This window comes from Giraffa tippelskirchi, chromosome X, assembly GCF_054371585.1.
Source record: "Giraffa tippelskirchi isolate mGirTip1 chromosome X, T2T-mGirTip1v1.2.pri, whole genome shotgun sequence".
Classification (NCBI taxonomy): Eukaryota; Metazoa; Chordata; class Mammalia; order Artiodactyla; family Giraffidae; genus Giraffa; species Giraffa tippelskirchi.
Window position 1 is genome coordinate 88,240,498 of NC_137289.1, and position 144,179 is coordinate 88,384,676.

A 144,179-nucleotide genomic window follows, 5' to 3' on the forward strand; every position below is an offset into this window, starting at 1 on the left:
GGAAGATTAGAAACTACATTTGCATGAGAAAGCATATGTTAAACCCTGAAAGGTCGGCTCTAATCCCTCAAGGTCTTTATGGCCCTTCGCTGAGGTTCTTAACCTCTTGTGTTTCACAATCCCTTTAAAATGCTGATGGAAGCTATGGCCCTTCTTCCCAGAAAAAATGCCCATAGAGATATACAAAATAGATACTTTCTAAAAAAAAAAAAAGGAGTACGTCAAGGCTGTATATTGTCACTCTGCTTATTTAACTTACATACAGAGTACATCATGAGAAACGCTGGGCTGGAAGAAGCACAAGCTGGAATCAAGATTGCCGGGAGAAATATCAATAACCTCAGATATGCAGATGACACCACCTTTATGGGAAAAAGTGAAGAAGAACTAAAGAGCTTCTTGATGAAGTGAAAGAGGAGAGTGAAAAATTTGGCTTAAAGCTCAACATTCAGAAAACTAAGATCACAGCATCCAGTCCCATCACTTCATGGCAGATAGATGGGGAAACAGTGGAAGCAGTGGCTAACTTTATTTTGGGGGGCTCCAAAATCACTGCAGATGGTGACTGCAGCCATGAAATTAAGAGAGGCTTACTCCTTGGAAGGAAAGTTATGACCAACCTAGACAGCATATTAAAAAGCAGAGACATTACTTTGTCAACAAAGGTCCGTCTAGTCAAGACTATGGGTTTTCTAGTAGTCATGAGTGGATGTGAGAGTTGGACTATAAAGAAAGCTGAGTGCCGAAGAATTGATGCTTTTGAACTGTGGTGTTGGAGAAGACTCTTGAGAGTCCCTTGGACTGCAAGGAGATCCAACTAGTCCATCCTAAAGGAGATCAGTCCTGGATATTCATTGGAAGGCCTGATGTTGAAGCTGAAACTCCAATACTTTGGCCACCTGATTCAAAAAACTGACTCATTTGAAAAGACCCTGATGCTGGGAAAGATTGAGGGCAGGAGGAGAAGGGGACGACAGAGGATGAGATGGTTGGATGGCATCACTGACTCAATGGACATGAGTTTGGGTAAACTCTGGGAATTGGTGATGGACAGGGAGGCCTGGCGTGCTGCAGTTTATGGGGTCACAAAGAGTCGGACACGACTGAGCGACTGGACTGAACTGAACTGATAGAGATTAGATACTTTGTAGGAGATTCTTAGGCCCTCTCCTGAAGTTTATTCTCATATCCTCTAAGGGTCTATGAACTCCAGGTTAAGAAGAATCCTTGCTCTATGGAGAGAGCAAGTGTCAGATGCTTTTCAGACATTGTCTCTAATCCACCCCCCTCCCCCCTCAAAAAAACCTATGAGTTAGGGATATTATTGTATCCATTTTGTGGTTGAGGAAGCTGATTTTCAGAATGGAAGTTCACTTGCCCTGTATTATAAGTCTACTGAGTAACAGTTGAGACTAGGATTTTTTTCCTCAACTCTCTCTCCCTCTCTTTTTAAGTAATGTATCATCATATTGCTATTCTTTTTTTCCTGCTTTTTTAAGTTGACCTGCATTTGATGTACAATATTATATAAGTTACAGATGTACAATATAGTGATTGACAATTTTAAAATTTATAGTTATTATAAAATATTGGCTATATTCCCCATATTGTACAATATATCCTTGTAGCTCATTTTATACAGAAGTTTGTGTCTCTTACTCCCTTACCCTATATTTCCCCTCCCCTTTCCCTCTCCCGGGATTTCCCTGGTGGCTCAGATGGTAAAGCGCCTGCCTACAGTGAGGGAGACTGGGGTTCAATCCCTGGGTTGGGAAGATCTCCTGGAGAAGGAAATGGCAACCCACTCCACTATTCTTGCCTGGAAAATCCCATGAAGAGAGGAGCCTGGTAGGCTGCAGTCCATGGGGTCACAAAGAGTCGGACACAACTGAGCGATTTCAATTTCTTTCTTTCTTTCTTCATTCCCTCTCCCAACTGGTAGCCCTTAGTTTGCTCTCTGTATCTATGAATCTGCTTCTTTTTTTGTTACATTCACTAGTTGATTGTATTTTTTTCTTTGTTTCTTTTTTGACCCTCCAACTGATAACCCCCAGTTTGCTCTCTGTATCTATGAATCTGCTTCTTTTTTTGTTACATTCACTAGTTGATTGTATTTTTTTTCTTTGTTTCTTTTTTGACCCTCCAACTGATAACCCCTAGTTTGCTGTCTGTATCTATGACTCTGCTTCTTTTTTTGTTACATTCACTAGTTGGTTGTATTTTTTTTTCTTTGTTTCTTTTTTGACCATTCCAAGCAGCTTGCAGGATCTTAGTTCCCGGACCAGACCAGGGATCAAACCTGTGCCCCCTGCAGAGGAAGTCCGGAGCCCTAACCACTGGACTGCCAGGGAATTTTCTATTGTATTTTTTAAGATTTCACATATAAATGATGTTCTACTTTTCTTGACTCTTGACATTCTTTCTATAATAGTATTGCTTTTTAGAGAAAAGATAGAGTGCTGTAATAAAAGTAACAGATGACAGTAAATCAGTTCAGTTCAGTCACTCAGCGGTGTCCAACTCGTTGCAGCCCTATGGACTGCAGCACGCCAGGCTTCCCTGTCCATCACCAACTCCCAAAGCTTGCTCAAACTCATGTCCATCAAGTTGGTGATGCCATCCAACCATCTCATCCTCTGTCATCCCCTTCTCCTGCCTTCAATCTTTTCCAGCATCAGGGTCTTTTCCCATGAGTCACTTCTTCACATCAGGTGGCCAAAGTATTGGAGTTTCAGCTTCAGCCTAAGTCCTTCCAATGAATATTCAGGACTGATTTCCTTTAGGATTGACTGATTCAATCTCAGTCAGTCAACAATAAATAGAAAATAATAAAACTAGCAAATAACAAATAAAAGTAACAATAACAAAATGCTATTGAATCAATGGGAAGACTAATTCTGGTTTAGGAGATAAAGACATATTGGAGAAGGTAACATTTGAGCTAACTCTGAGGAATTTTAACCCACAGAAAATTAACCTGGGTTAGAAAATAAGCACAGTGCCTGGCACATGTGAAAGCCTCAATAAATGTTTATTAAATAATCAATTTATGTAAATAAGAGTCTCCAGTCAGATCTGTGTTTGGGGGAAGGTACATCTGGCAACAGAATGAAGAACGGATTTGAGAGCAGGGGGCCTTCAGAAAGGGAGGCCAGTTAGTGGGTTCTAGTACTGATGGTCGGAGAAGGCAATGGCACCCCACTCCAGTACTCTCGCCTGGAAACTCCCATGGACGGAGGAGCCTGGTGGGCTGCAGTCCATGGGGTCGCTAAGAATCACACACGACTGAGCGACTTCACTTTCACTTTTCCCTTTCATGAACTGGAGAAGGAAATGGCAACCCACTCCAGGATTCTTGCCTGGAGAATCCCATGGACGGTGGAGCCTGGTGGGCTGCCGTCTATGGGGTCGCACAGAGTCGGACACGACTGAAGCGACTTAGCAGCAGCAGCAGCAGCAGTACTGATGGTGACTGCTGCTGCTGCTGCTGCTAAGTCGCTTCAGTCGTATCCAATTCTGTGTGACCCCATAGAGGGAAGCCCACCAGGCTCCCCCCTCCCTGGGATTCTCCAGGCAAGAATCCTGGAGTGGGTTGCCATTTCCTTCTCCAGTGCATGAAAGTGAAAAGTGAAAGTGAAGTCGCTCAGTCGTGTCTGACTCTTCGCGACCCCATGGACTGCAGCCCACCAGGCTCCTCCGACCATGGGATTTTCCAGGCGAGAGTACTGGAGTGGGGTCTGATGGTGACTAGAGGGAATAAAAGGCTGATTTAGCACAGTGGCTGTGGTCACAGAAAGGAGGACATGGCTGACAGACACACGACAGGAGAGCTGATTGGATTCTCGAGATGAGGGAGGTGGAGAAACTGATGATGACTTTGAGGTTTCCAGTTTGGGTGACTGAGAGGGTGATGATACCATTAAATGAGATACAGACACAGGAAGAGAAGCAGATTCAGGGCAAGATGAGGCGTTTGAAGCTAGCATTGTTGTTTCTTCATTTCCAAAATCTTCTTGTAAGTCACACCTCCTTGCCAGTCTCCACAGGGACCCAGCTCTGGAAACAGCTAAGGATGGATATTCTGATTTGGATTAGGTCAGAGGAAAGATAGCTATAGATGTGCTCATGGGAGCTAAGACTGCATTTCCTGTCCAGTCCAAGACGGTAGAACTTTGATAGCAGTTTCAGAGTAACTGAGTCAAGGAAGAAGCTTAGCATCGGATGAGGGGAGGTTCAGACCCTCCTCTCTGTGGGATGAAACAATTTAGATGAGAAGGTGATTGGGAATGGTGGTGGTAGTGAACAGATCCTTCCCAGGATCTAGGTAGTCTGAGGATTCTTGAGTCTGTGACAATATCGGATACCCAGCTTTAGTCTCTACTTAACACCACATTACAGTGGTGGTGTTATATCTACAGATTAGATTAACACCTAATCTGCTGGAGGATTTAGCCTGTGTTATAGCAGACATTCACCACACCCTCCGTAAAGCCCTGGTTTCTAAGGTTCTTTCCACCGGAAGTTATGACAGAAGGAAATGTGTGGGTGGGGAGGGGTAGTGGGTAAGGGGCCCAGGTTCCTGACACAGTCAACACCCAGGGAACGAAGAGTAAGCGCCATGTTGAAGCCACCATTGCCACTCAGATCCCTCTTATTTCTCCAGCTGCCTCTGCTGGGGGTGGGGCTGAACCCAAAGTTCCTCACGCCCAGTGGGAATGAAGACATTGGTGGGAAACCTGGGACTGGAGGAGGTTGGTGAGAAGGGAAGCTGTGGGAAGGGGTCGCACAGAATCCTGAAACCTGCCACCGGGCATTAGAAGGATGCGGGCAGAATTTAAGAGTACTGTAGGGAGGGCAAGGGAAGGGTTCCTTGCCTCACTCTGCTTCTGCTTTTGACCATCTTGTCTTCTCTTCCCCTCCCCCACTTCATTTTCTTTCCAACCTAGACTTCTTCCTGACTTCGACACCCGCTGGGACCCTCGATATTTCCACTCTGCCCCTCCCAACGGTTCAGTGTTTTGTGTTCAATGTGGAGTATATGAACTGCACTTGGAACAGCAGCTCTGAGCCCCAGCCCAACAACCTGACTCTGCATTATGGGTATGAGAAGGGGAGAGGAGGCAACCAGGGGAGGTGGGGGAGGAGGAGGAGGTGATGTGAAAGACTAGATGTGAAAAGACTGTGTGGGGACCAAGAAAGAGAGTAGCCAGCACCCTAAGCTGTTCACTATTTTCTCGTGGGGTAAGTCATAAATCAGTTTAGAGGAGCCGAGGCTGGGCAGTGGAAATCTGGAGTACCCAAGTTTACCTCATTGTTTTTCTCCATTGAAAACCTTCTCTAGGTACAGGAACAATGGTGATGATAAACTCCAGGAGTGTGGCCACTATCTATTCTATGAAGGAATCACTTCTGGCTGTTGGTTTGGAAAAAAGGAGATCCGTCTCTATGAAACATTTGTTGTCCAGCTCCAGGATCCACGGAAACACAGGAGGCAGCACAAACAGATGCTAAAACTGCAGGATCTGGGTAAGTTGGAAAGGAAGGTCAAAGGATATTGTAGGGTATTGTAGAGTATTTAAAGTGGTATTCTTTCACCATAAGTGTATGTGGCAGAAAAGAGGAGGTGGTGTTTAGAATGGGGAAGGGAGGAGGGCTCAGGGGCACTACCTTCAGGATCCTGACTTATCTGGGCCAGGGGAATGACCACACACACACACATCTCCAGTGATCCCCTGGGCTCCGGAGAACCTGACGCTTCGCAACCTGAGTGAATTCCAGCTAGAACTGAGCTGGAGCAACAGATACTTGGACCACTGTTTGGAGCACCTGGTGCAGTACCGGAGTGACCGGGACCGAAGCTGGACGGTGAGTGAATGGGGATAGCAGCCCAGGCCGAGCAAGTAGGGATAAAGGATTCAATCAGCCAATAGGAATGCTGGTCCCCAGCTCCTGCTCTCTGCCTCTCAGTTCCCCTGCCCACCTTCCACCCTCCTCCTCTGACTCCTTTCTCTCTCCTCATCTTTGAGTTTTCCTTAAGGTTTCCCTACCCATACTCTTCCCAATACCAGAAAGGCAAGTAAACAAAAGCATTCAATTCTGGTCAGTGAAGGTAGCAGTGTGACTTGAATAGTCAAGAGAGGGAGAAACTGAGAAGAACCAGAAGATGACATGAGATGGGAATGGGGGCAGCAGTTTTCATTCTCCCTTCTTCTATAGACACCCATCTTCCCCTCACTCTCTTTCTCCTCAAGGAACAATCCGTGGACCACAGACATAGCTTCTCTCTGCCTAGCGTGGATCCACAGAAACTCTACACGTTCCGTGTTCGGAGCCGTTATAACCCACTTTGCGGAAGCGCTCAGCATTGGAGTGACTGGAGCTACCCAATTCACTGGGGCAGCAATACTTCAAAAGGTAAAATGGACCTAACACATCACCCTGACCCATGAGCTGAGTACCCCAACCTTTCTAGCACCATTGTCTTTTGCCCTGCCTCCCTACCACTAAGACCCCAAACTTGGTGGCCCACCTCCCCTCACTGTTCAACTCCAACTCCCAGGAAGCAGGATTTTTCTGTGTAGTGTTGGATCAGTGTGTTGTTAGAGTAGGGGGAGTGGGTTGAGAAGGAGGCTGAGGGGGTATTCAAAGGAGATACAGAATGTGTAAGATTTCCCTGCAGTGTTCCCAGAAAGCCTGTATGGTAAAGATGGCTTTTGGAACCAGGAAAATCTAGGGTTTAAACCTGCCTCTGCCACTTCCTACCTCTTTGACCTTGGGCACATCACTCACCTCTTTGATTCTATTTCTTTGTCTGTAAAATGGACATAATAATTGCTCCCTGGCCCCTCAGGAGTCGTGAGGATTGAATACACAGATAGTGTTTAGCACAGTGTCTGGCACCAAGTTGGTGCTCTAAATGTTGGTGCGTAGTAGGGGTACTACAAATGTTAGGTCTCTTTTCCTTTCCTCTTTCTGACAGAGAATCTTGAGAATCCAGAAAATCCTTCGTTGTTTGCATTGGAAGCTGTGCTGATCCCTCTTGGCTCCATGGGATTGATTGTGAGCCTCATTTGTATATACTGCTGGCTGGAACGGTGAGAATTCCGAATCCCAGGAAAATGAGGTGGGAGAGGGCTGGGAATAATAGTAGAGGAGGGTTATTACAGGGTCTCCAAAAGTAGAGGGTGGGACAATAAGGAATCACCCAAGAGGATCACCCAAGAGGGCATGAGGATGAAAGGAAGATGCAGGCACAGGCAACACAGAATCATTTCATTCCATGTGGGAGAAGGGGGAGAAGGGTAATAAAAGAGCGTGACTGATGTGCTCCTACTCCCTTTTTCTCCCTGCTCAGGACAATGCCCCGAATTCCTACCCTCAAGAACCTAGAGGATCTGGTTACTGAATACCATGGAAACTTCTCGGTGAGAACACTGTCATACGCAGACTTCAGTGTGTCAACTGCCACCAACTGCCTGCCAGCTAGACAGAGCATGGGGGAAGGAGAGGAGGGGAGAGGGGCCTGCACTAACAGTCAGGATGTGGCTGACCATTTGAGGGATGGGCTAGACACAGAGAGACACCCAGAAGAACTGATCCTAGAGTGGTTGAGGCAGATGGAAACAGTGGTATTGGGCGGCCAGGAGTGTGTGTGTCCCTTCTGTAATCACAGTGGTTGCAGATCAGGAGAGTTCCCTTGGCACAGACCCCTGACCTGGCGATATTTGTCTTTAGGCCTGGAGTGGTGTATCTAAGGGATTGGCGGAGAGTCTGCAGCCAGACTACAGTGAACGGCTCTGCCACGTCAGTGAGATTCCCCCCAAAGGAGGGGAAGGGCCTGGGGGCTCCCCCCGCAGCCAGCACAGCCCCTACTGGGCTCCTCCATGTTATACCCTGAAACCTGAGCCCTGAGGCCCTGACAAGAACCCAGGGTCCTGGAGCCCTAAACTGTGCTAACTTGCCCTTGTCCAACCAACCTGGGTCCAATGTTCACCTTGTTGCCTGTGGCTGATTTTGAATTTTGTTCCCCCTATCACTGCCCCTTCATTCAATATCTCCTACTTGAGAATTGCCCCTTGGCCCCATCCATGTTTCTCATCTCTCCTCGTCCAGCCCTTCCTCCTCACAGTATTGCTTCTGCCGTCCCTCCCTCCCCCTTTGCATCTACTCTTCAATTGTTCCAGAAACTAATGAGAAATAAAATTTCTGTTGATAATCATCAAGGATGTCTATTGTTGGGGTGGGGAGCAAGGGAAACGTGGGATACAATGAGGGTGGGAGGCACAGTACTGAGGGCACGAAACAGAAGCCATGGGCTCCTGCCACAGTGGCAATGGCTCTACAAATTCCCTAGGAAAGAGTGCTGCTCCAGAAACAGACTTCACTCTAGGTGTCCTACACTCTTTCTGGGGGCCAGTTTAGAGTGAGATTTACCATGCTGCCCTGATTTTCTTTGGTTATTGTCATTGCCCCCATTTTCAACACATTCTTATAGACCCCACCCAGGTTCTTCTCCCCTTAGCTTTCCTCCACCTTCTGCCACACATAGCACTTCTGACCTCATAATCCCTCAGCTGCAGCCTCAGGCCCCACCCCTAGGGATGTTGGTTATCCACAACTGCCCATAGCTCTCTCCTGTCTGGCCAGTCTGGGCCTCCTCAGTCAATATAATCCATCTGCCTCTCCAGCCCCCTGATCTTATGGGCCCACTTGGCTCCCCAAGGCCTCTAGGACACCCTCCTTCTGCCATGACGTATCAAGACTCTCTTTGAAGAGTGAGAAGATCTTGAGAGCATGTTCATCTTTATCAAACATGGAGGTGAGGGGTATCACAGAGCTGGAGTCTATGTGTAGGGTTGAGGGTGTTGGAGGGGCAGCGGAGGGCACAGGGATGGTATAACTGGGGAAGGGCCACATGCCCCAAACTGTCTCTTCTCAGATAATCAGCAGTTTCTGGCCAATACTGACTGTTCTGTCCTGGTGCTGCTGGATTATGCCCGCCGTAAAGTGGGGTTGCCTAAAACAGGTGAGGAGTGTGGGGAGGGGACTCATGGCCAAGGGTCTGAAGTAGTAGGGTCATCTCAAGCCCCCGAGTTCTCCTGCTGGCAAGAAGAGAGCTCCTTGAATCCCTACAGCTTTCTTAGCCCGTTCTGGATAGGATCACTGGCCCCTTTAGCTCCTGCTCCCCTTCCTTTGCTGCCTTGATTACCCTGTGGCCTCCCTCCAGACATCATCGATATATGTGATGAAACGGGGACAATGAAGTTGTTTTATCTGATGAAGCCTCCTGGAGACTATGCCAACAAATTCCTTGCAGCTCGAAACACCTACTACATTTGTAAGGTGGAGCGTGGGCCACCAGGTAGAGACTTGGGAGCATTCCCCAGAGATAGAGCAAGGCCCCAAAGCTGGACCGTGAATCTGATCCTTCAAATAGGGCCCCCTCAACCAGATCCAAATTGACTGTCTCTAGTCAAGCCTAAGAAAGAGCATTGCCTCTGTGACAGTGGTTAAGTTAGCACATTCTGTGCCCCCAAACCCCACCCCGACCTGGCTGAGGGATGGACCCGAGGGGAGGAAACAAGTTATACCAGCCCAAGGTAGGATTGAGTATTATGGTCCTGAAATTTTGGGCTTTGGAAGGGAGAGGCTGGGTGATGGGGCTGGGGGTATTGCACTACTGTATTCACAGGAACTAGATATGAGAATGCCTACAAAGCATTTGTGCCCCTCCTGAAGAACCCAGAACCCGAGCTTGTTGGTAAGCATCATGATGGAGGAAGGAGGAACGTGGAGGGTCCTGGGCTAAGCTGGGTGATTGAGAATATAGGCTGGGGCTGGTGTAGTCTGTCAGGTAGAATCACAGGATCTAGAGTCTAGGTCCACTTCAGGAATGGTGCTTGGCTCAAACCAGGTGGAGTGTGCATGTCTCACTCACCCCTCCTCGCCATTTCTCAGCCATCTTCTCAGTACATCTCCCTATCCCCACCACCTCATTCCCATCTTTCCCTTCATCTTTTGCTTTTGGAATCTTGGTGTCCTGATTCCCACTGAAAAGAGTAAAGCTTAGGCATCTTCGGGTTACTCCTCAGCCTAGCTTTAGGCCTGGTTACTCCAAGTGATCCTGTGAATGATGGAAGGGGCAGGATGGGTAGAGAAGGTCTCTAGTCCTCAGAGGTGTGTGTGTGTGGGGGGTGACTTTCCCTGGTTCCTAGATGCCTTGCGTACACAATGTGACGTCATGGAGAGGAGTCGAGTGAAAACGCTTAGAATCCAAGAAGCCAAGAAATTCATTCCAATTGAATCCTCCGTGACCTTCCCAGTAAGCCTTACCAAACATGATCTGTCCCAGCAGCCTCCTTTCCCCACCTGTCTACCGAAAGGTCCTCTGCCCCGGTTCTCTGGGATGAATTTCCTTTCCAAATCCAACATTTGTGCCCAAGACCTGCCTCTCACCTCTTTGGTTCTGCCTTTGGCCCTAATTTGTAGAAAACTTCTCTGCAGGGGCCTTTTTACTTACTGACCCTGTCCTCTTCCAGTCCAAATCATCAGGACGATCAGATGAAGAGGGAACCACTCGCAGGCCTCTGGTCTTGAAGACCAGAGTGGACTTTGTCATTAGGAGGGAAAAACATCACTAACAAAATAAAGTGACCAAGTGAGAGCTGCAATGAAATCACTGGCATTTAACGTGAGGTTCCTTTTTTCAAGAAAGACTTCTCCCAATATCGACACCAAGGCTTAAATCTGCCCCAGGCATTATGGAGGCTCTCAGGGTCCGTAGGAGCAGGAGAGGGCAGGGGCAAGCACATGGGTGGGGGGTGAGGAAAGGCAGTGAAGTGTAGTACAATAAGCCTTTGAGGGACAGAGTAGGGGGTGGGGTCTTTCCCAACCAGACGACCTCCCCTTGGGAGGCCTATCACAGCCTGCCTACTCCTGCTGGGGTTAGGTGATGGGATGGGCATCTTCCCTCCCCCACCATACTCCACCAAGTCCCCAGCTGAAATTCCCCTGCCCCCCACCAGTCTGCCTCTGGGCAGTCCCTATCCCCCCTCTTTCGTTATCCGCAGGGAACAGAGAGGCAGCAGAAACCAGAGCTGGTTATAGGCATTTATTGAATTAATTCATTTATTGATTTGACACACTTCCCCACTCCAATCTAGCACACGAAACAATCTGGGTAGGCCAGGCGCTGACACAGGAAATGATGGGAACCCACAGCAGGGGCAGGGGGAGGGGACAATGCAAAGAGGACTGGGGGAGGGACTGCTTTGGGGGCTAGGGTGGAGAATGAGCCCCAGATGGCCTTCCCTAGCAGGTGCTAGTAAACCTGATCTACATTCTCCTCCATCCCTGCTCATTTCCCAGACCCTCAGCCAAGCTCCCCAGCTCCCCCTTCCCCGTTCTGCCCCTCCCCCTGCCTGCCACCACACACACTTCCCCATAACCCCTGCAGTCAGGCAAGGGGAAGAAGGGCAGGGACAGCTGTCTGGGGCCTGGAACAGGGAGGTCTCTGTGCCTAACTTTACCACCCTAAATCCTTCCCTCCTTCTCTTCTCCCCCCTCCCACCCCCTCCCCAGGCCACAAACTCATTCCAGGCCCTCAACTGCACTCTCCCACCGTAGCACTAACCCACAGCAGGTCATGAGAGAGTGTGGCTGCACCCCAACACCACACACTCCCAGGCACAAGGTGACAGGATGAAGGCACCTGGCTTGGCTTTTCTGCAGGGAAATTTCAAGCTAGTTCAGTGCAGACAATGTTCTAGACCTGGTCCTTACGGGAGCTCTTCCCCTTGCCCCCTGCTCTCTGCAGGCCTAGGGTTCTCTCCCCTGTCTCCCCCGTGTTTCCAGGAATAATATCTGTAGTGTTTGCATCAGGTGACTATGGCAAAGCCTTCCAAAAAGAAAAAAGCATTCTCCCCATCACTAACACCTTGCCACTGTTAAACATCTCTCTATTACGTGTTTATATTTCTTTAAAGGTTTACAAAAAGCCTTTCTGTTATCTGTAGTCTTCCAAGGGTGAGTTGGCTTGGTGAGCCACAGCCACTCCAGGCTCCATACCTTGGCCCTTCCAGATCCCTGTTACACCCCCAATCCCACACCGCTGGCCCAAGGGGCCACTGCATAAAAATCTCAGGCTCAATCCAGCCTGGACCAGCTCAGATAAGACTCTACAAAAAATCCTGCTCCCAAAGGCAGGGGTAAGGCCACTGGTGACTTCACATTTCCAACAGTATTGCCCGCCCATGCTACAAAATCTATGGGGTGGGAATGCGTGGAGGGGGAGCTGAGGATGGCTCCCTAATTGGCACAGTGAGAATAAACCCTCTCCCCTTCCCCTCCCCTCTCCCTCCCCACCCCCCAGCTATATCTTTATAATTTTCTCAGTACCCAGGTGAGCAGACCCTACTCTAGCTCTAAAGCAGGGTCCCAAATTCCCTGGGAGGGGTCAAGGGTAAAGAGTGGATATGGGCACGCCTGGTTCTGTGTCTGAAGCAGGGAATGAAGCTTCCGGCCACGGCTCAGGGATCTGTGGGAAGAAAAAATGGAGGACAAGGTCAGAGGCTCATCTAGGGGCATGACAACTTTCCATCAGCAAGAACCACATTAAGAAAAACAGAGACAGCCCCTCCCCCACCTCTCCCATGCTTCCGTGTAGCAGTGAGCGCTGCTGAGGGGCCTTGGAGGTCCCATCTGGAAACTATGCCACTCTGATGGGATGTCCTCCCTCTAATTCCCTGGGACCTCCAGCTACCCCTTGTTCTCAATCTCCCCCTTGCTAGATCACAGGACTAGCTGGACACCTAGGAGCAGGAATAAGTTGTGAGATGCTGCCATGATTAAGGTGGGCCATACCTGGCTCAAAGTTGAAGTCCAGCCCTTCGTCCCCATCCATGAGGTCATTGATGATGTTATCCATGTCACACTCCAGGTTCTCCATGTATATGTCGAGATCAAGATCCTGAGGCATTCGGTCTTGGCTTGGAGCTTCAGTAGGAGGTGTGAGCACAGGAGCCCCCAGGGGCTTGGGGACTGGAGCCCCCGCCATGACTGGAGGTGGTGCTGGTGCTATCATCGGGAGGGTGGGAACCAGACCGCTGGGGCCTGCAGCCTCTAGGGGTTTAGGACACAGGCCACCCCCCGTGCCTAGCTTACTGGAGGAAGGTATCCCCCCCAGCAGCAGAAGTGTTGGAGCCTGGGACAAAATGGGATCTACCTGGGTCATGAGGACATCGGCAGGAGGTGGTGGCGTATCAGAGGTGAGCAGAGCCTCCAAAGACTGGGAGCTTGAGAAGCACCCTTCTCCTGCTGACAGGGGCCCCTCTGCTGGGCTGAAGAGAGAGGTGCTGTAGGTGTGTAAGGGGCCCGGAACCCCAGGATGCTGCAAAGAGAAGCCAGAGAGGCTGCTCCGAGACAGCAGCGAGTGGGGAGATGTGAGATTGAGCCCATCTAACAGCTCCAGATCTTCTTTCAGGGTGGGAGGGACACCCCCTGCATAGCCACTGGCTGAGGCCGGCATTTCCTCTTCTGCCAGCACCTCAGGCTCCGGCTCCCTGGGGGAGGGCCGGGTGCTGACAGTGCTGGCATTCGAACTGCTTCGTGGACGGAAGGTGCTCCATGTATCGGCTTCCTCTCGGTTTCGAGAGCAGGGGCTGCCTGACCACTTGGCAAAGTGGCCAGCAGGGCTCCTTGGAGTGGCACCTTCACGTGGAGCCGGCAGCACAGCTGGTTTCTTCTTGGGGGTTTTGCTGCGGCCCCGGAGCAGCCTGCTGCTGCTATCCATGGAGGCTGCCCGGCGGCGGGGTGCCTTGCCGCTCTTGCCTCCCTCCGGATTCAGCATCCACCAGGAGCTCTTGCCAGTAGCTTCGTTGTGAACCTTGATGAACTTGCTATGCAGGGATAGGTTGTGGCGGATCGAATTCTGGAGGGGGCAGAGGCAACAAGAAAGGAAGGTCGGTGGTTGGCAGTCCAGTCAAAAAGGACCCTGGGGCGCAGCCTGGGGTGGGGGGCGATCCTGGAGATGCAAAGCTAGTCAAATTCGAGGGGAAAACAGGCAACAGTAGGGGTGGGGGGGTGGCAGGAGAGGAGACCACATACAATTCCCACCTGAAGACAAGCTGCTTGGCCAGACCTCTCTGCACAGAGGTCGGGGAGACAACCAGAGCTTCGACCTATTCACAGGGCACTGCACCCCCTTCCCCCCTGAAAAGCTCACTGCCCTCTACCCGACCCAAGTCTCTGGGGGCTGCCTGGGGCTTGTGAGCATTGGGAAGATGCACTCCGAGTTCATCAAGAACTAGGCTCCAGTGGGAAAGAGCATTCCACAGCTCCACCCCTTTCCTCGAGTGCAAGCTTGGGTGGAGTTTACAGGACATTGGCACAACAGCAGCCCAGGACAGACCCACCCTGTCCTGAGTCGGTCCTCTGAACAGGCTGAGGGGCTGGAACCTCAGCCTGGCTGGTGTTCCACTCCACACAGGGCATTTGGGCCCTGGCACTCTACAGGATTTGCAGATTCCTTTTTTTTTTTTTTCTGATTTCCCCCCATTCCTTGACACACACCCTCAACTACATTCGGGCCAGGCTTCTCCCTGTGCCTCAAATACACCAGGCCCATCTCTCCCTCCCTCCTTGTCTGGAGAGGGAGCTCCCCTCTCTCAATTCTACTAGCTTGTCAAGATCAACCTTCAGTCGTTTTGCTTTCCTAAAGTGGTTGCTTGACTTCTGCAGCCAGATTTCTTGTTCAGTATTGTTCATCTGTTCCACACAAGTTTTCCCCAAATCTATATTATGTTGTTTATCATTTCAAGTCATTTGTATTATCAGTTGTAAATGCCAGGACATGTTGTCCAGGTAGGTAGCCCTCCTGTAGTGGCCCCCTCAGAGCACCAAGCTCCCAGTATGTAATCAATATTTGTTGCCTGATTGACAGGTGGCCCTTGGGTGAAGAATGGTGAATCTCCCCTTGAAGCTCCATCAGCTTTTGAGTGCCTTGGGTACTAGAAGCTCTGTTTTTCCTTCCTCCCTTGCTGCTGATATTCTGCTAGAGATAAGTTTTTTTCCCAGGGGCCCAGGGAGCTGAAACTGGCAGCTTCTTGAACCCCTAGAGCAGCTTATTTCTACTGGCTGCTCTAGGCTAGTTGCACCATCCTTTCGTATCCACAGGGCCTCCCCCCAACCCACCGCAGGACCACCATCACCACCACCACCCCACCCCACCCCCGCCTCTCAGGAACCTCCCTTCTCTTTCTTACCTCCTTTTCCCCACTTCTCCTCAGGAATTTCTGCATAGGAACTCTAAACTTAGGGGCATTTGACCTCCCACATGAAGCTCTTTAGTGTTTAGAAACTTGGGAAGAGCCCAGAAGGCCTTGGAGCAGCTAGGAGGCTGAGGCTATGGACAGTCAGAAATCACTTCATGTGTTTCAGCCAGATGCTGTAGATAAGGAGAGCCTTTGCCTGGGAAAATATTCTTAAGTGGCCTCTTGCTCTAGGGCTCTCTAGCAAAGAACTCCTTGTCTCCCTGGGACCCTGCAGTAACAGCACTCCAACTACTCTGGCCACATTAATGTTTTGGGTTCCTTCAGGGAATCACACTTGTCCATCCAGCCTGGGCTCTTAGTAACGGAGAGCCACAGTTACTTCTGGCACTATGATTTCCACCCCCTCCCCACTCCCCTCTGCTTTTCCAACTTCTAACTCTGGGTCTACTGAGAAGGCTCATTCCCTTCCCAATACTCAGTACCCATGAGTACCATTTGCTCATCCCCTCTTCTTTAGCCCTTGGAACTACTAACTCCTACAGCCTCCTACCTGGAGAGGTTGGCTCCCTAGAAGCTACCGCTTTTTACCTCTTGGAAGGAGGGCACCTGCTGGTTGCTCCCCAAGCCACCTAAATTAAGCCTTCTTGTTCTAAGTGAGTGCCGCCCCCTGGTGGGGTGGTGGTAACCTTGGCATATCACCAGGGAAGCCAGCTCAGGCTTGGGGGTAGGGAGTGAGGGGTGAGAGCCTTGCAGGCTCCAGAATCGGCCTGATTTGGCTTTGCCATCATTCCATGGCAGCGTGGATTAGCAGATAGAGCATATGATTTATAGTTAGTCCTGAGTTCAAGTCCTCATTCTATCGATTTTGGCAAGTTTCCCAACCATTCTATACCTTAGTTTCCTAATACGTAACACGTGGAATCTCAGAACTGCTGTGAAGATTAAAATTTTTAACTACTTTGTAAATGAAAAAAACCCAATATGAGTGTTAAATTCTAAGGAGGGACTACACTCCCACAGCATAACTAACAACTCATGATTATTTCTTCTACCCTGGAAAATGAACCTAAGGGAAAAGAAAAACAGCTGTGCAGGCTGGGTCCAAGGAGGGGAGCTCTTTATGAGCTGCGACTGTGGCGTGGCAGTCTACCCAGAAATAGTGCCAAGGGTCTCAGTCAGCTGTCTTGCTTTCTTTCTGCCCAACCCCAAGGGATACTGCAGACTCAATCCCTCGATCTCTTATACCTAGAAGAAGACCCTCTGCTCACTCAACCTTTCGTATTTCCTTGCACGCTGGTCTCACCACCTACTGGAGTACAAGGCGTCAGTAGGAGTTGGAGCTCCCTAACTTTGTGAGTCCCATATTTCTCAGGACAAGCTTTCAGAACATCTAGTGCAATCCCTCCTCGCACTTTCCCCATGGGAAGCCAAGGGAACCCCCAACCTTGTGTTCTAAACTCAGAGCCCTATTTTTTTCCATGAATATTCCTCAACAGCAAATGAAAACTTCCCGCCACAACTTGGATAGCCCCTGACTAGGGAGAGTTTCTCAGCATTATATAGGGTAAACTGAGGCAGCCCTTCCTTTTTTTTTTTTTTTCTCTTAGTGCATCAGATCCACTTCCTTCCCACGGGGGTCTCACTCTTTACCTTTTGCCACTTCATTCCATCTTCTTGGGTAGCAGAATCCTAGAACAGTACTTCTACCCTGAGGTACTGGGAGGCAAGCAGGGAATCCAAGTAATCCCATAGGAATGGGAGAAAAGGTGTTGGGGTGGGAGGTGGGGGAGGAGGGAAGGCTAGGTTCCTGCGGGGAATCCACACAGTTCCGCTGTACATAGGATAAAGACTTCTCTGTGGGGGTAAGTGTTTTGGGCAGCCCAAGCCAAAGTGCTGGGAGTGTTGAGCAGTGAGCAGAGAATTCAGTTTTCTCCAGGGCAAGGACAATGTCTTATTCATTGTGATCCTTCAGCGTCAAGCACCTATCAGCATATACTATGTCCTAAGTAAACGCTTGTCTAATTGACCGCGGAAGGTGGACCTCTGGGGTAGGGGTGTAAAAGGGGAGGCAGAGCAGAAGTAAGGAGACCGGTGGGAACCAGGAGCAGACAGGTATTGAGGGGGATCATAGTTACCTTCCATCCTGCTGAGCTGTTGCTGTCACCCTTGTCCTTGAAGTAGGGCACCGTGCGGACCATCCACTCATAGATCTGGGCCAGTGTCAGTCGCTTCTCCGGGGCGCTTTCAATGGCCTGGCTGATGAGTTCTGCATATGACTGATTTCCCCAGGCATTCCGGCGGGAGCCTCCCTTCCGAGGACCTGTTACAGCCCCCAGGATCCCGGGCTGGGGACCCCCTGCGGAGTCTGGGAGCCTGGAGGGCAACAGGGTCGGCTGGGTGCGCCCGTCCGAGCGCCCCTCCGGGTGTACCTTCTCTCCCAGACCTGACTCCACCTCGGACGGCTCAGACGGCTCGGGAGCGAGCTCTGGTCGGGGAAGGGGCCAGGTGCAGGAGCGGGGACGGCTCTGGGGTTCGAAGTCGGGATCGAGGTCTACGATCGCGGCAGCCTCTCTGGCTGAATTCTCATTTACTGGATCCATACGTGAAGTTGGACCTCCGCCGCTCAGTGTTCAGAGGAGCCTGCCACAGTCCCTAGCGATGCCTCCCCTCAGGGGGGAAGCAACGAGGGCCAGGGGGCACATTCCTGCCAGTCCTCAGAAAGTCTCGAACTTCCCCTCACCCCTGGATGCTTGCTCCTAAGCTGTCCCTTGCACACAGTTCTCCGTTTCTTCTCTGCTACAGGCTGCAACCTCGGAGCTCTTTCTGAGACACCACCTGTAACCTCCGCCTAGCGAAGGCACTTTTCTCCTAACCTCTCAGCTTCCTGCTCTTTTAAACCTGAGGCTCCGTATCCCCTCACAAATCTTTCTCCCATCACAGAACGCCTCTTTAGCCGCAGTTCCCTCCCCCTTTTAAGTTGCTGCCCCCCGGACACTCCTCCTGAATTTCCTCCACCCGGATCACTGCCCTCCCCCACGCCCCGCTCCCTCGCGTCACTTGCCCCTCCCCTGACTCTCTCTCCCCCCGCCTTTTCCCTCCCCCCGCTCTTTATCGGGTCCAGGTCTCCGCGGCCCCAGCCTCTTGAATTCCCGCACCAATCCCCCTATCAAACCCCCCACCCCCCGCCCCCCGGGTTTCCCTTTTGTTTTGCTCCAAGCAGCGGCCCCCGCCTGACGTCTCTGTTTACCACTCGCCAGGGCAGCCATCTGCGCACGCGCCTGGAGAGCGGGTTGGGAAACCGAGTTCTCTAGTCGTGCCACCCTGGTCGGCGTGGGGACTACATCTCCCGTCCTACTTCGCGGTCAGCCCGATCAGGGTGGCAGGAGAGCGGCGTGGCAGGATATAGAGAGGGGGAACATTAATTATTATTATTAGAGGTGGTCTCGGACTTTTTCTTTTCTTTAAAAATCATTTTCCTCCCCCCTCCCCTTCTTCCACCCTCCCTAGTGATTCGGCATCGCTAGATGAGCGTGTGGAGAGATGCTAGACCATTCCCTCTTTCCGTCAGAAGAGGGCAAAAGGAAAAAAAAAAAATGCGGTCTCTGCAAGAAGCAGAAAACCGAAAAGCAAGAAGCAAAGAACTAACGAGGAAATAGAGTTGTTTTAGTGTTGAGGAGTTGGTCAGAGGCGGTTGCTGACCAATCAGTTTTCTCCACTGACTCTTCTGGCCTCTCCTCAAATATTGATATTCTCCAGGTTCCCATCTTCGGCGGCTTCACTTCTCATTCAACAGGTTCCAAATAGAACTCATCATCTGTTCCTGCACCCACACCCCTATCCTCTGGATACTCTTATCTCTGAATTTGGTTAATGGTTGTCCTAATGTACCCAGTCTCCTAAGCTAGACTTACCCTTCATCTTTTCATCTCCCTAACCTCCCACATCCAAATCCCAGTTCAAGAGCTTATTTATCAGTGGATTAAATTGCAGTATCGCCTTAAAGCAGACCTCCTACCATGAAGTTTTTCCCAACTGCTGTTTATGTTCTTTGCTGCAAACAAAATAACTTTTCTAAGAAACGCTCCTGGTAATAACAACTAAAATTTATGGAGCACTTATTATGTGCCAGACGCTGTGCTGATTGCTTTATGTACATTAGCTCCTTTACTCCTCAAATCATCCCTGAGGTAGATACCCCTGTGATACCCATTTTACAGATGAGGACACTAATGCTCAGAGATTTAGTGACTTGCCCAAAGTCACACAGTTAGCAGGCAGGAGAATTGAGATATCACTTATATGTGATCTTAGCATTTCCCTGCTTAAAACTTCCTTTGATTTTCCCTATTCCCTATGTGATAAATTTCAAACTCCTTGGCAAGGCATACAGGGCTCTTCAGATTCAGGCTACCTTTCCTGCTTCCTCTTTCACTGGGCACGTTAAGTTCCAACCAGTCCAAGTTTTGCACTGCTTCCTGGAAATATCATACATACCCTTTTATACCTTTCCCTCCTCATCCTGGGATGTCTTCCTTCTCATTATCCCTTCCCCAAGTCTCTTATTCTGGAAAACTCCTATTCAGCCTTCCTAGTCTCCCTCAGGTACAACTAGTTCTCCCTTTTCTGGGAGCATTCCCAAGCATTTTGTGCAGGCTTATGTTATACAGCATAAACCATATTATATTGTAATTACTTGCTTTGGGTTATCTCATCCACTAAACTGTGAACTCCTTGAAGGCAAAAACAAGTTTTATGTATCTCTGCGACCCCACACAGCAGACATTCAATAAACGTTGGTCGAATGAATGAGATCAGGAATCGAATGACATTGCACTCGTACATTTGAGAACGTTTTAATAAATGTATCGTATTTATTTACACCTGGCCATGTCCCATTTTTCCTTAGAAAGAAAGTTCCTAGGGATAGGGACTATAATGTAACTTATCTGTATAGTGCCTAGCATTACACAATTGGCAGTGTGGCTTGATACATGCACTGTGATGACTAGTCCTACCTCCCATCAAGGTTGTAGAGCCATACAACCCAGAATTTTTCAGAGGCCACAGCACATTGGACCTTCAAAGTGATATTAGTCTGCTCATGGTAACATAACCATTTGGTTCTACACATTTCTGCCTTCTTTTACTCCAACATGCATTTGTCATGCAGAGGGTAAACAGAAGACAGTGTATTCCCACCTGAGGTCCAGACTAGAGAGATAGGAGACAGTTGCTCACAATGACTGCCCACATTTCCTGTCTATGCCTGGAGTATTTGGTAAGGGCTCCACAAACAGTGAATTTGGTAGAAGGGGGATCCTTTTGGGCACTAGGTCACAAGGAGCTCTCTTCTAACTGAAACAGCTGTGGTGGCAGACCATGCAGAGCTGCTGAGACAGGGAAATGGCAAGGTGGGGCAGGCACTTGTCCTGGCTTGAGTTATATCTTGCATTGTCTCCCTTTGTGCATTTGTTTGAAAAGGTCCACCTCTCCACCAACTCATGTCCATCACCTTAAATTTCAAATTCAAATCTCAAAACTTACATGCTCTTGGAAACTTTCCCTAACTAACCCAAACTGACAGATCACTCAACAACTCTGCATCTCCCAAGCCTCTATGAACTCTGTTTGTATTCTTTCATTTTGTGCTAGTGGTTACATGGCTCTTCATTTCATGAGGGCATATTCTCTCCCCAACTAGAGTACAAATTCTGCTATCAATCCACAAATGTTTATTGACTGTTAAGATGAGGGTATACCTTGGGACTCTGGACAGATAAAAATGACCATAAACCATAGGACCAGATGCTTTAGGAGGGTGAGCTGAAGGATCGATGGAATGGTAAGAGCACTGAGACTTTAAACCATGCATATAGAGATGTCAGAGTTATGTACTTTATTACTGTTGCAGTGTTGGAATACACAGTAGTCAAGAAAGAGAGTTAACAAGGTAACCTTGGAAAATAGAAGAGACATCTTTCAGGAAAGAGGACCAACACAGATGCAAGCTACTATATGCAGGATGGATAAACCACAAGGACCTACTGCATAGCACAGGGAACAATATTTAATATCCTGTGATAAACCATAATAGAAAATAATATGAAAAAAATAGACACATGTATAACTGAGTCAGTTTGCTGTACTGCAGAAATTAAACACAACATTGTAAGTCAACTATACTTCAATAAAACAAAAAAAAGAGGACCAACAGCAGGTCCCCAGAAAACTGGTGTAGTCATAAACTATGAACAGAAATATTGCAGGATATGGGTGAGGAAGGCCTTTTTCCCAGTTGCAAGCTCAAAATTGATGATCTCAACTGGCTCCCCTTTACCCACTTGTTTTTTCCCTCTGACTGTCAAAGGGTTTGGCTCTCTTGCCTCTTTCACCGCCACCACCCACTCTTCTACCTGGGTGCCACCCCCGCAAGCCTGCTGCCAAACCGGCTTTATTCATCTGACTTGAGATAGACATTTTCTCACTTCTTTCTTACCATACCCAGCTTTGAAAAAAAAAACCCTCCTATCTAAGGTTTGCACGGGATTTTTGCTATTAACTATAGAGAAAGATGCAGGGGTTAACAAAAATAACGAGAAAGCTCAAAGAATCTCAACTTGTCCCCAGCCTTCACGGACGAGTATGGAACATACATGTTTTTGTAACCCTCTTCCCTAAGTCCTTCTTTATGTGTTTCTGTGAAAGATTTCATGTTCTTCTCTTAGAAGCCAGCAACACACTCCCAACCCTGTCGTTGTTTTTAAAAATCTTTTTAGTTAATAAACATTTCGTAAGAGCCTACATTTCCAGACACCAGGCTACGTGCTTTTGCATAAAGTACACCCCAGACTAAAATCCTAAGATTTAGCCCCAAGTAGACTTCAGTTGGCACTACTATTAAGACTGAGGCAGCTTTCAGTCCTTTCCAAACCCTGGAAGTCAGTCTGATGTAGTGAGCAGAGCTCTAGATTGAGTTGGGAGATTGAGTCCTCATTGTAGTTCTGTCACAAACTAGTTAAATAATGATAATAATTGCACTACTATTAAAAGTAACATTTACTGAATTTTAGGGTTTTTTTTTTTTTACATTTATTTATTTGGCTTCATTGGCTCTTAGTTGTGGCAAGAGGGCTTAGTTGCCCTGAGGCATGTGAAATCTTAGTTCCCTGACCAGGGATGGAACCTTCACCCCCTGCACTGAAAGGCAGATTCTTAATCACTGGACCACCAGGCAAGTCCCTATTGAGTTTTTATTATGTATTAGGCACAGTGCTAAGTGCTTTACAAGGATTATCTGGTTTAATCCACAGAATAAGCATGTAAATGAAATACCATTACTATCTTCATTTTACAGAGGAAAATGAGTCTTAGAGAGGGTAAAGGGACCTACTTAAGATCCAGAGTTACTAAGTGAGAGAGCAGAGATGCAAATCCGGGCCATCTGACTCCAGAGCCTGCACAAATCAATTCAACTCTTTGGCTTTGTTTTTTTCTTTTGCAAAATGGGAATTTTGTATTAGGTGATCTCTAAAATCTCTCCTAGGTCTAAAATACTATTTTCTGTGGTGCTTAAGATGGGTACAAGACTCCAGATTGACCTTTTGGCTTTAGACTGCCCTGAGCCTACATTTCACACCCACACAAATTCTGTCCTGGTTCCCTGCAGGAATAAGGTCCACAAAGCTTCATCTATCAGTATTCTGGCTCTTTGAACTGATCTTTGAGCTTTCTTATTAACCAGTCCTGTAGGCCTCTATGGTTCCAACCTTCAAATGTCATGACATTTACTAGGCTTATTATCAGAAGAGTGTCCAAAACACAAAAAGATGCTTGTATTTTATTTTTTTAAATTTTTAACTTTTTTATTTTTATTTTTTTCTTTGGCTGCACCTCACAGCATGTGGAACTTCCCCAACCAGGGATTGAACCCGAGCCCTCTGCAGTGGAAGTGTAGAGTCTTAACCACTGGACAGCCAGGGAAGCCCCAAGATGCTTGCATTTTAAAATTTTATGAAAAGAGCTAGATGTGATACTTTATATGTTATATGCTCATAATTTTGTTTAAAATTTTTTGAGAAAAAATAGGAAGAAATGTTTAAAAGCGTTAACAGTGTTTTTTTTTTCTTTTTTCTTTCTTGTATTTTTCCAATTTTCTTTGTGTATAACTCTTAAACTAAGGGAACTGCTTTATGTTTTGCTCTTTCTGTAAGGAATTTGAGGCACTTTACCAGAAAAAAACAGTACAAATGTCATCAGATTATAGAACTAGATCATCAGAGGCATGTAGAGGATGAAGCAGCTAGTGTGCAATGACTGAACATTAAATTAATCTCCTGAGCTGCCTAGGGGAACAGGGAAGACACAGTAAATTACACAATTCTTGTTATCAGAATGAAAGACACGTGGCCATTCCTCAAGAGAGATAGAGATTTTCGTCACTAAATTCTTTTTTCCCTCACTTGAAAAGACAGCGCTCCAGCAAACAAAATTTTTTGAAAAAAATAAAAAAATTGTAACCCTATTGCCCTCATACAATTTTCAGCTTTGCCTTTTAAAATTTTATGAAAACTTTTTTCAAGTTTCCCATCCTTGTCCACAGACACAAATAATTTTACATGGCAGCAGTTAGACTCCATGTACCATATTGTGTTGTTGCTTTTTTCAATGAACGTATCATAAACACGTTTTCATATTTAGTCTTCCGGAACTACAATTTTTAACAGCTACATAATGGTTCATCGCTGGCACTAAATTCCATAAGAAATTTCTCATATGGGATTTACCATAAGGGACAATGTCCTCAGTAACAGTTTTGTAATGTACACAGAAGAGATTTTCATATTACTTTCTTGTAACTGTCCTGGCTAAAAGCCAAGGGTATAACATTAAAGCATTTCTGCAGGGGCCGAGCTAATATGGTTCAGGCATGTAACCTTCTGGTGCTCTAACTTGATCTGAGGACACAACTTAAAATGCCACCTAAAGGAGTGGATGGATAGAATGTCCCTTACAATATATTCCATAAATATCTCTTCTCACAGTCAGGCTTTTGACAGGACCTCAGAAGCTGGCTATACTTATTCTCTGATGAAGGCTAGAAGTGTTGGTATGCTCTGTTGTTGACTGAGGCAGGATCCACATGTTTTGGAAGCCAAATGAACAAGTGGTTGGGTGACACGTAAACGTTCTGGCTTGAAAGTTGAGAAGCTTGACCAGCTTTGTTGCCTGCATGGAAGTTTACCTTACATCACCATGCAGGTAGGGTACAGGTGAAGTCAGATTTTTCTTAGGAAGCAGCTTTTGGAACTGAGTTCCACACCATAGAGGAGGTATTCTTGATCTGAACAATTTTCAAGGCCTGTAACCAGTCAGGCGGCCTGGGCATAAGAAGGAAAGTCTCATAGATATTCCAATGGACCCTCTGCTTTCAGGAACTGAGGGATCCCCTGTGTCCGCCAGTATGAATCAGCTGCAGAATGGGGTTTTATATTGACCAATTGAATCTTGGAGACTGTCACCAAGGACAATTGAAATTTTTTACATAAATCATGTTGAACTGTTATTTCTGGCACTAATTGTGTACCAGAGCCCATTGCCTCTTAAGAACTACATCTAATCTGTAGTAATATTATGTCAGCAGCATAAAGGTGGATTCATTTTTTATTTAAATTTTTTATTGTATTAACATTACAGCCACAAGACAAAAAAAAATTTTTTTAATAGAGAAATAGAAGAAAATAATTTCCCACAAACTCACCATCTTAACACAACTATCATTAGAATTTTGAGTACTTCTCTTATTTTTTTCAACACCATATTTTTACATATTTATATTCATGTTATGTATATAAATTTGTGTCCTTTTAAAAAATTTTACTTATTTGGCTGCAGCGGGTCTGGGTCTTAGTTGCGGAGTACTGACCTAGTTGCCCCGAGGTATGTGAAATCTTAGATCCCCCATAGCATGTGGGACCTTAGTTTCCTTGACCAGGGATTGAACCCATGTCTCCTGCACTGTGAGGCATATTCTTAACCACTGGCCACCAGGGAAGTCCCTGTGTCCTGTTTTAATATTTGCAGTTGCACAAGTAATACATGAGTACATTTTTCTTTAAAAATTTAGAACATTACAGAAAAATCTAAAAATTCCTTTGGTCCCTTATCTCACTCACCTTTCCTCCCTCCTTGAAGTTAACACTGTCATGGGTTTGATATGTACTCTTCCAGACGTTTTAAAAAATACTCTTACATAGGAAGAATGTAATATTGTTTTGTGTGCAATGAATAATTACATTCAGCAATTTTTTTTCACATGAAAATGTTTTTGAGATCTAGCCTTATTGATATCTCTAGTTCATTCCCTTCAACTGCTGTATTGTATTCCATTTAATGAATATGCCACATTTCATTTAACCATTCCATAAGGGAGAATTCTTATCTTTGTGTGTGTGTGTGTGTGTGTGTGTGTGCGTGCGTGGTAAGAAGGTTAATAATTTTGCTAAATTGCCTCAGTTTCCCCAGTGTCACTCTGCACTGAGCATATTAATGCAAAGAGACAAACTGAAATTAAAAAAAAAAATAAGTCACTTTAGGAACACTCCTACACTGTTGGTGGGAATGTAAACTGATACAGTCACTATGGAGAACAATATGAAGATTTCTTTAAAAACTGAAAATAGAACTACCAGATGATCCAGCAGTCCCACTCCTGGGCATATATCTGGAGAAAACCATTATTTGAAAAAAATACATTCTCCCCAATGTTTACTTCAGCATTATTTACAGTAGCCAGGACACTGAAGTAACCTAAATGTTCATCAACAGAAGAATGGATAAAGAAGATATGGCAAATATATACAATAGAATGTTGTGCTGTGCTGTGCTTAGTCGCGCAGCTTACTCTGCCATAAAAAAGAATGAAATAATGCCATTTTCAGCAAAATGGATGGACCTAGAGATGGTCATACAGAGTAAAGTAAGTCAGGCAGAGAAGGGCAAATATCATATGATATCGCTTGTTTGTGGAGTCTAAAAAAAGGCTACAAATGAACTTACCTTCAAAACAAAATAAAGTTACAGATGTAGAAAATAAATTTATGGTTACCAGGGGGTAAGGGAGGAGAGGGATAAATTGGAAGATTGAAATTACACATACACACCACTCTATATAAAATAGCCTTTCTCTTCTCCACAGGATCTTCCCGACCCAGGAATTGAACTGGGGTCTCCTGCATTTCAGGCAGATCCTTTACCAACTGAGCTATGAGGGAAGCCTATATAAAATAGATAACTAATAAGGACTTACTGTATAGCACACGGAACTCTATTCAATACTCTGTAATGGACTATATGGGAAAAGAATCTAAAACGAGTGGATATATGTATATGTATAACCGATTCACTTTGCTATACACCTGAAACTAACACAACATTGTAAATCAACTATATTGTCATAAAAATTTTTTTTAAGTCACTTTATACGCAGATACGGAGATGCTTGGTCCTCAGATCACCATCCTGTGAGTCTAGATTCACAGTGCTATACAATAGAAACTTCTGTGTTGATGGACATGTTCTACATCTGTTCTGTTTGATACAGTAACCATTAGCCACATGTGCCTACTGAGCACTTGAAATGTGGCCAGGTTATTGAGGAGTTGAAGTTTTAATTTAATTTGGAGTTATGTGATCCCATAATTTTTATACCTGTATAATTTTTGATGAATTACCAGAAAGTGGCATTGTGGTAACACTGTTGTGAACATGGACTTTTAAAGTAATGATTTGTGAGAACTGTGCTCTCCAAAGAGCACAGGAAAAATTCAAAGTAATCAAAAGTATTGTATATATATATTTATTTTATTATTTTTAAGGTTGCTCAAATTTAAAGACTAAAAATAGTTCTGTAATTTCACTCATTCTTTAAAAATTAAAGAATTAAATTAAAAGAATTAAAAGAATTAAAATTAAAATAATTAAATTCTTTTAATTAAAAGAATTAAAATTTAGAGAACAAAATATTTGGGCAACCAATGTAGAAAGAGTGTGAATCTGATAGTTTATTAGAACCTCAAGTAATTTAGAGAAGTAAACAATTTATATAAGCTATGTTAAATTTTATTTCATATACTGTCACATATTTAACAAAGATAATTATATACATGCACAATTACTTAAATGTGTGTATATAGAAATATATTCACATTTTATGATTGCTAAATCCTTATTAATAACCAAAGAAAACGGATATTTCTTTAAATATTTCATGAGTTAATGAAATAATGGATTTCCCTTGTGGCTCAGATGGTAAACAATCTGTCTGCAATGTAGGAGACCCAGGTTCAGTCCCTGGGTTGGGAAGATCCCCTGAAGAAGGGAATGGCTACCCACTCCACTATTCTTGCCTGAATAATTCCATGGACAGAGGAGCCTGGTGGGCTATGGCACATGGGATTGCAAAGAGTCAGGCACAACTGATTGACTAACACTCAATGAAATGATAAATACCAAATCTAATCAAAGTTTTTTTATTCAATTCACAATCTGCTGCATTCTACAATCCTTTGTGAAGAAAGAATGAGTTTCAGAGTGAAATTGGTTTTCAATAGGGAGACTAGTCTGACACTATTAGAAAAAGGGATTTATATATATATTTTTTAATTAGTTTATTTATCTATTTTTTAACTTTACAATATTGTATTTGTTTTGCCATACATTGACATGAATCCACCATGGGTGTACATGTTTTCCCCTTCCACAACCCCCCTCCCAGCTCCCTCCCCATCCCATCCCTCCGGGTCATCCCGTGCACCAGCCCCGAGCGCCCTGTATCATGCATTGAACCTGGGCTGGCAATTCGTGTTTCACATATGATAATTTACATTGCTTCAATGCCATTCTCCCATATCATCCCGCCCTCACCCTCTCCCATAGAGTCCATAATACTGTTCTATTTATCTGTGTCTCTTTTGATGTCTCGCATAAGGGATTTATATTTTGCAAATATGTTGATTTTTACAACTGGTATCTCATGATAGGCACATTCAATCTGTCAACTCCTGTGTTAACTGAGTCACTAAAGCATAAATTAAATAAGCATTTAAGCTTTTGAGTTTAAAATAACTGGGAAATACATTAAAATACATATTATCCTTATTTTCTTTAGTAATAAAATTATACAACAAACAAGTTTGGGTAAAAACACAAACAAAAATAATGAGTAATATAGACATAAGCAATGATTTTATTGAAGACATTCTATGCAAAGATAAGTGTCACATTACAGTTATCTGGTTGATTACAAAGCAGGCTTAATATTTAACACTGAATATTGATATATCTCAAAATTAAGGTTGGTAACATTTCCTGGTGGCTTCCCTGGTGGCTCAGATGGTAAAGCGTCTGCCTACAACGCGGGAGACCCAGGTTCAATCCCTGGGTTGGGAAGATCTCCTGGAGAAGGAAATGGCAACCCACTCCAGTATTCTTGCCTGGAAAATTCCATGGATGGAGGAGCCTATTAGGCTATAGTCCATGGGGTTGCAAAGAGTCAGACACAACTGAGCAACTTCACTTCAATTTAAATTTGGTCACGTGGCTAGTGGCTACTGGCTACTGTGTTGGACGGTGCAAGACTCTAGCACACAGTAATGGAAGCCACAATTTTCTATACTACAAATTATATCATCAGGAGCTCTAAGACAATTGTGTCCCACTCTCTAAAGGTCAATGAATGATGCTAAGATCTTATGTCGGTCTCTTTACATATCCTACCTTTGAGGTTCAGTCTCCTTGTTCCTGATTTCCATATGGCTTAAAAGATGGATTATCATATGGAAAAGACAGGGTTGATAGAAAAGCTTTCTGGGAAATGACTGTACTCAAATCAAACCATGTAGAAATTAATTTCTAATTCCAGCACCCTCACTTGACATTTGATAATTGAATCCCCCCACCAACCATCTCACTAGCCCAGTGAAAGCTTCAGGGATAACAGAGCAGTATGCAAAGTCAACAGAATAATATGAACATCTTACAAAAACAGTCTTGGCTATGAGCAAGTGTTGTACAGTTAGTCGAGTTGTTTGTCATAAATGGATTTAGATCCAGAGAGAACTAATCTACTTGTTTTCTATAAATGCCTCTGGGACTTCCCAAATCCTCATCCAGATCTCTTTTATCACCCTGAATGTTCCCAACCATCCCACATAGTCTGCTAAATCTATAGCTCACATAGTTAAGCACGTGGTTATGCAATTTGCTCTCAGAGTAGGCTCCAGAATGTCCAGACCTAGTGTCCAGTTGATCTTCCCTGGCAACATCAGGCAGATATGACAGCACATGTGGGCTGAAGAAATAGACAGTCTGCCCCTGGGGAATAGTGAAGCACGAGGCACAAACACACGTACTCTTAATACAGATAATGATAAAATAACACAAAAATATGCTAGCTATGCCTGTAATAAAAATCCATGACCAGCTTCTCTTTTTCACGCGGGTGCCAATGTATCAATGTATATACATATACCTATCCCCTTGTCTTTCTCTCCTCACTCCCCTTTCCTGTTCTTTTATGTTTACTTTCTCTGATCTCTTTCTCTTTCTGCCTCTGGCAGTTTCCACTTCGGATTCACTTTCTTCTTTTCCTGTGACCGGTCTTATAGCATCCTTCAACAAGGTCATGCACTCAGTTAATCTACGAATGGTATCAGGCCATTAAGGTACAAGTTAAAGAAAAAGGAGTTTTAACACAGTCCTGTTTTACTTATGATTTAGTCTGGAGTATCAGAGGACTTCTACCTACCTTTAGACTTTCTATTTCAAGCTTTTTAAACAAGAAAGTCCCCCTGCAGTCAGAATAGAAATAATGCTGTTTAAATAATTTGTTCATTAAAGAAAAATTATGAAATACAGAAAATAATTGCTTAAAGTAACTGTGGTTCCATCACCCAACGAAAAACACAGTGAATAATTTGGTTATATTTCTTTCCAGCATTATTTTTCCCTTCCACATAGATTTTTAAAGAATGTTGTAATCACACTATACATACAATTTTTTATTTTTGGTTTTGTCTTTCTCTCACTCAACATATAGGTACGTTTTCAAATGATTACACAGATTTATAAATACAATTTTAGTGCCTACATAATATTCTATCAGTTGAATGTACCATAGTTTAATGATTTCCTTATTACTAGACATTTATCTTGAAGCGGTATTGAATGAGAATTTTCACAAGCATTGATTACCAAGGATCTATGTTAAGCACATATGATAGTCTCCAAACAATAATTGCCCACGAAATCACAGGAAAATGATAGTTCAATAAAAGCTTCAGTTTTTCAAAGCACAGTACATTTCTCCATAAAGTTTAAGAGAGTTTAATAGTTTTCAATCTTATAGTAGTGTTAGAACCTCCCTTTCCAAGATGACAGCCTGGCATAGTAGAAAGAAAAAATACTTTGGAATCAGATATTCTTTTCTTTATTCAATAAATATTAATTGAGTGCCTATTACATGCACTGTAAATACACCAATAAGGAAAACATAGTGCTTTCCCTAATGGAACATTTAGTCTAGTGGAGGTCACAGACAATCAACATAGTTAATTACATACAGCATGATAAATACTAAGGTTGGAAAAATATGGGGAGCTATTGATGTATTAATGAGGGACACCTAACTTGAACTTGTTGGTCGGGAAGGCTTCCTGGAAGAAGTGGCATCTAAGCTTAGTTGTGAGAGATGAGTAGAAGTCAGAAGGCTGAAGATAGGAAGGGGACTGGAGGAGAGACTGTGTGTTCCAGACAGAGGGAAGAGTAAGGATAAAGGCTTACAAGCATGACAGAGACTCTCTGTCTCTCTGAAGCAGTCTTTATTTTGCCATCATTATTAAATAACATTTTTTACTGAACATATTAATAGAATTCTGGGTCAATAGTGATTTTTCCCCAGTAATTTAAAGATGTTTTTCTACTGTCTTCTAGCATCAATAGTTTCTGAGAAGTCAATTGTTTTTGAACCATTATATGTAATGTACTATTTTTTTTCTGGCTGCTTTCAAGATTTTCTCTTGATCTTTGGTTCTTAGCAGTTTGACTATGATACACATAAGTGCAGTTTTCTCTGTATTTATCCTATGTGGGCTTTGCCAAACTTGAATATGTAAATATATGTCCTTCACCAAATTTGGAAGTGTTCAATCATTATCTCCTCCCATAATGTTTCTGGCCTTATTCTCTCTTTTCTCTTCTTCTGGGATGCTAATCACACATATTTTAGACCGCTGATGTTCTCTCATGGGTCTGTAAGGCTCTGTTCATTTTTTCAACCCTCTTCTTCAGATCAGACACTTTTTATTGCTATACCATCAAATTCACTTATTTTTTCTCTGTTGTTTCTTTCTGCTATTAAATGCATCTAGTTAATTTTTAAAATTTCAGATATTGTGTTTTTTAGTTTTAGAATCTCCATTTACTTCCTTTTTTTAATATTTTCTATTTCTCTGCTGAAGTTTCCTATCTTTTCATACATTACCAGGGCATTTTTACTCTCCTCATTAAGCATCCAGAGAAGGCAATGGCACCCCACTCCAGTACTCTTTCCTGGAAAATCCCATGGACGGAGGAGCCTGGTAGGCTGCCATCTATTGGGTCGCACAGAGTCGGACACAACTGAAGCGACTTAGCCGCAGCAGCATTAAGCATCAACACCTCAGGGTTGGCATCCATTGTTTTCCCCTTGAAAATGTGTCACATTTTCTTGATTCTTCATATATTGAGTAATTTTAGAGTGTTTTCTAGACATTGTGAATGTTATGTTGTGGAGTCTCTGGATACTGTTATATTTCTCTTAAGAGTGAGGATGCATTTGTTTCAGCAGGCAATTAACTTGGTTAAATTAAAAAAAAAAAACCCTGCCTTGCCTGTGATGGGTGGCAGCTTGAATCTCAGTTCCATTCTTTTATCTTAGATGAAAGCTGCTTTTAGTCTGCCCTGTGCATGCATGGTTTAGGATAAGTCTTGAGAGAAATTTATACAGATAATTTAGGGCTCCTTTTCTCAGGATCTCTTTCTGATCTATTCCCTCACTTTCTAGAGACTGTGGTTTCCCCAGATCCTGTCCTCTGGCTCTTCAAGCTAGAAATAGGAGGGTTTTCTATTGTACTTTTAGTCATGTAGTTGGTGATTGCGGCCTGCTGTCAGGCTAAATCCATAAAAAGTAGGAACCTTGGCCCATGCTGTCCATTTCTTCCAAGTTCCAACTTCTTTCCAGTGTCTGCCTACTTTTGTTTTCTCTCTGGAGCTTTCAGGTGTGTGTGTGTGTGTGTGTGTGTGTGTGTGTGTGTGTGTGTGTGTGTGTGTATTTTGTCCAGAGTTTATAATTGTTATTGAGAGATTATTCTACCAAACCTGTGAGAGATTCTCAGATGAGCTTACTTCACATTTTGGGAGGAAGAATCATAGCCCTCAACTTCTTTCTTTTTCACCTTAACATTTCTCTATATTATTAGCCATATCCTCCTCTTGCTTCAGAGGGGAAAAAAAGGCTAACTTGTTTGCTTTTTCCCATCACCTCCTGTTTTTAGCAGGAACTATAGTTATTCCAATCATTTTATTTATTCAGTTATTCAACAAATAGGCATTGAACTAGGCATTGTAGGTATTTTAGAGCAAGCCAAAGTAGACCTTACTTCAACGAGACAGCTCTCTTCAAGGTGATCAAAGGTCTGGATTCTTAATCACCAGATCAAATAACCTTATCTTAGTCTCATCCTTTCTAACTTCATTGATCCATCCTCTATTGACTCTGGTAACCAGTCTCTCCTTAAAAGTCTTCTTTATCTCTCAGTTCTCTCACCTCATTGATTTCTCTTTTAATTTTCCAGGTAGAGGAATTCTCAGAGACCTTGTCCTTGCCTCCTTTCTTCTCTTGTCCTTGACAGTCTTACTCAACCTTAGTTTTTCAATTACCACTTCCATACTCCAGACTCCAAGTATTTATCTTCAGTCCTCGTATCTCTCTTGAGATTGAGACTTGGATTTCAGCTGTTTGTCTCCACTTGGTTGCCTAACAATTACATTAAACTGCACATACACAAAATCCAACTCATTATCTAGCTCCTGAACCTACTCTTCCTCCTGTGCTTTTTATTTTGGTTAATTCTTGATACCGTAAGTGTATAATTAAATAAGGGCTGAATCAGGGCTGTTGCAAAAGGGATTCTCACATTGGGTGGGAAGTTTGACAATACAGAAAGCTCTAAAGTCCCTCCTAATTCTGTGATTCCTTTATTGTTCCAGCACAGTGTTATCCATTTCCTTCAAGGAGCTGGGAATCGAACTGGGGGAGAAAACAACTGAGTGAGAGTTCTGACTTCAAATGAAAGCAGGAATTCAGAGAAAGGAGATAGTGTGCATTGAAGTAGTAAGAGAAGACTAAGCTATTCAAAGGTAGAAGCTGTATCCTCTATTTAATTTCTATCCTCACAGCACCCATTCTCTACACACTGTAGAAACCCTATAAAGATATTTTGAATGATTTTGTAATCATCATTAATGTTTATTGAGTACACGTTGAGTGCATAGTTCTTCACTAAATGATGCGGGGGTTAACCAAGATTTGATGTAGTCCCTGACCTTTCCCAATCAATCAGTCAACCAACAAATATTTGCTGAGTGCCTATTATTTGCAATACGCCATGCTAGGCATTATGGGGGATACATGATGCAAGAGAAATAAAAGTTGTAGTCTCTTCACTTAAGGAGTTTACAATATGGTTGGTAAAATGAGACATAAATAAGTACAAAACTAATTAAAAATGTGAGTAAGAGCCAAATGAACATTACAGAGGATAAGTTTGTAGAAAATTTCAGAAGTACAGATTACTGTAGACTGGATGAATATGGAGGTTTTATGGAGGAGGTGGGACCTGCACTGGGCTTTGAAGGATGGACAGAAATTAAATAATCTTGAAGTTACCATAGGCATTAAGAAGATAGAATTCAATACAGAAAGTTTCAGATTAAAGGTCAGATGAAGAACATCTAGGCAGGAGCAGGCAATTTACACCAGAATGTTACTAAGCTGTTGTTAGTGAAATTCTACCCCTTATCCCATTTTTGGGGGTCTTTCTCTCCTTTTTCATTTCCTAATTCTTTTTTTTTTTTATCTTACTCCCTTTATGGTGATATATAGGGCTAAAAGAATCTTTGTGAGGCAGGTTGAAAACCTGGGCTCAGAAACCAGACTGTGTGGGTTCAAATCCTGGCTTTACCATTCATTAGGTATGTGATTTTGGGCAAATTGCTTAATCTGTCTGTGCCTCATCAGTAAAATGCAGCTATAAAAATAGCACCTATGCCATAGGATTGTTTTGAGGATTAACTGAGTTAAAATACATAAAGTGCTTAAAAGAGTGCCTGGCATATAGTATGTGTTCAATAAATGTTAGCTTTTATTAAGGAAAGAAGGCTGGCTAACTACAACATTATTATCTTTCCAGGTCTTATTGTTGCTAGATAATTTGTTAAATAATTAACAAACACCTGTATGGAAGTTGGAGGCCAAACTCTTGTCAGGTAAGGTTAGGTCTTTAGTAACACCTGATAAACATGCATAGACACACACACACTTAGGCCACACTACTTTTCCCCAGATAGCTCTCACCCCTAGGCGATCCAGAGATACTTCAGTAAAATAAATACAATTACCAACTCAAGTAGACAAGTTGAGTATTTAAAGGACTTTTCATCAACATTGTGAGGGAACTGACAACTTTTAGAAGGGATTTATTTAAAGTAGACATGATCCCTAGGGAGGTGCCAGGTGAAATTAGGGTCAAATGAACTTCAAGGGGAGAAATCACTACTGGTAGTAGGCAGCTGGATGAATGTGTGCAGAGAGAGAGTGGGGCATCATAAGAAGGCAGGTAAACTCTGGGTCAACATTGCCTGGAGTACACTGTCTGTCGTGAGTCCCACTTTCTGGATTTCCTCTCTCCACTACCTCTTTTGCACTCACACCTTTCCCCTACTTCCTCCCTGCAGTTCTAGACCCCTGCTCCCAAGAACAAAAACACTCCAAATTATAGGGATTCTTGATGTGCCAGTTCCTCAGGACAGGCTGAATAGAGACTAAAAAGAAGTTCTTGTCACTATTGTTGCAAATGACTGATTCAGAGATTGTGCAATCTCCTTTGAGAAAAATTTAAGGGCAGAAAGATGGATAGATGTATGTTTGATTAAGGTATAGTATTGCCTGTGGGCAGGAGGATGAACTACTGAGATTCCTTCCAATTTGAGGATCCTAAATTCTCTCTTACCCTCCCCCCAACTCTGGATCCCTTTTGACAAAGAATGAACACAGTCAAAGAGACCCAATAGAAAAGAAAATAGGCATTGCTCTCACATCACATTCTGATGTCACCTGTTTGCCAAGAGATCTGACTTGGCTATTCTGTTCTGCTTGGCTATTCTGTTCTGTGTGTGTGTGTGTGTGTGTGTGTGTGTGTGTGTGTGTTTGGGAGCCCGATGATAACAGGAGCCAGATGATAACAGCTGTCAATTGCGTTATTACTGCAAAGGATTTAATTAGCCCAGTACCCTGCTACTCTCCTCTCCATCTTATCAAATCTTCCTCTTAAAAAATGACTGAGTTGGGACTTCCCTGGCGGTCCAGTAGTTAAGATCTCCCCTACCAATGCAGGGAGTGTGAGTTTGATCCCTAGTCAGGGAGCTAAGATCCCACATGCCTTGGGGCCATAAAACCAAAACATAAGACAAAGTCAATATTGTAACAAATTCAATAAAGATTTAAAAAATGGTCCACATAAAAATCTAAAAAAAAGAAGACAGTGAATTTGCGCCTCATTGTGAATTTAACTTTCACAATTCTCCTAGGGCTATTTGATTTTAAGTGTTTTCATTTTATTTACCTGTATAATCAACTCCTCTGTTTCTATAAACTTCTACCCCCCTCCACAGCTGTTAAACATATTCAAATCTCCTTTCTCTTTAAACAAACAAACAAATCTTTCTTTGTCAATGCATTGCTTTCTATCAACCACATTCCTGGATTCTTGGGCAAGCTTCTCAAAAGAATAGTCTCTACTAGATGTTTTCACTTCACCTCTGATTCAGTTCTTAATCTTCTGCAATCTGGGTTCTACTTCCAGTGCTCTACCAAACCTCTCACCTTTAGATAATTGTTAAACTGAGTGGACATCTTCCAGGTCTTATTTGACCACTCTATTGTATTAAACACTGTTAACCACCTACTTGTTCCTTTTGGAAACATTTTTTACCTCTCTCCCTTCAGATCATTAGTGTCTCCTGGTTTTCTTTCTACCTCTCTGACAACTCCTTCCTAGGTTTCCTTCACAAGCTTCTTTTCCTGTGCCTGTCTTTTGATTTTTTTCCCCAACTAGAAAGTTTTATTTTTCTGATGAAAAAAGATACATATTTATTGTTAAAGGGCTTCCCTGGTGGCTCAGTCAGTAAAGAATCTGCCTACAATGCGGGAGACCTGAGTTCGATCCCTGGGTTGGGAAATTCCATGGACTATCCATGGGGTTACAAAGAGTCGGACACGACTGAGTGACTTTCACTTCACTTATTGTTAAAAATTAGATCCTTTAGAAAATTATAACTAAAAACACAAAAGTGAAACTCTACCACCACACAGAGGTAACTACCACTAACATTTTGATTTATAACCTTCTGGTCTTTAAAAATTATTATATATATCATATACAGTAATACATGGCATTTTAATGGATGGTATCAGTGATGAAATGGACATGAACTTGGGCAGAATTCCGGTTATGGTGAGTGACAGGGAGGCCTGGCGTGCTGCAGTCCATGGGGTCACAAAGAGTCGGACACGACTGGGCAACTGAACAACAACCTACAGTAATACAATGGTATCATATTACAGTATCTTATTTCACAAATAAGGTCTTTTATTTGTCACCATTAAAAGTCTTCATTTTAAACAGATTCTTGGACTGGTGGCTCATATCCATCAGCTCGTTCAACTTCAGCACCTGTCTCATCCCCAATAGGTTTTCCAGAACTACTACCTTCACCATGTTGCTCCATGAGTTTTCCCAATTCAAACTTGGGCTTCTTCAGCATCTGAACTTTTCCAACAAAGACTTCATGAAGCAGATAAATAGATTGGCAAGACTTTTCTATGTCTCTTCCAATGCTGTCTGGAATCAATTTATTTTTCAAGTCATTTGTCTGCACCTCTTGGGTCACGATTTCCTTCATCTTCTTCCGAATTTGGCAGATCTGCTGGTGCTGGGCATAAGAAGTCTCATGAATCTGATTGTTGCATTTTTAGTAAAACCTACACAGAAGAGATGAAGCAAATAATCATCAGTAGCCTTGACGTCAATGTGAGCTTCAATCATGGTAATTTTTTTTTTCGGCTTCCTTTTGGCTGCCTTTCGTAAGGCACTTGTTCTTGCTGATCACCATAATGGAGGATATTTTTTTTAACCAGCTTTCCCCTACTTTTTTGTGGGCATTATCCCATATCAATGAATATAAGAACATTATTTTAAATGGATATGTAGGAGAACCCTGAATTTGGCCATTTACACAAGACAGTGAATTTTACTATTGAGGTGAAAATTTTGAGCCAAAAGTTTTGATAAGTAACATCAAAAAAAATTTTTGGCCATGCCCCAAGACTTGCAGGATCTTAGTTTCCTGACTAGGGATTGAACTTGTGCCCTGGCAGTGAAAGAGCCAAGTCTTAACCACTGGACCACAAGGGAATTCCCATTAAATTTTTTTTTTAATACAAAAGCACTTAAACATAAATGAAATGAAAATGAAAAACAACTCTCCCTGCTGTCCCTGACTCCTGTTTTCCACTTCTGTTCTCCAGAGACAAGCAGTATTACAAGTTTCTTGAGGTCAAGGCTTTTTTTTTTTTTTTTAATATATACTGCCAGTTAGCCTCCCAGAAAGATTGTACAGATTTACACTCTCATCAACATTGCATGCCTTCACCAATTTTTAAATATTCTGTCCTTGCCTCTTCACATTTTTCTTTCTACACTATATGCTGATAGTTCCCAAATCTCTAGCCCTAATCACATCCTCGAGCTCCAGGCCAGTATTTCTAGCCACTTCCTGAACATTTGAATGTCCTATAGATACCCCAGATTCATCTAAACTGAACTCACTGTCTTCCCTCCCAAGCTCACTCTTCTTTCTGTAATTCCAGTTTTGACTGGTGGTACCAGCAATCTGGGCTTCCCTGGTGGCTCAGACAGTAAAGAACTTGGCTGTAATGCAGGAGACCTGGGTTTGATCCCTGGGTCAGGAAGATCTCCTGGAGAAGTGAATGGCAACTCACTCCAGTATTCTTGCCTGGAAAATCCCATGGACAGAGGAGTCTGGTGGGCTATAGTCCATATGGTCACAAAGTTGGACACGACTGACTGAGTGACTAACACTTTCACTGCATAGCAAGAAATGAGTAATCACTGGATAAACTTAAAAAGTACACAAGGCTTGTGTTTGGGATCACAAAGAGTTGGACGTGGCTGAGTGACCTTTCACTTCACTTTATTTCACTTTCACCAGCAATCTACCTAGTTACCTATCTCAGAAACCTAGGAGACATTTTTATTATTTTCTCTCTCTCCCCTCAAATAGTAATAATAGCTAATAGTTACTGAACACTTACTATTTGCACATATTTTATTTCATTTAATTCTCACCAAAGCCCCAGAGGTAGCTTTTAGTCTTATTTCCATTTTACAGAGGAGGAAAACTTGTTGGATAACATGTCAAGGTTATATAGCTAGGAAGCAACGATCTAAACCCAGACAGCCTAAGTCCATAGCTCACACATTTAGGCCCTACAACCACCATATGTAATCAGATGCAACTCCTATTTTATTTCCTCAGTCTCAGCTTTCTGTCTTCCCCTTTCTCTATTCCCACTCCCACTGATTCCAAGTACTATTGTAGATACTCATAATTGGTCACATTCAACTCCGATACATCTTCTTCCACGCTGTCTGCAAAATAATCCTTCTAAAACACAAATCTGATTGTGTCTTTTTTTTCTTTCTATTGAAGATCCTTCAGTGGTTTCTTATTGCCTACATCATAAAGCCAAAGATCCTTTGCTTAATATAGAAGAATCATCCTCATCTGACCATCCCCAGCCAGGCTACCTCTCTAAGCACTTCCACAACACGACCTGAATTGGTGATTAACTGTCTAAAAATATTGTGCTGCTTCTTATCTGGATGACTTTGCATATGCTATTCCTTCTGCATGAAATCACCTTTCCCCATTTCCATTCCTGTTGTCTTTTCATGTCTGTCAAACTCAGATGTTTCCTCCTCCAGGAAGCCTTCCTTAATTCCTCCAGTTACTTATGTCCTACATGCTGCTGTGAACATTCACTTATTTCGTATTTGTCACATTATTTTTAGTTTTATTTACTCATCTCCTTTTCTATAATGTTAACTCCTTGAGGGCAGGGACTCTCTTATTGAACTCGATGACGTCTCTAGTGTTTAGCATAAGTAGATCTCCCAGGTGGCTCGGTGGTAAGGAATCCGCCTGCCAAAACAGGAGATACCAGTTTGATCCCTGGGTCAGGAAGATCCCCTAGAGTAGGAAATGGCAACCTGCTCCAGTATTCTTGCCTGGAAAATTCCATGGACAGAGGAGCTTGTCTGGATACAGTCTATAGGGTTGCAAAGAGTAGGACATGACTGAGCGACTGAGCACCCACGCACTAACACAGAAGTAGTTGCTTAGGAGATATCAGTTAAATTGAATTAAAAAGCTTAACTGTGAAATTATAGGGCCATGTACTCTGTTGAAAGAATTTCAGGCATCAATGATTTGGGATTTTTTTTTTTTAGTAGAAGAGGGCTAGAGAAAGGAGGAGAAAGAATGACTTAAAACTACCACCTTTACTGTGGGCACTACCGTCTTCATGTGGGTCATGTGCAAATCAGTCATATAAGTATTAGTATTTCTTTAGATATTCTCATGTAGACGTATATTCTATTTCCATAATGGGCTGTAAGCAACCTCAGAGCAGTGCCAAGTATGGAATTTTGCAGATTAGAGATAGAAGGTGTTGAAATAAATGCTCTCAGTTTGCCGAGAAATGTAATATCTGAGTATACCTGAAATTAGCTTTTATGTGGCAACAAGTGGAGGATGAAGATATGTCCATATTTTCCTGAAAACTGAGAATGAGAAATCATCTTTGTTTACCTCATCCTTGTTGCTTTCCTGGCATCATAAGTAGCGCTCACTGAGTGCTCAACTGCGTGTGAAATGAATTGAAACTATCCGTGGCACAAGTGGCCAGGCTGCGTTCTACGTTTTTACTATTGTTGGAACCCCACCCTCGGGAGACCACCCTTCTATTTTCGCGCAAAACCAGGACTTATTCAGGTCCCGGGGCTTCAGCCTATCACTGTAGGATCCCAGCTTGCGGGGCAGTGCCCACTACTGATGGATGCATAATATAAAACCATTTCTTGGGTTGAGGAGCAGCGATTGGCGGATCTCCCCTGTAGTGCTTCCTAGGATACTGGGGGAATGCGTGTTGGAGATGCAGGTTCCGGGGCAGTCGCACACACCGCCCGGAAGTCTAAATGATGCCTTCTTGGTACAGGAGTGCCAGCCGTCAGCGTAGCCGCTATTCAGGGTTCCGGGCCCTTGGCTGTGGCGGCGTGCGCGTGCGTGCGTGCGTGCGTGGGCGCGCGTGCGCGGCGCCGCCGTCTGTGGGTTGGCTGGTTATTTTGCAAGCGGGAGGGGCCGTGCGCGCTCTCTGTCTTCGGCCTCTGTCCCCCACCCCCCCCTTTCCCCGGTCTGGGTCTCTCCTTCGGAAAGATGTCGGACACGGCAGTAGCTGACACTCGGCGCCTTAACTCGAAGCCGCAGGACCTGACCGACGCTTACGGGCCTCCGAGTAACTTCCTGGAGATCGACATCTTTAATCCACAGACGGTGGGCGTGGGCCGCGCGCGCTTCACCACCTATGAGGTTCGCATGCGGGTGAGTCACGGGGTGAGGGAGACAGCTGAGGGAGGACCGGGCGGCTGGGCGGGAAGGGCGGGAGGGGGAGAGGGGGAAGACTGCCATAGGGAAGGCTAATGGTGGAGGAAACACTTGAGGGGTCATTTGGGGGTTAGGGGCTTAGTAGGTTTGCTGAGAGGTCTGCACACAAGGTTGCGGCCTGAGGATGCAGAAAACTCCTGAGGGGGGACTCCTGGCCCGATGACCAGCCTGAGGGAAAACAAGTACCCAGGAGCAAGAAGGAAGCATGGCTGGAGACGGTGGGGGTGGAGAGGATTAGAGTGAGGAATTCCAGGAAGTAGGAATCAGAACTGTAGCATCAGAAGGAGGGAAGAAAGAGTGGAAGAGGGCTGGGGGATGGAAAGCCAAAGCGATATGCTGCGGGGTCCTAAAACGAGGTTGTGGGAAGTCAGTCTGAGGAAGGGGATCAGGAAGGCCCAACTTCTTCCTAATGAGGTCTCCGTGGATGATCAGTTCTGTTCAGTCGCTCAGTCGTGTCCAACTCTGCGACCCCATGGACTGCAGCACACCAGGCTTCCCTGTCCATCACCAGCTCCCAGAGCTTGCTCAAACTCACGTCGAGTCAGTGATGCCATGCAACAATCTCATCTTCTGTCGTGGATGATGGGGTTGAGCAAAGCCTGGGTTAAAGGGAAGAGAGACTACGGGAAAAGGAGACAGTGGACTTGGTGGAGCAGAAATAAGAAGGGGAGGCTCCTTGAGTGCTTCCCAGACTTGTGTAGAATTAACATCTGAAAGAGAGAAGTGTTCAGTGCTTGTTTTCTCAGGTACTACATGCTCACTGGAAAGCCTGACCTTGCAACTTGGATTGGTGGATTGTTAGTCGCTGCCCTCATCTTGTGTTGACCCTTTAGATTTGAAGTATCCAGAATGTTTATTTCAGTATTTACTGGCTCTCATTTGGGATATGAATGGTCATTTGCCCTTTCTGCCCTAGATTAACCTTTTGGATTCATTATATTAGTCCTTGGTCTGTAGTCAACTTTAATACATGACGTTTAAGTACTGCCCTAGGAGTGGCGTCTTCCAGTGTGCACTACAGAGGACTTTATTCTCTAGTTCTTAGTCCACCATGCAAGGATGGAATGTGCATAGTACATGGTTTGCAGGTTCTTTGCCCCCACTGAAGTGGTTACAGGCAAAAAGGTTGAGAGCCATTTCCTAATTTTCCTTATGTTTTCTTCTCAGACTAGAGGGCCAGAATATTCTCTATGGACAGCATGCTGCTCAAACAGCATTTGAAGAGCTAAAAGAGTGTATATGTTTTTATTTTTGAATGAATGAATTGAATGAGAGAGTATGCTGTCCCAGCTGAACTTTGAAATCTAACTGGGAAGCAATGATCTCCAAATTCCAAGTTTGGCAAAGTCGAAACTGAAGAAAGAAACGTGAATAGCAAAAAATGAGAAAAACTCGTCTATATAAGAATTGTATGAAATCATCTCTTTGGGGAAGAATGGATGTTAGATCCCTCAAAATATGATAAAATCTGGGAACTGTTAATGGTAGAGAACTTAATTACCTAAGGAGGCCTGGGCATAACTTGTTCAGTGTAAGAACTCTGCTGTGGGGTTTTGGAGACGTTGTCTTGATGTATTACCCAAGAGCTGTAGGGATTATGAATGGACTTGTTCGCTACTCTACTTATAATAAGAACTGTTCATCTAGTGCCTGTCGTGTGTCAGGCACTGAACTAGGATTTAATCTCTAAATCCTTACAAAAACACCATTTTACAGATAGGAAACTAAGGAGGAATGCAATATAAGTAATTTGCCCAAGTACACATAGCTAATAAGTGGCAGTGTTGGGATTTGAACCCAGATCTTCCGAAGCCCATCATACTCTTTCCACTACACTGTAGTGTCTTTGGCAATGCTTAGTTGCAAAACTTTAGTGTGCAAGTTTTTTTTTACCCACTAAGCTTTTCATCAGACCTTTCCACAATTACTGATTGTATGGTAATGATAAGATTGATGACAGTTCCTAATTCTGTGGGTTTGAATTAATTTGTATTTTTGTTAATTTGTATGGCTATATAGACTTTTAATATTTTGTTGAGCTCTGAGGGGAAATTGATGAAATCATGTGGTTTTAAATTGCTAATTTAAGTGACTGATCATGGTAGGTATTATAGGGAGTATGAGGCTCAGAGAATGGGCTTTGGGAGTTGGGCATTGTGTATGGTAGAATCAGATGGCACTGACTTTTTTCATTTGTATAATAATAGCTCAGGGAAGGAATATCTACCCCCCTCACCCCTGCAAGAAATGAGTCTGGAGAGGTGTTCTGGTGACTTCACATGATATGTATGGGACTTTTCAAATGTCAGTTGTCCTTTGGACTTGAACTTTGCTTCTTTCTTTCCTTTCCCTTGATTTTGTTTTGATCAGAGCCAAAGGACTGTGTATCCTGTACTACACAATCCTGTCTCCCTCATACAGTTTGTAGGTTGGAGCTGAGAGAGTATTCTAGTACATAGTAGCCCCTTCCTTAGATGGCTAGGTAATGAGATGAAAGGCCATTATTGTCACCATCCTGTGGGGATAGGGAAACAATAGCATTTTTGTAAGTCAAAGGAGGAAGTCCACAAAATGACAGTGGGTGGTTTTACTGTGTTTTGGAAGAATCTACTGAGCACTTTTTTCCTTATGTCTTTCTGTTGGCCTACTAGTTAAGGTTCTACTGTTTGGGGATCACAGTATTTGTAATGAACTCTGGTGGAAACCTAGAATCTCAAGATACTGAATGGCTTTTTTTCTTGAATGATTATTTTTACTCCCAGCTTTATTAAGATATAATTGACAGATAGCATTGTGTGTTGTTGTTCAGTTGCTCAGTCGTGTCTGACTGTCTGCGACCCCATGGGCTACAGCACGCCAGACTTCCCAGTCCTTCACCATCTCCCAGAGCTTGCTCAAATTCTGTCCATTGAGTCAGTGATAACATTGTGTAGGTTTAAAGTATAGAATGTGATGATTTGATACATATATATATTTGTGTGCAGGATTCTGAGAATGTTCTCTATAATGGCTTGTTTTGAATAGTTAATGCATGCACATGGTACAAAATTCAAAAGGTACAAAAATGATATACTGTATATATTGAAAAAAAATCTGTGGACCCATGTGGACCCATGTGATTTAAAACTGTGTTGTTCAAGGGTCAGCTGTACTGTAACAATGAGGTCTCCCTCTCCTGCCTTCTGGAGGTTCCTCTTTCTGAAGAAACTACTTCCATTTTCTTATTTATTCTTCTAAAAAAATAGGTAGTAAGATACTACTTTACATATTTCTCACTCCACTTCAATCCACTGCCATTCCTGGGATCTTGGTCCTGAGTAGAGTTGTAACTAATGTAAGTTGGCCAGTTATTTGGCTTTATTATTTGATGCTGTATACCTAAATCCTGAAAAGACAGTATCCAGACTTGAGGACTATAGAACGTAACATAGCAAGGAATGTGTGAAGCTCCAGCATAGTGCCAATGCCCTTTTCCTGCTCTGAGTTAGTTGTGGAGAAAGTAGAAAAACTAGCTCCTTTTATTTCCATCTACTGATTTGAATTGACTGGTAGGAAGTATAGTCAGTATTAATACATTTGTTTGGCTATTTCTGTTTAGAACCTATAGATAAGAGTGAAGATCAGGGCTTTTTGTTTGTCGGAGGTTCATGTTGCCAGTGGAGCCTTGGGAAAATTCTCAGTGATTAAAATGTGGGAATCAGCTGATGTATATCAGGGAGCAAACTATGGAAAGCTAACTTAATGTAATTGCTATTTCTGCTGCACTTTCTGGATAAGGGGAGGGTAAACAGATACATAGTTTACTGTTAATCAATTGCGTGTTTATTGAGTAACTTGCATAATCTGCATTTAGGGAGATGCAGCAGTAGTCATGGCTCCTGATTTCAATGAAATTATAATTTACTTTGGCAACAAGACTAACATAATGCATAAAACAGTAGTGTGTCAGGCAATACCAAAGTCTTAGGTGTCCTAAGAGTTCAGAGGAGGAGACCAATAAATTAAGCCAGTGTTGTCAGGACAGATTTCCTGGATGAAGTGGGACTTGAGCTAGGACTTTTAGAATGGAAAGGATTTGGACAGGAAAAGCAAAGGAAAGCATACTTTGGAGGTGCTTATCTCTTGTTTTTTTACAGGGACTGTAAATTCACTTTTCAATTGAAAATGTAATACATGCACATTATAAACTCAAGTTGTACAGTGAAAAATGTGACCTCCCATTCCAGTTGTCTAGTTTTATTCTCCAAAGTCAGTCACTATTATCAGTGTTTTTTCATAAATGTTTTAATTCATAAATATAAATATATACACATATACATATCCCTTTTAAAAACACAGACTATATATACTGTTCTGTGCCTTGATTTTTTTTTGTCCTAATTTTGTTTTGTTTTGTTTTTGATTTTTTTTGTTTTAAATTAGTTTATTTATCTATTTTTTAACTTTACAATATTGTATTTGTTTTGCCATACACTGACATGAATCCGCCATGGGTGTACATGTGTTCCCCTTCTAGAACCCCCCTCCCACCTCCCTCCCCATCCCATCCCTCCAGGTCATCCTGGTGCACCAGCCCCGAGCACCCTGTATCATGCATTGAACCCGGACTGGCGATTCATTTCACGTATGATAGTTTACATGCTTCAATGCCATTCTCTCATATCATCCCGCCCTCGTCCTCTCCCATAGAGTCCATAATACTGTTCTATTTATCTGTGTTTCTTTTGATGTCTTGCATACAGGGTTATCTTTACTGATTAACTAAATACCATATATATGTGTTAGTATACTGTATTGGTGTTTTTCTTTCTGGCTTACTTCACTCTGTATAATAGGCTGCAGTTTCATCCACCTCATTAGAACTGATTCAAATGTATTCTTTTTAATGGCTGAGTAATATGCCGTTGTGTATATGTACCACAGCTTAATATCTTTCTGTATTGGGACATATATGTCTTTCTCATTCTTTTCATAGTTGTATTCCACTCTGCAAGTGTACCAAAATTTATGTAACCAATTATCTATTGATGGACATTTATTATTATTACAAATGAGAAAATTCAGTGAAAACCCTTGTACACACATATTTATGTATAACTTCAAGTCTATTTGTGGGATAAATTCTAAGCAGCATGGGACTTCTGATCACCGTCTCTGACAAGGCTGAATGTGGTGAGGATTGGTATTCACCCAGTTGTGTTTTGAAAGGGTTATAGGAGCATGGTCCTTAGGAGCTGTTTCTTTCTTAAGACGTGTTCAAGTGGTTGTGACAGGTGGCCGTCACAGGCTGAGTGTTACTTACCATCTCTCTTCTCTCATTCTTCCTTGTAGACAAACCTACCTATCTTCAAACTAAAGGAGTCCTGTGTACGACGGCGCTACAGTGACTTTGAATGGCTAAAAAATGAGCTGGAGCGAGATAGTAAGGTATGGCCCTGTTCCCTGTGTGACCGTTGGGAGAGGAGATCTCCATAGGTTTATAAAATCTTGAAGGCAATAAGGAGGGTGAACATACTCTATCTACCAAATCCCAATATGTTGGATCTGAGTGATACCCTTTGAGACCTGAAAGTGGGAAGTTCAGGAGAAATTGTGAAGAAAAATTATTACTTGACTCAGCAGATAGAAAAATCATACAACTTAATTCCTATAGGTGCTGAAAATGGGAAGTTGAGCTAAATTCTTGGATGGTAGTGGACTGTTACAGTGAAGAATATTTAAAGTTTATTTCCTTTCTTTTGAGATGGTAAACCTGTCCTCCTGCAGAAACAGAGTTGGATTAATTTTTGACCTGAGCTATCCTGACTATTCTTTTTTTTTAAATTAATTAATTTATTTTAATTGGAGGCTAATTACCTTACAATATTGTGGTTTTGCCATACATTGACATGAATCAGCTGCAGGTGTACATGTGTCCCCCATCCCAAACCCCCCTCCCACCTCCCTTCCCATCCCTTTGGGTTGTCCCAGTGCACCGGCTTTGAGTGAGTGCCCTGTTTCATGCATCGAACTTGGACTGGTCATCTATTTCACATATGGTAGTATACATGTTTCAGTGCTATTCTCTCAAATTAGAGTCCCAGAGTCCAAAAGTTTGTTCTTTTTATCTGTGTCTCTTTTGTTGTCTCGCATATAGGGTCATTGTTACCATCTTTCTAAATTCCAGATATTTGCATTAATATACTCTATTGGTGTTTTCCTTTGTGACTTATTTCACTATAATAGGCTCCAGTTTCATTCACCTCATTAGAACTGATTCAAATGTGTTCTTTTTAATAGCTAAGTAATATTCCATCGTGTATATGTACCACAACTTTCTTATCCATTCATCTGCCGATGGACATCTAGGTTGCTTCCATGTCCTAGCTATTGTAAACAGTGCTGCGATGAACATTGGAGTACATATGTCTCTTTTAATTTTGGTTTCCTTGGTGTATATGCCCAGTAGTGGGATTGCTGGGTTGTATGGCAGTTCTAGTTCCAGTTTTTTAAGGAATCTCCACATTGTTCTCCATAGTGGCTGTACTAGTTTGCATTCCCACCAACAGTATAAGAGGGTTCCCTTTTCTCCACACCCCTGACTGTTCTTATGATCTCAGTTCTTGCAAGTTGCTGAACTATGGCATAGGATGGACCCTATTCCTAATAGGAAATGAAATGTACAATGCGTTACCACGGATATTTTGCGTCTGCCTACAGATTGTAGTACCACCACTCCCTGGGAAAGCCTTGAAGCGGCAGCTCCCTTTCCGAGGAGACGAAGGGATCTTTGAGGAGTCCTTTATTGAAGAAAGGAGGCAGGGCCTGGAACAGTTTATTAACAAGTAAGCCAAGTTCCTGGGGGTTCCTTTTGCTACTTTTGCCATCATAGTCTTTCTGTATGTTTCATCTCTCTGCTCTTTTGTAATGGGTAATGTGATGTGGTGCTGATTGTGTGCTGGGGCCACTGGACAGTAAAACTCCATTCCTTTGAACAAAATTCTGATCCTGTACCCCAGGGCCTGAGGAAACACTGCATGTTGGATGTGTCTAGGAATTTGCCCCTACCTTACCTCTCTGTCCCCTTCCCCTCTGCAGTATTATGGTTGAAATGGTGCCCAGCTGCTGTCCTTTACTTGCTTGAACCTCAGGGCTGACTTTGCCCTTCTTCCCCTCTCCACATCCACAGCCCTGCCCCTCTGTGAATTCTCTCTGGTCCCAAAAACTACTGATAACCATCTTGATCTCTTTATAGAATTGCTGGGCACCCACTGGCTCAGAACGAACGCTGCCTACACATGTTCCTGCAGGAGGAGGCAATTGACAGGAACTACGTCCCCGGGAAGGTGCGCCAGTAGGAGCCCCTCTCACCACTTGCCCTCTACTTTCCTGCTGAAATGACATTGGTTTTTACACTAAGCCTCTCTCTCTCTCTGATCTGAAGTTGTCTGTCCATCCCCTGGCCTGATAGACTGTCTGGCATTGTGTTCCTTGGTACCTGACTATACCATGGGCACTCTACTAGGATCCTCTTCTCTGAGGAGAGGTGGGAAACCACAGGCAGATGCCCTTTGCTTGGGGTTGGTGGGGTGGGTGGGGGTATTGGACTGGAAGGCAATTTCTTGGGCATTTACCCATACCAGAAGGCCAACCTTGGGGGCGTGGGTCTTGTGTTGGTGGGGCACTTGGATACATACTGATGCTGCAAGTCCAGGGGATTTTTCTTACTCTTAGGTTTAACCAGGAACACTGAGCAGGGAAAGACCCTGCCTTTCCTACCTGCATGAACTTTTTCCTTTGGGGAAGGTGGCAGAGACCCTGAAGCTCTCATTTTCTCTAGGCCTTTTCCCAGTTTGCTCAAGAGTTTCTTTTGTTTTACTTTCTCTCTCCCTTGTTCCTTGTTGCTTTTCATGGCAGTAATTCTAGGGTCTAAGCAGTCTGTTTATGGAGCAAGGTGTGTGGGTTTTTTGGGCCCATAATCATGGCTGCTTCAGAGTCAGAAGAAAGCCATAGGACAGTCAGGGAGATCCTGTTGCCTAGCCCCTCCTTTGTGGCTCCTCACTCTGGCTGCCTGTTTCTTGCTCACCAGCAGGTGAGTCAGTATGGGCTGGGCCAGCAGTTCTCCCTTCCCAAGCCCTCACTACTTTTATGGCTTAGCTTTGCAGGTTTGGTGACTTGAGGGCTGGGGGAAACTCACCACTGCCAGGTAACTCCCTGAAGTGTGGGAGTGGATCATTTTCTAGGTACCTCCCAGTGGTAGGGAAGAACATCACCACTCTCTTCCTTCCATTCTCCCCCCCCCATCCTATTTAGTGCTGCCACAAGGTAGAAACACATGAACAAACCACACAGTCTGACTTCTCCTAAGCACTTTGAGCTGTTGAGTGGGGCTTAGGGGCAAGAGGTGTCACTGCCCTCCCCAGCTTGGTCACAGGGTTATTGAACTGCCTGCACTTGTTTCCCATGGAACCCCAGCATTCTCCCCAGAAGCTGAGCTAGGGTTAGCAGCTGGGTATAGATTTCCTAAATCTTAGAGTCTGAAGCAGCTTCTTGAGGCTGGAAGCTTTCCTGGGCTTCTATCTGGGAGGTGGTGGTTTGTTTGCTGGGGCCTGATGTTTATCCCAAGTGGTGGGATGGGAGCAGGTTAACTCTGGTGTCAGGTCAAAAGTGGGGGCTCTTTGCTTAGACTTCCTGTCATGGAAGGGTTGGAGTTCTTTATATAGGGTCTTGGGGTAAAGGATTACTGATTCTGACAAGACCCTGAACAGAGAGGTTAAGGATTGGATTTTAACATGGGGTTTAAGTCCGTCTATATGTTGAAGTTCCCTGAGACAGACCAGCTCTCCAGCTACCAGGCCTGAGCAGCCCCTAGAGAGACGCTCTGCTCCCTTTCCCACCTTTCCAGTGTTGGTGTTGTTGCTGCCTTTTTCATCTGTATCCTCTGTTACTATTTGTTTTTAAAGATTCCTTCTTTCATTGTGCACAAGTGCTGAGAGCCTTAGGTCCCATTTCTGCTGTGTATATATCCTGACTCGGGGCTTTCATTCAGCAAAATGTTCATTCTTCTGTCAGACAATGTCATATTCAACTCTGTTCATATTAAACCACTGTGAAGCAAGCCTCTGTTTTCCTGTTTAAGTTGTAAATTTAGTACTTTTTAGTTTCTAGAATATTCTGGGTATTGTGCAGAATTATATTAACACGGTCAATGTCCTAAAGTGATAAGTAATTTTTACATTTAAATTTTTAAAAAGCAGAATCCAAGCTACCTGTAGCAGTATTTACCTGTCCTTTTTGCAACTTTCAATTGACTTTGTCACAGAGGTAATGCATCTGCTTGGAGGAAGTAGCCATAGGGCTCAGTAACTGTGGTTTGGGTCAGATTTAGCAAATTTGGTTTTTAAGCTTGTGGGTTTGTGCTAATTTGGGCAAAATATATTTATAGTATGTGTGTGTATGTATATGCAAATGCTATATGTGTACATAAACGTGTGCATACGCTCATCCTCCAACACATCCACACACGCCCTACAAACACTTTCTTTCATAGGCTTTTTACCTCAGTTGAGATGTTTTCCTTTCAAACAAATTTGATGTAGGCAGAAAAGTGAGTAAACTCTGAGAATTTTTGATGGATGGATAGTTTCACTTGACCAGTGGGTTCTCAAATGGCTTCATGCACAAAGTGGGTTTTGGGAAAGGTTTGAAATGAGAGGTTAGTTAGGAATCTTGGCATTTGGGAAGTCAAAGCTACTTTTAATCATGTAGTTGAGCATGAAAAGAAAAGGTATAGAAAGTGATGTCATTAAAACATTATGAATTAAGATGACTTAACAGTGATATTTGAGTCCAGGTAGAAGAGTGGGGACTGAATTGAAGAAGTTAAAGAGATTTGGGAATCAGATGCCTAAAGATATCTGAGGGAGTAGGGAAGAATAGCTGTTTCTATGAGATGAGAAAAAGGAAGAGTAATAAGAGAAATGCAGCCTTCATAGGCAGCAGTGTTAGATAATGAATATAGAATAACCAGAAAAAGCAGCTATAAAAATATTAACAAAATTTAGACAGATAACCATATATAACAAGTACTAATCAATAGCTGCCTGTGCGCCAAGCCTTATGCTAAAAGTTGGGCTGTGATGGGGTGGGTGCTCAAGGTACAAATAAAATGATTACGTTCTCTTTCTTCATAGACTTTATACTTTAGTTCAGGAGATATCTCAATAAGACAAAAAATGCTAGAGACAAATTAAGAGGTCCAGATATATCTAGTTAGTTGTCCTAACTTTTTTTCTTTTTAATGTCAGTCAGGTAAATTATTTCTTTGTATTCAAATGTAACTGGGTTCTGAAAGAACCCAAATCCAAGCCCATGAACAATAAGAAGGAGAAGCATACTTTTTATAAGAAATTCAAGTTTATGCATGTATCTAGGTATTTACTACTAATTAATCCTCTTTTTCCATAGCACAGAAGCAACTCAACTTTTCACTGGGAGCTGGGCAACAAAGGCTAACAAAAATTTTTGAATATAGTAGCTATACCCAAGGGAAGTCTAAATCTTCACATTCCAAAGATGGCTTAGCTACCCTTTGAACCTTTCTTTGAGATGAATTGAGCTAGTACAGGATGGGAGAGATGAACAGCATTCAGGCTTCTTTGGAGTTTTTGTTTGATGAGGTGTTCTAGGTAAGGCATTTCCATCTTCAAATACATGCTGTAATAATTTAAGTAAAATTACTCTTTTGCTTTAGAAATGCAGACTAACTGCTGACTGAAATAGATATTTCTTCCTATCTTTGAGGATTGTTGAGTCATCTCTGGTCTTCTCAGACACAATAACAGTTCTAAGTTTTCCTCACTTCACTCATTTTTAACCCTTTTATCTTTATTATTCTGAAATCTCTCCAAGGTCCTCATATGTCCCCAAGTCATAGAGTCTAAAATTGGATACCACTTTAATTATAGCCTGAAGTTGGAGAGTCCCAGAGACGAAGGAGCCTGGTGGGCTGCCGTATATGGGGTCGCACAGAGTCGGACACGACTGAGGCGACTTAGCAGTAGTCCACCTATATATCACAGTATTCAAGTTTACTTTAAAAATACAAACACTTTGTGACTAATTTAGCTTGTGGTTCTCTGCCACTCCCTTCCAGACCACCCACCACCCCTCATTCTTCTTATCTTTTTTTACATTATACAAAAAATTTTTTCCCTATTTTACTTTTATTTTCTCTGTCCCTCCTGTCTGTCTATCTAGCTACCCTTCTGAGAACAGAAAAGTCATTCCTTACAAAAGAGACAAACGGGTAATTACTAACATTATACAGAATAAAGGAGTTTTAAAATCATGACAGGCTTCTTTTAAACATGTACTTCTGTGGTGGTTTTAAGTGTTCGTATATAGATCAACAACTACTTAATATAGAGAAACTGAAGGTAAAGGATTAAGAGGCACTGCCAATTGAAGAACAATCAAATTGGATAAAATGGTAGTTCTTAAGTGAATAGTAAAATAGTTAGATTCACAGAAATTTATGCATTACTTTTCAAGAAAATGTTATTTTTTTAATGTTATTTCTTATCCAGTAATTTCTTTTGTCCAAATACAGTCAACTTTGATCATCTGTGCTAGTGGAGGGATATTATTAAATATTTTGTTATGCATTTTTGTCCTATCTAATATTCATAAGACTTAAAAATATTCCCTAATACGTCATCAGAATAAAGACCCAGGAAGATCTGAAAAGTAGTAGAAAAGTACTAAACCTGGAAGAGGAGCCTGGGTTCAGAGCTGGCTGTGCTATTAGATGGCTATAGCTCCTTAAGCAAATTGCATCACCACTCTGGGCCTGTTTTCTCAGCTATAAAGTGAGGGGATTTAACTAAATAATACATGAGTTATCTTAAATCTCTAATATTTATGATTTTCAACCCTTGTTTCTCAAGGAGTTGAGAAACCCTGGAGGTAATGCTATCAAAAAAAGTAAAAGCACAGTTTTCCCTCTGTGATGTGATTTGCTATGGTGTAGTTAGGTTTTCTCTCCCAGAAATGAATGACTCTTCACTTACCCTGATTAGATTTTCTTTGCATATATTCTTTTGTGTCATGAGTACCCCATTGAATCTCAGTGGTGATTTGATTTACAGTTGCCATAATTTTATCATAGGTCTTCTAGCCAAAATTTTTATTATTTAAAAAAAATTTTTTTTTGCCAAGTGACGTGAGGGATCTTAGTTCCCTGACCAGGGATCAAACTGCATCCCTTGCAGTAGAAGGGTGGAACCTTAACCACTGGACCACCAGGAAGACCCTAGCCAAAATTTTTAAATGAAATAATCACCTCATAACTATATGTAGTTATTCTTATTTAAAATATATAAATTATAACTGATTTGATTACAAAAGTGCCAATTTTGTTAAAATGTTTTATTGTGATGAAAGTTCAAAAGTAATTAATGCTAGTTGACAAAATTCAAACAAAACATAAATATGTAGAAAGTTAGATTTCTCCTTATTCCCTAACCCTATTTCCATCCCTCAGGAATAACCTAATTTGGTATGGGTCTTCCTAGGCATTTTTCTATGCACAAATGCATATATGTGAATACATATGTATATTCATACACACATAAACATCATTGAATACTCACATACTTGTATATAGTTTTTGAAAACAAAATGGGATATTTTATGAAGTATTTTGCAACTTTATTTTGTAATATTGTGTGAACTTCATCTCGTTAGTACATGGAAATTTACCTCATTTTTTTAAATGGTGACATAGCATTTTATAGTGTACTTGTATCAACATTTAATGATTCCCTTATTGATGGAAATCATCTACTATTATAAGTAATGCTGCATATAACCTTGTGTGTTTTAAGTGTTTCTGTAGGATAGATTTTGAGAGAAGGAATTCCTGGGTGAAAGGATGTGTGCATTTTACATTTTGTTAGGTACTACTAAGCTACCTTCTTAAAGAGTGCAGTTTAGTTTCCCACTTACAGAAAATGAGAATTTCTGTAACTACAAAAGTGGAGACATCCTGTTTCCCTCCAAAACGTTTTTTTGCCAAAAGTGGAAAAATATTAAACAGTTCATAATTATCCATACTATTTGGTGAAAGTGGTGTTTCTTAGTTTTAATTTGCATTTCCTGGCACATTTATTTGTAGTGATACCACTGTCAGGTTTTTAAAAATTTCCCCATACTTTTCATTTTAGTATCTATTGCTGCTAATTGAGCATCCCTACACTTCTTATTATAGGAAAACCCATATCTCAATTAAAGGTCCAGGATGTTCCAGCCTTCTTCCCACCTCAATTTGGAGGAAAATGAAACTACTAGCCTAGTGGCAAAGCAACATATCTGAGGCGCTTTCATGACGACCAGTACTTTTCTCAGGTTGGCACTACTTGAGGCCAATCCCAGAGCAGGACTGATAGCTCAAGCACAGGCTCATCTGACCCCAGGGCTAATCTCCTTAGAAACTCAGGGAAATATCACTTTGCCTTTTGGACCACGATCCCTCCAGCTTGGATCTCCTTTTCTATTTAGATTACAGGTAGGGATGGGGCAAGGACAGTGACGTAGATCGAGATGGTGACTGAAATAAGAGGCCGACTCGCCAGGCCTCCGCTCTTCTGGTTGGCTATCCACACGTCAGAAATGAGCAAACTTAATTGGTCCTATGCAACGGGAAGCACATGCTCTCCTCTGATTGGCTTCTGAATCGAGGGGGTGGGCCATAGGGATTCCAGCTGGTTGGCTGGGATGGAAGACCAATGGGGACCCTGTGGCACTGGTTTCGAAAGCATAACCTGCCTCAGGGCACCTGAAAGAGTCGGCGGGATACCTCGGAGCTCGTTTGGCTTGTTCGGTAACTTCCTGCACCCCGCAACCTAGCTACCCTCTAACCACCCCCCAACCCCGTCACCCCAGGTCCACGCTTCGGCGTCTCAGTGTCTCCGGATGTGCCGCCGCGACACTGCCTGTAGTCTCCTTGCCTAGCACTTAGAGGGGCCGTGCCTTAACCTGCTCCTTCCACCACCGCCGGTCCGAGCTCTTCCTCTGATGCGGCCGGGAGAGTGGGGGTCCGGAACCGGACTGGGGCCACAGAGAGAGGTGAAGCCGGAAGCGGGAGAGGCTGGGCTCTGCGGCCGTGAAGGCCTCCTTTGAATTAAATACCAAGAAGGAAGCAGAGGGTGCCTGACTCAGAAATTTCTCCATCCAGGTGGTCAAAACCGTTTGAGCCGACCATCCCCTCCGTCGCCTGATTTCACCGCTCGCTTTTTCCTAGACTCATCAGCTCCAGAACGACTGCAGCAAATACATTGGCCATCTCAGCCTGGATTCAGAGCCAGTGCCCTTTCTTTATCAATGTCAGCGGACCTGACCTCGTTGCTTTATTCCTTTCCCCCAGTTATTTTTAATTACACTAGTACATTCTCCTTGGCAGAGGAGGCGGGGGGAAGCCCTCAAAACATTACACAAAAATGGTGCTAAAGTACACGTTGGCCATTACCCACAATCCTAGTCCTCTTACCAGTCCCAAAGGTAGCCACTATCAATTGTTTTGTATGTATCCTTGTAGTCTTCCAACTCTTTTAAAAAGACAATATGTTGTGTCTATTTGTACAAAAAATATACCATGCTGTACATATCCTAAAAGTTTTTCATTCAATGTTTTGGAAACGTTTTAATTTCACTAACATCAAGATTTACTTCACTTTAAAAAAAATGTGGCATAGTATGTCATAGAATTGGAGAAGGAAATGGCAACCTACTCCAGTATTCTTGCTTGGAAAATTCCATGGACAGAGGAGCTTGGTGGGCTGCAGTCCATGGGGTTGCAAAGAGTTGGACACGACTGAGCAACTGACCATACACACACATGCCATAGAATGGCTATTAAATGGTTTATTTAACCATTCCTTATTGATAGACAACTAGATTTCCCCCTCCCTTTTTTTTTTTTTTTTGGCTTTTACAAGGAGCTCTGCTATGAACATTTCCTGACTTGACATTTTTGTCAGAGTTTCTCTAGGAAAGTGGTTTTTCAAACTTTTTAATGTCAGGACCCTCTACACTCCTAAGAGAATTTGTTTATGTGGGTTTATATCTATCACTATTCAATGTATTAGAAATTACAAAGTGATAATTTAAAAATAGTCGTTAAAAATAACAGCAATAAGCTAATTACACGTTAAATGATATTTGTAGATGAAAAATTACTTCTGCAAAGCCAAAAAAGAACAGTAAAATTGTGCTACATTTTTTGCAAGTCTCTTAAATAGGATTAATAGGAAACATCTGGATTCTAATATCTGCTTCTGTATTTGATCTATTATGATGTTTTGGTTGAAGTATATCACACAGGTGTAATTAGAAAAATGAGCAGTATTTTAATAGCCTTTTCAAATAATTGTGTGTATTGTTTAATATTACATCAATCCTTAACAAGTGGTAGTTTCTTAAAGATTACTTTTTAAAAGATTACTTTTAATGTGAATTTTGAAGCTGTATCAGTCAACTTTTAATATTTTGTTACATTAAAATCCATTAGTTTACCTTGTACTTTAATAGATCTTTTACTGGGTGCATGATTTTATAACATCATGTATTGGCAGTTTGGAAAATGTTGTTTTCACTGTTACACAGATCTTTCAAATGTTGACACAATTCATTATACAGTGTCAAAAAAGTCACATTCATTAATATCACCACTGCTCTCATCAGAAGTCTTTAAGTATTGAAAATCTGCCAAACCTATCTATGGTGGAGGTGTAAGTTTTCAAAAATGCTAATTTTTGCTTGAAAGCTCAGATTCTGTCAGTTTTTCTTGAAGCAACAGGCTCATTTTGTCCATTTTGAGAAAACGCCTGCCAAGAACCCAAGTCTGAATATCCATGGTTTATCTGTCAGTTGTTATTTCAAAAATGGTGTTTCATTTAAAAAGTGACTAGTTCAGCTCACAACTCAGTTTCACAAGTGCTTTTCCTTGGCACAATCCAACTTGAGTATGCAAAAGAAATACTTTATCTGTACTTCCTGTTTTGTTATACAAAATATTTAACCATGTACTCAACAGTGGAGATGTAATAACTTTTACTGCTTCATCAAGGACATTCTTAAGTGTGTGGTTAAAAAATAGTGACTACTAGTACAGCTTGGTCCCACTGCCTTTTACCAACCTTTGCTTTTTCTTTTCTCCCACATTTGCTTTTGCACCATCAGTGCAAATGTCAGCCCAGTAAGAAAGGCAAACACATCTTAATACTTTATTTATTTATAGCTGCACAGGGTCTTCATTGCTGTGTAAACTTTCTCTAGTTGCAGCTAGCAGGGGCTACTCTTGTTTCAGTGAGTGGGAGCTACTCTCTAGTTGCAGTTTGTGGGCTTCTCATTGCAGTGACTTCTTTTGTTGTGGAGCACAGGCTTTAGAGTGCATTGGCTTCAGTAGTTGTAGTGCCACATGCTTAGTTGCTCTACAGCATGTGGAATCTTCCTGGACCAGAGATCAAACCTGTGTCCCCTGCATTGGCAGGCAGATTCTTAACCACTGGACCACCAAGGAAGCTGTCTTAATACTTTTACGAAAAGTTTTGAATCTCACAGGCCCTTCAAAATGATCTTGGGGGTTCCTAGGCATCTGTGGACCACCTTTTGAGAACATCTGAGCATCTACTCTAGGACATGTACCTAGGAGTGGTATCATAAACTATATGCATTTATAATCTTAGTAGATACTGTCATACTTTGGCCACCTAATGCGAAGAGCTGACCCATTTGAAAAGACCTTGATGCTGGGAAAGATGGAGGGCAGGAGGAGAAAGGGATGACAGAAGATGAGGTGAGGTGGTTGGATGGCATCACCAACTCAATAGACATGGGTTTGGGTGGACTCCAGGAGTTGGTGATGGACAGGGAGGCCTGTCGTGCTGCGGTTCATGGGATCACAATGAGTTGGACACGACTGAGCGACTGAACTGACTGAGATATTGTCAAATGCTCCTCCAACATGGCTGTATTAGTTTACGCTCTCCCCAGCAGGGTGTAAGAGGTATTATTTCTTTTTACTGTTCCCAACACTAAATATTAACAAACTTTAAATTTTGCCAATATGATAGGTAGAAAATAGAATCTCATTGTTTATTTTTAGTATGCTGATTAAGAAGGAAGTTGAACATCCATTCGTTGGCCATTCATATTTTTCCTGTGATGTGCCTGCTCATATTCTGTACCTGTATTTCTATATTGTTGTCTTTTCTTATCCAGGATAAATAAAGAAAAGTATTAGTCCTGTATTTTATATATATTGCAAATATTTTCTCTCAGTATCTTGCCTTTTAACTTTATGGTACCTTTTATTGAATAGAAGTTTTAAATTTCGAGATCAGACTTATCTTTTCTTTTTTGACTTTTGATTTTTGTTTTTGTTTAATAAGGTCTTCCATATGCCAAGATCATAAACATTTTTCTTTGTTTTCTAATACTTATATAGGGATTTCTGTGTGTTTGATTACATCTTTGATACTGCTAGGATTTATTTTTGTGGATGGCCAAAGCCTTTGACTGTGTGGATCACAATAAACTGTGGAAAATTCTTCATGAGATGGGAATACCAGACCACCTGACCTGCCTCTTGAGAAACCTGTATGCAGGTTAGGAAGCAACAGTTAGAACAGAACATGGAACAACAGACTGGTTCCAAATAGGAAAAAGAGTACGTCAAGGCTGTATATTGTCACCCTGCTTATTTAACTTATATACAGAGTACATCATGAGAAATGCTGGGCTGGAAGAATCACAAGCTGGAATCAAGATTGCTGGGAGAAATATCAATAACCTCAGATATGCAGATGACACCACCCTTATGGCAGAAAGTGAAGAAGAACTAAAGAGCCTCTTGATGAAAGTGAAAGAGGAGAGTGAAAAAGTTGGCTTAAAGCTCAACATTAAGAAAACTAAGATCATGGCATTCGGTTCCATCACTTCATGGCAAATAGATGGGGAAACAATAGAAACAGTAGCTGACTTTATTTTTCTGGGCTCCAAAATCACTGCAGATGGTGATTGCAGCCATGAAATTAAAAGACACTCACTCCTTGGAAGGAAAGTTATGACCAACCTAGACAGTATATTAAAAAGCAGAGACACTACTTTGTCAACAAAGGTCCGTCTAGTCAAGGCTACGGTTTTTCCAGTGGTCATGTATGGATGTGAGAGTTGGACTATAAAGAAAGCTGAGCAGCGAAGAATTGATACTTTTGAACTGTGGTGTTGGAGAAGACTCTTGAGAGTCCCTTGGACTGCAAGGAGATCCAACCCGTCCATCCTAAAGGAGATCAGTCCTGGGTGTTCATTGGAAGAACTGATGCTGAAGCTGAAACTCCAATACTTTGGCCACCTGATGCGAAGAGCTGACTCGTTTGGAAAGACCCTGATGCTGGGAAAGATTGAGGGCAGGAGGAGAAGGGGACGACAGAGGATGAGATGGTTGGATGGCATCACCAACTCAATGGACATGGGTTTGGGTGTTCTCAGGGAGTTGGTGATGGACAGGGAGGCCTGGCGTGCTGTGGTTCATGGGGTCGCAAAGAGTCGGACATGACTGAGTGACTGAACTGAGTGGCATATTTTTTTTGTTCTTTGTATTCAAAAGGTCTGTTTGTCTTGGGATACAGCATAGAATAAAGGGAATTTAGGATTGTGAATCTCCAGGGTTCCTCAATTGATTTCTTGTCCATGATGTTTTCTGACCTTAGTAGCTGGCTGCATTCAATGGGACACCTGATGAGGGGGCCATTTCCTGTGAAGAAGGATCCCATTCAGAGCTCAGCATCCCCACACCCAGGTTTCATCAGTTAATCAATAGGAACTTCCTATATGGCACTAGTTCTTTCCTGGCCTCCACCTTCATGATGGGAGGAGGTAGCCTATAGGTGAGCTAACATCTTCCTACAGAAATCCTCATCTAGGATGAAGGGAAGGGAAGAAGCAGCCTAGTTTGAAGTATTTTCTGGAGGGTGGGAGTGGGAGAGTCACCAAGCCCAAGGGCCTCCAACCTCTGGGCTGCCGACTGGTTCCTCCTGTCAAATTGGTGGAGGCATTAGATTAGAAATAAGAGTGAATGAGTGAGTGAAAGTCACTCAGTTGTGTCTGACTCTTTGCGACCCCACGGACTATACAGTCCATGAATTCTCTAGGCCAGAATACTGGAGTGGGTAGCCTTTCCCTTCTCCAGGGGATCTTCCCAACCCAGGGATTGAACCCAGGTCTCCTACATTGCAGGCAGATCCTTTACCAGCTGAGCCACAAGGGAAGCCCAAGATTAGAAATAAAGTGGACAATAAAGGTAATGTGCTTGAATCATCCCGAAACCATGCCCCCACTTCCTGGTGCATGGAAAAATTGTCTTCCATGAAACCAGTCCCTGGTGCCAAAAAGGTTGGGGCCTGCTGACAGACCATCCAGACAAACAGCCCTTAAGGCAAGACAGAAGAAAAATCACCAGATGGTCTCTCAACTTACTCTGGAGAAGAGGTTCCTTGAGTTCTGTGTTGTCATGATAGAAGATCCTAAGAGGTTTCTTTGGGCATGCCATCTTTTCCCTAGGATTTAGTTTATTCTATTTTTTTTTCCTTTTAAAGTAAGCATATTAGTTTCCTGTTGCTGTTGTAACAAATTATCACAAACTCAGTGGCTTAAACAGATTTGTTGTCTTACATCTCTAGAGGTCAGAAGTACAAACTTACAGGGCTAAAATCAACATGTTGGCAGGGCTGTGTCCCTTCTGGTGGCTTTCCAGGAGAATCTGGTCCTTTTCCAGCTTCTAGAGGCTGTCTGTATTCCTTGGCTCATGGTTCCCTTTCATCTTCAAAGCCAGCAGTCTCCACTTCAACTTCCACTTATGTCTTTTCATCTCCTTTTCTGACTCTCCTGCCTCCTCCTTTCACTTATGAGGACCCTTGTGATTATGTAGAGGCCACCAGAATAATCTCCCTAACTTTAACTTAAATCACTGAAATCTTTAAAAATTTTTTTAATTAATTATTTTAATTGGAGGATGATTTCTTTACAATATTGTGGTGGTTGTTGCTGTACATCGACATGAATCACCCACGGGTGCACATGTGTCTCCCCATCATGAACCCCTTCCCACCTCCCTCCCCACCCCATCCCTCTGGGTTGTCCCAGAGCACCAACTTTGAGTGCCCTGCTTCATGGATTGAACTTGCACTGGTCATCTGTTTTACATATGGTAATATACATGTTTCAATGCTATTCTCTCAAATCATCCCACTCTTGCCTGCTCCCACATAGTCCAAACGTCTGTTCTTTACATCTGTGTTGCTTTTGCTGCCTTGCATATAGGATTGTCACTGCTATCTTTCTAAATTCCGTATATATGCATTAATGTACTGTATTGGTGTTTCTCTTTCTGACTTACTTCACTCTATATAATAGGCTCCAGTTTCATCCACCTCATTAGAACTGACTCAAATGTGTTCTTTTTTTATAGCTGAGTAATATTCCATTGTGTATATGTACCACAACTTTCTTATCCATTTGTCTGCTGATGGACATCTAGGTTGCTTCCATGTCATAGCTATTGTAAACAGAATCACTGAAATCTTAATCACATCATCAAAGTCTTTTTTTCTATTGCAAAGTCTCTTTTTCCATGTAAGGTAAAATATTCACAAGTTTTGGGGATTAAGACATAGCCATCTTTGGCTATTTAGCCTACCACAGTGGTTTACTTCAGCAGAAAGCTGTGCTTATTCATTTGATATTGATTCATAGTGGGGAGAGAAGTATCTTTTAGGCTTGCAGGATTATATGCAACAGAATTTATTGTTCAGTTGCTCAGTCGTGTCTGATACTTTGCAACCCCATGGACTGCAGCACACCAGGCTTCCCTGTCCTTCACCATCTCCCAGAGCTAGCTCAAACTTATGTCCATTGAGTCAGTGATGTCATCCAACCATCTCATCCTCTGTTGTCCCCTTCTCCTTTTGCCTTCAATCTTTCCCAGCATCAGGGTCTTTTCTAATGAGTCAACTCTTCACATCAGGTGGCCAAAGTATTAGAGCTTCAGCTTCAGCTTCAGCATCAGTCCTTCCAGTGAATATTCAGGATCGATTTCCTTTAGGATTGACTGGTTTGATCTCCTTTCTGTCCAAGGGACTCTCAAGAGTCTTCAGCACCACAGTTCGAAGGCTTCAATTCTTTGGCGCTCAGCCTTTTTTATTGTCCAGCTCTCACATCCATACATGACTACTGGAAAAACCATAGCTTTGACTATACGACCTTTGTAGGCAAAGTGATGTCTCTGCTTTTTAATATACTGTCTCGGTTGGTCATAGCTTTTCTTCCAAGGAGCAAGCATCTTTTAATTTCATGTCTGCAGTCACCATCCACAGTGATTTTGAAGCCTAAGAAAATAAAGTCTGTCACTGTTTCCATTGTTTCCTCATCTATTTGCCATGAAGTGATGGGACTGGATGCAATGATCTTAGTTTTTTGAATGTTGAGTTTTAAGCCAGCTTTTTCACACTCTTCTTTCATCTTCATCAAGAGGCTCTTTTAATTCTTCAGTTCAGTTCAGTTCAGTTCAGTCGCTCAGTCGTGTCCGACTCTCTGCGACCCCATGAATTGTAGCACGCCAGGCCTCTCTGTCCATCACCAACTCCCGGAGTCTACCCAAACCCATGTTCATCGAGTCGGTGATGCCATCCAACCATCTCATCCTCTGTCGTCCCCTTCTCCTCCCGCCCCCAATCCTACCCAGCATTAGGGTCTTTTCCAATGAGTCAACTCTTCGCATGAGGTAGCCAAAGTATTGGAGCTTCAGCTTCAACATCAGACCTTCCAATGAACACCCAGGATTGATCTCTTTTAGGATGGATTGATTGGCTCTCCTTGCAGTCCAAGGGACTCTCAAGAGTCTTCTCCAACACCACAGTTCAAAAGCATCAATTCTGCGGCGCTCAGCTTTCTTCACCGTCCAACTCTCACATCCATACATGACCACTGGAAAAACCATAGCCTTGACTAGACGGACTTTTGTTGGCAAAGTAATGTCTCTGCTTTTAAACATGCTATCTAGGTTGGCCATAACCTTTAATTCTTCACTTTCTGCTATAAGGATGTGTCATCCAAATATCTGAGGTTATTGATATTTCTCCCGGCAATTCTCTGGGCTACCAGTGGCTTATCTAACACCTTCTGCTTTTCAGACCACCTCTGCCTACTGGCCAGCTTCAGGATGGAAGTCACGGCCCCATGATGGGCTCCCAGGGGAAGAGTGCTTCTCTTCCAGAAGAGCTCACCAGATCAGAGACTGTGGAAGTATTCCATGCTTCTGGAAACTTAGATCCAAGAAACTTTCGTCCCCTCCCCACCCCCTCCTTGTTCCCCTTTTCCCATGGTTAGATTTTCTCCAGGCCTGTCCACATTCTCTGCCTGTGGCCCCTGCCCCGCCCCAACCTCTTCCTAATCCTCTGCCACATAATTTCTTGGTGGCCCTGGGAGAGGCAGAAGGGGGGTTCCCCCTTCCTTCTATGTATTCAGCGCTCCCCATTGATTTTTAATTACCAGGGTTGGGGGAGCTATTGATTTCATTGGTTATTTATTTTTCAGGCCGTTTCTTGGTGGTGCCTGCTGATCCAACCTGAGACCTGTGGACCCAGCCCTCCTGCAGACACACACATGTGAGACGTGTGTCATGTCTGCATCCTCCTGGGGTGGAACTGCTCTGTGCAGTCATGCCTGTCTCTGACTAGCCTGCTTTCCACACTGGGGCCATTGGCCTTGGGGCCGGTGGAGGGCATGACCAGGTCCTTTTATCTTCTGTGTTTCATTAGGCATTCATCTGGCCAACCAGGGGATCCTCTTCATCCGGGCTCTGGAACAAGTGGTTGCCACAGCCTGGAGCGGCAGACTAAGAGGTGCATTTGCTGTCTTAGCAGCCTCTGTGCCTCCTGCCCAGAGCTCCCCACAGCCCTGCGTGTTTCCCCTAGGGCTTGTCCCTTTCCTCAGGCTGCCCTGTAGGGGGGTCAGTGGGCAGAGATAGTGGTTCAAGGTTCAAAACTCTTTAAGGCTGAGGAGAAAGAGCTGTCAGGAAACTGGTCTCACTGGAGGACTGGGGTGAGGGTGGGAGTCCCAGCGTGGGGAGAGCAGGCAGAGGCCCCAGCTAGGACTCAAGACCTCAGGGACTTGCTCCCTTTCCTCACATACCTCAGCTGCAACTCTCTGCTCCTCTCCTCCCACTGCTTTTTACTTTTTGCTACACCCCCCATCCCCTTCCCTTTTTCTGCCCCTAGAAAAGCCCGATATTTAGCTCAGACCAAACCTTCTCAGTAGAAAGGCAGCCTTGGGCAAAAGTGGCCCAAGACCTGGAGGTGGCGGTGCTTGAGGGTTTGCTCCAGCTGGCAAGGCCTCGGCTGCTCATCGCCTCTGCTTTCCCTTGCCTGGTACGGCGGGGCACTCTGGCCCATTCAAGGGGCTCCCTTGCCCACACGAGTCACCTGCAGGCTTTAATCTTTCATTGCTGGATTTGGCATGGGGTGTTCTTGGCTGGCTCCTCCTCACACCTCCCATCACTCAGAGTAGCTGTTGGCCCTGCAGATGTGGCCCCCAGAATGGGACTGGAGGATATAGCTGAGAGGCTAAAGTTAGGGACAGTTAGCTGAGGTTCACATTTTCTCCTTTTATTTTTTTGAGAGCCAAAGACCCAGCTTGAATTCTGCTGCTGTATTCATGGTTATAAGCTTTCCATGCCTAGGTTCTGAGGAATTTTCTCTATGCATGTATATATTTAAACATTGTTTCCTGGGTACTGGGCATGTGCCTGTCTGAGCCCCAGGCCCATCTGTCCACACCCCACCATCCACTCTGTTTGTCTCTTCCTTGGTTCCTAGAACCTAGAACTAGTGCCCATCATCAGCTGTTCTCTTCTGCCAGGAAATGTAGTTTAAAAATGGCTAAAGATGACAGAGTGCAGGAGCTTGATAAATATAATATTTTTCTTGTTTTCTTATTTGTTTCTGTTTTGGAAATGAAAGGGCGATTTAAATGGTCATTTGAATTCTCTTTTCCAAATAAAGGTTTACCTTCCCCCTCAAAAAAAAATTTGATTCCAGCTTGATTTCATCTTGTGCTTCATCCAGCCTGGCATTTCGCATGATGTACTCTGCATAGAATTTAAATAAGCAGGGTGACAATATATAGCCTTGATATACTCCTTTCCCAATTTTGATCCAGTCTGTTGTTCCATGTCTGGTTCTAACTATTACTTCTTGACCTGCATACATATTTCTCAGAAGGCTGGTAAGGTGATCTGGTATTTCCATCTCTTTAAGAATTGTCCACAGTTTGTTGTGATCTACACAGTCAAAGACTTTAGTATAGTTAATGAAGCAGAAATAGATGTTTTCCTGGAATTCTCTAGCTTTTTCTACGATCCAACAGATGTTGGCAGTTCGATAACTTTCCATAATAATTTCCCAATCATATCCTATCTGCCTTTGGTTGGATTATAGAGGGAATAGGAGGTAGAAGGGAGAAGCTCACAGAAGAAGTTGAGGAATGGGAAGAGACATAGGAGGAAAACCTGGAGGGTGAGGTGTCATGAAAACCAAGGGAATAGAGTATTGTTGGAAGGAAGAAAGAAAGGAGTACATTTAATACTGTATTAAATGCTACTGAGAGACCAACGTAAGATGAAGACTGAAAGGCATCTGTGAGATTTAGTGACCTTTGCAATAGCAATTTCTGTGAAGTGATGAGAAGTGGGAAGAACATTGAATACATAACTCATTTAAGAGTTTTCAGGGACTTGCCCAGTGGTCCAGTGGTTAAGACTCTACTCCTCCACTGCAGGCGGCATGGGTTCCATCCCTGGTCAGGAAATTTAAGATCATGCATGCCACATGGTATGGCCAAAGTTTCATTAAAATTAATAAAGTTTTAAAAATTATATAAAAAAGAATTTTCAATTTTTTTATTTTGTAAATTTTTTATTGGAGTATAGCTGATTTACAATATCATGTAAGTTTCAAGTATATAGCACAGCCACTCAGTTATACGTATATGTGTGTGTTAGTTGCTCAGTTGTGTCCGACTCTTTGCGCCCCCATGTATTGGGGCCCGCCAGGGTCCTCTGTCCATGGGATTTTCCAGGCAAGAATACTGGAATGGGTTGCCATTCCCTTCTCCAAGGGATCTTCCTGACCCAGGGATCGAACCCAGGTCTCCCGCACTGCAGTCAAACTCTTTACCATCTGAGCCACTAGAGAAGACATACATATATACAAATATATTCTTTTTCAGATTCCTTTCCTTTATAGGTTATTGCATAATGTTGAATATAGTTCCCTGTGCTGTAGAGTAGGTCCTTGTTGGTTGTTAAAAATTATAGTTTATGTCTCCATTTTTTTATCATTATAAGAAATTGAACACACAATATGATGTTGTGCCATGTTCTTTTAGGCCATTTCAGTCATACAATTTGAAGTTAATATTTAATAGCTGTATGTTTTGTATGGCTTGTGCATGCAGATATTCTAATTGTTGAGTTCCATATATTAATTTTTTTAATTTCTTGTTTGTTTACTTATTTCTGGCTTCATTTATCTTCTTTTACTATTTATGCAATATTGCTCTGCATTTAAATCTGAAATTAAATCAAGAAAACACAGCTACCACCATAAAATCACTGGTACCACTATGTAATGCCTGTATTGTTTTGTAATGACAGGAGAAAATTCTTTGTATATAAGAAGTGTGTCTATCCATTATCAGTCACATGTGGATCACATTTGTATATTTGAGTATTTGAAAAATACATGGAACTCGCAAGCTTTTGAGCCTGGAAATTTTATTTTAAGCTTTTATGTATAATTTATGTCTGTTTCCTCACAGTCTCATCCATTTTAAGTGTAGCAGTTCTCCTGAATTTCTCAGCAGATCTTTTCCTAAGATGAAGCTAGGATCTAACATTGTACTTCATTAGCACATGCCCTTTCTCACTTTAATATCATCAGGAGTCCCTATTATCTGAACACAAGGGGATATACATCAGTGTCAGTCTTGAAATTTGAAATTTTTTGTTGAAATGTCAACTCTGTGTAGACCTTAGCCGTGCTTTTACACCCTCAGTTTTTAGAGGAAAGAGGTAAACCATTCAGCAGTTCTGCCAGCTTTTCCCTGTTGTTCTGCCAACAAGAACTCTTTGACCCTTACTTTTCTTTTCAACTTACAAATCAATTTTGTTTCTCTTAAGTCACTTTCTTATTTTGCTCCTTCAATTTACTATAAATTCTTCTTTTTGACCAATATCCCTCCCATAGACTTTTCCTATTAACAATATTGAAGAAAGTGGTGTCTTATGTATTTATTTCTCTAATCTGATATTGTTTTTGATACTCTTTTTTTTATAACTTGATGAACAATACTACTTTGCCATGATTATTTATGAGTAGTAATAAATATGTAAATGTTATTTAAAAAATTCTTTTAGGAATATTATGAGTCCAAAAACTTCCCGAGCACTTTCTATCCTCCCTCCCCACATTGTCCATGCACGTAAATAAAGCTAGGAGATATTTGATGTATAGAGGCAACATTGTGTAGTTGTTATAAAATGAACTTGGCATCATGCATTTTCCTTCATCCTGCCAGTTAAAGTCCTCCTTAAAACTCTTTTTTAATCAGTAAATTGTGGGAAAGTATCAGTTCAGTTCAGTCCCTCAGTCATGTCTGACTCTTTGTGATCCTATGGACTGCAGCATGCCAGGCCTCCCTGTCCATCACCAACTGCTGGAGCTTGATCAAACTCCTGTCCATCGAGTCAGTGATGCCATCCAACCATCTTATCCCTTGTTGTCTCCTTTTCCTGCCTTCAATCTTTCCCAGCATCAGGGTCTTTTCTAATGAGTTAGTTCTTCACATCAGGTGGCCAAAGTATTGGAGCTTAAGCTTCAGCAGCAGTCCTCCCAATGAATATTCAGGACTGATTTCCTTTAGGATTGACTGGTTTGATCTCCTTGCAGTCCAAGGGACTCTCAAGAGTCTTCTCCAACACCACAGTTCAAAAGCATCAATTCTTCTTCGCTCAGCCTTCTTTATGGTCCAGCTCTCACATCCATACATGACTACTGGAAAAACCATAGCTTTGACTTGACGGACCTTTGTCGGCAAAGTGATGTCTCTGCTTTTTAATATGCTGTCTAGGTTGGTCATAGCTTTTCTTCTAAGGAGCAAGCATCTTTTAATTTCATGGCTGCAGTCACCCTCTGCAGTGATTTTGGAACCCAAGAAAATAAAGTCTCTTACTGTGTCCATTGTTTCCCCATCTATTTGCCATGAAGTAATGGGACTGGATGCCATGATCTTAGTTTTTTGAATGTTGAGTTTTAAGCCAGCTTTTTCACTCTCCTCTTTCACTTTCATCAAGAGGCTCTTTAGTTCTTCTTCATTTTCTGCCATAAGGGTGGTGTCATCTGCATATCTGAGGTTATTGATATTTCTCCCAGCAATCTTGATTCCAGCTTGTACTTCATCCAGCCTGGCATTTCTCATGATGTACTCTGCATAGAAGTTAAATAAGCAGGGTGACAATATATAGCCTTAACATACTCCTTTCCCAATTTGGAACCAGTCCATTGTTCCTTGTCTGGTTCTAACTGTTGCTTCTTGACCTGATACAGGTTTCTCAAGAGGCAGATAAGGTGGTCTGGTATTCTCATCTCTTGAAGAATTTTCCACAGTTTGTTGTGATCCACACAAAGACTTTGGCGTAGTCAATAAAGCAGAAGTAGATGTTTTTCTGGAACTCTTTTGCTTTTTTGATGATCTAACGGATGTTGGGAATTTGATCTCTGGTTCCTCTGCCTTTTCTAAATCCAGCTTGATCATCTGGAAGTTTATGGTTCACATACTGTTGAAGTTTTGATTCTTCAAGTAATATGTGAATATATTTTTATTGTTTGAGTCAAACAATATAGATAGTTTTTTTCAGCCTCTCCAATGTAGGTCCCTGTCCCAGAGGGGACTGATGTTACCAATTTGGTGTTTGTTCTTCCAGATCATCTTCTGTGTACTTAAAAATACAAATATACTTTTTGTTTATTTTTCCCTATATAAGTGATATACTCTACATTGTTCCACAGCTTGCTTTTTTATTTGATAAGAGAATGAGAATAAAATTTTATTTTATAAGAGAATGAGGTTAAATCAGTGTTTCTTACATAAGACATGCTGTATCATATTCTATAGTATGCATATACCATTTCCCACTTCCCTTTTTTAACTGTGATAAAATAAACATAACATAAAATTAACCATTTAACAATTATTTTCAGTTTTTTAATTGAAACATCATTGATGTGCAATATTACATAAATAACAGGTGTTACATGTTGGTCCTTTACCACATATAATTTGAGGATCACTGAGAGAGTTTCTAGTTTTTGGTTTTTTCCCATTAACTCTTTTTAAAAACTTTTACTATGAAAATTTTTAATTGTTTTCTTATTATGAAAGTATAACATTGTAGAAAATGAGAAAATACAAATAAGAAATCATAGCAATACAATTAACATGTCATTATGTGGATGTCAGTCTTTTCTAAGCAATGTCTAAAATTTATCTCATGTTCTCCTATTGATATACACTGGAATTTTTTGTTATTATAAATAATACTGTAATAAATACCTGATATGTTGATCTTTTTTTTTTCATTTCTGATTTTTTTTAGAACTAGTTCCTAGAACTGCTATTGGTTCAAAGCATATTGCATTTTTTTAAAACATATTGTATTTTTAAGGCTTAAAAATATTTTTATTGAAATATAGTTGATCTATAATATTACGTTAGTTTCAAGTATACAGCAAAATGATTCAGTTATATATACATATGTGTGTGTGTGTGTATATTCTTTTTCAGATTCTTTTCCATTATAGGTTATTACAAGATATTCAGTACAGTTCCCTATGCTATATAGTGGGTCCTTGTTTATTTTGTATATGGTAGTGTGTATATGTTAATTCCAATTCCTAATTTATCCCCCCATTACCTTTTTTTTTGTGGATATATGCAAGTGTTTCTATAGGATAGGTAATGAAGAATAGAATTATTGGGTTGAAGGACATGTGCATTTTACATTTTAACAGATAGTGCAGAATTGCTCACCAAAAGACTGAATATTTCCAACAACAGTGTATGAGAGAACATATTTCCCCATACCTCTGCCAACAATTGATATCAGTCTTTTTAAACTTAAAAATCTGTAAGACAGGGAATTCCCTGGTGGTACAGTGGATAAGAATCTGCTTGCCAGTGCAGGGGACATGAGTTCAATCCCTGGTCTGGGAAGATTCCACATGCTGCAGAGCCACTAAGCCCATGCACCACAAATACTGAAGCCTGTGTGCCTAGAGCCTGCGATACCCCACAAGAGAGGCCTCTGCAATGAGAAGCCTGCACACCTCAATGAAGAATAACCTCTGCTTGTCTCAACTAGAGAAAGCCCACATGCAGAAGTGAAGGCCCAGTACAACCAAAAAATTAAAATAATTTTTTAAATCTGTAAGGCAAAAGGTGATGTTTTGATTTGTAGTTCTCTGCTTATTAGCCAATTTATATATCTTCCTTTCATATGTTTATTATTTGCATTTCCTCTCTTCTTATTTGCTTATTATATCTTTTGCTCATGTTTCTATTGGGTTGTTTTTTCTCATTGATTTGTAGTTCTCTATTTTTTAGATATTAATTATCTGTCATCTCTATATGTTACAAACACTTCCCCAATCTACCCTTCTTTTGTATTTATTTTTTATCTCTTTAGAATAGAAACTTTCAATTTTGATGTAGTCAAATACATCATTCTTTTCCATTATGGCTTTTTATTTTTCGTCTGTTTAAGAAGGCTGTCCCTACTCCAAGGTTTTAAATATACTCAGTTATATTTTCTTCTCATGTCTTTATTTTTTTTTAAATTTATTTATTTATTTGGCTGTACTGAGGCTTAGTTGTGGCACACGGGACCCTCAGTTTCATTGCAGCATGCAGGATCTTTAGTTGGGGCATGCAGGATCAAGTTCCCTGACCAGGGATTGAACCCAGACCCCCTTCATTGGGAGCACAGAGTGCCAGCTACTGGACCACCAGGGAAGTCCTCTCATGTTTCTTCCTCCTTTTTAGAAGAGCTTTATTGAGGTATGATCAACGTGCAGTAAACTGTACATAAAGAATATAGTTTGGTGAGTTTTGACATATGTACATGCCCATTAAACTATCACCGCAATGAACCACCCCCCAAATCTTTTTCCTCTGTTTTCGTACATTTCTAAGTGTGTATGTGTGTATATGCATGTGTGTGCTAGGATTATTTTTTCATTTTTTAATTAAGATATAATTACATATAGTAAAATTCACTCCTTTAAGTGTACATTTCTGCATGTTTTGACAAATGCATTATAGTTGTGTAACAACCACAATAATCAAGATAAAGAATAGACCCATCACTTCAAAAATTTCCCCAGTTCTCCTTTATGGTCAACTCCTCCCTACTTCCTAGTACTCACTACCTATTTTCTGTCACTGTAGTTTTGTGTTTTCAGGACTGTCATGTAAATGAAGTCATACAGGGACTTCCCTGGTGGTCCAGTAGTTAAGACTCTGATCTTCCTATGCAGGGGGCATGGGTAGGGGGGAACTAAAATCCTGCATGCCACACAGGATGGCTAAAAAAATTATATATATATATGAAATTATACAGCATATAGCCTTTTGAAATTGGCTTTTTCCAATCCATGCACACAGCCTTTAAAATGTTTCCACGTCATTGCTTGTACCAGTACTTTGTTCCTTCTTATTTTGCTAAACAGATTTCGGTGTATGGATGTGCCACAGTTTGTTTTTCCATTCCCCAGTTGAGGGACATTTGGGTTGTTTCTGGTGTTTTGTGATTACAAATGCAGTCACTGTTAACATTAGCATCAGGTTTTTGTGTGAACACAAATTTTCATTTCGCTTGAGGCTTGGGGCCTAGGAATGGGACTGCTAGGTTGTACAGTCAATGTATGTTTAACTTTGTAAGAAACTGCCAAACTGTTTTCCAAATTGGTTATGCAATTTTGTATTCCTTTCAGTAATGTGTGAGAGTTCCAGTTAGTTCTAGTTCCTCAGCACTTGGTAGTGTCAGTTTTTTTAAAAATTCTATTAAGTTTTTCATTGTGGTTTTAATTTGTATTTAATTTGTATTCGACTTAATGTATTGAGCATCTTTGTTATAATGTCTGTTCAAATCTTTTGCCCATTAAAAAATTGGATTATTTGTTTTCTCATTATTGAGTTTTGAGAGTTCTTGTATTTTGAGTACAAGTCCTTTATCAGATATGCAGACATTTCCTCTCAGTCTATAGCTTGTCATTTCTTTCTCTTACCAGTATCTTTTGAAGAGCAGAAGTTCATAATTTTGATGAAGTTCAGTATATCAATTGAAAGTTTCACACTCACTCATTTCACATGCTAGCAAAGTAATTCTCAAAATTCTCCAAGCTAGGCTTCAGCAGTACATGAACCGAGAATTCCCAGATGTTCAAGCTAGATTTAGAAAAGGCAGAGGAACCAGAGATCAAATTGCCAACATCCATTGGATCATAGAAAAAGCAAGAGAATTCCAGAAAAACCTCTATCTACTTCTGCTTCATTGACTACACTAAAGCCTTTGTGTGGTTCACAACAAACTGTGGACTGTTTGTCTCCGCTGGAGACTTCCAAACACACACAGGCAAGTCTGGCTCAGTCTCTTGTGGGGTCACTAGAAAAGGTCGGTTTTCATTCCAGTCCCAAAGAAGGGCAATGCCCAAGAATGTTCAAACTACCACACAACTGCACTCATTTCACATGCTAGCAAGGCTTCCCAGGTGACGCTAGTGGTAAAGAACACATCTGCCAATGAAGGAGACTCAAGAGATGGTAATACCAGACCACCTTACCTGCCTCCTGAGAAATCTGTATGCATGTCAAGAAGCAACAGTTAGAACCAGACGTGGAACAAGGACTGGTTCCAAATTGGGAAAGGAGTACCTCAAGGCTGTATATTGTCACCCTGCTTATTTAACTTATATGTAGAGTACATTGTGTGAAATGTTAGGCTGGATGAAGCACAAGCTGGAATCAAGATTGCCGGGAGAAACATCAGTAACCTCAGATATGCAGATGACACCACCCTTCTGGCAGAAAGTGAAGAAGAACTAAAGAGCTTCTTGATGAAGATGAAAGAGGAGAGTGAAAAAGCTGGCTTAAAACTCAACATTCAAAAAAACTAAGATCATGGCATCTGGACCCATCACTTCATGGCAAATAGATGGGGTAACAATGGAAACAGTGAGAGACTTTATTTTGGGGGGCTCCAAAATCACTGCAGAGGGTGACTGCAGCCATGAAATTAAAAGATGCTTGCTCCTTGGAAGAAAAATGCTATGACAAACCTAGACAGTGTATTAAAAAGAAGAGACATGACTTTGCCTACAAAGGTCATATAGTCAAAGCTATAATTTTTCCAGTAGTCATGTATGGATGTGAGAGCTGGACAATAAAAAAGGCTGAGCACCAAAGAATTGAAGCCTTCAAACTGTGGTGCTGAAGACTCTTGAGAGTCCCTTTGACAGCAAGGAGATCAAACCAGTCAATCCTAAAGGAATCAACCTTAAATATTCATTGGAGGGACTGATACTATGAAGCTGAAGCTCCAATCTTTTGGCCTCCTGATGCGAAGCGCCAACTCATTAGAAAAGACCCTGATACTGAGAAAGACTGAAGGCATGAGGAGAAGGGGCAACAGAGGACAAGATGATTGGATGGCATCATTGACTCAATGGACATGAGTTTGAGCAAGCTCTGGGCAATAGTGAAGGACAGGGAAGCCTGCCTGGCGTGCTGCAGTTCTGGGGCTGCAAAGAGTCAGACAGGACTGAGCGACTGAACAACAGCAACTCAACACTACCCACACTACTCCAGAAAGTTTGTTCTAATGTACATTCTTACCAGCCATACACGAGAGTACCCATATTATTATATGTCACCATTGCTGGAGAATTATTTGTCTTTTTCAGTCATTTTAGTCATTAGTCTTTTCTATTTGTTTCACAGTAGAAATTATCATCATTCTTATTCTTCACTATTTTCAGACCATTGCTTTCAACACTCAGATTAAAAGGCTCATGCCTTCTGGTAGTATTCAGTACTCTCATGTCTTCTGGTATTATTACTTTTTATTCTTTTTTTTTTCTGGTTGCCTCCCACAACTTGTGGGATCTTCATTTCCTGACCAGGGATCAAATTCTGGCCCCCTGGCAGTGAGAGTGTGGAGTCCCAACCTCTTGACTGCTGAGGAATTCCCTTTTTATTCCTTCTTCTTTTTAAAAAAGTATCTATTTATTTATTTCTTTATCTGTGCCAAGTCTTATTGCAGCATGTGGGATCTTCAATCTTAGTTGTGGAATGCAGGATTTTAGTTGCAGCATGCGGGATATAGTTCCCCCAACAGGGATCGAATCTGGGCCCCCTACTTTTGGAGTGTAGAGTTCGGGTAGAGGGGAGAATAAGAGCCAGATGCCTGAGTTCTCAAAAAAAGAAGTTAATAAATTACTACATCAAGAAGGAATTGGGACTTCCCTGGTGGTCCAGTGGCTAGGACTCCACACTCTCAATGCAAGGGGGCCAGATTTCAATCCCTGATCAGAGAAGTTCCAATTTTTCAGGTATCTAGCTTTTATTCTCCCCTCTACCCAAACGCCAGCTCTTCACCTGATCGGAGAGCTCTGTGATTTGACTAGCCAAGCAACACCCCAGCTTCACAGTTCTGTGGCCACTGCTAGTGTTCTCCATTCTACTTCTATGACAAAAATCTCTCTGCCTGCTCCTGGATTTGGCCATTTCCCAGAATTACTCTACTGAAAATGTAAAATTCCATTATTTCAGTCTTTGTCCTCCACTTTGGTTTGTTATGGCTTTCTCACTACCTTAATCCTTTTGTAATTTCCCTTCAAATCCATAACCCCTCCACTTTCTTTTTTTAAATTAATTAATTTTTTGGTCGCATTGGATTTCAAATTGCTGTGCTCGGGCTTTCTCTAGTTGTGGCAAGCAGGGGCTATTCTTCATTGCGATATACTGGCTTCTCATTGCGATGGCTTCTGTTTTTATGGAGCACAAGCTCTAGGTGCATGAGCTCAGTAGTTGCAGCACACAGACTTAGTTGCTTTGCAACATGTGGAATCTTCCCAGACCAGAGATCAAACATGTGTTCCCTGTATTGACAGGAGGATTCCCATCCACTGAGCCACCAGGGAAGTCCACCCTTCACTTTATTTTTCAAAAGGTGTTCTTATTATTTTAAAAATAATATGTATTATAAAAGAATGGCTTAGTAACATAAACCTACAGTCTAGAGAGTTATGTCTGGTAGTTCTATCACTCTGAGATAACCTCTGTTAAGAATTTAGTGTAGGTCTTCCAGAGTTTCATCTATACACATACTTTTATATTTTTATAATAATGGGCACATGTTATATTTTATACGCCATTCTGTGCTTCCTTTTTGCATAATCTATTTTGGACATTTTGGTCATTTTATACATACAGCATCAATGCATTCATTTTTTAAAATTCAAGCAATTTTCTATTGAGGTGTAAATGGACATATAGTTTCAGGTATACAACATAATGATTCAATATCAGTTATTGAATTTCATATTGTGAAATGATCACCAAAATAAGTCTAGTTAACATCAATCACTATAGAGAGTTATGAACTTCTTTTTCTTGTGTTGAGAACTTATTTAAGATTTACTCTCCTTTTTTTAAAATTAGTTTTTATTGGAGTATAGTTCCGGAGAAGGCAATGGCAACCCACTCAAGTACTCTTGCCTGGAAAATCCCATGGACAGAGGAGCCTGGTAGGCTACAGCCCATGGGGTCGCAAAGAGTCGGACACGACTGAGCGACTTCACTCCACTCACTTCACTCACTTCATACTTTATCACTGGAGAAGGAACTGGCAACCCACTCCAGTATTCTTGCCTGGAGAATCCCATGGACTGAGGAGCCTGGCAGGCCATGGTCCATGGGGTCGCAGAGAGTCGGACACGACTGAAGTGACTGAGCATGGAGTATAGTTGATTTATAATATCTTGTTAGTTTGTTGTGTACAGTAAAGTGATTTAGTTATATATATTCATTTATTCTTTTTCAGATTCCTTTCCCATACAGGTTATTATAGAGTATTGAGTATAGTTCCTTGTGTGATACAGTGTGTCTTTGTTGATTATATTAGAGTGAAGTAAGCCAGAAAGAAAAACACCAATACAGTATACTAATGCATATATATGGAATTTGAAAGATGGTAACGATAACCCTATATGCGAGACAGAATAAGAGACACAGATGCATAGAACAGTCTTATGGACACTGAGGGAGAAGGTGAGGGTGGGATATTCTGAGAGAATAGCATTGAAACATGTATATTATCATATGTGAAACAGAACACCATTCCAGGTTCAGTGCATGAGACAGATGCTCAGGGCTGGGGCAATGGGATGACCCAGAGGGATGGGATGGGGAGGGAGGTGGGAGTGGGGTTCAGGATGGGGAACACATGTAAACCCATGGCTGATTCATGTCAATGTATGGCAAAAACCACTACAATATTATAAAGTAATTACCCCAACTAAAATAAATAAATTTATTAAAAAATAAATAAATAAAAAATTTACTCTCAGCAATTTTCAAATATGCAATACAGTATTATTAATTACAGTCACCATGCTTTATATTACATCCCCATGATCCCTTCTTCCATATTGCCTCCCACCTCTGGCAACCACTAATTTGTTCTCTCATATCTTTGAGCTTGATTGTCTTGTTGTTTTGTCTGTTTGTTTTTAGATTCTACGTACAAGTGAGATCATATGGTATTTTTTTTCTGACTTATTTCCCTTAGCATAATGCCTTCAGGGTCCATCCATATTGTCACAGATGGCAAATTTTCATTTTTTGTGGCTGAATAATATTCCATTGTATATATTTACCACATCATCTTTATTTATCCATTGATGAACATTTATTTTTTTAACTGATAAATTTTTTATTTAACTTTTGAGTTTTTCACTTTTACTGATTATTCCATGTAAGGTGGAAATTATGTATGTTTAAAAGACATACACAAATCTTGTATATCAATAACCAAGTTTTTTTTTCTTTTGCTCTACTATTTTTACAACCACAGGTGTGCTTGCTAGGCAATATAGCCATCACAGGAGCAAACATGAGGTAGGATACTGGTAAGGAAAAAGCAAGAGAGAACTATCAGATATACAGACAGGTTTGTTCCACATCATTCATGGACATTTAGGTTGTTTCCATATCTTGACTATTGTAAATAATGCTTCACTGAATATGGGGATGCATATACCTTTTTGAGTTAGTGTTTTCATTATCTTCAGATAAATACAAAAAATGGAATTGCTGGATCATATGGTAGTTCCATTTTTAATTTTTTGAGGAATCTCTAAACTATTTTCCCTACTGGCTGCACCAATTTTCATTCTCACCAGTGATGCACACAAGGGTTCCTTGCTCTCCACATCCTTACCAACATTTGTTATTTCTTGTCTTTTTGATAATAGCCATTCTAACAGAGGGCTTCCCAGGTAGTGCTAGTGCTAAAGAACCTGCCTGCCAATGCAGGAGCCATAAGACATCCGGCCCCATCCCTGAATTGGGACGATCTCCTGGAGGAGGAAATGGTAACCCACTCTAGTATTCTCACCCTGGAGAATTCCATGGACAGAGGAATCTGGTGGGCTACAGTCCATGGGGTCGCAAAGATTCAGACTGAAGTGACTTAGCATGCATTCTAACAGGTGTGTGGTGATATTGTGTGGTTTTGATTTGCATTTCCCTGATGATTATTGATGTTTCATTTTTCATGTACCTGTTGGCCTTTGAATGTCTTCTTTGGAAAAAAATGTCTATTCAGATCTTCTGCTCATTTTTAAATCAGATTTTTGTTTGTTTGTTACTACTGAGTGTGGGCTTCCCAGGTGGCACTATTGGTAAAGAATCTGCCTGCCAATGCAGGAGATGCAATAGACGCAGTTTCGATCCCTGGGTCAGGAAGATCCCCTGGAGAAAGAAATGGCAACCCACTCCAGTATTCTTACTTGAGAAATCTCATGGACAGAGGAGCCTGGTGAGCTACAGTTCATGGGGTTGCAAAAAGCTGGACACGACTCAGTGCACACAGTATTGAGTGTACCTATTGAGTGTATGAATTCTTTATATATTTTGACTATTAACCTCTTAGCAGATACATGAGTTTCACATATGTTCTCCTATGAGTTTCACATATGTTCTCCTATTCATTAGGTTGTCTTAATTTTATTGATGGTTTCCTTTGCTGTGCAGAAGCTTTTTGGTTTGATGTAGTCCCACATGTTTATTTTTGCTTTTGTTGCCTTTGGTTTTGATGTCAAATCCAAAAACCCATCACCAAGACCCATGTGAAGGAACTTAGTTTTCCTCTAGGAGTTTTTATAGTATCCAATCTTAAATTTAGGGCTTTAATCCATTTTGAGTTTGTTTTTGTATATGGTGTTGGAGGATGTTCCTTCTTTTTTTTTTTTTTTTTGCTTGCACTGAGTCTTGATTGCTGCACATGGGCTTTCTCTAGTTGTGGTGAGTGGGCCTACTCTTCATTGTGGTGTGCGGGCTTCTTATTGCAGTGGCTTCTCTAGTTGCACAGCACAGGCTCCAGGCACACGGGCTTCAGTAGTTGCAGCAGGTAGGCTCAGTAGTTGCAGCTTGCAGGCCCTAGAGCATGCAGCCTTCAGTAGTTATGGCCCACAGTAGCTTAGTTGCTCTGTGGCATGTGGAATCTTCCCAGACCAGGGATCAAACCCATTTCCCCTACATTGGCAGGTGGATTCCTATCCACTGTACCACCAGGGAAGTCCGAGAATGTTCTAATTTTATTCTTTTACATGTAGCTGTCCAGCTTCCCCAGCACTATTTATAGAAGAGACTGCCCTTTCTCCATTGTGTATTCTTGTCTCCTTTGTCATAGATTGGTCATATAGTCAATTGACCATAAGAGCATAGGTTTATTTTGGAGCTCTGCACTCTGTTCCATTGATCTATATATGTGTTTTTATGCCAGTAACACTGTTTTGATGACTGTAGCTTTGTAGTATAGTTTGTAATTGAGGAGTGTGATACTGTGTTCTTTCTCAAGATTATTTTGCCTATTTGGAGTCTTAGCTCATTCATCTAAAATATTTTTATTTACTTATTTAGATGAATAGGAATTATACATATATGTATATATATTTAAAGATTGTATATATTTAAGGTGTAAAATGTGATGCTTTGATATATGTACACATTGTGATATGATTACCACAACCAAACTAATTAACATAACTCCCATAGTTAACATTTTTTTGGTGTGTGTAGTGAGAACACTAGAGATCTACTCTCTTAGCTATATAATACGTTGTTATTAACTGTAGTCACCATGCTGTATATTAGGTTTCCAGAACTTATTCATCTTATAACTGGAAGTTTATACCCTTTGATACAAAAAAATTATTTTTTCTTTTCCCTCCACCCCCAGCTTGTGGTAAGCACCATTATACTTTCTGATTCAATGCCAACTAATTAATTTTAATAGCTGTATAGTGTTCCATTATATATATGGACTATCATTTTATTTAACCAAATCCACTGATAGACGTTTGGGTTGTTATAATGTTTAACTATTACAGACATTCTTTGTACATGTATCTATGTGCATATGTGAGTATATAGGATGAAGTTTTAGAAATGTATTGCTATGTGAAATGGTATGCACACTTAGAATTTTAATTACAGTCACAGAGTCTACCATTTTACACCCTTTACCAAGAGAATATGAAGGTATGTTTTTCCCACGTACTTGTCAATATTGGGTATTATCAATCATTTTATATCCTTTCCAAGGAGAGTTGTTTGTAATCCATTTTGTTTGCACTCAGTAGCGTGTTCTGAACTTTTTTCTGTTTCAATGAATATACGTTATACCATAATTTTAAATGGCTGTGTAGTATTCTAATTTGTGGATGTAATATGATTTTATTTAATTTTCTATTAATGGACATTTAGGTTGTTTTCAGGTTTTCTTGCTATTATAAGCACCTGTGATGAACATTCTTACCGATGAATCTTTGTGTAATTGTCTGGTTCTCTCCTTAGTAAAATGTATTACTTGTTAATGCATTTATTAACCAACATTTGCTTCAAAATCTATAGCTTGTAAGGAACAGTTTATATGTAATGCTTCTTTTGCTCAGCATAATGTTTCTGAGATTTTCCCATGTTAAGTGTGCATATCAAGTTTTCTCCTTTTCATTAATGAGTGATATCCCATTGTGTGAATATACCAGTCTCTCCTTTCTATTATTGATGAACATTTGGATTGTTTATGTCTTTTTAGCTATTATGACTAAAGTTTTTTCATAAACATGTACTTTTGTTGCTTTGTCTTTTAGTGGGGTTTTTTTTAAGTTTTTTTTTTATATTAGTTTATTTATCTATTTTTTTAACTTTACAATATTGTATTTGTTTTGCCATACATTGACATGAATCCACCATGGGTGTACATGTTTTCCCCTTTCAGAACCCCCCTCCCACCTCCCTCCCCATCCCATCCCTCCAGGTTTGGTAAGTATCTAGATAGAAGTAGCATTTCTAAACTGTAGGGTAGATGTATATTTAAATTTATAAGACACTTCAAAACAGTTCTCTTAAATGGTTGTACCATTTTATATTCATATTGATAATGTATAAGAATTCCACTTATTCTATATCCTTTCCAACATTTGATATGGTTTGTCTTTTAAATTTTAGCCATTTTGCTGTATAGTAGCATCCATTGTAGTTTTAATATGCATTTCTCTGATGACTAGTGATGTCAAGCACTTTTTCACATGCCTATGACTATTTATACACTTTTCTTTGTGAAGTGTCTATTCAAATATTTTCTCCATTTTCCAAACTGGATTGCTTGCCTTTTTAAATTATTGAATTGGGTAACCCACTCCAGTATTCTTGCCTGGAGAATCCCATGGACAGAGGAGCCTGGTGGGCTATAGTCCATGGGATTGCAAAGAGTTGGGCAAGACTTGGCACCAAGCATAAGTTCTTTTTTCTGTATTTTTTAATAAATACTTATTTTTTGGGGAAAATTTTTAGGTTCACAACAAAATTGAGGGGAATGGGCAGAGATTTCCCATATACTCCATGTACCTATGCATACAAATGAAGTTTTTATACCTATTGCTGGCAGGGAGGTAGGAAAATGAGTATACTCATGCCAAGCCTGTGGAAGTGGTTCCTTTAGCTCCTGTTAAGACTGTGGGGAAGACACCTCCTCTTGTTCTACATATAGGTCTGATTGCTGTGACCACAGACCATCCAATAAACAAAGATGGCATTTATCTTCCTTCTAGATTGTGACTTTCAACACATTCTGTATCTTTTGACATAGTCTTCTAAGATAGGAGTTCATTACATACTCTGGTTACAAGTTCTTTGTCAGGTATATGTTTTACAGATATTTTCTCCTAGTCTGTCACTTGCCTATTCATTTTCCTAGTGGTGATTTTTGATGAACAGGTTTCTTTTTTAAAATTTGGTGAAATCTAATTTATAATTTTTCTTTTATATGATTATTGCTTTCTGTGTTCTTTCTAAGAAAGCTTTGTCTATCCTCAAGTCTCAAAGATCCTTTCCTGAGTTTTTTCTACAAACTTTATAGTTTTAAAAGTTATATTTTATGACTGGTTCCACAATCTATCTTCAATTGATTTTCAATTTCAGCTTTATTGAGGTATAATTGACATTCAGTTAGTTTTTATGAATGATGTAGGGTTGGGGTCAAGGTTTATTTTCTCTGTATTGATATCCAATTTTTCCAGCACCATTTTTTGAAAGACTTTTCCTTTTCCAAATTCAATATTGCTTTGTCAAAAATCAAATTACTTTGCATGTATAGAACTCTCTATTCTGTTCCATTGACCTATTTGTCTATCAAATACTGTAGCTTTCTTTGTAGTAAGTCTTAAAGTCAGGAATATAGATCTACTAACTTTGTTAATCTTTTTTGAAATTCCTTTGGATATTGTAGGTCCTTTGCATTTCCATGTACATTTAAAAATGAGCTTGCCAGTTTCTATTTTAAAACGTTTTGGGGTTATGATGACAATTTTTTTGAGTCTATAGATGAATTTAGAGAGGTTTGACACCTTAACAATATTGCGTCTTTCAATCTAAGAACATGGTATGTCCATTTATTTAGGCCTTTAAAATTTTCTTATAGGAATGTTTTATAGTTTTCAATGTAGAACTTTCTAGGTCAGTTTTAATGGATATTATTGAATGCTTTATAGAAATGTTATACCAGTTTGCATTATCACCAATAGTACATTTTCCCATACTTTCATCAACACTGGATTTTATCAATGTTTTTATTCCTTGTCAGTCTCTCATAGATTAAAAATTATATTTCAGTTTTATTGGCATGTCTTTGACTAGTGGTGAGATTGAACATTTTTCACAAACTGTATTTATTGATTATCTCTATATAATTTTTAATAAATTCTTATCTTTTGCCCATTTTTCTATTGGGGTGTTCATCATTTTCCTATTGATTTGTAATGATTTATAGAAGCTCTTTGTAAGTTAGGGATGGGTAAGTATGTGTGTATAACTAGAGAACTAAGTAGTATTATCTTTACAACATGAAGAAATTGAGGCTGAGAAAAGCTAAGCAACTTGCCTGAAAGTGAAAGGGAAAGTTGGTCAGTCGTGTCTGACTGTTTGCAACCCCATGGACTGTAGAGTTCGTGGAACTCTCCAGGCCAGAATACTGGAGTGGGTAGCCTTTCCCTTCTCCATGGGATCTCCCCCCCCCCCAGGGATTGAACCCAGGTCTCCTGCATTGCAGGCAGATTCTTTACTAGCTGAGCCACAAGGCAACCCCAAGAATACTGGAGTGGGTAGTCTATCCCTTCTCCAGGGGATCATGCAAATAAGTGACAGAGCAAGGATTTGAATCCTGGCCTGTGTGACACAAAATACTATGTTCCTTCTTTTACAAAAAGATTATTTTTAGTCTCTTAATAACTTTTTCAAGACTTATAAAAATTCTTTTTAAAAATTATTTATTTATTTATAGTTTTGGTTGCACTGGATCTTCATTCCTGCTCATGGGCTTTCTCTAGTTGCAGAGAGTGGGGGCTACTCTCTAGTTGCAGTGAGTGGGGGCTACTCTCTAGTTGCAGTATATAGCCTTCTCACTGTTGTGGCTTCTCTTGTTGTTGAGCACAGGCTCTAGGTGCATGGGCTTTGGTAGTTGCAGCACTCAGGCTCAGTAGTTGCAACTTCCAGACTCTAGGGAGCATGGGCTTCAGTAGTTGTGGCTCGTGGGCCCTAGAGTGAGCAGGCTTCAGTAGTTGTGGCACAGGGGCTCAGTAGTAAGTGGCTCATGGGCTCTAGAGCATGGACTCAGTAGCTGTGGAGCACAGGCTTAGTTGCTCTGTGGCATGTGGAATCTTCCTGGACCAGGGATTGAACCTGTATCCCCTGCATTGGCAGCCAGATTCTTATCCACTGCACCACCAGGGAAGTCCTAAGATTTGTAAAACTTCTCTAAGATTATTCTCTTTTGGGGGAAGAGATCAAAATGGTGAAGTATGAGGATGTTGATCTCACCTACCCCTATAAATACATCAAAAATATATCTATGTGTGGAGCAGTTCTCACTGAAAACAAACTAGAGAAAGACAGAAAGACTCTCCTGCAACCAAGCCTGTAAAGAAAGATCCAAATGAATTAGGTAGAGAAGGAGAAGCAGCAATCTGATCAGAACCTGCACACCTCAGAGAGAACACAGAAGAGGAGATTATATGAACTTGGAGACCCTTCCTGGGGAGTGAACGGCTCAAACCACATATTGGGGTCCAATACTGGGAAGACAAATCCTCTTAGCTGGTTTGAAAACTAATGGGATTAATAGGAGGGTTATAAGAAACCAAGACTGTGCCCCTGAAAAGCAGGCACACACTTGGTTACTCTCAAAACAAGGCAGAGGAAACTGATAGAAACTGTCTGGGACTCTGACCAGTATCACAATGTGTGCCCTGGCCCACACCAAGAATCCATTATGGCCTCTCTTGCTCCAGCACAGCTCCCCACTAGGACAAGGGCTACTGTTGCTGAGGAGAGTATACAGTGTACTAACTGAATTAGTAATTTAAATAACTCCCAGAAAACACAAGTCCAATACTGGAGAGCTTCATAGGGGAGTTCTACTAAACATATAAAGAACCCTATACTTCTCAAACTATTCCAAAAAATTGAAAAGGAGGGAACACTCCCAAATTCATTCTACAAGGCCATCATTACCCCGATACCAAAACCAGACAAAAACACTACAATAGAAGAGATTACAGGCAGGTATCTCTGATGAATATAGATACAAAAATTCTCAACAAAATCTTAGCAGACTGAATTCAACAATATATGAAAAGGATCATACAGCATGAACAAATGGGATCTATTCCAGGGATGCAAGGATGGTTCAACATTTGCAAATCAATGTAATACACCTCGTTAACAAAAGGAAGGATAAAAATCACATGCTCATCTCATTAGATGCAGAAAAAGCCTTCGACAAAATTCAACATTCATTCATAATAAAAACTCTCATCAAAGTGGATATAGAGGGAACAAATCTCAACATAATAAAGGCCTTATATGACAAACCCACAGCTAGCACCATACTCAATAGTGAAAAGCTGAAAGTGTTTTTTCTTAAATCAGGAACAAGATAAGGATGCCTACTCTCACTACATATATTTACCATAGTATTGGAAGCCCTAGCCACAGCAATCAGACAAGACAAAGAGATAAAATGAATTTAAATTGGAAGGGAAGAAGTAAAACTCTCACTACTTACAGATGAAAGTGAAAGTGAAGTCGCTCAGTCATGTCCTACTCTTTGTGACCCCATGGACTGTAGCCTACCAGGCTTCTCCGTCCATGGGATTTTCCAGGCAAGAATACTGGAGTGGGTTGCCATTTCCTTCTCCAGGAGATCTTCCTGACCCAGGGATTGAACCTAGGTCTCCCGCATTGTAGGCAGACACTTTACCATCTGAGCCACCAGGGAAGTATCAGATGACATGATACGAAATATAGAAGACCCTAAAGTCTCCATCAGAAAACTATTAGAACTAATCAATGAATTCAGTAAAGTTGCAGGATACAAGATTAATAGACAGAAACCTGTTGCTTTTATATACATTTGTAATGAACTGTCAGCAAGAGAAAGCAAGAAAACTGTCCTACTTAAAATTGCGTCAAAAATAATAAAACATCTTGGAGTAAACTTAGAGGAGGTGAAAGACCTACACTCTGAAAACTATAAAATACTGATGAGGGGAATTGAAAATGATGCAAAGAAATGGAAAGATATCCCATGTTCATGGTCTGGAAGTATTAACATTGTTAAAATAGTCATACTGGGCTTCCCTGGCTCAGTGGTAAAGAATCCTCTTGGCAATGCAGGAGACATGGGTTCGATCCCTGGTCTGGGAAGATCCCATATGCTGCGGAGCAACTAAGCCTATGAGCCACAACTATCGAGTCCTCTAGAGCTTGGGAGCTGCACCTACTGAGCCCACGTGCTGCAACTACTGAAGCCTGTGCACCCTAGAGCCCATGCTCTGCAACAAGAGAAGCCGTTGCAATGAGAAGCACTCACACAACTAGAGAGTAACCCCTGCTCACCGCACCTAGAGAAAAGCCTGCGCAGTAATGAAGACCCAGCACAGCCAAAAATAGAATAAATAAATAAAAATATTTTTTCAAATGACCATACTGCCCAAGGCAATCTACAGATTTAATGCAATTCCTATTAGAATACCAATGACATTTTGCACAAAGCTAAAACAAATAATCCTAAAACTTAGATAGAAATCAGAAAAGATCCCCAATAGCCAAAGCAATCTTGAGTAAAAGAACAGAGCCAGAAGTATGTTCACTGATTTCTTGCCACAAAAATAGACACTTAGATCAGAATAGGAACAGAATAGAGAGCCCAGAAATAAACTCATACATTTATGGTCAATTAATCTACAACAAGGTAAGCAAAAATATTGTTCTTGTTGTTCAGTCACTCAGTCATGTCTGACTCTGCAACTCCATGAACTGCAGCATGCCAGGCTTCCCTGTCCTTCACTATCTCCCGGAGCTTGCTCAAACTCATGTCCATCGAGTTGGTGATGCCATCTAACTGTCTTATCCTCTGTTGTCCCCTTCTCCTCCTGCCTTCAGTCTTTCCCAGCATCAGCTCTTTTCCAATGAGTCAGTTCTTCGCATCAGGTGTCAAAGTATTGGAGCTTCAGCTTCAGCATCAGTCCTACCAATGAATATTCAGAGTTGATTTCCTTTAGGATGGACTGGTTGGATCTCCTTGCTGTCCAAGGGAATCTCAAGAGTCTTTTCCAACCTCACAGTTCAAAAGCATCAATTCTTCTGCACTCAACCTTCTTTATAGTCCAACCTTCACATCCATACATGACTACTGGGAAAACCATAGCTTTGACTAGATGGACTTTTGTTAGCAAAGTAACGTCTCTGCTTTTTAATATGCTGTCTAGGTTTGTCATAGCTTTTCTTCCAAGGAGCAAGCGTCTTTTTAACATCATGGCTGCAGTCACCATCCACAGTGATTTTGGAGCCTAAGAAAATAAAGTCAGTCACTGTTTCCATTATTTCCCCATCTATTTGCCATGAAGTGATGGAACTGGATGCCACGATCATAGTTTTCTGAATGTTGAGTTTTAAGCCAGCTTTTTCACTCTCCTCTTTCACCTTCATAAGAGGCTTTTTAGTTCCTCTTTGCTTTCTGCTCTAATGGTGGTGTCATCTACATATCTGAGGTTATTGATATTTCTCCCTGCAATCTTCATTCCAGCTTGTGTTTCATCCAGCCCAGCATTTTGCATGATGTACTCTGTATGTAAGTTAAATAAACAGGGTTACAATATACAACCTTGACGTACTCCTTTCCCAATTTGGAACCAGTCGGTTGTTCCATGTCCGGTTCTAACTGTTGCTTCTTGACCTGCATACAGGTTTCTCAGGAGGCAAGTAAGCTGGTCGGGTAGTCCCATCTCTGTAAGAATTTTCCAGTTTGTTGTGATCCACACAGTCAAAGGCTTTAGCATAGCCAATGAAGCAGAAGTAGATGTTTTTCTGGAATTCTCTAGCTTTTTCTATGATCCAATGGATGTTGGCAATTTGATCTCTGGTTCCTCTGCCTTTTCTAAATTCAGCTTGTACATTTGGAAGTTCTCAGTTCACATACTGTTGAAGCCTAGCTTGAAGAATTTTGAGAATTACGTTGTTAGCATGTGAAATGAGTTCGATTGTGCAGTAGTTAGAACATTCCTTGGCATTACCCTTCTTTGGGATTGGAATGAAAACTGACCTTTTCCAGTCCTGTAGCCACTGCTGTTCAGTTCAGTTGCTCAGTCGTGTCTGACTCTTTGCGACCCCATGGACTGCAGCATGCGAGGCTTCCCTGTCCATTACCAACTCCCAGAGCTTGCTCAAACTCATATCCATCAAGTTGGTGATGCCATTCAACCATCTTATCCTCTGTTGTCCCCTTCTCCTCCTGCCTTCAATCTTTCCCAGCATCAGGGTCTTTTCTAATGAGTCACTTCTTCACATCAGGTGGCCAAAGTACTGGAGTTTCAGCTTCAGCATCAGTCCTTCCAATGAATACTCAGGACTGATTTCCTTTAGGATTGACTGGTTGGATCTCCTTGCAGTCCAAGGGACTCTCAAGAGTCTTCTCCAACACCACAGTTCAAAAGCATCAATTCTTTGGCTCTCACCTTTCTTTAGTCCAACTCTCACATCCATACATGACTACTGGAAAAACCATAGCTTTGACTAGGCGAACCTTTGTCAGCAAAGTGACGTCTCTGCTTTTTAATATGCTGTCTAGGTTTGTTATAGCTTTTCTTCCAAGGGGCAAGCATCTTTTAATTTCATGGCTGCAGTCACCATCTGCAGTGATTTTGGAGCCCAAAAAATCACTGGGCTCTGTTAGCCTTTGCTGTCTTCATTTTGTACTCCAAGGTCACTGCTGAGTTTTCCAAATTTACTGGCATATTGAGTGCAGCACTTTAACAGCAGCATCTTTTAGGATTTGAAATAGCTCATCTGGAATTCCATCACCTCCCCTAGCTTTGTTCATAGTGATGCTTCCTAAGGCCCACTTGACCTCACACTCCAGGATGTTTGGTGAGTGATAACACAATCATGGTTATCTGGGTCATTAAGATCTTTTTTTGTATAGTTCACCTGTGTATTCTTGCCATCTCTTCTTAATATCTTCCGCTTCTATTAGGTCCATACCATTTCTGTCCTTTATTGAGCCCATCTTTGCGTGAAATGTTCCCTTGGTATCTCCAATTTTCTTGAAGAAATCTCTGTCTTTCCCATTCTATTATTTTCCTCTATTTCTTTGCATTGTTCACATAGGAAGGGTTTCTTATCTCTCCTTGCTATTCTTTAGAACTCTACATTCAGATGGGTATATCTTTCCTTTTCTCGTTTGCCTTTTCCTTCTCTTCTTTTCTCAGCTATTTGTAAGACCTCCTCAGACAATCATTTTGTCTTTTTGCATTTCTTTTTCTTGGGGATAGTTTTGATCACTACTTGCTGTACAGTGTACGTACCTCCATCCATAGTTCTTCAGACACTCTGTCTATCAGATCTAATCCCTTGAATCTATTTGTCACTTCCACTGTATAATCGTAAGGGATTTGGTTTAGGTCATACCTGAATAGCATAGTGGTTTTCCCTCCTTTCTTCAATTTAAGTGAATTTTTTAATAAGGAGCTGATAACCTGAGCCACAGTCAGCTCCCGGTCTTGTTTTTGCTGACTGTATAGAGCTTCTCCATCTTTGGCTGCAAAGAATATAATCAGTCTGAGTTTGGTGTTGACCATCTGGTGATGTCCATATGTAGAGTCGTCTCTTGTGTTGCTGAAAGAGGGTGTTTGCTATGACCAGTGTTTTCTTTTGGCGAAATTCTGTTATCCTTTGCCCTGCTTCATTTTGTACTCGAAGGCCAAACTTGCCTGTTACTCCAGTTATCTCTTGACTTCATACTTTTGCATTCCAGTCCCCTATGATGAAAAGGACATCATTTTTTGGTGTTGGTTCTAAAAGGTTTTTTAGGTCTTCATAGAACCATTCGACTTCAGATTCTTCAGCATTAGTGGTTGGGGCATAGACTTGGATTATTGTGATATAGAATGGTTTGCCTTGAAAACAAACCGAGATCAGTCTGTCATTTTTGAGATTGCACTGGGGCAAAAAGGAATCTCTTCAGTAAATGGTGCTGTGAAAACTGGATAGCTACATGTGAAAGAAGGCTACTATGCTCAGTAAATTAGAGATAGAAAGACAAATACTGTATGTTATCAGTTATATGTGAGACCTTAAAAATAAAACAAATTAATGAATATAATAAAAAAAATAGACTCACAGATATAGAGAACTAGTTGTTACCAGTGGGGAGAGAGAAGGGGAAAGGGAAAGAGAGGGCTATAGAATTAAAGATACAAACTACTATATATAAAATAAACAAGCCATACGGACATATTGTACAGCACAGAGAGTATAACCAATTTTATATTCACTATAAATGGAGCATAATCTGTAAAAATTTTGAATTGCTATGTTGTAAACCTTAAATACAATATTGTAAATTAACTATATTTCAATTTTTTAAAAAGGCTATTATCTCTTTTGCTAAAACATTGATTTTGGAATTTGGCTCCTGCTATTAGTCTTGATAGAACTTTAGTGAACATTTGGTATAGTTTTCCCCATTTAAAATATCATTTAAGGCTTGAAAACAAACTTATCACTTTGAAATAATTTCAAACTTAAAAGTTGGAAGAATAGCACAAAGCATTTCCATATACAGTCTACCCAGATTCATAAATCTTTGACATGTTGCCACATTTGCTTTCTTATTCTATCATCATCTCTCTGTAATTTTTTGAATCACTTGAGTAATTTTCAGACATAAATTTCCTATTCTCCTAAATCCTTAAGCATGTCTTTCATGAGAGCGGAGACATTCTCTTACAAAATCACAGCATAATGATCAAAATCAGAAAAACTAACATTGATATTAATACAGTACTATCACTATCTATTGGAGAAGGCAATGGCACCCCACTCCAGTACTCTTGCCTGGAAAATCCCATGGACGGAGGAGCCTGGTAGGCTACAGTCCATGGGGTCGCTAAGAGTCGGACACGACTGAGCGATTTCACTTTCACTTTTCCCTTTCATGCACTGAAGAAGGAAATGGCAACCCACTCCAGGATTCTTGCCTGGAGAATCCTGAGGACAGTGGAGCCTGGTGGGCTGCCATCTCTGGGGTCGCACAGAGTCGGACACGACTGAAGCGACTTAGCAGCAGCAGCAGCAGCAGTAGCAGCATCACTATCTATATTCAGATTTTACTTCTTGTCTCAGTAATGTCGTCAATAGCAATTTCCCCCCAGTCCAGATTACAAGCCAGTATTATTTATTGAATTTATTTGTCGTGTCACTTTATTCTCCTTTAATCTGAAATGGTTCCTCTCTTTTTTTCTTTCATTGTGTTGCTGTTTTTGAAGAGTTCAGGCCAGTTATTTTGTAGAATGTCCCTTAGTTTGGGTTTGTCTGATGCTTCCTAATGTTAACTTCAGGGTATGCATTTTCTACAGGAATATTGCAGAAGTGATTGCTCTCAATGCATTACAACAGGAAGCACATGATATTTGCCTGCCCCACGATCGCTGATGCTAAGTTTGGCTATTTGGTAGAGTGAAGTCTGCCAGGTTTCTCCACTGTAAATTTACTATTTTTTCCTTTGTAATCAATTTGTGAGTGGATAATTTGAGACTGTATAAATGTCTTGTTCCTCACCAAACTTTCACCCAATAATTTTTAACATTCACTGATAATTCTTGCCTGAATTACTCACAACTATGTAGTTTGTAAAATAGTGGTTTTTTAAATATATCTTTATTCTACATTAGTTGGCATTCTGCTGAAACAAAGAGCTTTCCTTTTACCCCATGTATTGATAGATTGATTATCAGTATGGATACATGGGTTCTTATTTTTTGCATGAGTTATAATGTTTTATAACGTGGGTTATAATGTGAGGTACGGGGAGGCCTTGGGATTGCAAAGAGTCACACATGACTTAGTGACTGAACAACAGTAATGTTTTACTGTCATTATTCAGTTTTGTACTTAAATTGGCCCAGACTTGGGCAGTAGAAGCCCTTCAAGCTGATATCTGTGTCCATTTACATATCCCCATCATTATTTAGCACTTCCTTACTTTCTGGGACAATAAGACTATTTCAAGCTTATCATATACTTGCTTATCATATACTTACTATCACCCTGGGACCAGCTATTTCTCCAAGGAGCTTTGGCTCTCTTAAATAAGGAATGATATTTAGAAACCAAGATCTGGTACTAGGTATATTTATTACTACTGGAGTATCATGGCTTTTGGCTTTTTTAGCAGAGAGACCTAGGAATTATCCCAGGCTTTTGAATCTCTCTCAATATTCCCATGAAGTGATTGTCTAGGTCTGTGCTTGAACACTTCATTATTTGAAGATATGCTCCAGAGACAGTCTTTTCTATTGTTGTGCAGCTTTGGTACTTGATGACATTTGTATTTGAAAACAGTGGTCATTGGTTTCCTCTACTAAATCTTGTCTTTGTGCTGCACATCTGCAATTCCTTTACTGCCACTATTCTCATGACAGAGTTTTAAGATCCACTCATTATTCTGGTTATTCTGTTCTGCTCTTAATTCACTTCACTAAAATCTCTCTTTAAAGATTGGCATCTAGAATGAAATGTGTTGTTTCAAGCAATGTTCTGTTCACTACAGCGGAGGGGGTCAATGACTTTTTGTATTAGATCCTATGCTACTACTCATGCAGGCCAAGATTTATTTAGCTTTTGCCTTTTTTTTCTTTTTCTTTTTGACAATCATGTCAATCACTCTGTTGACTTATGTTGAAGTAGTCTAAATTCCTAAGACAAACTCTGCTGCTGTGTTCCTTCATTTGGTACTTGCACAGTTGTGTTTTAGGACTCAGGACGCACTCTTTAAGTTGATCTCTTTCTCTTCACCTTGTTAAATTTAGCCTATTATTCCTGCTTGTCAAGCTTATTTTGAATCCTAAATGTCATCCGGTTGTATTAGTTTTCTTTCCCTCTATCATCTGCAGATTTGCTTAGTATGCTATTGGTGTATTCATATAACTAACTATTTAAAAATATCAAGAAAGGCAATTTGCAGCTCAACTCTTTTCAGCCTGACTGGAGACTTTTCTCCCATGTTGATATCAGTCTATCAAATAAGGGTTACTGCTGTTCATCTACCTTCAGTTACTGTTGTATATAGGATCTGAGCTAACAAACCTGTCACAGTGCACAAAGTAGGTCCAATTTCTAAGTGTTCTCATAGGGTCAGTGCTTCAAAGTCATAATAAGGCTTATTTCTTGTAAAGTGGAGGCCTTTCACATAGTCCAAACTTATTTTTGCATGAAAACTGACCTGGTCTGGCTCATCCTGTGTCAACCTTGGTGACAGAGGCATGGGGAAAATGTTTCATGGAGCCAAGACTATTCTACTTTAATCATAGAATCTTTATTGAATCTGAGAACTTTAAGGGTCATCTAGTTCAACCTTCAAAAATCTGACTGTCAAAACCTCCTAATAATGTACCCTTCTATTTTAATCTGCTAAATTTGACAACAAGTACTTACACACCTTATTAAAAAGGAGGAAATATGCCTTATTCTGTAAGGTGCTCTCAGAATTGCAACTAAGGATGGGGAAAGGTCATTGTCTTAAAATTAAATATAATGGATAAAAGTAGCTATCTGAAAGCATGCTTCTAAGAGAATTAACCTACCTTAAGACAGAGCTTCTAAGTTTTCTTTTAATGAGACTAGGGTATCTTTCAAGTTTCCATCAAAGAAGAGAATGAAATGTAATAATGCAAAAAATCCTAACTTACTCATCTGCCTTATAACTTGGCCCTCTGAGATAGAAAACTGTGCATAGAAATGGAAGGGTAGTTATGGGCAAGGAGCCTAGAAAGGAGAAGAATGATATTTTGTTTCTTTAGCCTTTTAGGAGGCTATAGCCTTTTCTGAGGTTTCTTTCTGTTATTTGCTTTAGTCCTGGGTGTTCATTGGAAGGACTGATGTTGAAGCTGAAACTCCAATACTTTGGCCACCTCATGTGAAGAGATGACTCATTGGAAAAGACCCTAATGCTGGGAAGGATTGGGGGCAGGAAGAGAAGGGGACGACAGAGGATGGGATGGCTGGATGGTGTCACCGACACAATGGACATGGGTTTGGGTAGATTCCGGGAGTTGGTGATGGACAGGGAGGCCTGGCGTACTGCGATTCATGGGGTCACAAAGAGTCAGACACGACTGAGCGACTGAACTGAACTGAAAGGTTAAAGATATGGGGCTACAGGGAATGTGTTATGCTTTGCTGTTCTGTTTTGTTTTTTTGGCCAGGCTGCATGGCTTTTGGGATCTCAATTCCCCAACTAGGGTCTGAAGCCAGGCCATGGCAGTGAAAGCCCAGAATCCTAACCACTAGACCATCAGGGAACTTCTGCTATTTTCTTTATTTTTAATTGAGGTTCTCTTATCTGTTCCCATGGCTTCAGTTGCTTACTATACATTCACTTTACACAAGTGTATGTTCAACTCAGACTTCTTTTCTGAGTTTTAGACCCAGTGTATCCATCTGCCTATGTGAATAGGCATCTCAAATTCACCATTTCCCATATTGAGCTTGTTCTTCCCTTTTCTGTCAAAACTTGTTCCTCCTCTTCTGTTCCTTATCTTAGAGAATGGCACCACTGTTAGTTCAGTGGCCCAAGCCTGAAACCTTCATACTGTCCTCCCTCTAGTTATTCTACCACCAAATCCTTTTAGGTCTACTTGCTAAATATCTATTGAATCCATGTACTTCTCTCTATTTTCCTATTGCCTATTCCTATTCTGGTCCAGGCCACCATCACCTTTCACCTCCACTATTGCAACTATCTCTTTAATTCATCTACCTGCTCCCACTTTCCTACTCCCAAAGCATTCTCCACACTATAGCCAGAGAACACTTTCTAAAACCCAACCTTTCAATGGCTTCCTAGTCCCTGTAAGAGAAAGTCCATAATTCTTTGAATAGCTTCCAAGATCCTACATCTTGCTCCTGTATCAGCTTCTTTTATCAAAATTTTCCATCTCAAACTCTTTATCTCAGTCATTCTAAACCCTGTTTTCCATTCTTGAGAATTCCATGCTCTCTTCCTCTTGAATCGAAACCTTCACACATGCTATTCTAGTATCTGGTTGAAGACTGGTGACCATTTGATCCTCCCACTGTAAAGTTCTCTATTTGTCTTCTATTAGTTTTAGCATCCAGTGATAATCATTATCTGGAGTAGGAAATGTCAACCCACTCCAGTATTCTTGCCTGGAAAATTCCACGGACAGAGGAGCCTGGTGGGCTATAGTCCATGGGGTCACAAAGAATCGGACATGACTGAGCGACTAAGCACGAATGTATACACAATGATCATTATCTAAATCAGTTATTTTATAAGAGGCTTCAAACTGGTGATTTTTCTAGTTCTATCGTTCTTTCTACATCTGTTAGCTGGAAATCTTTTGTAAAGAATTTTCTCTGACTGGCTAGGTCTATTTGGTATACTGAAACATAGTTTGAACATGATTGGCAGGATGAATATTTAATTCTTTTATGGTTATATTTTTAAACATTTTTAAAATCAGTGACTTGAAGTTTTGGAAAATTTTATCAGAGAAACTATTTATGAGTAGTGGTTGTGTTTTCAGAGTAGCAGATAAAAAGCCTACAGGGTAAATTAAGCATTACACATAAGCAATGAAAAATAGAAAATATTTTTGTAATATTAGTTATTAAACAAATGAAAATTGGATGAGTTTTTGAAGTTTAACTTGAGTATTTGAGAGAAAGGCAGTGCTAGTAGTGAAGAACCCACCTGCCAATGCAGGAGACTCAAGAGTCATGGGTTTGATCCCTGGGTGGGGAAGATTTCCTGGATGAAGGCATGGCAACCCACTCCAGTATTCTTGCTTGGAGAATCCCATGGACAGAGGAGCCTGGTGGGCTACAGTCCATAGGGTCTCAAAGAGTCAGACATGACTGAAGTGACTTAGCATGCATACACTTAGAGGAAGCAGATGTAGGTAGATACTTACAGTGCTTTGAAGGGATCTGCAGAGTATTTTCAAGAGTTTTTAGAATTTGATGGCACTGGTTCTTATGTTTATTTATTTATTTTTTTACTTTATAAATAATATCTGGCAGTTTATTAAAAAATGGAGCATACTGAACAACAAACTATCTTTCATCTTTCAGGAAGAAAAAACACTAAATTTGAAAAGACATCACCCACTGAATTTGGACACAGCACCTCTTACTCAATTAAGAGAAACATTTGTACAGTCCAGGTCTTTATTGTTACACCCATCAGGCCATGAATTCATAGGGAATGGGCTCCAACAGTTCGGGTTCCTTTCCATTGGTCCTCACAAAGTGTGCTTCTCTGGGTAGAGCAGGCTGGTGCTTCAGCTGAACCCAAGTCCCTTTCTCTTTGGCTTCCTTCTTTCTCTGATCATTTCCTTCACACATTTCAGGAAGCTATCTCAGCTCTTAGAGTGCTTAATATGCTCGATACGCACATTAATTCTGTTGGCAAGAATCTTGCCCTTAACTTGTTTGTTTACAATGATGCCAACAGCATGCTGGGTAACATTGTAGACTCTCCAAATTTTGCCACAGTAACATTTGTGGGGCATTCCTTTTTAAACAGTACCCATTCCCTTGATATCTACAATATCACCCTTCTTGTAGATTCGCATGTATGTGGCCAAAGGAGCAACTCCATGTTTTCTAAAAGGCCTAGAGAACATGTAGCGGGTGCCCCTCCTCTTTCCCTTTGTGTTGGTCATTTTGGCTCTTTAGTTCTTTTTTGCTTTCTGCCATAAGGGTGGTATTTGGAAAACTCAGCAGTGGCCACAGGACTGGAAAAGGTCAGTTTCCATTCCAATCCCTAAGAAAGGCAATGCTAAAGAACATTCAAACTACCGCACAATTGCACTCATCTCACACGCTAGCAAAGTAATGCTCAAAATTCTCCAAGCCAGGCTTCAAAAGTATGTGAACCATGAACTTCCAGATCTTGAAGCTGGTTTTACAAAAGGCAGAGGAACCAGAGATCAAATTGCCAACATCTGCTGGATCATCAAAAAAGCAAGAGAGTTCCAGAGAAACACCTACTTCTGCTTTATTGACTATGCCAAAGCCTTTGACTGGGTGGATCACAATAAACTGTGGAAAATTCTTAAAGAGATGGGAATACCAGGCCACCTGACCTGCCTCTTGAGAAATCTGTATGCAGGTCAGGAAGCAACAGTTAGAACTGGACATGGAACAACAGACTGGTTCCAAATAGGAAAAGGAGTACGTCAAGGCTGTATATTGTCACCCTGCTTATTTAACTTATATGCAGAGTACATCATGAGAAATGCTGGGCTGGAAGAATGACAAGCTGGAATCAATGTTGCCGAGAGAAATATCAATAACCTCAGATATGCAGATGACACCACCCTTATGGCAGAAAGTGAAGAAGAACTAAAAAGCCTCTTGATGAAAGTGGAAGAGGAGAGTGAAAAAGTTAGCTTAAAGCTCAACATTCAGAAAACTAAGATCATGGCATCTGGTCCCATCACTTCATGGCAAATAGATGGGGAAACAGTGGAAACAGTGGCAGACTTTATTTTCTTGGGATCCAAAATCACTGCAGATGGTGATTGCAGCCATGAAATTAAAAGACGCTTACTCCTTGGAAGGAAAGTTATGACCAACCTAGATAGCATATTAAAAAGCAGAGACATTACTTTGCCAACAAAGGTCCATCTAGTCAAGGCTATGGTTTTTCCAGTAGTCATGTATGGATGTGAGAGTTGGACTGTGAAGAAAGCTGAGAGCCGAAAAATTGATGCTTTTGAACTGTGGTGTTGGAGAAGACTCTTGAGAGTCCCTTGGACTGCAAGGAGATCCATCCAGTCCATCCTAAAGGAGTTAAGTCCTAGGTGTTCATTAGAAGGACTGATGTTGAAGCTGAAACTCCAATACTTTGGCCACCTCATGCGAAGAGTTGACTCATTGGAAAATATCCTGATGCTGGGAAGGATTTGGGGCAGGAGGAGAAGGGGACGACAAAGGATGAGATGGCTGGATAGCATCACTGACTCAGTGGACATGAATTTGAGTAAACTCCGGGAGTTGGTGATGGACAGGGAGGCCTGGCGTGCTGCGATTCATGGGGTTGCAAAGAGTCGGACACGACTGAGCGACTGAACTGAACTGAACAGACGCAGAAGATATTATGAAAAGGTGGCAAGAATACACAGAAGAACTATACAAAAAAGATCTTAATGATCCAGATAACCACAATGGTGTGATCACTCACCTAGAGCCAGACATCCTGGAGTGTGAGGTAAAGTGGGCCTTAGGAAGCATCACTATGAACAAAGCTAGTGGAGATGATGGAATTCCAGTTGAGCTGTTTCAAATCCTAAAAGATGCTGCTGCTAAAGTGCTGCACTCAATATGCCAGCAAATATGGAAAAGTCAGCATTGGCCACAGGACTGGAAAAGGTCAGTTTTCATTCCAATCCCAAAGAAAGGCAACGCCAAAGAATGTTCAAACTATCACACACTTGCACTCATCTCACACTCTGGCAAAGTAATGCTCCAAATTCTCCAAGCGAGGCTTCAACAGTACATGAACTGAGAACTTCCAGATGTTGAAGCTGGATTTAGAAAAGGCAGTGGAACCAGAGATCAAACTGCCAACATCTGTTGGATCATCGAAAAAGCAAGAGAGTTCCAGAAAAACATCTAATTCTGCTTTATTGACTATGCCAAAGCCTTCGACTGTGTGGATCACAACAAACTGTGGAAAATTCTTAAAAAGATGGGAATACCAGACCACCTTACCTGCCTCCTGAGAAACCTGTATGCAGGTCAAGAAGCAACAGTTAGACCTAGACATGAAACAATGAACTGGTTTCAAATTGGGAAAAGAGTACATCAAGGGTATATATTGTCACCATGCTTATTTAACTTATATGCAGAGTACATCTTGAGAAATGCCAGGCTGGATGAAGCACAAGCTGGAACCAAGATTGCTGGGAGAAATATCAATAACCTCAGATATGCAGATGACACCACCCTTATGGCAGAAAACAAAGAGGAACTAAAGAGCCTCTTGATGAAGGTGAAAGAGGAGAGTGAAAAAGCTGGCTTAAAACTCAACATTCAAAAAACTAAGATCATGGTATCCGGTCCCATAATTCATGGCAAATAGTTGGGGAAACAGTGGAAACAGTGGCAGACTTTATTTTCTTGGGCTCCAAAATCACTGCAGATGGTGACTGCATGAAATTTAAGCAAAATATAGCAAAAAAAAATAAAGCAAAACCATGAAATTTAAAGATGCTTGCTCTGTGGAAGAAAAGCTATGACAAACCTAGACAGCATATTAAAAAGCAGACATTACTATGCCAACAAAAGTCCATCTAGTCTTAGCTATGGTTTTTCCAGTAGTCATGTATGGGTGTGAGAGTTGTACCATAAAGAAAGCTGAGTGCTGAAGAATTGATGCTTTTGAACTGTGGTGTTGGAGAAGACTCTTGAGAGTCCCTTGTACCACCAGGAGATCAAACCAGTCCATCCTAAAGGAAATCAGTCCTGAATATTCATTGGAAGGACTGATGCTGAAGCTGAAACTCCAACACTTTGACCACCTGATGCAAAGAAGTGATTCACTGGAAAAGACCCTGATGCTGGGAAAGATTGAAGGCAGGAGGAGAAGGGGCCGACAGAGGATGAGATGGTTGGATGGCATCACCGACTCAATGGACATGAGTTTGAGCAAGCTCCAGGAGTTGGTGATGGACAGGGAAGCCTGGCGTGCTGCAGTCCATGGGGTTGCAAAGAGTCGGACATGACTGAATGACTGAACTGAACTGAACTGAACTGAACTGAGCATTTTATATAAATGGAATCATACAATATGTCTCCTTTTGGTCTGACTTTTTTACTTAGCATAGTGTTTTCAAGGTTCATCCATGTTATGTGACAGACCTTCCTTTATTCCTTTTTATGTCCAAATAGTATTCCATTATATGAATATACCATATTTTGTTTATCCATTTATCAATTGATGGATATTTTGGGTTGTTTGAGGCATATGGTAGGTTACTCTAAGTTTAACCTTTTGAGGAACTGGCAACACTTGTTTTTTGCCACTTTGCTTTTTTTAATTGAAGGATAATTTCTTTATACAATTTTGTGGGGTTTTTGTTCAAACATCAACAAGAATCAGCCACAGATACATGCATGTCCCCTCCCTCCCAAACCTCCCTCCCATCTTCTTCCCCATCCCACCCATCTAGATTGTCACAGAGCCCCTATTTGGGTTCCCTGAGTCATGTTGCAAATTCCTATTGGCTATCTATTTTACATATGGCATTGCAAGTTTCCATGTTACTCTCTCCATACATCTCACCCTTTTCCTCCTCCCCTCCCACCATGTCCATAAGTCTTTTCTTTAGGTCTGTTTCACCATTGCTGCCCTGAAAATAAGTTCATCAGTACCATCTTCCTAGATTCCATATATATGCGTCAGAATACAATATTTATATTTCTCTTTCTGACTTACTTCACTCTGTATAACAGGCCCTAGGTTCGTTCACCTCATTAGAACTACTCAAATGTGTTCCTTTTTATGGCTTTTATTCCACTGTATATATGTACCACAGCTTCTTTATCCATTCATTTGTCGGTGGACATCTAGGTTGCTTCCATGTTCTAGCTATTGTAAACAGTGGTACACTGTTTTCCAAAGCAGTTACACAATTTTACATTCCCAGCAACAGTGTATGAGAGTTCCAGGTTTTTCCACATCCTTGCCGAAGCTTGTTTATTGTCCATCTTTTTGACCATAGCCATCCTATTGGGTGTAGCCACTTTGGAAAACAGTTGGCAGTTCCTCAAAAGGTTAATTTCAGGTTCTGATTCCTACTCATTCTGTCTCTGAGGTTGCTGTGGTGGCTTGCCTAGATTAATTCTGTGAATTCTGTCTCTTCAGTGTGTAGCCTATTAATGTTTCTACTCTTTTTATTTGTAAGCTTGGCTTCCTTGGTGTCATACGGGTCAGGATAGCTTAGTGTTCAGCCAGTTGTTTTATTAGAGATTGTCTCTAAATACACTGGGCCAGTATTGTCTTCTGCTCTTTGTCGATGGAATTGTGTGTAGGTTCAGAAGAATAGTCGAAGTTCAGGTGAGTTAAAAAATCTTCCTTGATGTTTACTTTCTGCTAGGCCTTCTTTTGTCTCCTCTGTACCTTTGTAAGGCTTCACATTCAGGCAGGGAAACGTAGTTAAGTAGGATCCTCTCTAGTACCTTGAGCTTGAGTGCAACCTTGTACATACGCATAGCATTGTAGACCCACGGGGGTATGAGTGAGCTTATCAAGCCCTACCAGGGTTGTCTTGCTTTCTGCATCTCTCTGCTAAACTTTCAGCAGGCCTGTTGTTCTGTTGCTTGCCCCAACCAGTGCTGTAATCTCAGGTAACTGTGATGATCATTTTCTCTGATCTAAGGAGTTTGCTGTTATCTTCAACACCCCTGGGCATAGAAATTTTTTTGTGTGTGCTCATTCCCATACAAATAATTCCCCTCCAGCAGCCAAGTTGTTGGTTTTTATGGCTTGACTTGCCCTAACCTTATAATATCAGCTCCAGTAGAGCTGGGGAGGGAGGTGGGAATGTGAACAAGCCTCAGGCTGAAACACCATAGATTCCCACTGTTCTTAGCCAACATTTAATAGATTTTCTTAAATACTTTTAAATATATTTTTTAATTTTGGTCTATTTCCAGAATCTTGAAATGGTTGTTTTTGAAAAATCTGTACAGTTATATCATTGTTTTCATGAGGAGAAAATTAGCTGAGCCCCTCATTCTGCCATTCATGAAGTCTTGTGTAATCTATGTTTTAAAAGATCATTCTGGTACTTCCCTGGTGGTCCAGTGGTTAAGAATCTACCTTCCAATGCAGGGGACATGAGTTTGATCCCTGATCAGGGAACTAAGATCCCACATACTGAGGGGCAACTAAGCCCACGCACTGTAACCAGAGAGTCTGTGTGGTGCAAAGAAGACTCAGTGCAGCCCCCTCCCCTGCAAAAAGTAAAAGATCACTGTGATAGCAATAGAAGATCAATTGGGTGGAGGAGAAACTAGTGGTCAGGAGTATAGCATTTTCCTTAATAGTACTTTGTAATTTGTAAACAGGAATAGAAAAAAGAAATCGTTGGGTTTTGTGAGTAGGGATTGGCAGGATAAATATAGTGGAAAATCAAGGGGATAGCAGAATTGAGAGTGCTGGTTACTGTCACTGAAGTCCCACTGTCCATGGAATCTTTCCTAGGTAGAGAAGGAAGTGAAGTCCAAAGGGTTGATGAATCGAATGCCTTTGGAAAGTTGAAGGGTAAATTCGAAGACTGTAAAGTGTAGGACAGGCAGAAAAACAGGTAGTTCTGAGTGCAGACTCTGGTTTTGGAGGTAGAGCCATTCCAGGTGTCACTACAGAAATGGATGACTGAGCTGAAGAAATTAAAATAGGATATGTCATGGAGCTGTGAAGTTTGTATGTTAGATCATCAAGGGGAATAGTGAAGGCTTTCAGAATGAAAAGGGGAAAGAAAACAGTGGTACCAAAGTCCTTAGTGAATGTCAGGGGGAGATCTGAAAGTTGACATTTAACATTAACAGGATGATAAAATTAAGCAGTATAAACTCTGAAGAAAGAAGGGCTGTTGAGTAAAATAATACTTTGGGGATCCAGTGAACAACACATGAGACGATGCTAACTTGGTCTTGATTTATGGGAAGGGATGAATAAAGGAAAATGAATAGCTTCCAATTAAGAACTTTGCAAGGGAAACAAAATTGGGACACCCAGAGTTAAGGAGAGGAGATAGAGACTCCTTGAATGGATGAGCAAGACCAAAAGCAAGAAGGTTTTAGGAAATGGTGGATAGTTCTTTTTTTTTTTTTTTTCGCTTAAGCATAGGTGTGATTCAGAGTATGCGTGTGTGCATGTTCAGTTGCTTCAGTTGTGTTCAACTCTTTGCGACCCTATGGATTGTAGCCCGTCAGCCTCCTCTGTCCATGGGATTCTCCAGGCAAAAATACTGGAGTGGGTTGCCATGCCCTCCTCCAGGGGACCTTCCCAACCGAGGGACTGAACCATGTCTACTATGTTTTCTGCATTGCAAGTGGATTCTTTACCACTGAGCCACCAGAGAAGCCTGTAATTTGGAGTATATTAGAAGATAATATTATTTGAATTCAAACAATTCAAATTAGTTTGAATCTAGACTATAAATAGGGTTATTATTAAAAATATTATTAGTTAGATGATATACTAAGGAAACTTTTTGAAATTATTGTATTTAGATCTTAGGGAAATTTTGGAACTGATATTGGTAGCTGGGAAGCAATTTGACTTTAGAATACTTTGTGACAAATGGGATATTGGTGTATGTTTGATAAGTTATTAATGCCACCACTGGAACTGAAGGTGACTATAAATCATAATTTTGATAGGAATATATCCAGGAGACTGATGAGTTCTGGTCTCTTGTAATTAGAAAATTGGAGCTTTAAAAATGTATTGACTTTTTGGAATAATCTTCTCTTTTCCAGAACCATCTGTAATTCACTATATATAGAAGACTGTGTAGAATCTGCTTTAGTATGGGGGTTTTGATCTCAGTTGCCCTGACTGATTCTATTTGACATGATTGTGTCTATGTATAAGAAACATAAGAGTGTAGGAGAAGAGAAAATGTAAAGCAAAAATGAGACTGAATTGTAGATGTAGAGCTCCAGCTATGAAAACTTTAAGAAGATTAACTGCTGTGATGGTAATCTGGCACATTTTCAATTCTAGCTATCATTTGTTATGAACTGAAAGAACATTGAAATAATTGGACACTGAGGTGCATAATTGCTGGCAATGGGATGGAGGAGGGGAGTTGGTTAGCTAGCAAGAAGCCTTACAGCTGTTTTTATGTTAATACTGTATATTTGGCATTGGTTGATAACAGCAGGAAAATTATTTATGATTATGCTGGGGACTTGTTATATTGATTCTACTTTGTAATAATATGAAAGAGTTTAATGGTTACTCTTATAAGATGTAATATTTCTTTCTTTTTTTTTTTTTGTCATTCCAGCAGCCATCAGAAAAGAGACCACAAAAAAGCAATTGCCTGTACAGTCCTCTTCATCATCTGTGACCTAGGATATTGAGCTCTTGGGCTGTCAGAATTCCAGTTCATGAGGCAATCTATGTCATTCTGGTCTAGCCAGGTGAGTAGTCCCTATGGACTAATTTCTTGTTCTCTGAAAAGAACAAGAAAGAAAAAAACCAAAGTAGGGGAGTATGAAAAAATCTAGATATGAATCTTAGGCCCTAGAGGAGAAGTTAAGGCTTGGGACATAAGCAGCAAAACAGGTGAAGATGACCCTGGGGGTTATATACAAGTTCACTAGAGTGGAATTCATGAAAAAAAAATACTGGGAGAATTACGTCTGTTTTGAGACCTGGCTTGACTTCAAGCATGAAGAAACTCAGGTTGAACTGCAATAAAAATACCTATGAAGGCAAGGTTAAATAGGAAAGAAGTATGCTTTGAAGTTAAAATGGATAGAAGCTTAATTTTAATGAAGTACCTTTTTCTTTCTTTTTTAAAAAACTAACAATATTTTATTTTTTTGTTTTTTGGTTTTTATTTTATATTGGACTATATAGTTGGCTTACAATGTTGTGTTAGTTCCAGGTATACAGTAAGGTGATTCAGTTATGAAGTATCTTTTTCTAAAGAAATATTAGCTCTATAGAGATGATAATAACATTTTAAAGATTTCTTTAATATTTAAGAGAATGAATCCCAGCTCTTTAACTTACCAGTTGTGTGATCATGGGAAAATTAGTTACCTTCTCAAACTTCAGTTTTCTTTACCTATCAAATAGATTAGGTATACTTATATGGTTATTGTACAGATTAAATGAAAAATTATATAAAGTGTATAACATGATGCCTAGCACATACTTAGAGCTCAATATACAGTCACTATTATCAGGCTTTGGAAGGAAGAGTAAATGAGATGGGAGTGCAGTAATGTGATGAATGATTCTTCACAGGTAGGCATCAGTTTAGTTCAGTTCAGTCGCTCAGTCATGTCCGACTCTTTGCGACCCCATGAACCGCAGCACGCCAGGCCTCCCTGTCCATCACCAACTCCTGGAGTCCATCCAAACCCATGTCCATTGAGTCGGTGATGCCGTCCAGCCATCTTATCCTCTGTCATCCCCTTCTTCTCCTGCCCTCAATCTTTCCAGCATCAGGGTCTTTTCAAATGAGTCAGCTCTTTGCATCAGGTGGCCGAAGTATTGGAGTTTCAGCTTCAACATCAGTCCTTCCAGTGAACACCCAGGACTGATCTCCTTTAGGATGGACTGATAGGATCTCCTTGCAGTCCAAGGGACTCTCAAGAGTCTTCTCCAACACCACAGTTCAAAAGCATCAATTCTTCGGTGCTCAGCTTTCTTTATAGTCCAACTCTCACATCCATACATGACCACTGGAAAAACCATAGCCTTGACTAGACAAACCTTTGTTGACAGGTAGGCATGCAATTAGTTATTTCTTATAAGGACAGTTTGCAGCAAGAAGTTTCAAGGTCAGAACATCTTGGAGATCAGGGCTACAATGGGTGCTAATCAGGCCAGTTTGAAGGAGGGTAGCTTCCTTTGTTTCTTGAGTTTGTAACAAATTAAGTCTTCTACACTTCCCTTCCATAACAGTGCATTTAACATTAGCATTTTATCCAGATTTATCTTTAGTGTTTTTAATATTTTTGTTTGTTTGATGTGAATCTTGAATTCTGGGTAAGATGGCAAAACCATCAACAGATCAAGTAGACAGACCATGCTAGTTAAAAACAGAGAAGATGGTAATTGTAAAAGTATAAAAGGTACAGATTTCTCCATAGTTAGTGTAGATCACCTTTTGGATTTACTTCATTAGGTCACTCGTCTGGGTAGAGTGAAACAGAATGCCTGGAGTTGAAGTGCCACAGGGAATCTAAAACAGAGGTCCTAATGAGGTTCTCTGATCAGCCTATTCAAGTTAAGGAGGAGATAGGCTTCTCAGTCTAAATAGCAAAGGAGGACATGGACTGTACTTTTTATGGACCTAGTTTTGCTAGGCCTAAAAAACAGCCATGGGAGAGAAAGTATAAAGGTATAGTATTTTTTGTTTTATTGTTATTTCACATTCTATTTGAAGAGTCTCTGATTTAAACAATTTTAATAGACTTTATTTTTAGAGCAGTTTTATGTTCACATCAAATTAAACTGAAAGTTCCTACATACCCCCTGACCCCACACAAGCACAGCCTCCTCCACAATCAACATTCTGCACCAGAGTGGTGCATTTCTTAAAATTAATGAACCTATAATGACACATCATTATCACCCAAAGTCCATAGTTCATATTTGGTACTGTACATTCAGTGGGTTTTGACAATTGTATGATGACATATAGCCACCATTATAGTATCATACAGAATAGTTTCACCACCTTGAAAATCTTCTGTGTTCTTCTTATTTATCCCTCTCTCCTCCCTAACCCCTGGTAACCACTGGCCTTTTTGCTGTTTTTATAGTCTTGATCTGATTTTGAAAAATAGCTTTATTGAGGTATAGTTCACACAGCGCACAACTCACCCATTTAAAGTGTACAATCCAATGTATAATTTAGTATATTGACCTTTTAAAAGGACCAGCTTTTAGTTTCATTGATTTTTTTCTATTGATTTCTATTTTCAGGTTCATTGATTTCTGCTCTAATTCTTGCTATTGTCTTTTCTTCTGCTTACTCAGAATTTGATTTGCTCTTCTTTTTCTAGTTTCCTTAGGTGGAAACTGAGATTACTGATTTTAGAACTTTCTTCTTTCGTGCATTCAATGCTATGACTTCTCTCTAAGCATTGTTTTTGTAGTATCCCACATATTTTGATAAGTTATATTTTCATTTTCATCTAGTCAAAATATTTTTAAATTTCTCTTGAGATTTCTCCATGACCATGTGTTATTTAGAAGTATGTTGTTTAATCTCCATATATTTTGGAATTTTTCCAGTCATCTTTCTGTTATGATTTCTGGTTTAATTCCACTGTGGCCTGACAGCAAAAATTGTTTGATTTCTATTCTTCTAAATTCTGTTCTTCAAATTGTTAAGGTGTGTTTTATGGCCTAGACTGTGATCTATCCTGGTACATGTTCCATGTGAACTTGAGAAAAAAATGTGTGTCCTACTATTATTGAATGAAGTAGTCTATAGATGTCAGTTATATCCAGTTGATTGATGGTGTTGTTAAGTTCAGCTAGAGCCTCACCGTCTGCTAGAACTGTTCATTTCCGACAGTTCTATTTTATGGAGGCATGTTGAAGTATCTAAACAAGATATTGGATTTATCTATTTCTCTTTGCAATGCTATTTGTTTTTGCCTCACATAAGTTAATCCTCTGTTGTTAGGTTGTATATACATTAAGGACTGTTATGTCTTCCTGGAGAATTAGCCCTTTTATCATTATGTAATGCTCTTCTTTATCCCTGATAACTTTTCTTGCTTAAATTTCACTCTGTGTGAAATTAATATAGCTACTCCTCTTTTTTTGTTAGTGTTAGCATGGTATATTTTATTCCATTCATTTACTTTTTTAAAAAATATTTTATTTATTTGGCTGCATCAGGTCTTAGTTGCAGCACATGGGATACAGGCTTAGTTGCTTTGCAGCTTGTGGGATCTCAGCTCCCCAACCAGGAATTGAACCCATGCCCCTTGCATTACAAGGCAGATTCAGAACCACTGGACCACCAGGGAAGTCCCCATACAGTTACTTTTAATCTATATGTGTCTTTATATTTTAAATGGGCTTCTTATAGACAACACATACTGGGTCTTATTTTTTTAATTCATTTTTATAATCTCTATTTTTTCAATGGTAGATTTTGACCATTAACATTCAAAGTGATAATATTTATCATATTCATTAGTGTTTTCTATTTGCTGCCCTTGTTCTTTGTTCCTGTTTTTATCTTTTATTCTTTTTGTATCTTCTGTGGTTTTAACTGAACATTTTATAGTTCCATTTTGTTTCTTTTCTTAGAACAGCAACTATACTTTTTGTTTTTTCCCTTTTTAGTGGTTGCCCTAGAGTTTTCAATATACATCTGTGGCTAATCCAAGTCCAGTTTTCAAATAACACTACAGTTGACTTTTGAACAATATGCACAGGTCCACTTATATGCAGATTTTTTCCAATAAATATATAGTTAGTCCTCTTAATTCACAGGTTTTGCATCTGTGGGTTCAACCAACTGCATATTGAAATTTCCATTTGCGTTTGGTTGAATCCACAGTTGTGAAACCTGCAGATATGGAGGGGCAACTGTACTATGAATTTTATATAAGGGACTTGAGCATCCATGGATTGAGGACTCCTGGAAACAATCCCCTGTGGATACCTAGGGACAACTGTATACTGTTTCACAGGTAGCACAAATGCCTTATAATGACAAAATAATCCTAATTCCTCCCTCTTGTTCTTTCTTATCATTGCTGTCACTCATTTCACTTCATTATAAACACATACACACAGGTATACATAATTGAATGCACTGTTGCTATTTGAGCAAACTGGCATCTATTAGAATAATTTAGAATAAGAAAAAATTCTTCTTTTTTTAATTTCTTCTCCTGGTATTCCCATTTTGCATATATTACACTTTTATTTTTGTTGACCCACAGTTCTTAGATATTCTTTTTCTTTTTTTAGAAAAGTCCTTTTCACTTTGCTTTTTATTTCTGGAGGATTCTATTGATATTCTCAAGTTCAGTGATTCTTTCCTCAGCCACGTCCAGTCTACTAATGAGTCTGTCACAGGCATTCTCCATTTCTGTTACAGTGTTTTTGATCTGTAGAAAATCTTTTTAATTCTTAGAATTTTCATCTCTCTGCTTAAATTACTCATCCGTTCTTGCATGTTATCTGCTTTTTCCATTAGAGCCCCTAGCATATTTATCATAGTTGCTTTAAATTCATGGCCTGATTCTAGCATCTGGTATGTCTGGGTCTGGTTCTGATGTTTGCTCTGTCACTTAAAACTGTATTTTGCCTTTTGGCATGCCTTGTTGTTTTTCACTGGAAACCAGACATGGTGTATGAGGTAAAAGGAACTTTGGTAAATAGGACTGTTGTAATGTACTGGTAAAAGTATGGTGGGAGGAGAAGTGTTTTATAAATCCTCTGATTAAGCCTTAATCTTTCAGTGACCCTGTGTCCCTGGGCTGTGAAATTTATGTGTTTCTCAGGTTTTTATTCTCCCCACTTAGGTGGTACAGAGTGTTTAGAGGGGGGCAAGAGTTGACTATTTCCCTTCCTCTAGGTTGAGCAGGCTCTAATAAGACCCCAATAGACTAGGCTCTTGTAAAACAGTTTCTCTTATGGGTAGAACAGAATGGCTTAGCATATTTCAAAAAGATTACTTTCTCCTCCTCCTACTGGAATCTTGAGAGTGCGGTATCTCCATGACTGGGTCTTCCTGGATTTTTTTTTAATCTTTCAGGCTTGTCCACTCTGATACTCCGGCATTTCATCAATAGTTCAGAATTTTCTAACCCAATACTGGTTCCCATGGAAGTTTCTGCTCGTGGGTTTCTGTTCTGGCAAGTTGTGATTCTCTGAATCTGCCTGCTTGTTCCCCAACTTGGGGGGCAGTGTTTGCCTTGTTACCTCACTGACAGATCTAGAAGAGTTGTTAATTTTTTAGTTTGTTCAGCTTTTTACTTATTAGGATGGAGTGATGACTTCTTCTTATGTGCCAGACTAGAAATTGGAAGTCTCCTTTGTCAATTTTTTAATTGGATTATTCATTTTAGTATTAAATTGCAAGAATTTATGTATTTATGTATGTTTAGTCCCTTAACATATATATTATTTGAAAATATTTTTCTCCCATTCTGTGTGTTGTCTTTTCACTTTCTTTCTTTCTTTTTCTTTTTTCATTACTCCCTGGAAGTCTAGTATTCTTTCCTCATTGTCCTGGAGAAGCTCAACGTTTTCCATTATTTTTCCCCTCAGATATTTAAGCCACTGTCTATACCAATACCTTTTTATAAGCTGCCATCTCTCAAACAAGATCTGATGGCAGGCACTGGGGGATTTTTGTCCTTCATGTGTTTTTCAACTTCTTTTCTTAAGTTCTGTCATAGAACAGTTATTAAGAAGGTCCTTGGCTATGGAGCCTACATTCTGGACACATTCATGTGGCCATTGATTTAGAATGGAGAAGGTCTAGTACCTTTCACTTTTTGATGTTTTACAGCAGAGAGAATAAAACACAAATTATTGTCTAAGTAAATCATTGTCTGAATTCTCCCCAAGTAATTTTTGTACTTTAAAAATAGTTTCTCTCTTGTAAAGTAATTAGCCCCCAACTAAAATAAAAAAAAAATAGTTTCTCTGCTGAATTGTGTTTTTATAAGTATCCTGTGCATCTCAGGTACCTGTGCATCTGCTTTCTCTAAGCAGTTATTCTCATAAGTAGAGTGATGTCTCAGATATGTTTCATATTATCTCTGAACATTTTAAATTTGGGTATGTGAGATTACCTTCAAGAATAAAGTTAGATAGGTTGATTGCATTTGAAGAGATCTTCATAATCCTGAAGGTCTTATACTTTAAAACTGTAAGAAAATTAATTTTAGATGCAGTTAACTGCTATGACCTCTTTATTCTTCTTGTCCAAGTTCTTCAGCCCCTGCTTATATTTGGGGATCTCGTTTCTTATTCTCCTGGGATCTGACATGGACTGTCTTGCCATGGGTCCTTTTATTGATGGAGTCTTTTCACTTTTTTGATATATCCTTTGAAATACCAAAGTTTAAAATTTTGGTTAGTCAATTATATCTATTTTTTCTTTAATTACTCATGTCTTTGGTGTCATACATAAGAATCCATTGCCTAATTCAACATAATGAATATTTACATTTATGTTACATTTAAGCCTTTGATCCATTTGAGTTAATTTTGTATATGATGTGACATAAGGGTCCAACTTCATCTTTTGAATATGCCTATCCAGTGTTCCCAGCACCATTTGTTGAAAACACAACTCTTTCCCCATTGAATGTCCTCGGCACCCTTTTCAAAAATCAATTGACCACAGATACATGGGTTTATTTCTGTACTCTTAACTCTATTCCATTGATCTGTCTGTCTATCCTGGGCTTCTCCAATGGCTCATTGGTAAAAGAATCTGCCTGCAATGCAGGGGACGCAGGAAACATGGGTTCGATCCCTGGGTCGGGAAGATCTCCTGAAGGAGGAAATGGCAACCCACTCCAGTATTCTTGCTGGGAAAATCCCATGGACAGAGGAGTCTGGTGGGCTACAGTCCATAAGGTCGCAAGGAGTTGGACATGACTGAGTGACTGAAGACACATACACATATGTCTATTCTAATTCCAGAACCACACTGTCTTGATTATTGTAGCTGTGTTTAATAAGTTTTGAAATTTGGAAATGTGATCACTCTAGCCTTGTTTTTATTTTTCAAGATTGTTTGGCCATTCTGTGCCTCTTGAATTTCCATATGAATTTTAGGTTCAGCTTATAAATGTCTGTAAGGGAGAAAGCTGGACATTTGATGGAGATTACTTTGAATCCACACATCAATTTGGGGAGTATTGACATTTTAACAATATTAGACATTATGTTAGACATTATGTCTAATACTGTTAAAATGTCATCCATGAAGTGGTATGTCTTTCTACTTATTTAGTTTTTTTTTTTAATGAGGTCTTTTCCATTTTATTTGTTTATTTAGCTGTGCCATGCAGGATCTTAGTTCCCTGACCAGAGATTGAACCCGCCCTGTGCAGTAGAAGCGTGGAGACTTAAAACACTGGACTGACAGGGAAGTTCCTATTAAGTTATTCAAGTTATTTTAACAATGTTTTACAGTTTTCAGCATATACATTTTGTACTTCTTTTGATATGTTTATTCACAATTCTTTTTAATGCTATTATAAATGATATTGTTTCTTTTTTATATTTATCATTTATTTTTTAATTGGAGGGTAATTGCTTTACAGTGTTTCATTAATTTCTGCTGTACAACACTGCATATCAGTCATAACTATATGTATATTCCCTCTCTCTTGAGCTTCCCTCCCACCACCCCATCCCACCCCTCTAGGTTGTCACAGAGTGCCAGGCTGGGTTTCCTGTGTTATACAGCAGCTTCCCACTAGCTATCTATTTTACACATGGTAGTGTATATGTCAGTGCTAACTTTCTCAATTCGTCCCACCCTCTCCTTCCCCCACTGTGTCCATGAGTCCATTCTCTATGTGTCTGCATCTCTATTCCTGCCTTGCAAATAAGTTCATCAGTACCATTTTTCTAGATTCCATATATATGAGTTAACATATGATATTTGTTTTTCTCCTTCTGACTTACTTCACTCTGTGTAACAAAGTCCAGTTTCATCTATGTCAGTTCAACTGATTCACATTTATTCTTTTTTATGGCTGACTAATATCCCACTGTATATATGTGCCACAACGTCTTTATCCGTTCCTTTGTCAATGGACAGCTAGGTTGCTTCCATGTCCTGGCTATTTTAAATAACGCTGTAGTGAATATTGGGGTATATGTGTCTTTTTGAATTATGGTTTTCTCAGGGTATATGCCCAGTATTGGGATTGCTGGGTCATATGGTAGTTTTATTCCTAATTTCTTAAGGAAGCTCCATACTGTTCTCCATAGTGGCTGTATCAATTTACATTCCCATCAACAGTGCAAGCGAGTTCTCTTTTCTTCACATCCTCTCCAGCATTTATTGTTTGTAGACTTTTTGATGATGGCCATTCTGACCAGTGTGAGATGATATCTCATTGTGGTTTTGATTTACAGTTCTCTAATAATGAGCGATGTTGAACATCATTTTTTACTACAAGTGTATAGAAATATCATTAAGTTTTATATATTTATCTTGTATTTTGCAATTCTGCTGAATTCATTTATTCTAATTATTTTCTAGTGTTCTTCTTAGGATTTTCTATGTATAAGACTAAGTCATCTACAAATAGAGTTAGTTTAACTCTTTTTCTAGTCTGGATGCTTTGTTTTCTTTTCCCTTTTTCCCCCCTTTCTTTTTCCCCCCTAATTGCCCTGGCTATATCCTCCAATACAGTGTTGAATATAAGTAGTGAGAGTAGACATACTGGTCTTGTTTCTGAACTTAGGGAAAAACATCCAGTCTTTCACCATTAAATATTATTCATACATGCCCTTTACCAGGTTGCCCTTTACCTTTTTCCCTTTTTTAAAAAAAAAATTTGTTTATCATGGATAGTTTTTGCAGTTTGTCGGTCTGTGTCTATTGAGATGATAATATGTTTTTTGTCCTTTATTGATATGGTGTTTAACATTAATTGATTTTTGGATTTTAAACCAACCTTGCATTATTGGGATAAATCCTACTTGGGCATGGTTTATATTTCTTCTTACGTATTGCTGGATTAATGTTGCATATGAGTGTGTGTGTTTGTGTGTATGTGTGCATGTATGTGTCTATAGTCATAAGAGAGTCCATACTTTTCTTTATAGTGATATTTCTGGTTTTGGTATCAGGGTAATACTGACCTCATAGAATGAGCTGGGAAGTGTTCCCCTATCATTTTGGGGGGGAGAATTTATGAAAAATTATTATTAATTCTTCCTTAAATATTTGGTAGACTTCACTAGTGAAGTCATCTGTGTCTGGGCTTTTCCTTGTGGGAAGGGCTTTGATTACCATTTCAACATTTTTACTTATTTAGATCTATTCAAATCCTCTATTTCCATGTTCTAGCTATTGTAAATAGTGCTGCAATGAACATTGGGGTATATGCATCTTTTTCAATTTTGGTTTCCTCAGGAGATAGCCTAGGAGTGGGATTGTTGGGTCATATGGTGGTTTTATTCCTAGCTTTTTAAGGAATCTTAAATTTTAAGGAATCTTCCATAGTGGCTGTATCAGTTTACATTCCCACCAGCAATGCAAGAGTGTTCCCTTTTCTCCACACCCTCTCCAGCACTTATTGTTTGTAGGCTTTTTGATGATGGCCATTCTGACTAGTGTGAGGTGGTATCTCATTGTAGTTTTGATTTTCATTTCTCTAATAATGAGTGATGTTGAGCATCTTTTCATGTGCTTGTTAGCCATCTGTATGTCTTCTTTGGAGAAATGTCTGTTTAGGTCTTTTTCTCACTTGTTGGTTGGGTTGTTTGTTTTTCTGGTATTGAGTTGTATGAGCTGCTTGTATATTTTGGAAATTAATTCTTTGTCAGTTTTTTCCTTTGCTATTATTTTCTCCCATTCTGAGGGTTGTCTTTTCACCTTGTTTGTAGTATCCTTTGCTGTGCAAAAGCTTTTAAGTTTAATTAGGTCCCACTTGTTCATTTTTGTTTTTATTTCCATTACTCAGGGCAGTGGGTCATAGAAGATCTTGCTTTGATTTACGTCATCAAGTGTTCTTCCTATGTTTTCCTCTAAGAGTCTTATAGTTTCTGGTCTTACATTTAGGTCTTTAATCCATTTTGAGTTTATTTTTGTATATGGCATTAGGAAGTGTTCTAATGTCATTATTTTGCACATAGCTGTCCAGTTTTCCCAACACCACTTACTGAAGAGGCTGTCTTTGCCCCATTGTATATTCTTGCCTCCTTTGTCAAAAATAAGGTACCCATAGGTGTGTGGGTTTATCTCTGGGTTCTCTATCTTGTTCTGTTGGTCTATATTTCTGTTTTTGTGCCAGTACCATACTGTCTTGATGACTGTAGCTTTGTAGTATAGTCTGAAGTCAGGAAGGTTGATTCTTCCAGCTCCATTCTTCTCTCTCAAGAGTGCTTTGGCTATTCAGGGTCTAGAATGTGGAAGCAACCTAGCTGTCCATTGACAGATGAGTGGATAAAGAAGCTGTGATACATATATACAATGGAATAGTACTCCACCATAAAAAGGAACGTATTTGAGTCAGTTCTAATGGGGTGGACGAACCTAGAGCCTATTATACAGAGTGAAGTAAATCAGAAAGAGAAATATAAATTTCATATACTGATGCATATTATGGAATCTAAAAAGATGGCACTGATTAATTTATTTTCAGGGCAGCAATGGAGAAACAGACATAGAGAACAGACCTATGGACATGAGGGGAGGGGAGGAGGGAGAAGGTGAGATGTATGGAGAGAGTAACATGGAAATTTACAATACTGTATGTAAAATAGATAACCAATGGGAATTTGCTGTGTGACTCAGGGAACACAAACAGGGGCTCTGTGACAACCTAGAAGGGTGGGATGGGGAGGGAGATGGGAGGGAGGTTTGGGAGGGAGGGGACATGGGTGTACCTATGGCTGATTCTTGTTGATGTATGACAGAAAACCACAAAATTCTGTAAAGCAATTATCCTTCAATTAAACAAAAATTTTTCTCAAGAATATAAACATCAAAAAATAAATTAAAATATTAGAATGAAAAATATTCTATTTCTTCTTGAGTAATTTTAGTTACTTTATGTCTTTCTAGGAATTTGTCTATTTCACCTAGGTTATCTAATTTGTTGCCATACAATTTTTCATCGCATTCCCTAGTAATCATTTTTATATTTCTAATGTGAGTAGTGAAATCTCCACTTTCATTTCTTTTTTAAAAATTAATTTGACTGTACCAGGTCTTAGTTGCAGCTCTTGGGATCTTTGATCTTTGTTACAGCATGCAGGATCTTTTAGTTGCAGCATGTGTAGTATTTAGTTGTGGCATGTGAACTCTTAGTTGTAGCATGTGGGATCTAGTTCCCTGACCAGGGACTGAACCCAGGCACTCTGCATTGGGGACGCAGAGTCTTAGCCCCTGGACTACCAGAGAAATCCTCTAATTTATGATTTTAGTAATTTGAGTCTCTTTTTCCTCATCAGTCTAGCTAAAGCTTTAGTAGGTTTGTTCATCTTTTCAAAGATTTAACCTCTTAATTTCATTGACTTTCTATAATGTTTTTCTAGTCTCTATTTTATTTGTTTCCATTCTAATCTTTATTCTTTCCTTTCATTTCCTTTGGGTTTAGTTTACTCTTTTTTCCCCATTGTCTTCAAGTGGAAGGTTAGGTTGCTGATTTACAATCTCTTTTTTTAATGTTGACATTTATGTCTATACAGTTCTTGTAAGTACTGCTCTAGTGGCATCCTATAAGTTTTGGTATGTTGTGTTTGAATTTTTATTCATCTCATAGTATTTTCTAAATTCCCTTATGGTTTCTTCTTTTATTTTATTTTATTTTATTTTTGTTTCTTCTTTTAAACCCTTGCTTTTCCAAGAGTGCATTGTTTAATTTCCACATATTTGTTAATTCTTCCAAATTTTTTTATGTTACTTAATTTTTAATTTCACTCCATTGTGATTGGAGAATATAGTTTGTACAATTTCAGTCTTAAGGTTTGCTGAGGCCTAGCATATAGTCTATCCTAGAGAATGTTCCTTGTGTGCTTCAGAGGAATGTATATTCTTCTGTTGTTGGACATGTTGTTCTATAGATGTCTATTAGGTCTAGTTTGTGTATAATGTTATGTAAGTCTTCAGTTTCCCTGTTGATCTTCTGTCTTGTAGTTCTAGCCATTATTGAAAGTGGAATATTGAAGTCTCCAATTATTGTTATTGAATTCTCTATTTTTTCCCTTCAATTCTGTCAATGTGTACTTCACATATTTTGGGGTTGTGTTGTTAGGTACATATATATTATAATTATTATATATTCCTGATGCGTTTGTCATTATAAAATGTCCCTTTTTATCCCTAGAAACACTTTATTCTTAAAGTCTATTTTATCTGATATTACTCTATCCAGTGCAGCTTTCTTATGGTTGCTATTTGCATGGTATATATTTTTCCATCCTTTTATTTTCAGCCTCTTTGTATCTTTGATCTAAAGTGTTTCTCCTGTAGGGAGGAGATCACAATGGCAGAGTAGGAAGATACTGAGCTCATGTCCCACACAAACACATCAAAAATAGATCTACCTGTGGAGTAATCCTCACTGAAAACAAACTGGAGACAGGCAGAAAGATTCTTCTATAATCGAGCCTGTAAAGAAAGAGCCATACAGAGTCAGTTAAGGAGGGAGGAAAAGCAATCAGGTCAGGACCTCTGCCTCCAGGAGGGAACACAGGAGAGGAGGGGGATATCACTCGGAGATCCTCCCTGGGGAGTGGAGGGTTTGAACCACATATTGGGTATCTCAACCCAGGAGTCAGATACCAGAAATAATGAGTCCCCTTAGCTGGTTTGAAAACCAGTGGTACTTCAGGAGGGCTGTAAGAAACCCAAACTCCACTCATAAATAGAATGCACATGCTTGCTTACTCCTGGGAATAAGGTGGAAGAATCAGACTGAAATTGCCCGGGGCTTTGGCCAGTTTCCCATGACCATCCCAGTCCTTTCCCCGACCACTCTAGCTCTGGCACAGCTTCCCCACTAGGATGAAGGCTGCTGTTGCTGAGCAGAGTACACACTTAGTGGGGACAGAGCTGGCTTAGCATGAGCATTGCACCTAAATGTGGTGAGGTCAGCCATTACTGGTGCCTGTGGGGGTGGTAGATCAGAAGTGGTCTGGAGCTGTAATTGACGTACTAGAACTGTCTTCCTGTGGACTGGCCCATGAGCACTGGCTCTGGCTTGACTAACTTCTCCAGCACAGCTCTGCACTAGGACAAAGGCTGCTATTGCCAAGGAAAGTACACACTTAGTGGGGACAGAGATGGCTCATACCCGGCACTGCATCTGAATCTGAATGGTGTGAGGGCAGCCTTACTGGTGCTCATAGGAGTAGCATATCAGGAGCAGTCTGGAACTCTGACTGGTGTGCTGGAATGGTCCCAGCACATGCCGTGGCCCATTCTGGGAGCCTGGGTCAGCACCTCTTGCTCCAGCATTGCTACCTTCTGGGATGAAGGTACTGTTGCCAGGAGTGGGGAGAGAACACACTTAGAGGGAACAGAATCAGTTCAGACCTGACCCTCAGAGCTTCTACTTTAGCATCTTTGGACCCAACCCTGTCCCTAGTACTGCCCACTGAGCATAGGAGAAGCCCCAGCTCTGGCCCTAACCCCTCCATCTCCAGTCCCACCTCCCACCAAGGTGATAACTGCCATCAAACCTGAGGGGAAGATATGACCTGTGCTCACTTCAGATCCCACTCTCCCACCAAAGCCACTGGGCACATGTAGGCTGTATAAAGGTGTGCCCATACAAGGACATGTCTTCAAGACCAGGATAGGTAACTGTTTCACCTAATTTCATATACACAGAGAAAGTTAAAGAAAATCAGAAGACAGAGGAATTTGTTTCAAACCAAAGAACAATTTTTAAAACCTTGAAAAAACAATTAATAAAACAGAAAATTTACTAGGTAAAGAGTTCAAAGCATTTGAACTTGAGAAAAGAGTAGATGAACACAGTGATAATGTTAATAAGGGACTAGCAAATATAAAAAGAACCTGTCAGAATTGAAGAATATAATAACTAAAATGAAAGGCACACTAGAAGGAATTAACAGTAGACTAAGTGATACAGAAAAATGTGTAAGTGATCTGTAATATAGAATAATGGAAATCACAAAGTCAGAACAGCAAAAAGAAAAAAAATTAAATAAGAACAGTTTAAGGGGCCTCTGGGACAAAATAGAGCATACCAGCATTCACATTAAAGGAGTCTCAAAAGGAGAACAGTGAGAGAAAGGTGTCAAAAATGTAGTTGATGAAATTATGGCTAAAAAAATTACTGAACCTGAATGAAACAGATATCCAGGTACAAGAAGTACAAAGGGTCTCAAATAAGATGAACCCAAACAGACCCACACCAAGACATATCATAATTAAAATGGTAAAAGTTAAAAGAGAATTCTAAAGACAACAAGAGAAAAATAAAGTCATATACAAGGGAACCTCCAGAAAGCTATCAGCTGATTTTTCTGCAGAAGCTTTGCAGGCCTGAACAGGAAAACTCTACAAAGTAGGATACTCTGCCCAGCAAGATTATCATTCAAAACTGGTGGAGAGATAAAGATCTTCTCAGACAAGCCAAAACTAAAAAAGTTCATCAGTATTAAACTGACCCTAAAAGAAATGCTGAAGGATCTTCTCTAAGTTGCAAAGAAAGGGCTACAGCAAGAAGTAAGAATCAATAGAAAAGGAAAAGTCCCACTAGTAAAGGCAAATATATAGTAAGGACTTTGGGTCAACCTTTCAGTGGTTAAATAAGCTAGAACTAAGATTTAAAAAGAAAAATTATAAAAATCAGCTATAACAAACCATTAAGGAATAAACATGAGAATGTAAAATATGACAGCAGAAATACAAAACTGTGAGAGAGGGGAGTAAAAAAATGTAGATCTCTTAGAAAATTTTTGTAGTGAAATGACTACAAGTTTAAAACAAATACATAGGTTAATATATATGAACCACATGTTAGCCACAAATCAGAAACCTACAATAGATACACAAAATCTAGAGAGAAAGAAATACAAACATGCATATGTGCTCAGTCACCTCATTTGTGTCCATCTCTTTGTGACCCCATGGACTGTAGCCTTCCAGGCTCCTCTGTCCATGGGATTCTCCAGGCAAGAACACTGGAGTGAGCTGCCATGCTTTCCTCCAGGGGATCTTCCTGACCCAGAGATCAAACCCCTGTTTCCTGTGTCTCCTGTATTGCAGGTGGATTCTTTACTACTGAGCCTTCAGGGAAGCCCCTGAACACAAACATCACTAAGAAAATCATCAAACAACAAGTAAAGAAACTAAAAGAAGGAAAAAGGAACATCTTTGGAGAGACATCTATTTAGGTCTTCTGCCCATTTTTAATTTTTTTTTTTTGAATATTGAGCTCCATGAGCTGTTTATATGTTTTAGAGATTAATCCTTTGTCCATTGCCTCATTTGCAAGTTCTTTCTCCCATTCTGAAGATTGTCTTTTCATCTTGTTTATGGTTTCCTTTGCTGTGCAAAAGCTTTTAGGTTTAATTAGGTCCCATTTGTTTATTATTTTTTAAAATTTTCATTACTCTAGGAGGTGAGTCTAAAAAGATCTTGCTGTGATTTACAGTAAAGAGTGTTTTGCCTATGTTTTCTTCTAAGAATTTTTAAAATTAATTAATTTATTTTAATTGGAGGCTAATTACTTTACAATATTGTAGTGGTTTTTGCCATACATTGACATGAATTAGCCATGGGTGTACATATGTCCCCCATCCTGAGTGTTCGGTCTTACATTTAGGTCTTTAATCCATTTTGAGTTTATTTCTGTGTGTGGTGTTAGAGAATGTTCTAATTTCATTCTTTTACATGTAATTGTCTAGTTTTCCCAGGACCACTTAGTGAAGAGGCTGTCTTTTTTCCATTGTGTTAATATATTCTTGCTTCCTTTGTCATAGATTAGGTGCATGGGTTTATCTCTGGGCTTTCTAACCTGTACAGTTGATGTATATATCTGTTTTTTGCCAGTACCATATTCTCTTGATTACTGTATCTTTGTAGTATAGTTTGAAGTCAGGGAGCCTGATTCCTCCAGCTGTTTCTCTTTCTCAAGATTGCTTTGGCTATTCAAGGTCTTTTGTGTTTCCATACAAACTGCAAAATGTTTTGTTCTAATTCAGTGAAGAATCCCATTGGTAATTTGATAGGAATTGCATTGAATCTGTAGACTGCTTTGGGTAGTATAGTCATTTTCACAATATTGATTCTTCTAATCCAAGAACATGGTATATCTCTTCATCTATTTGTGTCATCTTTGATTTCTTTCATCAGTGTCTTATAGTTTTTGGAGTACAGGTCTCTTTTGGTAGGTTTGTCCCTTTAGGCAGGTTTATTCCTAGGTATTTTATTCTTTTTGTTGCAATGTTAAATGGGATTGTTCCCTTAATTTCTCTTTCTGATCTTTTGCTGTTAGTGTATAGGAATACAAGAGGTTTCTGTGTATTAATTTTGTATCCTGCAACTCTTGAATTCATTGGTGAGCTCTATTAGTTTTCTGGTGGCATCTTTAGGATTTTATATGTATAGTATCATGTCATCTGCAAACAGTGACAGTTTTACTTCTTTTCCAGTTTGGATTCCTTTTATTTCTTTTTCTTCTCTGATTGCCATGGCTAGGACTTCCAAAACTGTGTTGAATAAGAGTGGTGAGAGTAGACATCCTTGTCTTGTTCCTGATCTTAGAGGAAATGCTTTCAGTTCTTTACCATTGAGAATGATGTTTGCTTTGGGTCTGTTTTATATGGCCTTTATTATGTTGAGGTAGGTTCCCTCTATGCCTACTTTCTGGAGTTTTTATCATAAATGGGTGTTGAATTTTGTCAATTTTTTTGCATCCATTGAGATGACCGTGTGGTTTTTATTCTTTAATTTGTTAATATGGTATATCACATTGACTGATTTGTATATATTGAAGAATCATTGTGTTCCTGGGATAAATCCCACTTGATCATGCTGTGTGATTCTTTTAATGTGTTGTTGGATTCAGTTTGCTAGTATTTTGTTGAGGATTTCTGCCTCTATGTTCATCAATGATACTGGTCTATAATTTTCTTTTTTTGTGATATGTTTGTCTGGTTTTGGTATCAGCGTGATGGTGGCCTCATAGAACAAATTTGAGAGTGTTCCTCCCTCTGCAATTTTTTTGAGAAGGATAGGTATTAGCTCTTGTCTAAATGGTTGATAGAGTTCACCTGTGAAGCCATCTGATCCTGGATTTTTGTTCATTGAAAGATTTTTAATTACAGTTTCAATTTGATTACTTGTGATTGGTCTTATTTATATTTTCTAATTCTTCCTTTCTTTAGTTGTAGCATGCAGGATCTTTTTAGTTATGGCATGCAAACTCTTAGTTGTGGAATGTGCAATATAGTTCCATAACCAGGGATCAAACCTGAACCCCCAGTATTGGGAGCACAGAGTCTTAGCCACTGGACCAGTAGGGAAGTCCCACTCCTTTGATGAATTTTGAATAGCACTGAGAAGTATGAAATTGTGAGTGACTAAAGATGAGGATAAGCAGGTAGAGGCTAGGACTGATGGGGACTGCTAACCTCTATCAGTTGCTGTGGTTATTGGAAAAGAGTCCTACAGTATTTCAAGTAGGTTTTAAGAAAATAGAATTTAGTTTTAAATGGATAATAATGGTGGCTATGTGGTGGGTGGGAATGAAATAGTTATTGGCCAAGATCCAAGGCTGGGAGACTAATGAGTATATAATAGTTATACCATATACAAGATGGCAAGGGCGTGAACTAGGCCAATTGTAGAGTTGGAGAGGATAGATTCTAGAGATCTTTATAAGAGTAGAACACAACTTTAGTGGGAACTATGTATATATTGGTGATGGTGTTGTTGAATAAAAGATGGCTTCCAGGTTTCTGGCTTGACTTGAGGAAAATGGTACCATTGACTGAGATAAGGAATACAGGAGGAACAAGTTTGGTTGTCAGGGTGACAATAAGTTCAGTTTTAGACATGTTTAGGGAATTCAAGAAGATGCAGTTATTCAGAAATGAGATCTAAGAATTCTAGCTCAGAGGAGAGGTGAACACAGAAAGTAGAGATTTAAGAACTACTAGCACTTAGCTAATGGTTAAAAGCATGGGAATATATATAAGATTGCTTACGGAGATTATAATAAGAGGAACAGGTTAATGTTAGTACCCAAGGGAATGTTTAGAAGATGGGTTAAGAAATAGCCCAGAAAGAAGATTTCCATATTCTATCCTTGGTTTTTCTTTTTTTAGCTTATACATTCTCTGTAAGAAGTCTTATCTATACTAATGGCTTTAAATACTTTCTTTTTTTCAAAATTCAGTTCATTTTTTCCTAACTCTGTACTGGACTCTTCTTCCTTGAATGTTTCAAACTTAGCATCTAAAACTTAGATTATTCACCTCAAATAATATCATCACCATGAACAATATCAGGCCCTCCTTTCCGAGGGTATAGGCATAATTGGGGGGTGTCGTCCTACCAGGTGGTCTCATTGAGCATCTCTGTACCCTTAGTCTGTTATATTTTGGGTGCTCTTGAGTGGAATACAGAGAAATCAGGAGATGGAGATGAGCAAAAGACTGCAAGCCACCCAAAAGCCCACCTACAGAAAGATGGATAAAGGACTGAGGGATGACTGTACCTCAATGTTAAGTCGGTGAAACAGGGACCACAGCCCTGACATCACCCTGGACTCTTATCATACAGTGTAGAATAAATGCAAGGTATGGAAGTTTATCAATATGATGGCACTTTAATAAAGCTCAATACTAAATATACATTTCATAGGATTCATACATATGTGCTATAATTATGAAGGAAAGCAAGGGAATTAACACAATGGCCACAATGCTTCCCTATGGGGATGGTACAGGGGTGTGTTTGGGGGAGAGTGAAGGTGTATGACATTCTCATGCTCAAGGGGAGTGGTGGCTTCATGGATTTTTACTTTATGCTTCATATGTTATATGTTCTTATGTAAGTACCAAATATTATGCAAACAAAAAACCAAGAAACCAACTAGGCTTAACAGACATATATACAGAACATTCCACCCAACAACATCAGAAATACACATTCTTTTCCAGTGCATGGGGGACATTCTGCAAGAGAGACCACATGTTAGACCACAAAACAAATCTTTATAAATTAGAAAGATTGAAATCATTACAAAAAATAACACAATACTAGATGATATTGAGCACTTACTACATGCTCAGTACTATTCTTGGTGCTTTATGTATTTTAAGTCATTTTATTTTTCTCAACACCTTGATGAAGTTGCAATTATATCCATCTCCTAGATGAGGAAATTGATACATGGAATGGTAAGTAACCTGTCCAAGGTCACACAGCTAGTAAGTGGCTATGTCTGAATTTGAACCTAAGCAGTCTGGCTCTAGAGCCAATAATTTTAACCACTATGCTCTACTACCTTTTTTAAGTTTCTTCTCCCTCCTTTGTTCTTAATTTCAGTTAATGTCGCCATCCATCTGGTTTTTTAAGCTAGCAAATTCAGTGTCATCTTCTTGACTTATCCCTGTTCCTTATCCTGAACATTACACACACTATTATTTTGCCTTTTCTCTAGCCTCTTTTTAATCTGTGTGTGTGTGTGTATGTGTGTGTGTGTGTGTGTGTGTGTGTGTGTGACAGACTTTTATTTTTTACTGCACTGGGTCTTCATTTCTGTGTGCAGGCTTTCTCTAGTTGCGGTGATCAGGGGCTACTCTTTGTTGTGGTACACAGGCTTCTCATTGCAGTGACTTTGTTGCAGAGCGTGGGCTCTAGGGCATGTGGACTTCAGTAGTTGTGGCATGTGGGCTCAGTAGTTGCGGCTCATGCACGGGCTTTAGAGCACAGGCTCAGTAATCGTGGAGCACGGGCTTAGTTGTTCCACTGCATGTGAGATCTTCCCAGATCAGGGATCAAACCCATGTCCCCTGTATTGGCAGGCAGAATCTTATCCGCTGGGCTACCAGGGAAATATAAACCTTTATTCTACTCTTATTATACTATTACAATAGTCATCCCTATGGTCTTCCTGCCTCCTGTCTCTTTCCCATTCCAGCTTTCTTCTACACTTTGCTATAGCTCCTATCCTACTGTTCATTACTTTGCGTGAAAGTCTCTGTTGGGGTTCCTCAAAAAGTTAAACACAGAATTATCATATGACTTGGCAGTTCTACTTCTAGATATGTTATCAAAGAGAATTGAAAATAGGCTTTCCAATGTATACTTGTACATGAATGTTCATAACAGCATTATTCATAATAGCCTCAAAATGGAAATAACCCAAATATCCATTGACTGATAAGCAAAATGTGGTATAGCCATACAATGAAACACTATTCAGCTAAAAAGGAATGAATGAATGATGTACTGATACATGCTACAACATGGATGAAGAGAACAAAATCCTAAGTTTAAAAAGCCAGACAGAAAAAGCCTCACACTGTATGATTCCATTTATATGAAATATCTAAAATGGAAAATTCTTAGAGACAGAAATCAGATTAGTGGTTGCCAGGGGCTTGGGGGGTTAAGAGGGCAATGAGGAGTGACTGCTTAATAGGCGTATAGTTTCTTTTTGAATGATGAAATGTTCTGGAATCAGTGGTAATGGTTGCACAACAATATGAATGTACTAGAAGCTACTGAATTTGTACACCTTAATAGTTAAAACGGTGACTTTTATGTTATGAAAACTTTACCTCAACTACAAAAAAATTATTTCTCTACTTACAGGATAAAGTTCAAATTTTTTAACTTGGCATACAAGGTCTTTTTTCATAATATACATGCACTTCCTTTCACAAATATTCTAAACATGTTGAATGTAATGCTTCCCTTTTGTATCTGTATCTTTACATATTCTGTTCCCTCTGCCTAGAATACTAATATTTTTCAATTCCACCTTGGCAAACTTATACTCACTTTGAAGATCCTGCTAAAATATTACCTTCATGTGAAGCTTTTTCTAGCTACCCTAGGCACACATAGTTGCTCCTTGTTCTATGTTCCCACAGCACCTTATTTATATTTTTTGCTCTAGAATTTAGCTTAATTGTTTTGTAACTTGTCAGCAATATATGTTTCTCATTTAATCATTGAGTTTTTTACTTTTTTAGAGGTCATAGATGATATAAAGTGTAGACTCTTTCTAGATAAATACACATATATTCATATATTTAGTTTTCATGTAATTTCATGGAGTTCATGAACCTCCCAGAGGGCATGTGCAGACCCACTCATCTGCATTAGAATCACCTGGAATTTTTTTTAGCCAATTCCCAGGTCCCACACCCAGTTACTAAATCAGGATCTTTGGAGGTGATATTTTTATTCACTAGACACTATGGAACACTTTGAGAATAAAAATATGAATGTGACTTTTGCTCTTAAGGAATAAAGACAATCTAGTGGTAAGGGAAAGAAATAGAAAAAAAAATGTGATAAAGTAACAACAGAGAATGAGATTAGAGATATCTTCAGAGAAAATGCAATTAAACAGAGATAGAGAATGAATAAGCACTTACTAAGTGCACAAGGTAAGGAAGGGCATTTCAGGAAGAAATTAAATTGCCCAGGCATGAAATGGTAAAACCGCATGGCCCATTCTTGTAATTGAAAATAGACTGGTATAAGGAATTGATAGAAGATAAAGAAGATAAAGTTGAATAGGTACGCAGGAGTCAGAACACAAAAGGGCCTTTTATACCAAACTATGTGGTAGCCATTGGAGAGTTGGGGTTTTTTGTTTTGTTTTTTGCCATACCACATGGCTTACAGGATCTTAGTTCCCCAACCAGGGATTGAACCCCATCCGGCAGTGAAAGTATTGAGTCCTAACCACTGTACTGCCAGGGCATTCCCATTGGAGAGTGTTAAAGGGGAAAGTCCACTGTGTTTTAGACAACTGGTTACAGTATGAAGAACAGACTAGGAAAGACCAGAGGAAGGGAGATTAGTTTAGAAGGCTATTGGAATTGTCTCAGGGAGAAGTGAGGTCCTAAACAGAAGAGAGGAAGTGATAGATTTAGAAAATTATTTCTGAAGAAGATTCAATAGACCTTTGCTGACTAAGTGACTGTGAAGAATATGAGAGGAGTTAAGAAGGGAGTGGCAATGAGGGGCTTCCCTGGTCATTCAGTGGCTAAAGCTCCGAGCTCCCAATGCTGGGGGCTTGGGTTTGATCCCTGGTCCGGGAACTAGATCCCACATGCTGCAACTAAGAGTTTGCATTCCACAACTAAGACCCAGCACAGTCAAATAAGTATTAATAAATATTTTTTAAAAAGAAACTGAAAAAAAAGAAGGGAGTAGCATTAAAATGCCTTAAAGCCCTGGTTTAGGAGCCTGGGTTAATGGTGAGACCATTAACTAAGAATAAAACTGTTGGCAACAAAACAAGTTTGGGGAGTTGTAACTGTAATATAATAATCACTAACATTTATAGAGAGCCCATTGTGTGGCAGGCACTATGCATGCATGCTAAGTTGCTTCAGTTGTGTCCAACTCTTTGCAACCCTGCCAGGTTCCTCTGTCCATGGAATTCTCCAGGCAAGAATACTGGAGTGGGTTGCTACACCCTCCTCCAGGGGACCTTCCTGACCCATCAAACCCACGTCTCCTGAATCTCCTGCATTGCAGGTGGATTCTTTACTGCTGAGCCACCAAGGAAGCCCCAGCAGGTAAAGCCTCATCTCCACTGCTACCCCCCCCCCCCAGATAATAAATTCTACCTGGATTATTGTGATAGCTTAGTCTCTCTGCTTCCACTTTTGCCCTTCAACAGTTTTTTTTTTTTTTTTTTTCAGAGTAGATACAGTGATCTTTTCAAAACGGTAAGGACTTAACCTTCTGGTTATAATGGACTAACAAGGACTGAACTTACTCTTTGACCTTAACTAACTACAAAACTGCAGAAAATAAATGAAACAACAGTTCAGAGAGAGTGAGCCTGGCTAGAGTCAAGCAATCTCTGAGTATAGAAGGCAGAGTTGAGAATCCAGGGAAACAGAAGTGGCTAAAATTCATAGGGCACAGTAACAAAGAGAAGAGACATCCACATAGAGAGACAAAGAGAGAGAGAGATACAAAGAGACAGAGAACGAGTACTGCCTCAGTAGTACAGATAAATTAGCTTTAGACTAAAGACTTTCCTGATGGCTCAGCAGGTAAAGAATCTGCCTGCAGTGCAGGAGACATAGGAGTTGCAGGTTTGATCCCTGGGTCAGGAAGATCCCCTGGAGGAGAAAATGGCAACCCACTCCAGTATTTCTTGCCTGAAAAATCTCATGGACAGAGGAGCCTGGCAGGCTATAGTCCAAAGGATCTCAAAGAGTCAGACATGACTGAGTGACTAAGCGTGTACACACATGTGCGCACGCACACACACACACACACACACACACACATACAAAGGTTGCTCTAATTCTGCCTAACAAAACTTAAGAGCAAGCCTTAAAGGATTAAACTGTATCTGAGTAACTTTATTATCTCAGAACAAATTGCAAAAGTATTTAAAGGAATAACAAAGAAAAATTCCAGCACTCAACAACATAAAATCCCCAATGCCTTGTATCCAGTAATAAATAATGAAGTATACAAAGCAAGAAACTATGAGCAAAATCAATCAACATATACAGACCCAGAAATAGCACAGATGATAGAATCAGTAGACAAAACTTTAAAATTTGAATATACTCTATTTGTTCAATAAAGTAAAGGAAAATGTGATCATATTGAGAAGAGATATGGAGGATATAAAAAGACTGAAATTAAACTTATAGACATTAACGTCTGAGAAAAAAATTACTTGACTGGATTAACAGATTAGACAAACCAAAGGAAAAATTAATGAACGTGAGGACACAGCAGTAGAAACTATCTGAAATGAAACACACAGAGAACAAATGAGTAGAACAAAAAATTAACAGAGTATCAGTGTGCAGTGGGACAACTTCCAGTGGTCTGAACTTGGGAGAGATATTGAAAGTAGAGACAGAGATTTGCTAGTCTCAATGATAATAGGTGGTATTTGAAGCCATAAGACTGGATGCCATTGCAGAGGGAGAAAACAGAGGTGAAACAGAAGAGAGCCAATGACAGAATTTGGGAGAATGGCTTTGTATAAGTAAGGGATCCCTTTCTAGCAGTGTTTGTTAGAAAGCAGATTCCAGAAGCTCTGGTTTCAAAATTTGTCACTGACAAAAGTTTCTCAGCCTTCACAGCCAGATTTCTTGAAAAACCATTCTATATTCACTACTGCCTCTTCTTGCATATGTGGTTGCAAAGAAAAATTTGATGGTATCCAGGGGCTATGATCTAGGCAGAGGGAGCAATATATAGATTAGCAGATAAGTATGCATGACCATAGTATTTGGGGGAGAATTTCAAGTAACGTGTTATTAATGTGTAGGGATTATGTAATGGAGTAGCAAGAACTGAAGCTCTAAGGATCAGCATGGATCATTAGGGAACCATGGCAGGCTTTTTAAGCAGAAGAGTAGTATGATTACATGTGTATTTTAGAAAAGGCTATCCTGGTGGCAGTATAGAAAATGGATTAGAAGTAAACAGGCGGAGGCAAGGAGATAAGTTAGGACATATATTAGTTTCCTAGAACTGCCATAACAAATTGGCATAAATTAGTTGACTTAATGCCCTTCCCAGGTGGCACAGTGGTAAAGAATCTGCCTGCCAATGCAAGAGACGCAAGAGATGTAGATTTGATTCCTGGGTCAGGAAGATCCCCTGGAGTAGGAAATGGCAACCTGCTACAGTATTCTTGCCTGGAAAATTCCATGGACAGAGGAACCTGTCAGGCTACAGTCCACGAGGTTGCAGAGTCAAACACGACTGAGCATGCAAGCACACAAGCAGGAATTTGGGGCAACTATTAAAAATTGGGGGATCTATCACTGTATAATGATAGTTGAAGCTGTGTAAGTAGATAAACTTCTTAACCCCAATGAGTAAGGACTGGACAGGAACGTCTGACAGGAAAGGCAAGAAAGAATAATGAGGAGACAGCAGTGTCCCAAAACCAAGAATATCTTTTGATAAATAAAAACAGTAAATAGCTTTAGGCAATGTGACTACAAACCAGTGAATTCAGCAACCAGGAAGCTTTCCTTTCCAGTTTTATGGAATCTTGGCAGAAGCCAAACTGTAGCGAATTGAATGAATGGCAAAAGAAAAAGTAATGACAGTGGGTGTAGGCTAATCCTTCCAGAAATCTGTCTATGAATGGAAAGAGGGGAAAAGGATAGGAGTTTGTAATGAGATAGAGTGGATATAGGTGTTTTTAGTTTGTTTAGAGTGGAGAAAGTTAAGTATGTCTGTAGATAGACAAGAAAATGTTAAAAATAGAGGTGAAGGGGGATAATTGATAGAGCCAGAGTCTAGAGAGACAATCATTTTCATAGAATCTTCTGGTGACCACTACATATAAGTTGGCTTAGGATGCTCAGAGTGTGGAACAAAAACAGAGAAGAGGCAAGAGGGAGAGAGACACAAGAGAACAAAAACTTAGATTCTTGTTCATAACTTCCTTTTATATTCTAGAGAATACTTATCATAGAGTACAATCAATATCATTCTGGGTCTGATCTACCCTATTGCTTTGTCCTAGAATATTTTGTTCATTTTCTTAGTTGAAAAAGCTACTAGAAAATGCAACTCAGCTCATTTACTCTTTTTTTAAGTTATTTTTATTTATTTATTTTTGCCTGCCTGGGTGGGCTGCTGTCCATGGGGTCGCACAGAGTCAGACACAACTGAAGCGACGTAGGATGCATGTGTGCATTGGAGAAAGAAATGGCAACCCACTCCAGTATTCTTGCCTGGAGAATCCCAGGGACAGAGGAGCCTGGTGGACTGCCATCTATGGGGTCGCACAGAGTTGGGCATGACTGAAGCGACTTAGCAACAGCAGTGGCAGGGTCTTCGTTGCTGCATGAGGGATTTCTCTAGTAGCAGCACATGGGCTTCTCATTGTGGTGGCTTCTCTTATTGTGTCGGCTCAATTACTCATAAACAAACCGTCTGTCTGATAATTATTTTTTCCAACTTTATTGAGCTATAATTGACATATAACACTGTGTAAGTTCAAGGTATACAATGCGTTGATTTTATACACGTATATATTGTAAAATGATTACCACCAGCCACATAATTACCATTTTTTTCGTGTGGTGAGACTATTTAAGATCCTCTCTTAGCAAAGTTCAAGTATATAATACAATATTTTTAATTATAGTCACAATCCTGTACATTAGATACTCATCATTTATTTATTTTGTAACTGAAATCATGTACCCTTTGAACATTTCTCCTTCTCTTCTACTCCCCAGCACCTAGAAACTACCATTCTGCTCTCTGTTTCTATGAGTTCAATTTTTTTAGATTCCACATGTAAGTGACAGCATACTGTATTTGTCTTTGTCTGACTTATTTCACTTGGTATAATGCCCTTAAATTTCATCTATGTTGTTGCAAATGGCAGAATTTCCCTCTTTCTTGTGGCTGAATATTGCATTGTTTGTATGTACATATATGTGTGTGTGTGTATCCCATAACTTTTTTATCCATTCATCTGTCAATGGACACCTAGGCTGTTTCCATGTCTTGGCTGTTGTGAATAATTCTTCAAAAAACATTTGTTGTTGTTCAGTCACTAAGTTGTGTCTGACTCTTTGCGATCCCATGAACTGTAGCATGCCAGGCTGCTGTCCCAACTATCTCCCAGAGTCTGCTCAAACTCATGTTCATTGAGTCAGTGATGCCATCCAACCATCTCATCCTCTGTCACCTCCATCTCCTCCTGCCCTCAATCTTTCCCAGTATCAGGGTCTTTTCCAATGAGTCAGCTCTTCACATCAGGTAGCCAAAGTATTGGAGCTTCAGGTTCAGCATCAGTCCTTCCAGTGAATATTCAGGATTGATTTCCTTTGGGATTGACTGGTTTGATCTCCTTGCTGTCCAAGGGACTCTCAAGAGTCTTCTCCAGCACCACAATTCGAAAGCATCAATTCTTTGGTGTTCAGCCTACTTTATAGTCCAACTCTCACATCCATACGTGACTACTGTAAAAACCATAGCTTTGACTAGATGGACCTTTGTTGGCAAAGTGATGTCTTTGCTTTTTAATATGCTGTCTGGGTTTGTCATTGCTTTTCTTCCAAAGAGCAAGTGTCTTTTAATTTCATGGCTGCAGTCACTGTCCACAGTGATTTTGGAGCCCAAGAAAATAAACTCTGTCACTGTTTCACTTTTTCCTCTTCTATTTGCCATAAAGTGATGGGACTGGATGCTATGATCTTAGTTTTTTGAATGGTGAGTTTTAAGCCAGCTTTTTCACTCTCCTCTTGCACCCTCATTAAGAGGCTCTTTTAGTTCCTCTTCATTTTCTGCCATTAGAGTGGTATCATCTGCATATCTGAGGCTGTTGATATTTCTCCCAGCAATCTTGATTCCAGCTTGTGATTCATCCAGCCCGGCATTTTGCATGATGTCCTTGCATATAAGTTAAATAAGCAAGATGACAATATACAGTCTTGATGTACTCCTTTCCCAATTTGGAACCAGTCCATTGTTCCATGTCCAGTTCTAACTGTTGCTTCTTGATTTACATACAGGTTTCTCAGGAGGCAGGTAAGGTGGTGAGAATATTTATGGTCTAGCATTCCCATCTCTTGAAGAATTTTCCAGTTTGTTGTGATCTACACAGTCAAAGGCTTTAGCATAGCCAATGAAACAGCAGTATATGTTTTTCTGGGATTTCCTTGCTTTCTCTATGATCCAGCCAGTGTTGGCAATTTGATCTCTGGTTTCTCTGTCTTTTCTAAACACAGGTTTTACATCTGGAAGTTCTTGGTTCAGGTACTGCTGAAGTCTATTACTTAAAGCCTAATTGGCTGTTTGTGATTGGCTGTCCTTATTGTTGTGATTTTGAAACCTTGAAGCATTTATAGGCTTAGATTCTGGCTTGCTTACATAGGCCACCATGGCATTAGAGCCACATCAGTCTAAGGGCCTCCTTATTTAATTAATTTAATAGCATATATATATATATATTTATACATGTATCTGTATTAAGGTAAACATGAGTTCATACTAATGTTTCCAATTCATATCTATTACCCTGTGGGTCATTTTACCTTCTTCCCTTTGCTTATCTGTATCCTCCCACTTCAACACTAAGAAACCTGGCTCCTACAGTCCACCATCAGATACTTAATTGTTCAATTCCAGTATACATGTATAGTGGTTTCAGAATTACTAGCCTATACTCTTAGGGGAAACAATTTTGTCAACTAGAATAGAATGTTTATGTACAGTCCCTTTTGCCTATACTCTTAAACATCACTCATTTACAAAGTTACTTAGGTTTGCACCTTTGCACCCACTTTAGGAATGTTCTTTTGTACATTTGTAACCCAGATTGCAAATTCTTTTTTCATATTGTGCATTCTGACCTTTATATCTCTTGATCTCCTAAGTGATTTTTTTGTTTTAGTTAAATATATTAAGTTTTTTTTCATATTTTACTTTGTGCTCTAAAGTTCTATGGGTTTGGACAAACATATGAAGCATCCACTATTACAGTATCATAGAGAAAAAGTTCACTGTCCTGAAATATTCCCCTGTCCTTCAACCTCTTCCTCCTCTCCAAATACCTGGAAACCAGTGATGTTTTTACTGTCATTATAGTTTTGCCTCTTTTAGAATGTCATATAAATGGAATCATAAGTAGGTCATCTTTTCATACTGACTTGTTTCACATATAAATCACATATGTTTTATGATTCATCCATGTTTTTGCATGGGTTGGTAGTCCATTCCCTTTTATCTTTCAGTAGTAACCCATTGTTTGGATATACCATAGTCTGTTTATCTAGTCACTTACTGGATTACATCTTGATTGCTTCTAGTAATTATGAATAAAGCTGCTGTAAACATTCAGATACCCCCCGAAAAAGATCCTCACAGAAGAAATATTTTTTCAAGGAAAAGGAGGAGATTACTAAGTAGAATGAGTAAGAATATCATGAGGAAGGGCAGAGAGAGATGAAAGAAGAAAGCATATTTGGGGCCATCAGAAAGTTTTCCCTAATTGAAATGGTACATTTATGATGACAAAATTGGAAAGGTAGGATGGGACTAGGTCATAAAGATTCATGGAGTTTGGGCTTTATCCTTATAGGCCAATATTTTCCAACTTCACTTATTCATATTCTACCTTTACCATTTTAATTTTTTAAATTTAGGCAATAATATTTTTGAAATTATGAGTTTAATATATTTCCTATGAATATTAAAGAAAAAGTATGCCTCTTAAAGTAAAAATGTTTTCATTTGTTTTCCAGCAGTGGTACACTATAATTGCTTAGAAAGATAGTTCTGAGAGTGTTATATGAGAGAGAATGGATGGGGGAATAAAACAGGCTATTATTGACAGATGATGAAGTCCTGAACTAAAAAAATACAAAAACAAGCCTTATTTGCAGGGATGGTAAAGAGGGGAAAGGATTTAAAAGAGATTTAGGAACTAGAATAGACAGGACTTATTAATTAGAAGAAGGCCGGGATGTTTATGAACTAAAATCTGGATTTAGTGACTAAGTGGAAGGGTGGAAGATTACAGGGAAGGAAGGATCTTGAATTACTTGTAGGTCTCTTGTCTTGGAAGTGAATGATGATACCAGTCCACCAGAGCAGAGAACAAGAGTAAAATTAGGTTTGAGGGAAAAAAATTTCCCTCAAAAATTTATTTAATTGAAATTTTCTTTTAAGTTACAAATACATATGTTCTCACTGTAGGAAGTGAAATAATAAATGCAAGAAGATAAAGTTAAAGGACTTCCTTGGTGACCCAGTGGTTAAGAATCAATCTGCCTGTTAATGCAGGAGACACGGGTTTCATCCCTGCTCTGCAAAGATTCCACACGCCCTGAGGTAACTAAGTTTGTGCACCAAAACTACTGAGCCTGTGCTCTAGAGCCTGCGAGCCACAATTACTGAGCCTGCGTGCTGCAACTGCTGAAGCCTGCATGCTCTAGATCCCCTGCTCTGCAAACAAAAGAAGCTACTGCAATGAGAAGCCCATGCACTGCAACGAAGGGTAGCCCTCTATTCCGCAACTAGAGAAAGCCCATGTGCAGCAACAAAGACCCAGTACAGCCAAAATAAAGAAAGAAAATTTTAAAATAAATAAATATATGGATTTTTATTTATTCTTTATTTTTTAATATTATTTTTAATATCATTTATTTATTTATTCTTTAAAAAGAAGAAGATAAAGTTAAAATCTCCCCTTTCAATGGTAATGATGACCCTATATGCAGGACAGCAGGGGAGACACAGATGTAGAGAACAGACTTTTGGACTCTGTGGGAGAAGGCGTGGGTGGGATGATATGAGAGAGTAGCATTGAAACATGTATATTACCATATGTAAAATAGATGACCAGGGCAAGTTCGATGTATAAGCAGGGCACTCAACACTGCTCTGGGACAACCCAGAGGTTGTCTGGGGTGGGGAGGGAAGTTGGGGGGGTTTCAGGATGGGGGGGGACACATGTACACCCGTGGCTGATTCATGTCGATGTATGACAAAAACCACCACAATCTTGTAAAGTAATTAGCTTCCAATTAAAATAAATAAATTAATTTTTAAAATTAAAACAAAAAATCTCCCTTTCCCCTTCCCCTCCCCTTGTAACATTGAGGGTACCAATTTGTGCAGCCTTTCACACCTTCATCATGTGTATGTGTTTATACACACAGATACAATTTTTTTAAATAAAAATGAAATCCTATTCTTCCTCCCTCTCCCTCCCTCCTTCCCCTTGTCTCTCTGAAACCGAGTCACACAGCCGCTTTGTGGTTCCTTCCATAGCACCTGCACATCATTCCTCAGGGGTAGCAGGCCCCAAGTGGGAGGTGACAGTAAGAACAGAGGGCCAAGAAACAGAACTCTGTAAGAGCCATCCATTGGAGGCAAAACTTCTCACTGCACAAGCACAGGTCTGTATAGTCTCCATCGGTCCGACACACAGTGATAGAGCAGGCTGTCCTCCCCACATACAGCTCACTGCTTGGAGCCAAGTTCTCACTGAGTCCTGACAGCAGCCCCCTCCCATTTTACTCACAGTTGAATGCATTCTGGTGTATGTGCATGATACTCTCCTTCCGCTGCTGGGACTTGCTCTGAGATGACTGTGTCTTAATCTCACTGGTCCCGCACTGATGCCAAAGTCTAAGGAGTCCACATAGGGTAACTGTAGTCGTGCTTAGAGACCTTGCCCTTGGCGAAACACTGGTCGAGGTCTGCATGCTCCAAAGGGTCCCGGTATTTGTCCCTTGCCAGCACCAGTAATCCTCTTAGTGCTTGTCCCTGATCTTCTCCCTGGATTGATGCGCACAATCTCCTTACCTGCCAGTGGGGCCTTGCCATCAGCTGTTTGAGATGATAACGGTCTGTGAGGTATGGGTCCGGGAGGTGACCCAGGCTGTAAGTCCTCTCGTGCTAACAGGATGTGAGGGAGGAGATCGTCTGAACAAGTTGTTTCTTCTGAGACGAATTAGCTATTGTATTAATAAAACGTTGTCATCACAAAGCTCCAGTTTCGTGATGGACGGCGAAACATGATGTTGAGCTTTTTGTAAGGTCTTTGATTGCTTTCCTCACTCAAGGCTTTGGAAATTAAGTCAAAACTAACTGTTGTCAACCTTCCAATGATGAAAGGTTGGGTTGACTTTGGTGTAGACCGAGTCATTTCTTGAAAGCATTCCAATACCACCAGTTTGTCTTTCTGTCCTTCACTTTCTGTCTTTTATGAGAAAGCCGATTCATCCATTGCCATCACGACAGAGATTCACACACACACACACACACACACACACACACACGCGCGCGCGCGCTTGCGATCTTACAGATCTCTCCTTCTTTCTTGTGGGAACCATCCCGCCCTGCTGGAGGCACCTCAGGTCATAACTACAGCCTCCACGTGCACAATATAGCTGTCCTCACCTAGGTGTGATTCTTTGATCATTTTCCTGTTCACCTACATTCCTGTCCCATGATGGTGGGCAGCTTTTCTCCCTTCATATTCCTGTCTGCTACCCTCCCCGCTTATTTACATCTTCAGAGATCACCTGATTTAGTAGAGGAGGCGGGGTGGGGGGATGGTAGCAACTGGAGCGACTGGAGTGCCAGGGCAGGGGTGCATAGACAATCTGGTGGGGGAAGCGGGGACTGAGCACCTGTGAGGCGAGAGGATGGAGGCCAGCAGGGACTCAGGGTACTTGGGAGTCAGTAGAGGGGAGATGGAAACGATTTGGGTGGAAAAACTACTGTGCAGATGACAGGCAGGGACTACTGGGAGAAGGAGAGGGCCACCTGTTGGAGGGGGCTCAATCCTGGACCTCCCCACCCCCCACCGCCAGACCAATCAGGGCTTAGGGGGAGCTGGGGGAGTTATACCTGTGAGGCGGTACAGGGAACCTCACCGAGCCCTATCTATTTTCCCCAATTTATTCCATATTGGATTCTTAACCATCTTCAATGCAGGGAGCTTCCATTTTTCTCATTAAGACACCAGTTGTATTATATTGGGCTTCCTAGGTGGCACAGTGGTAAAGAACTCACCTACCAATGCAGGAGACACAGGTTCTTCCCTGGGTGGGTAAAGAACTCGCCTACCAAGCATGCTGGTACCCTGATATCTAACTTCCAGCCACTAGAACTGTGAGAAACAAATTTCTGTTGTTTGTAAGCTACCCCCTCTACAGTACTTTGTCATTGAAGCCAGAACTAAGACAACCCTGTTTCCAGATAAGGCCACATTCACAGGTAGGGGTATTAGGACTTCAATATATCTTTCTGTGGGATACAATTCAACCTATAATAGTAATTAGTGATAAAAAATAGTAATTATTGATATGTTAAGACTTGCATCTGCCATTTTATCCTTTTCTGTTTGTTTCCTCTGTTCTTCTTTCTCTTCTTTTGCTTTCCTGTGCTTGCTTGAACATTTTTAAGGATTCTATCTTGATTTATTTATAGTATTTTTGGGCACACTGCTCTGTATAGTTTTCTTAGTTGTTGTTCTAAGTGTTACAATATAAATATGTAACTTATAATCAGTTCAGTTCAGTTGCTCAGTTATGTCTGACTCTTTGTGACCCCATGGACTGCAGCACTCCAGGCTTCCCTGTCCATCACCAACTCCTGGAACTTGCTCAAACTCATGTCCATTGAGTCGGTGATGCCATCCAACCATCTCATCCTCTGTCGTCCCCTTCTCCTCCTGCCTTCAATCTTTCCCAGCATCAGGGTCTTTTCCAGTGAGTCAGTTCTTCACATCAGGTGGCCAAAGTATTGGAGCTTCAGCTTCAGCATCAGTCCTTCCAGTGAATATTCAGGATTGATTTCCTTTAGGACTGACTGGTTGGATCTCCTTGCAGTCCAAGGGACTCTCAAGAGCCTTCTCCAACACCACAGTTCAAAAGCATCAATTCTTCGGTGCTCAGCTTTCTTTATAGTCCAACTCTCACATCCATACATGACTACTGGAAAAACCATAGCCTTGACTAGACGGACCTTTGTTGTCAAAGTAATGTCTCTGCTTTTAAATATGCTATCTAGGTTGGTCGAGAGACCTTATTTTCATTTAGATCACTTTATTATACCCACATTAAAAATATATAATTGTCTTAAGTATTTCTTCTACATGTGTTGAGCCACCACATCAGATGGTGTTATAATTTTAGCTTTAACCATCAAATATGATTTAAGAAACTCATGAAAAAGATAGTATTCCCCTGTTTTCACCCATTCTGATGTACTTTCCTTTCTGAATTTCCAGACCTCCTTTTATCATTTCCTTTCCATTTAGAGAACTTCCTTTAGCTGTTCTTTAAGGGCAGGTTTGCTAGCAACACATTCTCTCAGTTTTCCTTTGAATGAAGGATAGTTTTGACAGATATATAATTTGTTGTTGACTGTTATTTATTTTTAAAAATTCTTTTGACATGTACACACTGCTTTATTTATATATTTATTTATTTATGGCTATGCTGGGCCTTTGTTGCTGCATGCAGGCTTTTTCTAGTTGCAGAGGACGGGAGCTGAATAGCCCCCTCTACTCTACCATTGTGGAGCATGGGCTCTAGGAATGTGGGCTTCAGTAGTTGCAGCTTGCAAGCTCTAGAGCACAGGCTCAGTAGTTGTGGTGCATGGGCTTAGTTGTTCCGAGGCATGTGAAATCTTCCCAGACCAGGGATCAAACCGGTGTCCCCTGCATTGGAAGGCGGATTCTTAACAACTCTGCCACCAGGGAAGTCCAATAGTTATTTATTTTTGACTAATCTTTATTTTTTAGAACAGCTTTAGGTTTACAGAAAAATTGAGAAGATAGTACAGTTTCCATATACCCCACACTCTTTTCCCTATTGTTAACATCTTACATTAGTATATTTGTATGGTACGTTTGTTACAGTTAATGAAGTAATATCAATACATTATTATTAAACTCTGTACTTTATCCAAATTTCCTTTGTTTTAACCTAATGTCCTTTATCTGTTTCAGAACCACCCAAGATACCACATTACATCTAGTCATCATGTCTTCTTGGGCTCCTCTTGGCTGTGACAGTTTCTCAGATTTGTATTCCTTTTGATGACCTTGATGGTTTTGAGGAGCACTGGACAGCTATTTTATAGAATATTCTTTACTAGAATTTATCCAATGCATGATAAAACTGGAGTTATAGGTTTTGGGAAGGAAGACCAGAGAGGTAAAGTACCATTTTCACTGCATCATATCAAGTGTACACACTAATGAATGATTTATCACTTTAGATGTTCACATTGAACACCTGGCTAGGTGGTGTTTGTCAGGTTTACTCAAAGTAAAGTTACTATTCTATCCCCCTTCCCGTGTTGCACTCTTAGAAGTCACTGTGTACACCCAAACTTGAGCAGAGTTTTGCTCAACTACCTCCTTGGGAGCAAGCTATCAAAATAAATTATTTAGAATTTTGCATGGGAGATTTGTCTCTTTTCCTCCATATATGTATGTATATACATATATGTGTGTGTTATGAATAAATGTATTAATATGCTTGTGTGTATATATTTATCCATCAAATCAATCATTATATGAGTATAAATATATACTCATGGATATTTATTTTATACTTTGGGTTATAACCCAATACTACTTTATTATATTGCTCAAATTGTTCTGGCTTTGGCCATCGGGAGCTCTTTCATTTGGCTCCTCTGTCCCTTTGACATACTCCCACATACTCCCATCATTGTGGGTTTTTTTTCCTTTGCATTTTCCTCAGCACTTTCTTACTTTCTGGCTCTATAAGATGTTCTAGGCTCATCTTATGTATTTCCTGCCCTAATCTGACAGTTATTCTTTTACTGTGCTTGAAAAATTTTGTGCCACTATCTTCTGACCTGCATGGTTTCAGGTGAGGAATCTGTCATCATCCAAGTTGATGTTCCCTTATAAGTAATGCATCTTTTTTCTTTGGCTGACTTCAGGATTTCTTGTCTTTCAGTTTCAGAAGTTCAATTGTAATGTGTCTTAGCATGGATTTCTTTGTAATTCATCCTTTCTAATAACTGCATTGTATTCTATATTTGAAGATATCACAAAATATATGCTACAGACATAGAATCACTAATATAAAAATATATAAAGAATATTTATTGTAACATTATCATTAGTGGCAAAAATGGGAACAGACTGTAGGATCAAAGAGAATGTATTATTAACTGAGGAGAGGTTCTCAGTGCTTTGGGCTGAGTGAATCATATTCCTCAATTTATGGCATATTGTCTTCATTGACCCATGCAAGATTCCTCCTTTATTTGTTTATATATTTTCTTTTAGCCCCATTCCCCACTCCCATCCCCTCTTCACCCCACATGCAACCATTCCTTAATGTATATCCTTTTGTTTGAATGTAAAATGCAATTTGTTATTTTATATGTATATTATTTTTATTTATATAAATCATATTGTGTTAAACATTCAATTTTTTTTCACTCAGCACTCTGTTGTAGAAGCCATTCTAATCAGAAGCTTGGGGTGAACACACTCACACTACTATATATAAGACAGACAATGAACAAGGACCTTCTGTATAGCACAGGGAACTCTACTCAATATTCTGTGATAAGCTGTATGAGAAAACAATCTAAAAAGAATAAAAGTATGTATATGTGTAACTGAAGCACTTTGCTGTGTACCTGAAATTAACACAACATTGTAACTCCAATAAAATTTAAAAAAAGAAAAAAAAAGCCATTCCTGTTTACTGCACACATATGTCTAAGGTATTCCCTCTGACTGGTATATAGTACTCCAAGGTATATGTCTACCATATTTTCCCTATCAGTTTCTCCAGTGATGAGCAAGCAGATTATCTCCAACTTCCTGGTAACACAAACAACAATGTGATGAGCATACTCATACATGCACCCTATGGACCTGTGTAGCAATTTCTTTGGCATATAAAGGACATGCATGTATTTTATATTTTAATAGATATTGCCAGATTACTTTCCGGAAAAGTTATAGTAAGTCTTACTTCTATCAGAGGTGTATGCTGCTGCTGCTGCTGCTAAGTTGCTTCAGTCGTGTCCGACCTGTGCGACCCCATAGACGGCAGCCCACCAGGCTCCCCTGTCCCTGGGATTCTCCAGGCAAGAACACTGGAGTGGGTTGCCATTTCCTTCTCTAACGCATGAAAGTGAAAAGTGAAAGTGAAATTGCTCAGTCGTGTCCGACTCTTAGCGACCCCATGGACTGTAGCCTACCAGGCTCCTCCGTCCATGGGATTTTCCAGGCAAGAGTACTGGAGTGGGTTGCCATTTCCTTCTCCACAGAGGTGTATGAGAGTCCCTGTTTTCCCTAATCATTGCCAGTGTTGGATGTTATCAGTATCATTAATTTTTTGCCAGGCTTGGTGAGATATATTACATTTATTGCTTTAATTTGCATTTTCCTGATTATTAGGTGAGATTGAGCATCTTCTCATTTGTTTTTGACAACTTGAATTTCTTCTGTAAATTGCCTTGTTTAGAACTGAATTCTGAATGTGTTGAGTTTGTCATCTAGGAGCATCTAGATGACCTGTCTAGTAGGCAACTCAAAATATGAGCCTCTAGTTCCAAAGAGAATAAGAGTTTGGAAATAGCAAATTGGGAGTTGACGGTTTATGGATGAGAGTCAGAATCATCTAAATGGGATCTAAATGATAGGATCATCCTTGAAAACAGTGTAAAGTGATGAAAAAAAAGCTGAACAAAACCCCTGCAAATTCAACATTTAAGCAGCAAATAGAGGAAGAGTCAGGAAGAACGCGAGGAGAAAAAGAAGCAGGAGAGAGTGATGCCAGGGAAGACAAAGGAGGAGAGATCTTCAAAGAAGATATGATCAGCCATGTCAAAGGCTACAGAGAGGTTCAGTGAGGTTAGGACTGAAAAGTATCCATTACATTTGGCAAATAGGGCATTATTTACCACCTTAGTGAATGTAGTTCCAATAATATGGTGATGGCCCGAAGCCAGATTACAGGGGGTCAAGAAGAGACTCAAAGATAGGGAAGTAGACATAGAGAGAAGTAGATGATCCTTTAAAGAAGTTCAGACTGAAAAGGAAGGGCAAGAGGGCAATAGTTAGAGGGATTATAAGATTTGTGGAGGGCTTCATTTGTTTTAAGAAAAAAGAGACTTGATCATTTGTACAGGCTGAGAGAAGGAAAGGTTAGAGGCAAGAGGAAGAGAGATTTTCTAAAATGTCTAAAGTGGCACTCCCGATTTCCCTTCAAAACTTGCTTCCCCAAACTTTCCAATCTCAGTAAATGGCACCACTATCAGTTTCTCAACCCCCAAACCTGGATATGACACTTGAGTCCTCCCTTTCTCTCATTCCATTTAATGAACAAGTGGGAATGCTGGGAGAGCACCTACATTTTCTAATATTCCAATAACCTTACCTGGCTCACTGAAGCCCTGTCAGAGCAGGATGTAGCAGCCATGCAGGTCAGGGTCAGAAAGAGAGTAAACTTGCTTTTTTTTATTTCCTGACCATGTTCAGAGGTAATAGTCAAGTCTGAGAACAGAGCAGGTGCTAGTCTTAAATAGTTAACTGAATCTCTTGATATTAAGAAGAATACATTTGCCTCAATGCTGTCCTCAGTATTAGTGATGAGGAGCATCAACAAAATAGCACAAAGTGGTGATATAGCTCCTCTTCATAATAGGTATTAATTCTGCTCTTCTTTCTAGTTCTCTGGCAAGGAAGAGAGAGGATTAGACACCTGTCTAATAATGAAAGAGAAGGACATGGGTAGGGGCTTAGTGTGAAGGAAATTAGCCTATGTTTAACAATGTACTGTGGGACTTAAAACTCACTAGACTTAAATCATTAACAGTAAGGACTGTGTCTGTACCCTCTATACCCAGCACACGGTGTCGGTGCTCAATAAATGTTTGAATCTAGAGTATTAAAATACCTCATTTAATCCCTGCAATAACCCTATGAAGTAAATAATTTTACCCACACTGTATAGATTAGGCTACAAAGGCTTAGAGAATTTAGTAGTCTGCTCAAATTTAGACCTATGGGAATGTGTACGTATAAAATGTTTTTGGTGCAGTGCAGGTTTGGGATAAGGGGTGAGGCTATGGCAAAGAGGGTAATGCTTTCTCCACACTGACTTGCTTCAGAGCAGGGTTTCTCAGCCTTGAAATTTGATACTTGCAGCTGGGTAATTCTTTGTTGTGGGGGGCTGTCTCATGAATATGAGATGTTTGCTAGTATCTCTGGCCTCTGCCCACTAGACGTAGCATACCCTTCAGCCCTACCACATGGTGACAGTCGAAAATGTCTCCAGACATTGCTAAGGGTTAAAATCACCCCTGATTGAGAATCACTGCTTTAGAGGTTCACAGAACACAGCAGGAACACACACACAGGTTGCCCAGGAGCCTCTTTATGCCCAAAGAGAGTAACACTTCCCCAGTCTTTTCTCCCTAAAGTCAGTGGTAGAGAACATGCTATGAATACAAGGTGACATGGCCAGTTCTAAGTCTTAGCCCTTTTCTGTGTCCTTTATTCTCCCTCCTCTCTGTTGTATATTTCTGTTTTTTTCCCTTCCTTGGATCCCCCAGCCCTTTCTCCCATTTAGACTGAAGTTATGCTTTGTGTAAGAATGGTACCCCCTGGGCAACTCAGGGTGTTTTTGAACTTTCCGGTATAATCCAGGCCCTCTCTGCTATCAAACTCTACTCTAGTCCCTGAGGCTGGTTGGCTCTCTCCCTGATGTTTTCATTTGTCACATGGAGATACCAGTCATATTTGTGAGATTCCATCCAATTATTAACAAAATGATGGAGTCAGATCTACTGAGTCAGATCTACCTGAACCCAAGGCCCAGGTTCTTACCTTTCCCTCCATGATTTTCAAACTTTAGTATAGATCAGAATCTCTTGGTGGTAAAGTTGCCAGATTTTGAAAAATAATAAGACAAAAACCAACCAAACAAAAACAAGATGTCCAGTTAAATTTTAACTTGAATATAATTATGTACCAAATATTGCAAATATTTATAGTTAAAATTATTTTTTAAATGAAATCAAATCCCTTATGATTATACAGTGTAACTGACAAATAGATTCAAGGGGTTAAATC

The 144,179-nt window shown here is 40.5% G+C and overlaps 4 protein-coding genes, 1 non-coding gene and 1 pseudogene across 23 annotated transcripts; 4 read left to right on the forward strand and 2 right to left on the reverse strand.

The window, feature by feature from the left end:
* The first annotated feature begins 3,901 nt into the window (after positions 1-3,901).
* IL2RG (interleukin 2 receptor subunit gamma) lies at positions 3,902-8,222 on the forward strand. Of its 5 annotated transcripts, none has more exons than XM_081566298.1 (8): positions 3,902-4,015; positions 4,947-5,100; positions 5,342-5,526; positions 5,726-5,865; positions 6,252-6,414; positions 6,980-7,094; positions 7,355-7,424; positions 7,735-8,222. In XM_081566298.1, exons 2-8 carry the CDS (start codon positions 5,039-5,041, stop codon positions 7,909-7,911), a joined length of 912 nt encoding a protein of 303 aa, XP_081422424.1. In that variant the 5' UTR covers positions 3,902-4,015; positions 4,947-5,038; the 3' UTR covers positions 7,912-8,222. The 5 variants fall into 5 exon arrangements, with proteins under 5 accessions (XP_081422424.1, XP_081422423.1, XP_081422420.1 ...); XM_081566297.1 differs by lacking the exon at positions 3,902-4,015 and adding an exon at positions 4,585-4,755; XM_081566294.1 differs by lacking the exon at positions 3,902-4,015 and adding an exon at positions 4,585-4,751.
* Positions 7,735-10,675, forward strand: CXHXorf65 (chromosome X CXorf65 homolog). The gene is made up of 6 exons (XM_081566299.1): positions 7,735-8,818; positions 8,939-9,025; positions 9,227-9,361; positions 9,692-9,760; positions 10,215-10,321; positions 10,539-10,675. Exons 1-6 carry the CDS (start codon positions 8,794-8,796, stop codon positions 10,638-10,640), a joined length of 525 nt encoding a protein of 174 aa, XP_081422425.1. The 5' UTR covers positions 7,735-8,793; the 3' UTR covers positions 10,641-10,675.
* A 420-nt stretch (positions 10,676-11,095) lies between these two features.
* Positions 11,096-18,594, reverse strand: FOXO4 (forkhead box O4). 4 transcript variants are annotated; one of them, XR_014075948.1, is made up of 4 exons: positions 17,405-18,594; positions 13,223-13,927; positions 12,862-13,119; positions 11,096-12,535 (listed from the first exon to the last, which is right to left on the reverse strand). XR_014075948.1 is itself a non-coding variant. In XM_081566293.1 (4 exons), the coding sequence occupies exons 1-4, from the start codon at positions 17,867-17,869 to the stop codon at positions 12,528-12,530; spliced, it is 1,284 nt and encodes a 427-aa protein (XP_081422419.1). In that variant the 5' UTR covers positions 17,870-18,594; the 3' UTR covers positions 11,096-12,527. The 4 variants fall into 4 exon arrangements, 3 of the variants coding, with proteins under 3 accessions (XP_081422419.1, XP_081422418.1, XP_081422416.1); XM_081566293.1 differs by having other exon boundaries at positions 12,862-12,967; XM_081566292.1 differs by having other exon boundaries at positions 12,862-13,074.
* Positions 18,595-28,643: 10,049 nt separating this feature from the next.
* Positions 28,644-28,715, forward strand: TRNAC-ACA (transfer RNA cysteine (anticodon ACA)). The gene has a single exon. It is a non-coding gene; the product is annotated as a tRNA-Cys (tRNA).
* Positions 28,716-41,050: 12,335 nt separating this feature from the next.
* On the forward strand, positions 41,051-113,224 carry SNX12 (sorting nexin 12). 12 transcript variants are annotated; one of them, XR_014075949.1, is made up of 6 exons: positions 41,051-41,324; positions 46,719-46,814; positions 48,087-48,211; positions 48,622-48,712; positions 103,985-104,120; positions 111,710-113,224. XR_014075949.1 is itself a non-coding variant. In XM_081566301.1 (5 exons), exons 1-5 carry the CDS (start codon positions 41,160-41,162, stop codon positions 63,965-63,967), a joined length of 831 nt encoding a protein of 276 aa, XP_081422427.1. In that variant the 5' UTR covers positions 41,051-41,159; the 3' UTR covers positions 63,968-65,507. The 12 variants fall into 12 exon arrangements, 11 of the variants coding, with proteins under 11 accessions (XP_081422427.1, XP_081422429.1, XP_081422431.1 ...); XM_081566301.1 differs by lacking the exons at positions 103,985-104,120; positions 111,710-113,224 and adding an exon at positions 63,614-65,507; XM_081566303.1 differs by lacking the exons at positions 103,985-104,120; positions 111,710-113,224 and adding an exon at positions 64,017-65,507.
* On the reverse strand, positions 96,141-96,622 carry LOC145535451 (large ribosomal subunit protein eL21 pseudogene; annotated as a pseudogene).
* Positions 113,225-144,179: the final 30,955 nt, after the last annotated feature.

Coding starts and splice junctions, on each gene's coding strand:
- CXHXorf65 (XM_081566299.1), top strand. CDS start 8,794: ATGTTCATCTTTATCAAACATGGAG. Junction 8,819..8,938: donor CATCTTTATCAAACATGGAG/GTGAGGGGTATC, acceptor GTCTCTTCTCAG/ATAATCAGCAGTTTCTGGCC. Junction 9,026..9,226: donor AGTGGGGTTGCCTAAAACAG/GTGAGGAGTGTG, acceptor GCCTCCCTCCAG/ACATCATCGATATATGTGAT.
- SNX12 (XM_081566301.1), top strand. CDS start 41,160: ATGTCGGACACGGCAGTAGCTGACACTCGGCGCCTTAACTCGAAGCCG. Junction 48,212..48,621: donor CTGGAACAGTTTATTAACAA/GTAAGCCAAGTT, acceptor ATCTCTTTATAG/AATTGCTGGGCACCCACTGG. Junction 48,713..63,613: donor GGAACTACGTCCCCGGGAAG/GTGCGCCAGTAG, acceptor TCTGCTTTTCAG/ACCACCTCTGCCTACTGGCC.
- IL2RG (XM_081566294.1), top strand. CDS start 4,619: ATGTTGAAGCCACCATTGCCACTCAGATCCCTCTTATTTCTCCAGCTG. Junction 7,095..7,354: donor ATATACTGCTGGCTGGAACG/GTGAGAATTCCG, acceptor CTCCCTGCTCAG/GACAATGCCCCGAATTCCTA. Junction 7,425..7,734: donor AATACCATGGAAACTTCTCG/GTGAGAACACTG, acceptor ATTTGTCTTTAG/GCCTGGAGTGGTGTATCTAA.
- FOXO4 (XM_081566290.1), bottom strand. CDS start 17,869: ATGGATCCAGTAAATGAGAATTCAGCCAGAGAGGCTGCCGCGATCGTA. Junction 13,928..17,404: donor ACAGCTCAGCAGGATGGAAG/GTAACTATGATC, acceptor TGCCCCCTCCAG/AATTCGATCCGCCACAACCT.